Source organism: Saimiri boliviensis, chromosome 14 (assembly GCF_048565385.1).
Source record: "Saimiri boliviensis isolate mSaiBol1 chromosome 14, mSaiBol1.pri, whole genome shotgun sequence".
NCBI classification, from domain to species: Eukaryota; Metazoa; Chordata; class Mammalia; order Primates; family Cebidae; genus Saimiri; species Saimiri boliviensis.
In genome coordinates, this window is record NC_133462.1 from 94,028,042 (window position 1) to 94,167,701 (window position 139,660).

General features: G+C 57.5%; 2 protein-coding genes across 2 annotated transcripts; one reads left to right on the forward strand and one right to left on the reverse strand.

Annotated features, from left to right (window-relative positions):
- Positions 1–1,864: 1,864 nt before the first annotated feature.
- WNT3A (Wnt family member 3A) lies at positions 1,865–57,076 on the reverse strand. The gene is made up of 4 exons (XM_039464276.2): positions 56,854–57,076; positions 40,651–40,892; positions 12,052–12,317; positions 1,865–3,456 (listed from the first exon to the last, which is right to left on the reverse strand). Exons 1-4 carry the CDS (start codon positions 56,922–56,924, stop codon positions 2,977–2,979), a joined length of 1,059 nt encoding a protein of 352 aa, XP_039320210.1. The 5' UTR covers positions 56,925–57,076; the 3' UTR covers positions 1,865–2,976.
- Positions 57,077–83,667: 26,591 nt separating this feature from the next.
- WNT9A (Wnt family member 9A) lies at positions 83,668–111,028 on the forward strand. The gene is made up of 4 exons (XM_039464275.2): positions 83,668–83,856; positions 104,128–104,384; positions 105,078–105,340; positions 107,389–111,028. The coding sequence occupies exons 1-4, from the start codon at positions 83,762–83,764 to the stop codon at positions 107,869–107,871; spliced, it is 1,098 nt and encodes a 365-aa protein (XP_039320209.1). The 5' UTR covers positions 83,668–83,761; the 3' UTR covers positions 107,872–111,028.
- The last annotated feature ends 28,632 nt before the right edge of the window (positions 111,029–139,660 follow it).

The window sequence follows — 139,660 nt, forward strand, 5'->3', positions numbered from 1 at the left end:
CATTCACTGCCTTGAGGGTCTGGCTGGGCATCCAGGCAGGGCCCAGAGGTGGGCACAGGGACCAGGCAGGCATGGAAGGGCAGAGAGTGGAGCAGAGATCCTGGGTGGGGCTGGGACGGGGAAGGTATGGCCTTGAGACAGCCCTTGGGCCCTGCTGCCTGTTTCCAGAGGGGCACCTAGCACCCCTAGTGAGGCCATGTGAGGGCTCCCATGGGCAGGATGGCTCGCCTGTTCCAGGGGCTCTTTCTGCCTTCCTCAGCTGGGGAAAGGAGATGGGGTCCCACAGGCAGGGCCGCCCCTGAGCACAGGCCAGGAGGTGAGGATTCTGGAGGAACTCCTGATGGCCAGCCCCATTCCAAGGTCCTGTTGGGATCCAGCCGACCCCACACTTAGAGGCCACCGGCTACCAGGCCACTGTCCTCAAACCTGGAGAGTTGGGGGTACATCCGTAGCTGGTGCTGGAGTGTCAGCTGAGTGAGTGTGGGCTCTGCGGGAGGGGAGATGGTGGGTGACCCGCTGCACTACTGACTCTCCGGGGGCTTGGCCAAGCCCCTTCCCTTAGGGCTGCCTACCTGGGGCCTCAGGTGCCTGCTGCTCTCCCCATCAGAGGCTCTACCCTTTTCCAGGCCTTGGTGCCAACGGCCATTCCCTCATTTCCTCAGCTTGGCTAGCCTTACTCCTTCCCCCTGGACTTCCAGCTGTGGAGATCATGGCCCCGGGGCCTCCCCCTGCCCCAGACCCAGGCCCTGAGCCCCTGAGTGGGCATCTTCTCTACTTTCTCCACACCATGCTGACCCACCACCAAAAATCCAGCCTAGACCACAGCCTTGCTGGCTGCTTCCTCTTTTTTCACTTTTCCCATTCTTTGAAACTCTCAAGCTATGACTAAATTTCTTTCATAGAAAGAAAAGAAAAAAAAAAAAACCCAAAACACAACACATCTATTCATCTAACTCCAGTGGACAGTGGATATAGCAGCATCAGATACATTACAACCAAAAACGCAGAATCTGAGGCAGAGGATGGCGGCGTCCCCTCTTCCGGGCTCTTGGGGCGCCCGCCTGGTCGCGTCTCCTCCCGGCACCTTGAGGGTGGGAGCCGGTTCACAGTGGCAGAGGCTGAGGGGCGCTGGCCATAGGGAGGCCAGGGATACGGGCCGGTTGGGTTCAGAGGGCTCCCATTCATTCTGGATGCATCAGGAGGGACCAGGCCATTGGCTCCAGGAAGGCGGACCTTTGCTCCAGTCCTGCCACCGGGGCCGGGAAGGAGGCCAGCCCATCTCAGGGCTGTGGGACCTTCGCGAGCAGCACAGTGGGGGGTTAATACCCGCAAACCTCCCGAACAGCCCCCAAGCGAGACCGACAGCTCTGTTCCTATCTTTCCCTTATGAGGGTCTGTGGACAGACGGAGGAAAGGGAGGGATGGGACCGGAGGCTTCGATCTCTCCTGCAGCAGGATGGAGTGCAGGTGGGGAGACCCGAGGGCAGGAAGGAGGCGCTGGGCAGCTGTAAAGAAGGGGGCGCTGCTGAGCAACGCAGAGCCGGGCGTGACCTGGGGCGCAGCAGGCCGGCTCCCTGGGAGGAGGGCCCGCGGCGTGGGAGGCCGGGCAGGGCGGGCCTCTGTTAGAGGGCCTCGATCACTTGCCTCCGCGAAGCCCCTGTCCTCTCCCAGGACTGAGCTCGGTCTTGGGGTTGGGGGCTGGCGGGGGGACGCTGCAGGCTATCCCCAGTAGGGCTCCTGCAGCGGTGGGTGGTCGTGCGGGTGGTCGAAGGGGTGGCACAGGCCTCCGCGCGCCGAAGCACTCCAAAGCCAGGCGCTTGGAGAGGGGCCCTCGGATCTCAGAGGCACGGGCTGGAGACCCGACTCGCTTCACGGGACATTCCCGGCCCGACACAGGGGTGGATGGAACCTGACAGCGGGTTGGGGAGAAGGCGCCGGGTGCGCCGCATTCTCCGCTCCGGAGCCCGGATTCCTGCAGCAGCCACGCCCTAATCAAGAGGGCGGCTCCCAGGGAAGAGTCCCACCCGCGGAGGGAAGCTCCGCCCCAACCGGAGCCCCACCCACAGGGCGGAGCATACGCAGGCCACGCCCACGCAGAGTCACAGTCCGCCCGTGGAGAAGCTCCGCCCCATCCAGACAGGAGTCCCGCCCACCGTGGAGCGCTGTTCCCACGGAAGAGCTCCGCCCCCAGGGAGGAGCCATCCCAGGCCCCGCCTCATTCAGAAGCCCCACCCGCAGATAGAAGCCTACCTGGTGCCCCGCCCACCAAGAGCCACGCCCCAATGGGAGGTGCCCTGTCCCCGCCGGAGAAGCCGTGTTCCCCTCCAACCCGGAGAAGCCCCGACCCCCAGGGAGAAGCCTACGCAGATCCCCGCCCCATCCTGGAGCTCCACCTCCTTCAGGAGGAGCCCAGCCCTCAGGGAGGAGTGCCGCCCCCGGGGAGGAGCCCTGCCCCAGGGAGGAGTGTCGCCCCCAGGGAGGAGCCCTGCCCCAGGGAGGAGTGTCGCCCCCGGGGAGGAGCCCTGCCCCAGGGAGGAGTGTCGCCCCCAGGGAGGAGCCCTGCCCCAGGGAGGAGTGTCGCCCCCACGGAGGAGCCCTGCCCCAGGGAGGAGCCCTGCCCCAGGAGGAGCCCTGCCCCAGGGAGGAGCGTCGCCCCCACGGAGGAGCCCTGCCCCAGGGAGGAGCCCTGCCCCAGGAGGAGCCCTGCCCCAGGGAGGAGCGTCGCCCCCAGGGAGGAGCCCTGCCCCAGGGAGGAGCGTCGCCCCCAGGGAGGAGCCCTGCCCCAGGGAGGAGCCCTGCCCCAGGAGGAGCCCTGCCCCAGGGAGGAGTATCGCCCCCAGGGAGGAGCCCTGCCCCAGGGAGGAGCCCTGCCCCACTGAGGAGCGCTGCCCGGTCCCGTCTGGTGCGAGTCCCGCTCCGCCCCGGGGAGGGCCCACCCAGGCAGGGCCCGCGCGGTCCGGGGCGGCGCGGCCGCGCCTACTTGCAGGTGTGCACGTCGTACACGCGCGTGCACTCCTGGCAGCTGACGTAGCAGCACCAGTGGAACACGCAGCGGCACTTCTCCCGGCGCCGCTCGGCGCGCGCGTTGTGGCCGCGGCCGCAGCACAGCAGGTCGCAGCCGTCGATGCCGTGCGAGCTCACGTTGCAGGTGCGGTCGCGCGTGCCGAAGGAGCCGGTCTCGGGGTTGGGCTCGCAGAAGTTGGGCGAGGCCTCGTAGTAGACCAGGTCGCGCTCCGTGGGCACCTTGAAGTAGGTGTAGCGCGGCCGCAGGGTCTCCACCCAGCCGCGGGACTCGCGGTGCTTCTCCACCACCATCTCCGAGGCGCTGTCGTACTTGTCCTTGAGGAAGTCGCCGATGGCGCGGAAGTCGGGCTGCGACCACCAGCACGTCTTCACCTCGCAGCTGCCCGACAGCCCGTGGCACTTGCACTTGAGGTGCATGTGGCTGGAGATGGCCTGCGGGGCACGCGCGGGGGCCGGCGTCAGGGGCGCGTCTCCCGAGGAAACCGCGTCACACGTGGCCGGCGGCCCCCCTCCTCCATAAAGCCCCGGGCAGAGGGGCAGACTCCCAGACAGGGCCGCCCCTGCCTACGGCGCAGGTGCTGGTCCCTGCTCCCTTGCCAGACCCAAGCCCTCCCCGCCTAGGGCCTGGGGGGCTCCCCTCTGCGCGTCTCCTGGCTGAGCACTTCCACACCGTGTAGGGTGGAGTGAAGGAAGGACTGAGCGTCTCCTGGCTGAGCACTTCCACACCGTGTAGGGTGGAGTGAAGGAAGGACTGAGCGTCTCCTGGCTGAGCACTTGCACACCTTCTAGGGTGGAGTGAAGGAAGGACTGAGTGTCTCCTGGCTGAGCACTTCCACACCGTCTGGGGTGGAGTGAAGGAAGGACTGAGCGTCTCCTGGCTGAGCACTTCCACACCGTGTAGGGTGGAGTGAAGGAAGGACTGAGCGTCTCCTGGCTGAGCACTTGCACACCTTCTAGGGTGGAGTGAAGGAAGGACTGAGTGTCTCCTGGCTGAGCACTTCCACACCGTCTGGGGTGGAGTGAAGGAAGGACTGAGCGTCTCCTGGCTGAGCACTTCCACACCGTCTGGGGTGGAGTGAAGGAAGGACTGAGCGTCTCCTGGCTGAGCACTTCCACACCGTGTAGGGTGGAGTGAAGGAAGGACTGAGCGTCTCCTGGCTGAGCACTTCCACACCGTCTGGAGTGGAGTGAAGGAAGGACTGAGCGTCTCCTGGCTGAGCACCACACCATCTAGGACTGAGCATCTCCTGCCTGTGATCCCAGCTACTTGGGAGGCTGAGGCAGGAGAATCACTTAAGCCAGGAGGTAGAGGTTGCAGTGAGCAGAGATTGCACCACTGCACTCCAGCCTGGGCTACGGGGCAAGAGTCCATCTCAAACCAAACCAAACCAAAAATACTTGTTTTACCTGTTCACTCTTTAAATGTGGCTACTAGAAAATTTATAATGATCTATGTGTCTCTGTGGGACAAACTATAATAATCTACAAGCCACTTGTGGCGCCCATTCTACTTCTATTGGACAGTTCTAATCTAAGGCTTCAGCTGGGCTCTGGGTCCCAATCCTGCCTCCTCTTCGTCCCTTTCTTGAACTGCTCCCTCTGATACTGACCGTTTCCTGTGGGCATCTGTACAGTAGCATACCCACCCCCACCGTCCATCTAGTTGATCTAAGATCCATTTTATTTCCTCTTTTGTTTTAGTTTTACTTTGGATCAAAGTTATATGGGGTGCATACTTTAAGGAGCCCAATAGTTTCCAAGACCTGCTTAGACAAACAGCAATTCTGGTCCCACATGCAGCCTCTTGCAATGTCTACAACTCTAAGAACACGTTTGTCTTGACAGCTCTTGATTTTTCGGCATTAGGCATGATTTACTGGCCTCTCACCGTGGTGTGGTAGTTAGCTCTCTCTCCCTACTCCACCGCACGGATGCACACTCCAACCACCAACCCCTCCTGCCTAAAACCTAGTTTAATTTCACATCAGTATTCACTGCTGGTGGTATTGGGACTACGTTAGATGTCATACTTTGAGACAAGTGATACATTATGATTTTTCTTTTCCTAAATGACTTTTCGTAGTTGCTGTTATTAATGTACTGATTCAGCCTCAAATTCTCCCTTATTTACATAATATTCTCTTCAAGATGTCCAAACATATCAGCTATTCTATCAATTTCATCTTCTTGCAGACATGTTGTCTCCCGCCCCCAGAAAAGGCCTTGTAAATTTTATGAAATGTCATGTCTAAAAACAAATCTTTTCTACTCTCCCATTTAATCGATAGTTTTGCTGGGAAGTGAATTCTTGGCTTAAAATCATTTTTACATCTTAGAATTCTGAGCATTGCTCTATTTTCTTTTTTTCTTCTGAGATGGAGCCTCACCCTGGAGTGCAATGGTGTGATCCCAGCTCACTGCAACCTCCACTTCCCGGGTTCAAGCAATTCTCCTGCCCCAGCCTCCCACGTAGCTGGGATTACAGGTGCGTGCCATCACACCTGGCTGACTTTTTGCATCTTTAGTAGAGAGGGGTTTCACCATGTTGGTCAGGCTGGTCCAGAACTCCTGACCTCATGATCCACCCGCCTCGGCCTCCCAAAGTGCTGGGATTATGGGTGTCAGCCACCATGGCCTGGACTACTCTATTTCCCTCTAGCTTTCATGATTGCTCCTGAAAAGTCTGGTACTATTTTGATTCCTGATCCTAAAGCCCAAACATTCTCCTTGGCAGCTTGGAGGGCTTCTCTGTGTGGCAGGCTCTGAATTTGACAGCAGTGTGTCTTGAAGTAGGTCTTTGTCTTTCGTTGTTCTCGTCACTTAGTGGGCCTGTTTGGTCTGAAGCCTGTGCTCCTTGGTTCTGGGGAAACTTCCTGCCTTGTTTCTTTGCTGACTGCCTCCTCTTTTTGTTCATCATTATCTTTCTTGGACAGACCCTCCATATCTTCTGCTTTCTCTTATTTTTAATCTCTTTTGTCTTTTTTTCCTCGATCTTGTGGCAGGGTGTCTCAACTGTCTTTCAATTTGAGATTTTGGCTTCTGTTATCATATTTTTGATTTCTAAGACCTCCTTTGTAACCTGAATGTTTAAAATTACCATCCCGTTCCAATTTTATGGATATAGTGTTTTATCTCTTTGGGTATATTAATGGCCATTTGTTGAAGTTTCATCTCTTTCTTTTTTTTTCATTAGAGATGGGGTTTCACCTGGTTGGTCAGGTTGGTCTCAAACTCCTGACTTTGTGATCTGCCCATCTTGGCCTCCCAAAGTGCTGGGATTACAGGTGTGAGCCACTGTACCCAGCTCATCTCTCTTTACACTGTCTCTTTCCCATAAATTTGTTTGAGTTTGTTTTGGACTTCACCATTGTTGTTGTTAGAGGCCTTCCTCAGAGGTCTGGTGATCCTTGGCTGTCTGCTCAGAGTTAAAAATGGGACACTAAAATTCTCGTTGGAAGTTCCTGAACATGGCAGAGGCTTGTCAGCTTTGGTCCTCCGTAAAGAGTGATCTAGCTGCCTTGCTTTATTGGGACCCTCCACAAGTCACTATCTTAAAGGCTCCTCTTTGGAGTTGGTCCAAATCCCCAGAGCAGAATCTTCCGTCCCCTTGCCTGGCGGATAACTAGGGTTCACAGCTAGCTTTAGGAAATCAGGAGGAATGATAAAGGCACGAACTTCTATATTTAGGGAGAAACTTTTCACTTTGGAAGCATCACTCTCAGATGTGCTTGGCATCCCTCAGATCAGAGACCTCTGCCTTTGCAGAAAACGAACCTCCAGGCTTCAGCCACAGGGAAGGAAGAGGCTGCTGCCTGCCTACAAGGAGTTGGGTAGTGGAGGGAGTGGGCAGTGAGGTACTCTGAAAGTCATCTTTCAAACGGTCTTCCTGTTTTCAGCTCCACGTTTATCTCCACTTCTCATGATATCAGATACTAGGAATTCCTAGACTGGTTCTCAAATTTTTCCTCTACTGGCTTAAGACAGTTTTCTTGGGTCTGCTTGAGTATTCATCTATCTGCTTTTTAGCTTTCAAAGTTTGGTTACCATTGTTTCCTCTTTATTTTCTGTATTCTTATGAATATCCCTCTCTACTCATTCAGCTAGCTAATCTATCCATCCAGCCTATCTATACTAGCATCTATATCTATGTGTAATCTCTGTGTACTATTTATATCCATTTTATCTAACATCTATATCTATTACCTGTCTGTACTTATATCTATTTATATTTATCACTACATACGTATTTATTAAAAATTAATTTATTGTTATTTTAGTGGGTTCCTGGAGAGTGCAGAGGGAAGTGGTCAGCTTCTCATCTTTAACCGGAAGTCCTCATTTATTCTTCAGTTCTGCAGTTCCTGTGTGATTCTTTTCCAAATCTTTTATATCTTTTCTTTTTTCTGAGATGGAGTCTCACTCTTGCTGCCCAGGCTAGAGTGCAATGGTGCAATCTCAGCTCACCGCAACCTCTGCTCCCTGGGTTCAAGTGATTCTCCTGCCTCAGCCTCTCAAGTAGCTGGGATTACAGGCATGCAGCACCAGGCCCAGCTAATTTTGTATTTTTAGTAAAGACAGGGATTCTCCATGCTGGTCAGGCTGGTCTTGAACTGCTGACCTCAGGTGATCCACCCGCTTTGGCCTCCTGAAGTGCTGGGATTACAGGCATGAGCCAATGTGCCCAGCTTATTATATTCTTTGTATAGTAACATTATATAAAGGAACATTCCCTGCTGCAATGTTCATGCTTGTGTTTTAGCTTTGTGAACCTAAGTAAGCCTTTCTCCCCTCAAAGTCTGTGTCTAATAATTCTAGTATCTGAATTTCCTTGGGGTAGTTGTTTCTGTTTTTTTTTTTCATATTAAACTCGTTGTGTCATCAGATCATGTGATAGATTATCTTTGATTGTGTACTGGACATTGTGTTTTCTACAAAATTATTGCAGAGCCGGGCGCGGTGGCTCATGCCTGTAATCCCAGCACTTTGGGAGATCGAGGCAGGCGGATCACGAGGTCAGGAGTTTGAGAACAGCCTGACCAACGTGGTGAAACCTCATCTCTACTAAAAATACAAAAATTAGCCAGGAATGGTGGCAGTTACCCGTAGTCCCAGCTACCTGGGAGGCGGAGGCAGGAGAATCGCTTGAACCCAGGAGGCAGAGGTTGCAGCGAGCTGAGATTGTGCTGCTGCACTACAGCTTGGGCAACAGAGCGAGACTCTGTCTGAAAAAAAAATCATTTTATGGAAGTATAATAGACATAGAAGAAAGTGTATGTGTCATAAGTACAAAATATGCCAAATCATACAAATTACCTGCCCCAGAACATCAATGCCTCCGAGCCCCTCTCTCCCTTTCCAGGACATAGATTCCCTCGCATTTTCTTGATGGCTCATAACACTGAGCACCCTTAGTATAGACACTGACGTTTCTCTATTTTCTTTCAGAACATGTCTTTTAATTTTTGGACCACTTTTCCTGTTACACTGTTTATCTTTTCCTTAGTCTGCAGAGTTCTTTTTCTGCTGTGGCTTCTCTGCATTTGCTGCATGCGTGAGTGTGGACGTATGTGTGTGACTGTGTCCTTCTCTATCGGGTGCCTTTTGAGTCCCATAGTGGTGTTTTTTATGAATGAAAGTTCCTAATTTGAATATAGTTTATGTTATTCCACTTCTCTTTCAATGTGAGTACTTTTTTGGACTGTTTAAGACACCACTGCCTAGTCTAAGGTCACAAAAATATTTTATATTTTCTTTTTTTTTTTTTTTTTTTTTGAGACAGAGTTTCGCTCTTGTTACCCAGGCTGGAGTGCAATGGCGCGATCTCGGCTCACCACAACCTCCGCCTCCTGGGCTCAGGTAATTCTCCTGCCTCAGCCTCCTGAGTAGCTGGGATTACAGGCACGCGCCACCACGCCCAACTAGTTTTTTGTATTTTTAGTAGAGACGGGGTTTCACTATGTTGACCAGGATGGTCTCGATCTCTCGACCTCGTGATCCACCCGCCTCGGCCTCCCAAAGTGCTGGGATTACAGGCTTGAGCCACCGCGCCCGGCTTATATTTTCTTATATAAAATGATCTTAGAGTAGTAAAAGTTTTATTGTTTACCTTTCCCACTGGGATTTGATTTATACAGATGGTATAATTGATTTATACAGATGGTATGAGGTACAAGCCTGGTTTAATTTTTTTTTCATGTTGCTATCTGCCTTAGTCAATCCTGTATCGCTACCACAGAATACTTGAGACTGAGTAATTCATAAATGTATTCTTTCATGGTTTGGGGGGCTGGGAAATCTAAGATCAAGGTGCTGGCAGGTTAGGGCTTGGTTATCCGCTTCCAAGATGGCACCCTGAATGAATGCCATGCCCTTCAGAAGGGAGAAATATCATGACCTCATATGGCAGGAAGACAAGAGGGAGAGAGACAGAGAGAACGCCCTCTTCTGCAAGTCCTTTCACAGCTGCGTCGCTCCCTTCCTGAGGGCAAGACCCTCATGGCCTGAACTCCTCCCATTAGGTCCCACCTCTCCTGACTGTTGCCCTGGGGATCAAGTTACAACATATAAATTTTGGGAGACACACGCAGACCACAGCACCACCCAGCTGACTGAGCACCATTCACTGAAGAGCCCCTTTCTCCCGTGGCACCGCACTGCCTCGTGTATCGTGAACCGGGCAACTGTATATCTGTGGGGGCTCCACACTTTTCCCAGGGCGCTTTCTATGGCTCATCCTGCCTCTGAAGCTGTCTTCTGCAGGAAGATTAGTCTGAGTTATGTAATTCCTCACTGTTGAAAGGTGAATATCCCCTGCTCACTCTTCACCCCTCTGTGATCCCCTGATGCTATAGTCAAGGGCAGCTGCCATCTGCATGTTGCTATGTTGCTAAATCCAACATGGATGTCTCTTGGTCCTTCCACCCGTCACTGCCTGTCAGCCATCTTCCCCTCTCAGTCATCCACTGATCTTCTGACCAAGTCCTTTTTAGCAAGCTGCTGTGGTCTGAATGTTTGTGTTCCTCAAAAATTCATGGGTTAAAATCTTTACCTATGAAATTACAGGCTCACCTGTAATCCCAGCACTTTGGGAGGCAGAGGTGGGTGGATCATGAGGTCAGGAGTTCGAGACCAGCCTGGCCAACATGGTGAAACCCTATCTCTACTAAAAATACAAAATTAGCTGGGCATAGTGGTACACACATGTAATTCCAGCTACTCAGGTGACTGAGGCAGGAGAATCGCTAGAATCCGGGAGGCAGAGGTTGCAGTGAACCAAGGTTGTGCCATTGTACTCTAACCTGGGCAACAGAGAGAGGCTCCGCAGCAAAAAAAAAAAAAAAAATTAGCTGGGTATGGTGGCATGTACCTATAGTCCCAGCTACTCAGAAGGCTGAGGCAGGAAAATCACTTGAACACAGGAGGTGGAGGCTGCAGTGAGCTGAGGTAGGGCCTCTGTACTCCAGCGAGGCTCTGGTCCCACTCCCCACAAACAGAAATCTTTACACGCAAGGTGACAGCGTTAAGAGGTAGGGCCTTTAGAATCTGATCAAGTGCAGGTGGAGTGTCGTGAGTGGGATTAGTGCTGACACAGTCTGCGTCTGTGTCTCCTCCAAATTTCATGCTGAGGTGGAATCCCCAGTGCTGGGCCTGGGACCCGGGAGGAGGTGTTTGAGTCATGGGGACAGGTCCCTCATGAGTGGCTTGCTGCGTTCACACAAGGTCTGCGTGGCGACCTCTCCGGGACTCTCTCTCTCTTGCTCCTGCTCTGGCCTGTGTGACGTGCCTGCCACCACCCCGCCCTCTGCCATGCGTGTAATCTCCCTGAGATCTCCCAGGAAGCTGAGCAGATGCTGGTACCAGGCTGTGCAGCCGGCAGACCCGTGAGCCCGTTAAACCTCTCTTCTTTATAAATCACCCGGCCCCAGGCATTTCTTTATAGCCGTGCAAGAATGGCCTTAAACAATGCCCTCCTAAAAGTAACCCCAGGTGCGGGCAGGCGCAGTGGGGCACCCCTGTAATCCCAGCACATTGGGAGGCTGAATCAGGTGGATCACAAGGGCAGGAGTTTGAGACCAGCCTGACCAACATGGTGGGATGTTGTCTATACTAAAAATACAAAAATTAGCTGGGCATGGTGGTGCACACCTGTAATCCCAGCTACTTGGGAGGTTGAGGCAGGAGAATCACTTGAACCCGGGAGGTGGAGGTTGCAGTGAGCTGAGATCACACCACTGCACTCCAGCCTGAGTGACAGAAAGTCACTCCATCTCAAAAAAAAAAAAAAAAAAAAAAAAGGAACCCAAGAGAGAACTGCAGCTTCCTGCCGGGTAAGGACACAGAAAGCATCATCCACAAGGAGCAGGCCTTCACCGGGCAAGGAATGTGCTGGAGCCGTGACCCTGGACTTCCTGGTCTCCAGAACTGTGATATTAAACTTCCGTTGCTTGTAAATTATCCTGTCTAAGGCATTTTGTTGCAGCAGCACAGACAGACTAAGACACAGGCTCACGGAGCTTCACACAGCTTGGTCTGGGTTGGCCTCTCCACAGCAAGATGCTGTTTGTTCCACTACACGCCATACTGTGCCCAGACCAAGTCACTGGCTTTCTCTCACCTCCAGGCTGCCTGGGAGGCTCTCCCAGCCTCCCTCCTCCTAAATAACTGCCAGCTGTCCTTGGCATTGGGTCACCTGAGTGCCCGCACTTCCTCACTGCAGAGCTCCCCTCATCTCTGTGGCTGCCTGGCAGTCTCCCTCCTGGGCTGTGAGGGGCTCCTGTGGACCAGGCCTTTGCCCCATCCCTCCTGCTTGGCCACCCCAGTCCACAGGTGGGCTCACCATCCCAGGAGCGCACTGGACGCTCTGTGCAGCTGGCTGCTGCAAAGCGTTACACACCCAGGCAAGAGTCCAGCAGACCCTCGGCCTGGCCACCATCCTGCCTCACCAGGCCACATGCCCCAAGGAGCCAGGGCACACGCCCTGCTGAGGACGCGCCTCCTTGCCCACACCCCTGCGGGCCGAGAACCTACCTGGCGCCCAGCCTCATTGTTGTGGCGGTTCATGGCTGAGCGGGCATCTGGCCGGTTCTCCCGGGCATCAGCGAACTCCCGAGACACCATCCCACCAAACTCGACGTCCTCGCTGCAGCCACCCCACTTCCAGTCCTTGCCTGGTGAGCCCTGGTGGCGGCTGCTGCAGCCACAGATGGCGGCCGTGCCCTCTGCACATGAGCGTGTCACCGCGAAGGCCACGCCGGCTGAGGCAATGGCGTGCACGAAGGCTGACTCCCGGGTAGCTGCAGAGAGAGGAGAGACGCAGCGTTAGCAGGGCTTGGGGAGGCTGGGGTCCGAGCCCGTCTGCATTGCGGTAAAGGAGCTCCAGAGGCTGCGTGGTGGGCAAGGCAGAGCGGCTGACTCGCTTCAGGATCTGCAGGCTATACAGAAGCGTGGCTCCAGCAGCCGCCTCTGGCAAGGGCCTCAGCCTGTTTCTACTTGCGGCAGAAGGGGAAGGGGAGGTGAAGGGGAACCAGTGTGTGCAGGAGATTTCATGCGACAGAAGAGGCCAGAGACGGGGGAGGTTGGCAGCAGGCCCTTTTTAACAATCAACTTTGGCTAGGTACAGCGGCTCATGCCTGTAATCTCAGCACTTTGGGAGGACGCGGTAGGAGGACTGCTTGAGAGCACGACAGCCTTTTCAACATAGCAAGACCCCATCTCTTCAAAAACTAAAAACATGAACTGGGTGTGGCCCCAGCTACATGGGAGGCTGAGGCAGGAGGATCACCTGAGCCCAGGAAGTGGAGGCTGCAGTGAGCGATGATCACACCACTGCACTCCAGCCCTTTTAAAAAAACAAACAGCTGGGTGTGGTGGCTCACACCTGTGATCCCAGCCCTTCGAGAGGCTGAGGTGGGAGGATCACTAGAGCCCAGGAGCTTGAGGCTGCAGTGAACTATGATCACATTCCAGCCTCGGCAACAGAGCAAGATGCTGTCTTTAAGAAAAAAAAAAGGACTGAGCATGGTGGCTCACGCTTGTAATCCCAGCACTTTAAGAGGCTGAGGTGGGTGGATCACAAGGTCAGGAGTTTGAGACCAGCCTGACCAACACGGTGAAACCCGGTCTCTACTGAAAATACAAAAATTGGCGGGGCGCGGTGGCAGGCACCTGTAATCTCAGCTACTTGGGAGGCTGAGCCAGGAGAATCTCTAGAAACCGGGAGGCAGAGGTTGCAGTGAGCCCAGATCACGCCACTGCGCTCCAGCCTGGACAACAAGAGTGAAACTCCGTCTCAAAAAATATATATATATATATATATGGCACCAGGCCAGTGTGCACCTGGAAAGATGGTCGACATCACCCACCTTGGGGATGTGCAAATCGAAACCCAGTGAGGGGCTGCCCCACGTGTACTGGGATGGCCAAATCCAGGAGTTGCAGAGTAGCAAGTGCTGGCAAGGACATGGAGAAGGTGGACCCTGACCCTTGTTCGAGGCTGGAGGGAGGGGAAGGTGCGGGCCCCTTGGGAGGCTGGAGGGAGGGGAAGGTGCGGGCCCCTTGGGAGGCACTTTGGCGCTGTCTTCAAGGGCAAGCATTCACCAGCCATTGGTAGGTAGGTTTGCCCCATTGGAAACCCGTGTCTGCGCAGACTCATAAGCAAATGTTCACACAAGCCCCAAACTAGAAGTATCCCAATGTCCGTCAACAGGGATGTCTAAAAAACAGTGGCAGGTCCCTAACAGCATTCAACTTAGGAATGATAGAAAAATAGCACGAAGGATCTCAGAATAGTCACATGACTGAACAAAGGCAGGAAAAACCAGACAGCCACGTCCTGCTGCTACCAGACGGCCCGGGGTGCAGACCCCAGGTGTGGCTCTGCCCTACACACCATCCACCTCTGCCCGGCTTCTCGCCGTTTTCTTCCTTCACCCCAAGCACTGGCACTTGCATGGCCCAGAGGTAGGGCTGCCTGTTCTGGAATCTTCTGAAGACCAGTGGCCTCCAGCGCCACCTCCCCAGGGCCAGCCCCAGTGCCCCAAATGCCCCCACCCCCAGCGTGGAGGGCTGCAGCTGTCTGGAGCTGCCTGGGTCCTTGCACTCAGCTTCTTTCTTCCCCAAATGGGGAAACGGAGTCTAAGGGGGGGGGGTGGCGTTGCTTGTGCGGAAGGGTGTGAGGGAGGGCTGGAACTCAGGAGGAAGCTCAGGCGGCCAGGACCAGAGGGATGGACATGAGTGGTGGCCTGGGCTTTGCAGAGGCCAGGTCCCCAGCCAGGCTTCCCCAGCCGGGAGGAGAGAATGCGTGGTGGCCCGGGGGTGGGTGTATGCAGATACTTCTGCAAAGGCAGGAGGAGAGGCATTGGGCCTGGTCAGGCCCTGCTTTCATTGATAAAAGGCACTCAGGGCTGGGCGCCTGTGATCATAGCTACTCAGGAGGTTGCGGCAGGAAGAGCACTTGAGTTCAGGTGTTCGAGGCTGCAGTGAGCTATGGTTACATCACTGCTCTCCAGCCTGGCCAACAGAGTGAGAACCTGTCTGAAAAAATAAAAATAAGAAAAGACAGGCGTTCACTTTGGAGCCACCCTCTGACATGGTAAGGAATGGAGCGCCTGCTGTTTGCTAAGCACAGCAGGGAGTGTGCCAGGAAAGAGCCCGGCCTGCTGCTGAGTGGGGCTCTTACAGACCGAGGAGAAGACGCCTGTGCTTCGGGTCCCCCAGCCTCAGCTTGGCCTCCGGGGTCTGCGTGTGCCCTGGGAAGGACCCTCCATGTCTCTGCTTCTGAGCCCCACCTTTCCTTGGCTCTGACCTCTCTCCCCTCAAGGCCCTCAGCCAGCAGGAGGGAGAAGGGAGCTCCGGGGGCCCCTCGCCAGGGACAGCAGGAGGCCTGGGGTTCTCCTGCAGCCAAGCGTCCTCTCATGGGAGAAGGCGGGGTGGCCATGGCTGCGCCCCACTGTGTCCCCCACTCCTCCTTGGCAGAGGCCCCCAATGGTCCCCTCAGGGCCACAAGCAAGTCATGGTAGGGGTTGCGACCTCCTCTGCCACCTGGACATCCGGGAAGCTTTCATCCTCAAGCGGATGGGGCTGACGTGGTCTGGATATTTGTCCCCTCCCAGACCTCATGTTGAACTGAGATCCCCAGGGCTGGGGTGGGGCCTGGTGGAGGTGAAGGGGTCATGGGGGCGGGTCCCATGGCCTGGTGTTATCCTCCACATTACTTACAAGTGAGTTCTTGCAAGATCTGGTTGTTGAAAAGTGTGTGGCAGGCCGGGCGTGGTGGCTCACGCCTGTAATCCCAGCACTTTGGGAGGCCAAGGCAGGCAGGTAAATGAGGTCAGGAGATCAAGACCATCCTGGCCAACATGGTGAAACCCCGTCTCTATTAAAAATAAAAAAGTTAGCTAGGCACATTGGTGCGTGCCTGTAATCCCAGCTACTCGGGAGGCTGAGGCAGGAGGATTGCTTGTACTCAGGAGGCGGAGGTTGCGGTGAGCTGAGATCACGTCATTGCACTCCAGCCTGGTGACAGAGCAAGACTCCAACTCAAAAAAAAAAAAAACAAAACTTACCAGCCTCAGGTGTTTCTTTATGGCAATGCAAGAATGGCCTCATTCAGGGCACAGGCTGCCCAGGAGAGGACGGAGCAGCCCCTGGGGCTTGTGATACCCTCGGGCCCAGGCTGGCAGGGGCAGAAAGGCATGAGTGAGTGCATGAACACTCACAGACGCCCCCGCACGGCTGGCACGCAGCCACACGCAGCCAGCGCAGAGAGCACACGTCTTCCCCCGTACCGAGAACACACAAGGCGGACGGACGATATGTGAGGCTGTGGCATCCCATCGGTGTCCCTCTGGCTGCCAGCAAAGCTGCCTGGGCCCCTTCAGCCTGCTTTGGTTGACTCTTCTGTGGATTGGCCAACAGTCCCCTGATGGCAGGCCCAGCAGTCCGCCCCTCCCCAGGGCCCTGTCCACATCAGCCCTGGCCACCCAGCCTGCCCTGGCCTTCCCAGGTGGCCCTGGGGTGTCTCAGCCGATTTTCCCCTCCTGGTTCTCCTCTGTGGGTCCATCTCCCACCCTGCTATGAAGAGCCCCCTAGAAGGAATGGACACCCCCAGACTCCAGCTTCCTCCCTACACCACATGCATGCACAGCCACGGGCACACATGCATGCACACACAGACACATGCACACCACACACACATGCACACCCCACCTGATGCACATGTACACACATGCAAACACACACACAAAGGCATGCACACCACACACCACACACATGCATATACATGAACATCTATCACACAAGAGCACACATATATCCACCACATGCATGCACACACACATACACATGCATGCAAGCACAGCATACACATGCACACACACACGCACATCCCTCACACATGCATGCCAGGCAGGCATACCACAGATACCACACACATGCACACACATGCATGCACACCCCCCTCACATGTATGCACACAAACACATACACAACACACACACAACCACATACATGAATACTACACACAGACACACGCATGCATGCACACCCCACCGCACTGACATGTATGCACACACATACACAACACACAACACATACATGAATACCACACACATGCAAACACATGCATGCACACAGATGCACACACACACATGCACACTCACCCACCCCTCCACACATGCACACACACACACATGCACACACACACACCCCTCCACACATGCACACACACGCAGGCACACCTGTCCCTCACAGCACACTCTGCAGGCTCAGGTCGTTGCTCAGTGCCAGTCTGGCCATTCCAAGCCCGCTCTGGGTCTGCGTCCTCTCCTGGCCTCAGTGCAGCTCCCTGGCCTCAGGCCGCACTCAGCCTTTGTCTTTACCTTGGGCTCTTTCCAGTGCCTTCCTGGGCTCAGTCTGGACCTGCTGTGCCCCTGCCCGCTCTAAGGGGAGTGGCCAGGGCTGCGTGTCCTCTACATCTGGCTGCCCCTCCCCAGCCAGGAAGATTTGTCCACTGACTCCCTCCCCAGCCCTGGCTCCCTAGGGGCAGGGACTGTGTTTGGCTCACCTTCTATTTCCAATCTGGAGCACAAGGCCCAACCCATAGATATTTCTTGGGGCCAGAGTGAAGGGCAGGAGCCCTGGGCCGGGTCAGGGAACTAGGCAGGCCCACCCTCGCCCCTCCAAGGCACCCAGGCCCAAAATGCAGCCTCTGCTGTTCCCTTTCCCAGGGAGCAGCTAGGCAGCTCTAGAAACTTGAAGCCCCCACCCCTGACCTTCCTTAACACAACTGATTAACTCACAGACAGGCCTGGAGGGGCCTTTGCTGAATCCACTGCCCCTGAGTGAATTCACGTGGGTGGATGCTGAGCCACGTGAATTCACTCTATGAATCCTCTCTATGCCTATAAGCCTAAGCACCTGCTCCGCTCTTTGAAGGACTCAGGTGGTCCCCTCCCTGGTCAGCACCCCTTCCCTGCGGTCTGCCCCACTTCCCTTCCGGGGCGGCTTGAAAGGCAGGGCTGAGGAATGTCCTGGGTGCTCCTGGAGCTTATGGATGGCAAAGAGCTCCATCTGCCCTCCCGGCTGGACCCTCTCTCTCCCACATGGCCTGGGCAGCCCACGCCCTGAATACCCTACCCCAGCTGAGCCTGCCTTCCCACCTCACCAGCGGGCTTCTACAGGAGTCTGTCTCCAAGGCCAGCCCCTCCCTCCTGCCCTTCCCTGGCTTCTGAACTTCTGATAAAGGGAGAACCAGAGCCTGAGGCCAGGGCTCACCCCGCCTCACCCATGCCCTTCCCAGAACAAGGGCCTGGAGATCCTGCTTATCAGAACTCAGGCAAACAGCCCCGACGGCCAGACACACTCAGGGGCAAGGCGGCGGTGCTCAGGGCTTCCACTCGGAGAGAAAAGAGCTCATTCTTGCTCGGTTCGGTCACCAGCAGGCTGAGCCTGGATTTCCCCTCTTGTCACAACTGGAGGTGAGCTCCCGGCCAGGCTGAGACAGCCATGGAGTAGGCCTTTGATTCAGTCGTGAGACGAGAAGTCTCTGCAGAGAGGCTCGGATCCCAGGCCAGACACCCCGCTCCCAGGCCGAAGTAGAAGCTGCTGGCTGCAAGACCATAGGCCAGAAAAGCAGGAGCCCCTGTGTTCTGGCCAGGACAGACTGGGTCAAAGCTGAAGCCAGGAGGTGTCTGAGCAGTCCCGCAGCAGCTCGGGGTGTTGTTCAAGCATGACGGGAAAAGCCTCAACGGTGCACGGGAGCGGCCTGGCAGATGGCATCTGCACTGGGGACGGGGCTCGCCTTGCCTGGAATGGGACACAGGACCGTGTGCTTCCTGGGAGGACGCATGAGGGCCAGCCACATGCAGCCTTCGAGGTATCCGCGCTAAAATGCGCAGCCCGCAGATCCTGTGGCTGGGAGACGTCAGACCCACCCCGGTTGAGGGCTGTTGTGCAAAATGCCTAACTGTGCTCCTCGGAGGTCTCAGGGGCAAGGCAAACAGGGAAGAGCAGAGGAGCCGGAGGCATGGCGTCACCAGAAGTAGCAAGGGACCCCGCATGGGATTCTGGGACAGAAAAGGGATCTTGATGGAAAAACGAAGGAAAGCTGAGTGGCGTCTGGAGCGTGGTGAACAGAACACACCTTCGTGCTGAGTGATTGGCATGGCTATGCAGCAGGGGTCGGGCGAGGGGACTCAGGCCCTCAGTGCCACTCCTGTGATGTTTCTGTAAGTCTAAAGTTATTTCAAAATAAAAAGTTAAGCCTGGGCAGCAAAGCAAGACCCCTTTTCTAAAAAAAAAAAAAAAACCCACATAAATGAGTTAGGCGAGGTGGTATGCATGTGGAGTCCTAGCTACGCGGGACGCTGAGGCAGGAGGGTTGCTTGAGCCCAGGATTTCAAGGCTGCAGTGAGCCATGTTGGCACCATTGTACTCCAGCCTGGGAGAGAATGAGACCTCATCTCTAAAAATAAGAAGATAAAATAAATAAGTAAATAAAAGTTTAATAATGTCCTGAAACCATGCAAGGAAGACTCCCAGAATGCCCGGGTGGCAGCCACAGCAGCAAGGGGTCTGAGTTCCTCTAGGACGCGTCCGCCCAGGGTTCTCTGGAGAGGCTGCAGCGGCTCACTACCTTCCCCAAATCGGGAGCGCAGGCATCATCCCGGAGAGAGAATCCGTCACTCTGATCAGATTTCCACAGGCTCTGAAGCACACAGGTTACGAACCACTGCCCAGAGTCATCTGTTTACAGAGGAGCCAACTCCGGGCTCCCCTGAGGCCAGGACTCACACCCAGGCTCTGCAGTCCTGGCCGCCAGCCCACAGAAGCCAGGTTCTCTGCCACAAACACCTTTGTCAGGGGTTTCTGCTTTTGTTGACACAACAGAGGCATCCTGCCCATGGGAAGCACCAGCCGTCCCAGAAGGCCAGGGAATCATCCCAGTCAGCAGGAAAGTGCGTTTATCAGAGTGGGCTGTCGGAGGCCCCACTGCAACGGGACGCAGGCTACTGGCAGGCAGGGTGCTTGGACACAAATGCTGCCAATTTGCCAAGTCACCTGGGGAGGAGCCTGGGTGAACTTTCTCAGCCACCTAAGGCCTGCGCTATTCAGGCCAAGACTTTTATTCTAGCAGTCGGCTGTCAGAGAAAGGAAAAAGAAAGGAAATTCCATAACAAAATTGTGCTGTAAGGGAATCTCTTCCACCTGGGAAAACTATCTTTCCCAGAAACTTGCTGTGGTCTCATTTAGCAGTTATTTACTGAATTCATCCACCCATCATCCACATCCATCCATCTATCCATCCATTACCTATCATCCGTCATCTACCACCATCTACCATCTGTCCATTCATCAATTCATCTATTCATTCACCATCCATCCACCCATCATCCACCATCATCCACCATCCACCACCACCCATCTATCCATCCACGCATCATCTACCCTGCATCTGTCATCCACACCTAACCATCCATCATCCACCATCCATCCATCCACCCATCATCCACCATCCATCCATTTATCATCCATATCCATACATTATCCATACATCTATCATCTGTCATCTACCATCCATGCGTCCACAATCCATCTATTGCCCATCCATTACCCATCACCCACCATCCACCACCACCCATCCATCCATTCACCCATCACCTATTCATCCTTATTTTTTTTTGAGACAGAGTCACCTAGGCTGGAGTGCAGTGGTGCAATCTTGGCTCACTGCAACCTCCGTCCCCTGGGTTCAAGCCATTCTCCTACCTCAGCCTCCCAAGTAGCTGGGATTACAGGTGCCTGTCACTGCACCTGGCTATTTTTTTTTTTTTTTTTTGTATTTTTAGTAGAGACAAGGTTTCACCATATTGGCCAGGCTAGTCTTGAACTCCTGACCTTGTGATCCACCTGCCTCAACCTCCAGCACCTCCCACAGTGCTGGTATTACAGGCGTGAGCCACCATAACTGGCCCTATCTATTCATCACCTATCCATCAATCTATCATCCATCGATCCCTCATTTGACCATCATCCATCCATCTATCATCCCTTCATCGTCTATCCATTACCCATCATCCACTATCCACCACCATTCATCCATCATCCCTCCACCATCCATCCATCCACCCATCCACCATCCATCAATCCACCCACCCATCCATCCAGGATCTGAGAGTTCCTAATCAGCCAGGCACTAGGCTGAACTAGGAATATGAGATGAATAAGAAACAAAGTGCCCACTCTCAAAAACCACAGTGAGAAATCCTCCAGAAAGTGGACTTCTGCTCAATATGATAAAATTTCTAACAACCTAGGCCTCTGAAAGTTGAAGGAGTTCCTGTCCTGGTGATAATAAAACAGGCTCCATGACCCACTTTCAAGAGAAGAGAGTCCTTGCCTTGGTAAGGAGAATGAACCAGGGAAAGCCTTCCCTATCTCTAGTGGGAGGCTCTGCTGGGGTGTGTTAAGTTTTTTGCCTGGGACTGTGCTAAACCACGTGCCTTTGGGAGCTTACGGTTCACAAGGGAGACAGTGGAGGGCACATATAGCAAGGCTTGGCAACATGAGCTCTGAGGCAGGCTGGGATGGAGGGGTGATGGGCAATGGGTGCACAGATGGATGGCTGGGTGGATGGATAGATAAATGATGGATTGAGGGATGGTTGATGGATGGATGAATGGATGAATGATAGATTGAAGGAAGATGAATGGTGGATGGATGGTAGACGGATGGGTGATGGACAGTGGATGGATAGATGGATGGTGGATTGAAGGATGGCAGATGGATGAATGGATGGATGGACTGATGGATGTTGATGGTGGATGGATAGATGGATGGAAGGATGAATTGATGGATGGTGAATCATGCATAATGGATAAATGGATGGTGATGGTGGATGGATGGATGGATGGATGGATAAATAAAGTCTGAGAAGGTGAGAGAGTTCTAGGTAGTAAGAGGTGGACATTTAGGAAAGGCAAAAGAGCTGCCAGACAAGGCTCTGTCACAGCTGAGGGCAGTGCGGTCGTCAGATGCAGGGAATCCGTGAGCTTTGATGGTGACTTTGTCTCCCGTATCTCAGAACTTCTGGACTAGAGGGATCTTAATAAATCCTTTGTTTCTACGTTTGGATTTAATGGGCTTTTCGAGTATCAGAGAGCATTTGGGGACTAACAGAGGACTACCAAGTATTTTCATTTTGTTGAGAGAGACAAAGACATCTATACATATATAAAATCCAGCAGATCTATCATCATAACTTCAGAAAAAGACCTTTGAACATCAAACAGGAGGGTATGTTTCCAAGTTCTTTTTTCTTTTTTTAGATGGGAGTCCCACTCTGTTGCCCAGCCTGGAGTGCAGCGGCACGATCTCAACTCATTGCAACCTCCTCCTCTCAGGTTCAAGCAATTCTCCCACCTCAGCCTCCCTGGCTGGGATTACAGGCGTGCGCCACCACACATGGCTAATTTTTGTATTTTTAGTAGAAATGGGGTTTCATCATGTTGGCCAGGTTGGTCTCGAACTCCTGACCTCAAGTGATCCTCCCTCCTCAGCCTCCCAAAGTGCTGGGATTACAGGCATGAGCCACTGTGCCCAGCCCCAATTCTTTTTTTTTTTTTTTTTTTTGAGATGGAGTTGAACTCTTGTTGCCCAGGCTGGAGTGCAATGGTGTGATCTCGGCTCACTGCAACCTCCGCCTCCTGGGTCCAAGCCATTCTCTTTCCTCAGCCTTCCGAGTAGCTGGTATTACAGGCATGCGCCACCACGCCCAGCTAATTTTGTATTTTTAGTAGAGACAGGGTTTCTCCATGTTGGTCAGGCTGGTCTCAAACTCCCGACCTCAAGTGATCCACCTGACTCAGCCTCCCAAAGTGCTGGGATGAATTGATGGATTCACACCCGGCCCCAAATTCTTAAATGTGGAAGAACATTGTCCAAATCCTTCCCAAATCCTTGTCTTTCACATTTCACTGAAGCTGCTCAGTTTGCCACTATTTATTCAGCAGCGACTGTCTTCTAAGTGGCAAAGAAGGCTGCAGCCTTTGTCGCCTTGGAGCTGACCTTCCCTTGGGGAGGTCACCCAGGAAGCATTTCAGCACGGAAAGCCGTGTGCTCAGAAGGCAGGTGTTGAGGGAGCACAACACGGAGGCTGCCCTGCCCTGGGGTGACAGTGGGAAAAGCAGGTCCAAGCCTCTTCTTGTATTGACTAATGAGAGAAGTGCCCCAACAGGGAGATGGCTCAGAGAGGCTCAGCCACGGGCCCCAGGCTGCACAGCAGTGAGTGCAGAGCCCAGACAGAGGGGTCCCAAGAGAGGTCCCTCAACCCATCATCACAGGTTCCTGCAGCTTCAGTGGGTGTTCCTACGGCTGGTGCTCCATGGCCAGAGCCTCGACGTGGCAGGGAGCCCATCTGCCTGGCTGCGCCCCCACCCCAGGGCCAAGGGGTCATGCCTATCTGTGGAATGGCTGTAGGGCTGATACGGGGCCAGAGAAGAGGGACAGCCCGGGACTGCTGGGCTCCTGGGATGGACCTATTGGTCCAGAGGGGACTCCTGAGTGGCCTGGCTGAGGGACAAACATAACTTGAAGGAGAGAAGTTCTGGGGCAGGGGGTGAGGATTGTTGTTAAATGCAACCACCGGACAATGAAATCCAGCTTTTCGGAAAGGCAGCGTGCTCGGTCTGAAGGGGCTTCACCTAGGCTGGCCCCTCTGGGAAGCCCAGCAGCGAACTAGGACTGGAGGCTTCCAACAGTGGTCATGGCTGGGGGCCAATGAATCACTGCAGGGCAGCCCTGGTGACCCAGGTTCCACTGGGGTGGGGGCACACGTTTATCTTAAAGGGTCTCCAGTGATTCTGATGTATCAACTGGGGCGAGATTCCTCAAGCTCAGATTGCACTCTGTGCTGACCCCTCCTCTGGGCTATGACCAGAAGGGAGGCTGTGCAACGCTGTCCATGGCTTGGCCATGACTTTACAGGGGCTGTATGAGACCCTGGACAGGAGACTGCCAGGAGGAGAAGGGGGTTGGTGCAGGGGCGTGTCTCCGACATGCTGATGGCCATCCTCCCGTCAGTGGGCCGTGGTCACTGGGTCTCTGGCCTGGCCTCTTCCTGAAGGTGGGCACCTTGGTCACAGGCTCTGGGATTCAGGGCTGCTGGTAACTGGTGGCTGGGCTGCTCAGCCAGGAGCTGCCTCTCTGGCCCCATCCTGGGGCAGCTGACCTCCTTTCCTAGGAGCTCGGGATGCCGCCTGTGCCCAGCCTGCTTCTTGATGTTGACAAATGCTCACCTGGCCATGCTTCCTGGGACCCTCCATTGCTGTCCCCAGCCCCTGGAACCCCGTGGCTTCGTCTCTTCCCCTGGCAATGCTGACTGGCTGGCTGGACATGCGCAGTTCCCGCAGGGATGCACAGGCGGAGGCGGGACCTCACGGTGGCCTGGCCAGCCCAGCCGGGCGCTGCAGGCTCAGACACCCAGTGGGGGTGCAGACTGCCAACACTGCCCACTGCCCAGCAGAGAAGCTCTGCTGAATCCCCACCAGGGAGTTCTCACTTCCGCTGTGACAAAAGTGCCGTCTGCCCCACAGGTGCACCCACTGCTGCCAGCTTCTCTCCCCAGGTCTGCAGGGCAAAGGCCCCACCCCACAGGCCTCCGCCTGCCAGATCTTCAAGCCCTTTCCTCGCGCCAGTGAGGAGCAGTCTCCTGTGCTCCAGGGACTGGCCCTCGGGCGTCGGGAGGGTCACAGCGAACACAGGCCCCGCGTGCACGCTGCGCCCCGTTTGACTACCGCATGCCCACCACATACCTGGGACCACAGCTGGGGGGCCGTGACCCCCCCAAATGCATCGGGTCCTCCCTCCCGGTGCTCCCCGGGGCTCCCCCCAGCTCACGCCACACCTGCCGGGGAGGGGCCGAGTGAGGGATGCCTTGGATCTCAGCTGCAGCCGCCCGCGCAGCCCGGCCACTGAAACCCCAAACGTCATCTGGGGACCGTCGCCCCCGACAAAGGACAAGCAAAATCCTGCCCGGGCCACGGCAGGCTTCCGAGCGGCCGACGGGCGGCCCCGTTCCCCCACCGCAGCCCCCGCACCGGGCCGGGCCGGAGAGGACCCTCCGCCCGGGCCGCGCCCCGTCCCCTCGGGGCTGCCCACCTTCCCTCATTCCGGCGGCCCCAGGAGGAGCCGGGCGGCCGGGAGGGGGTGTCGCGGCGGCACAAAGGCCCGGAGCCACCTGAGAGCGGAATGCCGCCCGCGCCCGGCGCGGCCGCGGCCCCTGACACCGCCGGGCGGCCCTCGCGGCCGGGCGCCGCGCTGACCCGCTGGGGCGCCTGAATCCGGCTTTGTGCGCCACTGTCACGCCGCGTTAGGCCCACAATGGCCGGCGATATTTTATATGAATTTCCCCCTGGTCGGCGATTAGGCGGGCGCGGGCCAGTCATAGCAACCTGGAAGTATGCGCCGCGCGCCAGGCCGTCGGGCGCGCGGGGAAATCCCCATTCAGACGCTTTCAAGCCGCGGCGCGGAGGGCGTGTGAACCGCCCGCGCTTCTGCTCTCTCCCCTTGTGCTTAATCTTGTCGCCGTCGCCGGGACATTGTGCTCCCAGCCGGACGCGGCGGGAAGTCGGCCGGGGTCCCCCTCCCACTGCGGAGAGTTAATGATATACCAGAGAGGCCGCCGGAGCAGGGGAGCCCCCACCCCGCCGCATCTGAAACGGCAACACTTTCCGATGGGGGGGTCAGGGGTCGCAACCTGGATTTGGGGACGCGGGTTCCCTAAAGAGCTGCCCTCCGCGTCCCCTGTGCCAGCAGGCAGGCCCCGTCTCTGTGCCGCTCTTGCAGGCGGGGGACACACAGGGAGGCGGCGGACCACCCCCGAGGGGCTCCTGGGGGTTCTGCAGGAAGGAGAGGAGGCTGCGCCGTCTCCTGCCTGGGGAAGGCGCTGGGGAGATGATGGGGGCACTTCTGGGGGCACCCGGCAAGGCTTACTGACACGTGGTTTCCTTACCCTCCCCACCGTTTGGGGCTGGAGGGGTCCTGGGCTCTAACCAGGAACCTGAGAGTGCGTTGAGTGGGGTTGGCCTGAGGTTCACAGCCCAGGGCAGGGGGTGGGAACTGGAAATGCTGAGGGAGGGGTGGTGTGTGAAGTCTGAGTGGGGCAGCCGGTGGTTGCAGGCCCCGCCCACACGGGGAGGAAGCAAACCCCAGGCCTCTGGGAGGTGTCCACAGGACTTGTGGGAAGCACACCTAGTTCACAAGCACAGGAGATTGCACACCTCCGCACCCACCCCCCACCCAGCCCCCAACCCCTCCAGTAGGTGCCAGGGACTGGGAGGAACTCCTGGGCCCAGCCCACGCTGGAGGGCACAGAGGGTGTGGGCACAGGTGGCGTCCCTAGGCTCCCGGGCCCAATCTCTCCTGGCCTCTGTCCCCTTCTCTAAGGATCACACTCCCCAGAGCAGGCTAGGCTCTCCACAGGGCCATGAGCCGCCTGACACCCAGCAGCCGTCCCTGCCCTGCCTCTGTCCCTGTGTCTTCTTGGCCAGCTTCACCTTGCCAGGGGTCAAGAGAGGGTGTCTCCAGCTCTGCAGGGAAGCGAGCCCTCTGGTGCCAGGGGCCTGCTGCAGGGGACAGAGAAGCTATGTGGTGTGCCCAGTCTCCATGCACTCCAAATTCCTCAAATGCTTTCTGTCCCAGGCAGGTTGAATGTCCTGTTCCTTTTGGACCCCAGAAGAGAGGGCTCTTCAGAGACCAGGCTCGGCTTCTGCAGCGGAGCCCCATGTTCCAAGGGCCGATGGTTTCTCCCAGCTGCAGTCTGGTGGCCCCAGCCCCCAGTCCCAGGCCAGGTGGAGGGCAGATGGGCTGAAAGCAGGAGGTGTGAGGATATGAAGGTCCTTCCCTTGTATGTTCACACTCACGCACACACACACACGTGCACACACAGGCACGTACACACTATAGGCACACATGTGCACCCCTCACGATGCACACATGAGGGTGCACACTCACACGTGTACACACACACAGGAGGCTGGGCCCCTCTCCTCAGCTGGCCGGGGGTTTTTAACTCTGTTCAACAAGGCCGTCTTGGCAGGGGTGGCCAGGCACCCTGTGGCCCCTGCCACAAAGCCTGGGTGACCTTTGACATGATTAGGGTTGCCCTGACCCTAATCCAATCAGATGATTACGGAGAGCGTGGCCGGGGGGCAGGCCAGGGCCTCCACAATGGCCTCCTGGGCAGGCCTCTCTCTGAGGCCCCCGGCGGGCTCCTTCCTCCCAGGCCACCAGGACACCAGGCATTTTGGAGTCTCCTCGGCAGGCAGCAGGGAGGAGCTGGGACTTCCCCCTTCCTATTCAAACCTATTTAAACCATGAGGAGGTAGGAGGGGTCCCAGACTCTGTTCCTCAATCAGAAAGGGGAGGAGAAGGGGGTAGTAGGATCAGAGAAGGGGAGAAGCAGAGGGCGGAGGGGACGTGGGTGGGGTGGGAGGGAGGCTGGAAGTGCAGCAGGAGCTCAGCTTTTTGCAGAGAGGCCAGCACAGCAGCAGGAAAGCAACCCGAAATGCGGCTTCCTGCCCCCACCGCCCCCACCCGACGCCCGGCACTTCAGGGCAGGACCTGGGCATCTGTGGGGCCCACCTGCCCCTGGAGAGCCTTTGGCATTAATCCAAGAGCCCCCTGGAAGATCCATCCCTGCCCTGCCCGGAGGGATGCATGCACGGGACACAGGGACGGGGCATCCTCTGGAACTTCCTCCCAGGCTGCACTTGCCCTCCCTGTGGGCCCTGGGCTCCGCCAGTGATTCCTAAACTGTACATTCCAGCTAGGCCTTGTCGCTGCTGGGCCTGCCTGGGGGCTCTGTTCACCTCCACATCAGCCCCAACCTCCATATGGGCTGTCCCCCCTGCCTGGGGACGCTGGAGCCAGGCTGACAAGGCTGAATGAAGTCTCTGTTTCATCACAGTGCTTCAGTTTCCTCATTTGTAAAGAAAGCAAGGCCACCACAGTGCTGGTCCCATCAGATGGGCAATAGGATTCAACTGGCCACAGTGTGTCAAACACTTAAACAGTGCCTAGAAAGCACTGGATATGTGTGTTTTAAAGAAAGAAAATCCTTCAAGATTCAGCTCAGGGGCCACCTCCCCTGGGAAGCCCTCCTGGGATTCCCCAAGACATGCACCATTGTCCTTAGGTCACTTGCTTAATTTATCCTTTCTAAGCATGAGTTTCTCCCAGAAACCAAGAGTGGGAGCCATTGACAATGACTGGGACTTGTGAAAATCAGGCACCTTCAATTCTGTTTTCCACAAACTTTAAGGAGCAGCTAACTGAGTCACAGGCTGAAAGGCTTTTTCAACATTTTGATGCTAGGCCATCACGTGAGTTTGGGCATACATAACTCTGGAAAAAGTCAAAGAATTGAGAGGTACGTGACAACTAAGTGCTCCCATTTTATCTATTTATTTATGTGAACAAAGTTTTTCTCACATCTAGATCTATAAAGTTTAAAAGCAAGATGGGCCTACCTGCAGCTAATATCCTGTTCAGTGCTGAAAGACTGAAAGCTGTTTGTTTTGATGAAAAAGTGCATCCATATCGGAAGGAAGAAATAAAACAATCTTATATGTAGAAAGCCCTAAGGAATCTGCAAATAAAAAATCTATTAGAACTGATAAACAACTCCAGCAAGGTTACAGAGTGTAAGATTCATATGAAAAATCATTTGTGTGTGTGTGTGTGTGTGTGTGTGTGTGTGTGTGTGCGTGTGTGTGTGTTTCAGACAGAGTCTTGCTTTGTTGCCCAGGCTGGAGTACAGTGGTGCGATCTCAGCTCACTGCAATCTCCACCTCTTGAGCTTAAGTGATTCTCGTTCCTCAGCCTCCTGAGTAGCTGGGACTACAGGTGTGCACCACCATGCCTGGCTAGTCTTTGTAGTTTTAGTAGAGACAAGGTTTTACCATGGTGTCCAGGCTGGTCTTGAACCCCTGACCTCAAGTGATCTCCCTGTCTCAGCCCCCCAAAGTGCTGGGATTACAGGCATGAGCCATCACACCTGGCCTCATTTGCATTTCTATACACTAGTGACAAACAATCCAAAAGTGAGTTTAATAAAACAATTTCATTCACAACAGCATCAAAAAGAATAAAATACTTAGGAATACATTTAACAAAAGAAATGCAAGATTTGTATGCTGAAAACTACAAAATGTCATGAAAGAAATTAAAGACCTAAATAAATGGGAAGGTATCCTATGTTCATGGACCAGAAGGCATAATATTAGTAGAACAACATTTTCTAAATTGATCTACGCATTCAACACAATTTCTAAAAATCTAAGCTTTTTTTTTTTTTTTTTTTTTGCAGAAATTGAGCTAATCTTAAAATTCATATGGAACTGTAAGGGCCTCCAAATAGCCAAAATAACCTTGAAAAGAAAGACAAGCTGGAGGACTTACATATTTTAATTTCAAAACACTACAAAACTACAATAATCAAAACAGTGTGGCATTGGTATAAAAACAGACATATGGAACAATGGAATAGAATAAAGAGCCTGGCCAGGCTCGGTGGCTCATGCCTGTAATCTCAGCACTTTGAGAGGCCACGGCGGGCAGATCATGAGGTCAGGAGATTGAGACCATCCTGGCCAACATGGTGAAACCCCATTTCTACTAAAGTACAAAATAATTAGCTGGGTGTGGTGGTGCGTGCCTGTAGCCCCAGCTACTTGGGAGGCTGAGGCAGGAAAATCACTTGAACCAGGGGGCGGAGGTTGCCGTGAGCTGAGACGGCGCCACTGCACTCCAGGATGGCGACAGAGCGAGGCTCTGTCTCAAAAAAAAAAAGAGGGCTGGGCGCGGTGGCTCAAGCCTGTAATCCCAGCACTTTGGGAGGCCAAGGCGGGTAGATCACGAGGTCAAGAAGTCGAGACCATCCTGGTCAACATGGTGAAACCCCGTCTCTACTAAAAATACAAAACGTTAGCTGGGCATGGTGGCGCATGCCTGTAATCCCAGCTACTCAGGAGGCTGAGGCAGGAGAATTGCCTGAACCCAGGAGGCGGAGGTTGCGGTGAGCCGAGATCGCGCCATTGCACTCCAGCCTGGGTAACAAGAGCAAAACTCCGTCTCAAAAAAAAAAAGAGCCCAGAAATAAATTCATACATCTAGGGCCAAATGATTTGCAGTAGGTGTGCCAAGACTATTCAAAGGGGAAGGAACAGCCTGGAACAGACGGTGCTGGAATAACTGGACTTCCACATGTAAAGGAAGGTGACGAGATCCCTGCCTCACATCGTCTATGAAAATTAAAATAAAGACCGAGATGTAAGAGCTAAAACTGTAAAATTCTTTGTGTGTGTGTGTCTGTGTGTGTGTGTGTGTTGGAGTTTCACTTTTGTTGCCCAGGCTGGAGTGCAATGGCCAGATCTTGGCTCATCACAACCTCCGCCTCCTGGGTTCAAGCAATTCTCCTGTCTCAGTCTCCTGAGTAGCTGGGATTATAGGCCCATGCCACCACACGTGGCTAATTTTGTATTTTTAGTAGAGAGAGGGTTTCTCCATGTTGGTCAGGCTGGTCTCGAACTCCAGACCTCAAGTGATCCACCCACCTCGGCCTCCCAGAGTGCTGGGATTATAAATGTGAGACACCACGCCTGGCCTAAAACTGTAAAATTCTTATTTAAAGACACCTAATTAAGAGTAGATCTTGATGATCTTGGGTGAGACAATGGTCTCTTAGATATGGCATCAAAAGCCAAGAAACCAAAGAAAAAGTTGACAAATTGGAATTCACCAAAATTAAAGTCTTGCATGCATCAAAGGACACCATCAAGTAAGTGAAAAGATGACCCACAGAATGGGCGAAGATATTTGCAAATCATGTACTGGATAAGGGACTTGTATGCAGGCTATATAAAGCACTCTTACAATTAAACGACAAAAAGACAAATCACCTAATGTAGGCAGAAGAATGGAGTAGACACTACTCCAAGGAGGAGAGGCAAGTGGCCAATGAGGACACGGAAAGATGGAAAGATACTCAGCGTCCTTAGATGTCAGGGAAATGCAAATGAAAACTCAGGGAGACACTGTTCACACCCACCAAGACGCCAGAACAAAACCACCAAGCGGAAAGTAACAAGTGCTGGTGGGGATGTAGGAACTCAGACCCTCAGACCCCGCTGACGGGGATGCGCAATGCTGCAGACAGTTCCTCAGAGAGTTAAGCACAGAGTCCTCTATGACCCAGTTCTGCTCCTAGGTATATGCCAGAGAGAACTGGAAATACACATTCACACAAAAAGCGTTATTTATAATAGTCAGGAAATGGAAACAACCCAAATGCCTATCAATGAGTTAATGGATAAACAAAATATGGTCTAGCCATACAATGGAATATTACTCAGCCATAAAAAGAAGGACATTCTGGTATATGACCAGGCTCCTAGGCCATAGATTTGGGGGCTCCAGGGCAGGACTCGTTCAAAGGCCTCTCCTCGAAGCAGCTGGAGGTGCCATCAGGTTTAGGACCCAGTGGTATTCACCAGCTTCCGGGCTTTGCATTCACCTGGCTGGCCCCAGCGCTCATCTGCTGGCTGGGATTCCCGTCTGTGCAGATCTGTGCCTTTCCATGGGCGTAGTTCAATCCAGACAGCGACGGCACAGGTTCCCCAGGGCTCAGCTTGGAGGGCAGACCCACGGACTCCTGAATGGCGTGACTCATGAGGCCAGCTTCCTCCTGGTCCCCTGCTGGGTTCAGCTGCCCAGGGTGGGAGTCAGCGAGCTGATACGGGTGTCCTCCCCGCTTCCACAAGCGAGGGACACTCTGACATTCTGGAGGGCAATGGAATACCCTAAAGACTCCTGAGGGTAGCAGGGCTCTTGGGAATGGCGGGTTCCCCTCCGACCTCATGCCGCACAGCCTTCCTCCATCACCTGGACTGTCTCCAAGCACAACAGGGTCCCGCTTTCTTCCTAAAAATCCCTGCTTCCTTCTCAGCACCTCATCCTGAATCTGGAGCCAGCAGTCACATGGCACAGGGCCAGTCGGCTGCCTCTTGGCCTTCTGCAGTGTATGCCCATGCCTCCTTCCATGCCACCACTGGCTACAGCACAGCCCGAGAATCCTAGCGGGCAGCAACCACATCACGTGCACACGTAGGCATGTACACGCACAGGCACACACACACATGCACAGCCAAGTGCACACGTGCACGCCACAGCGACATGCATGCACGCATGCACACCACAGCCACGTGTACACATGCACACCACAGCCACACACACACGTGCAAGCCACAGCCACACACATGCATGCACATCCACACGCACACACCCCACAGTACACATGTGCATGTTGTGCACACAGGACACTACATCACACCACATTCCCACACACGTGCACACTCACGTACACACAATGCACCACATGCCACACACACCCTCCAACACACTGCATAAGCCGCACAGCCCTGGGACCTGACCCCTATGCACCCTGGCAGCTGTGCCCAGGCGAGCTGTGCTGGGTACTACCCCAACCAGCAGCTCTGTGAAGTCTGACAAGCTTAAGTCTTCCATTTTATAAATGAGACGCTGACGCTCCGGGAAGTGCGCTGCCCCTCACTCAAGGTCACAGGAAGGCCACCACCCAACCTCCCTTCGCTCCAGTTTCTTTTCCCACAAAGACCCGAACGTGTTCATCAGAGACGTCCTCATCCCAGGCCCTCAGTGACCAGTGCCTGGGCTCTAAGCCTGACCCCCTTGCCCCCACTCTCTGCCCCACAGCGCCTTCTCCACGCCTGAAGAACAGGGGCCTGTGATGGGGGCTGGGGCGTGGCCAGGACTGCCGGACGCTGGAGGGCTTCTGCCCCTGGATGGCCTCGGCCAGGCCCCGCCACCCTGCAGGCTGTGTCAGCTGCACACTCGGGGGTCTCCCAGTCTGCCAGGCATGGCACGGTCCCCAGAGCCCGGCCCTCCCCTCCAGAGGACTGTGGTCTTCCTTCGCATTTGGCTGCAGGGGCCGAGCAAGACCGTGCTCCCCTTCCGCGGCATCAGCTCATGGGGCTGAGCGGAGGCTGCGAGGTGGGGTGAGGGCGTAGGAGTGAGCGTGGGGACGCTCCTGAGGGAGCCTGTGGTGCGATCTCAGCTCACTATACCGCTGCCTCTCAGCTTAAAGTGAGTCTCATGCCTCAGCTTCCCAACCAGCTGGGGTTACAGGCACCCGTCACCACCCTTGGCTATTTTTTTTTTTGTATTTTAGTAGAGATGGCGTTTCACTATATTAGCCAGGCGTGTCTCGAACTCCTGCCCACCTCAGCCTCCCAAAGTACTGGGATCTCAGGTGTGAGTCACCGTATCTAGCCTACCTATTTTTATTTTATATTTTTTAGAGACAGGGTCTCATTCTGTTGCCCAGGCCGGAGGGCAGTGGTACCATCATGGCTCACTGTAGCCTCCACCTCTTGGGCTCCAGTGACCGTTCCTGAGTAGCTAGGACTAGGGGTATGCACCACCATGGTTGGCTAACATATTTTATATTTGCAGAGATGGGGTCTTGATGTGTTTCCCAGGCTGGTCTTGAACTCCTGGCCTCAAGCAATCCTCCCACCTCAGCCTCAGTGGCACTGATCCCACTCATAAGGCTTCACCCTCACGACCTGACCACCTCCCAGAGGCACCTCCTAACCCCACCACCTGTGGGTGAGGATTTCAGTGTAGGTATTGAGGGGGGTGGGGTGCAGACACTCAAGCCGTTGCAGGAAGGACAGAGAGGACGGAAAGGTGGCAGCCAGGGGCCCAGGGTTTTTCACCTGAGCAACAGAGAACTAGAGTTGGCTGCTATAAAACGAGGGAGCCAGCAGAGAAGCAGGTTTGTGGAGAAGTGAGATGAACCGAGGCCTCGGGCATCCTGCCAGCAGCACCCCCGGATGGCGAGGTCCGTGGGAGGACGCTCCCAGAGTGACCGTCTCGCCTGTGTCCGAGCACCCTTCCTGCAGCACCACGGCTTCCCAGGTCTCCTGGGCCTGTTGACCACATGCTCAGCACAGCTGTGGTCCCCTGTGGTCCCAGGACTGCACCGGCCCACCGCGGGGGAGATGATGCTGTGCAATTCCGCCCTACGTGCTGGCCTCCCAAAGCAACCTTGACGCTCCATCAGGTGGGATCAGTGTCCTTTCCCCAGAACTCAGCCTGGAACCCAGGAGGAAGCTCCGGGGCCCTCCCAAAAACTAGACACGAATGGATAGTACCAACATTGCTAGATCTCCGGAGCGCCGTCGAAGGGCCACCGTAACCCAGCAAACATCAAATTGAGGAAGCAGTGACCTTGCCCTGCTGGGAGAGCCTGGCGGCGTTTTCGCGTGGTGGTGCCCACAAGCCTCCGGGACAGTGAAGTCCTGAAGACAGACGGGGCTGGCGCGCCCATAGTGGAGGGGAACCCCCTCCTGGTAGCTCTGGAGGGAGCAGAGCCGACCTTTTCCCCAAGGAATTGTTTGTCTGTTTTAACCTGTCTGGGTCAAAATATTTCATTTTGCCTAACTCAGAACTCTCAGGATGGAGCAGTGGCTAATCGAAGGGTGGGCTTTGAAAACTTTGAAAGGTAAATAAAAGCCACCTGGGGCAACTGGATAAAGGGCATTTGTGAAAACCCTGCAGCCAACACTGCGGAAAACAATCACAGACGACACAGACAGACAGAAACACGTCCCAGGCTCCTGGACAGTAGGAATCAACGCTGAAAATGGTAACGCTGCCCAAAGCCATCTACAGCTTCGATGCAATTCCCGTCAAAATGCCAACATCGTTTTTCACAGAATTAGGAAAAACAATCCTAAAATTTATATAGAATCAGCCGGGCGTGGTGGCTCATGCCTGTAATCCCAGCAATTTGGGAGGCTAAGGTGGGTGACTCACTTGAGGTCAGGAGTCCAAGCCCAGCCTGGCCACCATGGCGAAACCCCGTCTCTATTAAAAATACAATAAAAATAAAAATAAAAATAAATTAGCCGGGTATTGTGGCACATGCCTGTAATCCCAGCTGGTTGGGAGGCTGAGGCAGGAGAATCTGGGAGGTGGCTTAAACCCAGGAGGCAGAGGTTGCAGTGAGCCCAGATTGCTCCACTACACTCCAGCCTAAGCAACAGAGTGAGAATCTGTCTCAAAAAAAAAAAAAAAAAAAAAATTAAAATTAAAAAAGAGTCCAAATAGCCAAAGCAATTCTAAGCAAAAACAAATGTGGAGGTATCACATTACCCAACTTGAAAATACACTCCCAGGTTATAGTGACTGAAACAGCACGATACTGGTATAAAAATACGCACATAGACCAATGGAACAGAGCAGAGAACCCAGAAATAAAGCCAAATACCTACACAGCCAATTGATAATTGACAAAGTAAACAAAAACATAAACTGGAAAAAGGACATCCTACTTAATAAACGGTGCTGGAGAAACTGGCAAACCACACGTAGGGGCACGAAGCTCGACGCCCATCTCTCACCTTACACAAAACCAACTCCAGATGGATCAAAGACTTAAGTCCAAGTCTTGAAGTCTGTTGGCCAGGCTGGTCTTGAACTCCTGACTCAGGTGATCTGCCCACCTCAGCCTCCCAAAGTGCTGGGATTACAGGCATGAGCCACTACGCCTGGCCTTATATACCACATTTTCTTTGTCCACTCACGAGCTGATGGGCACTTAGGCTGGTTCCGCGTCTCTGCAGTTGGGAATCGTGCTGCTGCGAACGTAAGTGTGCAAATGTCTTTTTCATATAATGACTTTGTTTCCTTTGGGTAGATAACCCAACAGTGGGATCAGGAAACTATAAAAACCAGAAAATCATAGGTGTTGGCGTGGATGTGGTGGACGCTTATACACCACTGGTAGGAATGCCAGCCAGTTCAGCCACTTTGGAAAACAGTATGCAGACTCCTTAAAGAGCTGAGAGTAGTTCTACCATTCAATCTAGCAATCTCGTTACTGGGTATCTACCCAGCCTAAGTGCCCATCAACTCATGAGTGGACAAAGAAAATGTGGCACGTAAGGCCAGCCGTGGTGGCTCACACCTATAATCCCAGCACTTTGGGAGGCCGAGGTGGACAGATCACTTGAGGTCGGGAGTTCAAGACCAGTCTGGCCAATATGGTGAAACCACGTCTCTATTAAAAAAACAAAAATTAGTGCGGCTTGGTGGCGGGTGCCTGTAGTCCCAGCTGTTTGGGAGAGTGAGGCAGGAGAATCACTTGAACCCGGGAGGTGCAGGTTGCAGTGAGCTGAGATTGTGCCACTGTACTCCAGCCTGGACGACAGAGTGAGACCCTGGACAACAGAGTGAGACCCTGTCTCAAAAAACTAAACTAAAATAAAGAAAATGTGGTATAGATACACCATGGAATGCTACTCAGCCGTTAAAGGGAATGAAATAATGTCTTTTGCAGCGATTTGGATGGAGCTGGAGGCCATTATTCTAAGTGAAATAACTCAGGTGTGAAAAAACCAAATATCCTATGTTCTCACTTGTAAGTGGGAGCTGAGCTATGAGCACACAAAGGCATGCAGAGTGATATCACGGACTTTGGAAGCTCAGAATGGGGAGGCTGGGAGGGAAGCCAGGGATAAAATCCCACATATTGGGTACAATGTATACTATCTAGGTGAAGGGTACACTAAAATCTCGCAGACCACTAACTATTCATCCAAGTAACAAAAAAACCTTGTACCCCAAAAGTTATTGAAATAAAAATTAAATATAAATAAATAAATAAAAGGATGAAAAACCTGCAGCCAATACCATATATGCAGGCAGCTGAAAGTTTTCGCCCTAAGATTAGGAGCAAGGGAGTCCACTCTGACCATTTCTGTCCAACGTAGGACTAGAAGTCCTAGGCAGAGCAATGAGGAAAGAAAAAATATAAAAGGCAACCAAACCCGAAAGGCAGAAACGCAGCGCTTTCCAGCCACAGAGGACATCAACCTACGTGTGGAAAATCCTACGATTCAACAAAACCTTCTCAAAGCTAACAAACGAATTAACCAGGGTTACAGTTGAGGATCAAAACTAAAAAAAATGTATTTTTTGATTCAAAAGTTGTATTTCTATATATTAGCAAAGAAAAATCTGAAAAAAATATTAAGAAAACAATTCCAGGCTTGTCACAGTGGTTCATGCCTGTAATCCCAGCACTTTGGAAAGTGGGAGGATCACTTGAGCCCAGGAGTTCAAGACCAGCCTGGGCGACATAGAGAGACCTTGTCGCTAGAAAACAAAACAAAACAAAACAAAAAATACAGAAATGTAGCCAAGTGTGGTGGCACTACTCAGAGGCAGAGGCGGAGGCAGGAGAACCGCTTGATCCTGGGAGGTGGCAGTGCAGTGAGCCTGGATGGTACCACTGCACTCCAGCCTGGGCAACAGAGCCAGATACTGTCTCAAACGAAAAGAAAAAAAAAAAAAAGATTCCATTGATAATAGCATAAAAAAGAAAGCAGGTACTTAGGAATACATTAACCATTGAGGTACACAACTCATACCCTGTAAACTACAAAACACGGCTGAAAGAAATTACAGAAGCCGGGCTCAGCGGCTCATGTTCTGTCCTCTCAATACTTTGGGAGGCCAGGGCAGGTGGATCGCTTGAGCCCAGAGGTTAGAGAACAGGCTGGGCAACATGGCAAAACCCCATCTTCACAAAACATACAACAATCAGTGGGGCATGGTGCGCACGCCTGTAGTCCCAGCTACTTGGGAGGCTGGGGCAGGAGGATTGCTCGAACCTGAGGGTGGAGGCTGCAATGAGTGCTGATTGTGCCACTGCACTCCAGCCCGAGCAATGAGTGAGACCCTGTCTCAAAAAGAAAAAAATTAAGGAAGAAGACCTAAACAAATGAATAAATGGCAAGATCCTGAGCTCCTGGATGAAAGGACTTAATATTGTTAAGGAGGCAATACTCCCCAAGGCAACCCACAGAATTAATGCAATCCCCATGAAAATCCCAACAGCATTTTTTTTTTTTTTTTTTTTGCACAAATGGAAAAACGGCTTCTAAATTGAAAGGGACCCCAAATAGCCAAAACAGTCTTTTTTTCTGCCTCCCACAAACAATCTGGAATCTTTTTTTTTTTTTTTTTTTTTGAGACGGAGTTTCGCTCTTGTGACCCAGGCTGGAGTGCAATGGCGCGATCTCGGCTCACCACAACCTCCGCCTCCTGGGCCTGGGTTCAGGCAATTCTCCTGCCTCAGCCTCCTGAGTAGCTGGGACTACAGGCACGCGCCACCATGCCCAGATGATTTTTTGTATTTTTAATAGAGATGGGGTTTCACCATGTTGACCAGGATGGTCTCGATCTCTCGACCTCGCAATCCACCCGCCTCGGCCTCCCAAAGTGCTGGGATTACAGGCTTGAGCCACCGCGCCCGGCCCAATCTGAAATCTTAAACAAAGTTGGAAAACTTACTCTTCCCAATTTCAAAACATACCACAAAGCTACAACAATCAGAATAGTGTGTTATTGATGACAGGACATACAGACCAATGGACTGGAATTGAGAGTCCAGAAATAAACCAACATATCTACGGCCAATTGATTTTCAACAAGGGTGCTAAGACCATTTGACGGGAAAACTAACAGTTTTTTCAATAGAAGGTACTGGAAAAACTGAATTTCCCTATGCAAAAGAATGTGGTTGGATTCTTACCTCTTACCTTACACAAATATTAGGTCAGACACTTCAAAGTACAAATGAACTATTAGGTTCTTAGAAGAAAACATAGATGTGAATCTTTGTGACCTTAGGTAAGTGATTTCTTGCTTCACTATGACATCTAAATAAGTTGGATTTCACTAAAATTAAAAAATGTTGTGTATCAAAGGACATCTCGGCAAAATGAAAAAACCCACACAATGAGAGGGAACTATGCACCTCTGATGTGTGCCCCGTATCCGGAACATATAAAAGACACTCACAACTCAGCAACAAAAACACAAAGAATCCAATTTAAAAATGGGCAAAGGTCTTGACTAAACATTTCAAAGAAGGTCTAAAAATGGCCCCAAAGCCCATGAAACAGTGCTCGGTGCCATCGGTCATCTGGGAAGCACAAACTGAAAGCAGGAGGTTCAACATCACACTCGAGGATGGCTAGAAGTGAAAAATACAACCCCAGAAAACAGTGTGTCAGTGAGGATGTGGAGAGGCCGGAACCCTCAGACAAAGCTGGCAGGAACGTACAATGGCGCAGCCGCTGCGGAAAAGAGCGTGATGGTTGCAGCCCATGGCAGCATTCACCCCCCAGGTCCAACGTGAAGCGGAATTACCCTGTGACCCAGCAATTCCACTCCTAGATACAGACACCAAAAGGTGTGGAAACAGGCGTTCAGGCACACGTATGTCCAAGAAGCCTGCAGCAGCGTTAGCCACTGCAGCAGAAGGTGGGGACCCCACTCATGTGCATCTGCTGAAGAATGAATAAACCAGAGTGGACCGTCCATGAATGGAATATTATGCAGCCAGGAACAGGCATAAGTGCTGAAACTGCAGTGCAGGCAAATCAACTGTCCACAGCTCAGTGAAAAAAGCCAGACGCAAAGGACAGGTATTTAGCGACACCGTTTCTTAAACCCGAGAGTGGTTAAGTCCCAGGGGAGAAGGCAGGCGGGTGGGTGCCAGGGGCTATGGAGGGGAGAGGAACCATTTTCCTTTTTGAGTGATGAGGATATTTTGGAACTGGGCAGAGGTGAAGGCTGCCAGTTCTGTGAGTATACCAAATGCTACTGAGTTGAATACTTTAAAATCGTGGACTTTGTTATGTGAATTTCACTTCAACTTTTTTAAAAAACATGCCAATTTTGTAATCCTGTGCCTGTTCTGTCTCTCTCTGTCTCTCTGTGTCTCTCTGTCTCTCAGTTTCTCTCTATATGTCTCTCTCTGTCACTCTGTCTATTTCTGTGTCTCTCTGTCTCTCTGTCTCTGTCTCTCAGTTTCTATGTGTCTCTCTCTGTCCCTCTCTGTCTCTGTCTCTCTGTGTGTCTCTCTGTGTCTCAGTTTCTCCCTGTGTCTCTCTCTGTCACTCTTTGTCTATTTCTGTGTCTCTCTGTCTCTCTGTGTCTCTCTGTCTCTCAGTTTCTATGTGTCTCTCTCTGTCCCTCTCTGTCTCTCTCTATTTCCGTGTCTCTGTCTCTCTGTGTGTCTCTCTGTGTCTCAGTTTCTCCCTGTGTCTCTCTCTGTCACTCTTTGTCTCTCTATTTCTGTGTCTCTCTGTCTCTCTCTGCATCTCTGTGTCTCTGTCTCTCAGTTTCTATGTGTCTCTGTCACTCTTTGTCTATTTCTGTGTCTCTCTGTCTCTCTGTGTCTCTCTGTCTCTCAGTTTCTATGTGTCTCTCTTTGTCCCTCTCTGTCTCTCTCTATTTCCGTGTCTCTGTCTCTCTGTGTGTCTCTCTGTGTCTCTCTCTGTCACTCTTTGTCTATTACTGTGTCTATCTGTCTCTCTGTGTGTCTCTCTGTGTCTCTGTCACTCTTTGTCTCTCTATTTCTGTGTCTCTCTGTCTCTCTCTGCATCTCTGTGTCTCTGTCTCTCTATTCCTCTGTGTCTTTCTCCTTCAGTCTCTCTGTCCCTCTCTGTCTCTCTCCCTGTGTGTTTGTCTGTCTTTGTGTGTGTGTGTGTCTCTCTCTGCATGGCCCTGTCTCTATCTTTCTCCATCTCTCTGTTCCTCTCTCTCTGTCTCTCTCTGTCTCTGTGTGTCTCTCTGTCTTTCTGTCACTCTTTCTTCCCCAGGGTGTCCCCAAACCTCTTCCTTCTTGTGGGTCTTTAAGTTTGTGTATTTCCTCTGCAAGCCTGGCTGTGCCCTGGCTCCTGGGAGCAGCCCCGCCGCTGGGGGTGGTGGAGTCACCATACGAATGCCTGCTTTCCTCTCCAGGGAGCAGAAGGAGGAGGGGTGCCTCAATGACCCCCAGGCTCAGTCCTGCTCCAGCCTCGGACCATCCTCCCCGAGGTAAGCAGGAAAGACCCCAGCGCCTGTGTGAGGCGCCGTTCCCTCTGTGCGCACGGACGAGAATGCCAGGGAGCACCAGGCAGGAGACTCCGTCCCACTGCAGACTCTCCTGCCCTCCCCAAGACCACTCCGTACCTTTGTCCAGCACGGGCCCAAAGATGGCCAGGCTGTCGTGGACGGTGGTGCAGTTCCAGCGGCGACCTCGAAACTGGTGCTGGCACTCCTGGATGCCGATCTTGATGCCCTCGGCTACACTGGGCATGATCTCCACGTAGTTCCTGCAGAAGCGCAGCTGCTTGGGGACCAGGCCCGGGATGCTGGCACACAGGATGGGCTGCGAGCCCAGGGAGGAGTACTGTGGCCCGACGGCCAGCGACCTGTGAGGGCGAGAGCCGGCGGTGAGTGTGGCGCCGGACGGCAGCACAGGCGAGCAGGTCCCAGGCCCGCTCCGGGGCTGCAGCGCATTTGGGGGGTGAGACGCAGCTTTCGTCATGAAGGAAATCTGATTGTTTTATCTTGCAAGCAAGAGAATTTTTACTTAAAATCCTGATTAGAGGCTGGGTGCTGTAATCCCAGCTACGCAGGAGGCTGAGGCGGGAGAATCGCTTGAACCTGGGAGACGGAGGTTGCAGCGAGCTGAGATCGCACCACTGCACTCCAGCCTGGGCAACAAGAGCAAAACTCTGACTCAAAAAAAAATCCCTATTAAAGATTCTCTACGACCACTAAAATAATGTTTATAAACTATGCCTTCTAAATATTTTTTGAGACAGGATCTCACTCTGTTGCCCAGGCTGGAGTGCAGTGGTGCGATCACGGCTCACTGCAGCCTCCAGATTTGCTGGGACTACAGGGACGCACCGGCACGGCCAGCTCACTTTCATTTTCACATTTTGCAGAGGCAAGGCCCTGCTATGTTGCCCAGGCTAGCCCCAAACTTCCGGCCTCAAGCGACTCTCCCGCCCGAGCCTCCCAAAGTGCTGGGATTACAGGCAGGAGCCCCCTTGCCCAGCCCTTAAGCCTGTATGTTATGACACAATGCTGTGTGCTGAACAAACACTCAATGCTGGCTATTTCATTTTTTTCTAGATGTTTGATATCATCCATGTGTTTTTCTACACGTCTTATCTGGAAGTCTGATTTTACGAGGAGGCCAGGACCCTGCCCTGCCCTGTCCCCAACACTCAGCTCAGAATCCAAGTTGTCCAGATCTGCTACAGGGAGCGACGCAGCCCGAGGTTCCTGCCTGGCACAGCTGCGCGCGCCGTGTTCACACCAGGCTGACCTGGAGCCACCGGCAGACTCAAGGCTAGAGCCTAAGAACTCAGGCCGGGGACGGGGTCAGGTGGGGGCTGCCCAGAGGAGGGGTGCCCTTGGCTCTGGGATTGGAGGAGGAGGCCTGGCTTCTGGGGCGTAGGCGTGACCCAGTGCAGAAATTGCTGTGAAGCTCAGGACCATCCGGCCAGCCCACAGGCCTGCACTTGGCTACGTACCCCGAGATGTAAACACGTGTCCCCAATGAGACGTGTTCAGGAATCTTCCCAGGCCTTTGAGCCTGAGAGCAGGAACTTGGAAGCCACCCAAGCATCCATCAATAGGGGCGCGAATAAACAAATGAAGGCCGCCTCTAGGGTGCCATGCTGCTCGGGAACCAAGGGCCTGGGCTCGGGTGCGCGCGTAGGGAGGAGGGGCGCTCAACCGTGAGATGCTCCTGGGGCCCTCCGCACCCCCCAGTCTGAGCCCAAGAGCAGGCAACACCCCTCTGAGGGCGAGGTCAGCACCGTGGCCACCTCACTCCGCGGCTCCAGGTCGCCGCAGCCCCCAGGCTGTGCTCTGCTTTGGCAAAAGCCATTACACACCTGTGCCTCTTAAATTGATGTAATTAAGTTTAAAATTAATTAAAATATAAGAAACGTAAAGTTCAGTCTTTCACTGGCACCAGCCATGCTTCACGTGTGGCCCCATGGCCCCCCTGAATGGGACAGTTAGACAGGGAATGTGCCTGTGGTCAGGGAAGCCGTGCCCAGGCAGCCTGGCCGCAGCACTCTGCGTTTCACTGGGATGCTGGTTACCTGAGTGCTTCACGTCAGAATGAACTGAGCCATGACATAGGGGCTTCCATTTTGCTGCACAAAACACACCTCAATTGGAAGGAATCGCCAGGTCCTTTTGGGTACCGGTGGAGGTAGGTGGAGGGAGCGGGTCCCTCACAGTTATAACCACCTGTCAATGTGGCCACTGGATCCAACCGGTCTGGCCTCCGGACGGGACTCCCAGCGTTCAGCGTCCCCAGCACGTCCACACCCTGGAGACCTGGCCTCCCTCTTCCTGGCCACCCTCCGTCCTGACTGGACACCATCTGAGTGCATGACCTCGCACCAGACCCCATGGGCATCCCCAGCCCCCACCCAAGCCTGCGCCCCTGCAGTCGGTGCTTGCAGAGTGAGCTCCTCGTTCCCTCCCTCATTCATTCACTACACGCTCGTTCCCTCCCTCATTCATTCACTATACACAGGTGCCCCGTCCCAGGTGTCCCTGGTGCACCCTCTCCACCGTCCTGCAGATCCCAGTACTCCCAGGAAGGCCATCCCTGGCGTAGGCTGGGTTGATGTCCCTGATCTGGGCAGCTGGGCGGTCTTTGTCTCTGTTCCCCTCCCCTATCCACTGTCTTTCGTTGAATCCTGACCACTGGATGGCCGTCTGGGGTCCCTAGGATATGGTCTGCACTGCCACATGGGGGTGGCAGGAAAGCTCCCTGCCCAGTGGTGTGGTGGCCAAGGTCAGCTGTCTCTGACCTGGACTGTGGGAGAGAGACCTCTGGACAGGAGAAGATAGGTTGAACCAGGCCAGGGAGGTGCCCAAAGGGTTTTCAACCCATGCACCTGAGAACGCCCAGGAGCCCCAGCAAAGGGGCCTTGGGTGCCCATGTAGGGTGAGGCTGGGAGACCAACTGTCCGCTTCGCCCAGGATTCTTGCAGGGGCTTCCAGGCTGGAGTGCAATGGTGCGATCTCGGCTCACTGCAACCTTCCTCTCCTGGCTCAAGTGATTCTCCTGCTTCAGCCACCTGAGTAGCTGGGGTTACAGGTGTGTACCACCACGCCCAGCTACTTGTATTTTTAGTAGAGACAGGATTTTGCCACGTTGGCCAGGCTGGTCTTAAACTCCTGACGTCAGGTGATCCACCCACCTCGGCCTCCCAAAGTGCTGGGATTACAGGCGTGAGCCACTGCACCCAGACAAGGGGCTTTTCATTTTTCAGCTGGGGTGAGGTGGTTGCTCCAGGTGAGATGCCTCCATTCCGTGAACCCAGATGCTCCCCCTTCACCCATTCTATGGCGTGACTCCACGTGGGATGTTACTTGCAAAACATCAGCACTCGCTGGGCATGATGGCTCACGCCTGTAATCCCAGCACTTTGGGAGGCCTAGGTGGGCGGATCATGAGGTCAGGAGGTCGAGACCAGCCTGGCCAACGTGGCAACATCCTGTCTCTACTAAAAATACAAAAAATTAGCCAGGCATGGTAGCAGGCGCCTGTGATCCCAGCTACTTGGGAGGCTGAGGCAGGAGAATGGCTTGAACCCAGGAGGCAGAGGTTGCAGTGAGCTGAGAGCGTTCCACCGCACTCCAGCCTGGGTGACAGAGCAAGACTCCATCTCAAGAAAAACCCAAAAACAACAACAAAAACCCCATCCAGCACTGGTTCAGAACGTGCCCGCTGCAGTGCTCGGGACAGAGCAGACTGACGTCAGCATAAAAAGATAAGACGGGTAGATGGAGACCGGAGCGCGGCGGCCGTGAGATAAAGCAGGCGGACCCCGGGGTAAGAGGAGGCTTTGATGTCCAACGGCTGCCTCTTTTCCAGATGTTTGAAAATCTTCCTAATGGAATGCTGTAGGGGACAAGCATTTGAGTGTCATGGCTGAGCCGGGGAGTGTGTCTGAGCAGGGCTGGGTACCTGGGCTCTGGGGTCAGCCTGACTCACAGCTGGGGAAGTGAGCCAAAGGTGTCAGAAAGAAGGAAAAGCCTGAGTCGTTGAACGTCTTGTTTACTTGGAGACAGGATGAGGAGAGACAAAGGAATCCAGCTGCAGGTCGCTGCTTTCAAAACAGGGACTGCCTGGGAGATGCGGGATGCGGCCATTTCCAAGCACATCCCTTCTCCACGGCTAGACGCTGGATTCATTCTGGGGACTGCCACTCTGCCCACCCCCAGAACGGCATGACCAGCACGGCGCCAGGGCCACCTCGGCTCACAGGCTTGGGGCTCAGAGAGGCGGCCTTGTCCCCGGTGTCTAGGGAAAGCAGAGAGGGAGACTCCCAAGTCTGAAGCCTCCGTCCGTCCTCAGGGCGCTGAGTCCGCCGGCCAGCTCTGGCCCCCTCTCACCCTTCTCCTGGGCGGGCCCTCACCTACCACCTTCTTGAGTGTGGCCAGGGTGCAGGTGGCCAGCTGCCAGCCCACAGGTGGCTCCAGTATCCCTGGCTTCTGCCAGCCCTGATGGGATCCCTCCCTTGACCGGCCCTTGTGGACTTGGGGTCGGGGTGGGATCTCCTGCCTCCTGTGGACCAGACGGCCTCTCCAGTTCCTTGAGTTGCTTCCTGAGAGATCTCTCCTGACAGCACCAGGCCGCCAGAAGGGCTGGGCCACACAGAGCCTGCCTGAGGAGGGTGGCAAGCTGGCAGGTGCGGGGCCAGGGAGCAGCGCAGGGAGGCCCAGGAGGCGCTGGCCGCCAGATTTTGTCTGAGCCTTGAAGGATCAGCTGGGTCATTAAAAAGAAAATCAAAGGTATGGCCGGGCACGCGGCTCCTGCCTGTGATCTCAGCACTTTGCAAGGCTGAGGCAGGTGGATTGCTTGAGGCCAGGAGTTCACGACCGACCTGGGTGACATAGCAAGACTCCATCTCTGCAAAAGACACAAAAGTTAGCTGGGTGGGGTGGCGCCCGCCGGCAGTCCCAGCTGCTCCGGAGGCTGAGGCGGAGGATCACTTGAGCCCAGGAAGTCAAGGCTACAGTGAGCTGATTATGCCAGACTGGGTGACAGAGCGAGACTCTGTCTCTAAAAAAAAAAAACAAAAAAAAAAAAACAAAAAGCTAAACCTGACAGGCACTATCCCCACCTCAACCCCAAAAAGTTCCTAGGATCCGAATTTCTCATCCAAGGAGAATGCAGATAACTGGAATCCATCAATGCTTGGGAAACCCCTGACCTGTAACTTCCTCCTCCCACACCCTGTGAGCCAGGCTCGCCTGGGGCAAGGGACAGCCAGGCCTGTCTCAGGTCTGGCCAGGGACTAGTGACGGCGGCGAGCTGGGGAGGAGCCCAGTCCTCCTCCTCGGGTCCTGTGTTCCCAGGGTCCCGTCCTCAGCCCAGGTTCTCCGGATGCACCGAATGCGACGAAACCTGGGCTCCCGGATCCGACTTTGGATCGGGAAAAGGACATGGCGCCCACACTGGGGAGGTGGGTCTGCTCAGCCGGTGGCGCTGCAGTGCTGCTCTCTGGCTTTATATTTTTTGTAGAGCTGGGGCAACCAGCAGACCCTGCCCCTCCCTTCCCTGCTCACACTGGCATTTCCTGACCACCTCCGAGTTCCAACACCTAGCTTCGCAGACCCAGAGAAGGGGAGGCTCTAAGGGCCCGACCACCACCTTGGGCATCTTGCCGTGTAAGCGCCAGGAACCCGGCCACCGCTGTCTCCACCAGCCCATCACCGTGGCCTTTATTATTTGTAAAATTTTATTAAAATTATAAGATTTTAATTTGTAAAAGAATTTAATTTATAAAAATGTTTTAATTTATAAAAATTATAAAATTTTAATAAAATTTTTTATACTTTATTTTTTGAGACAGAGTCTTGCTCTGTTGCCCAGGCTGGAGTGAAGTGGCGTGATCTCTGCTCACTGCAACCTCCATCTCCTGGGTTCAAGGATTCTCCAGCCTCAGCCTCCGGAGTAGCTGGGATTACAGGTGTCGGCCACCACGCCCAGCTAATTGTTTATGTTTTTGGTAGAAATGGGGTTTCACCATGTTGGCCATGCTGGTCTTGAACTCCTGACCTCATGATCTGCCAGTCTTGGCCTCCCAAAGTGCTGGGTTTACAGGCGTAAGCCACCATGCCCGTCCTTAATTTAGATTTTTAGACATGAGGTCCTGCTCTGTGGACCAGGCTGAGGGCTCATTGCAGCCTGACTTCCTGGACTTTCTTAGCCTCAGCCTCCCCAGCAACTGGAACCACAGGCGAGTACCATGATGCCAGACTAATTTTTGTATTTTTTGTAGAGATGGGGTCTTGCTATGCTGCCCAGGCTGGTCTTGAACTCCTGTGCTCAAGCCATCCTCCCACCTCAGCTTCCAAAATGCTGAGACTGCAGGTGTGAGCCTCCACTCCTGGCCACCGTGGTCTTTAGTGAGCTCGTCCCTCCTCTTCCCTCCTGGGGCCTCCCCACCTTTCCAGCGCTCGTGTCTCTGAAAGGCAGCCCTGCTGAAGCCCGTTTCTTCTCCTTCTACCCTCCAGCACGGCTCCTCTCACGGCCACCACCCAGCCCCTTGCCTGCCTCCACCTCCTGGGCGGAGCTCACTGGTGCCCTGCCCATAGGCTCTGTTATGTGGCTCCCCGAAACCCACATGACCTGGAGAGGTGGCACCGGGACTTTCCAGAGCAGGAAGCCGAGGCTCAGGGGATGGAGCTTTGCCATGGCCACTGGCTAACAGCAGAACGGGGCTGGCATGTCGGCCTCCCTAAGATCCTTCAGCGGCCTTCGAGCGTGTTCATGTAGTTTGGTTGTGTCTCCTCCAACTTTCATGTTGAAATGCGAACCCCAGTGTTGGAGGTGGGGCCTCCCTCTGTGAATGGTGTGGGCCCTCCCTGTGGTAATGAGGGACTTCTCCCTCTGGGTTCGTGCAAGAGGTGGTTGTTAGAAGGAGCCTGGCACCCTCCGCCACTCCCTCTGCCTCGTGTGACACACGTACTCCCCATGCCTTCCACCATGAGGCCTCGGCAGGAGCAGATGTGGGTGCCATGTGTGCACAGCTTGCAGAACCGTGAGCCAATGAAACCTCTCTTCTTTATAGATTATCCAGCCTCAGGCATTCCTTTATAGCAACGTAGAAAGTACATGTATGAAGCCCCAGGCCTGCAAAGTAACATTTATAAACGAGCCAGAGATAAACGGTACCAGTCACACAGAGCCTGGGCAGCCTCCTTACAGCTGAGGACATCACAGGCCTCCGGTCCCCAATCACACAGAGCCTGGGCAGCCTCCTTAAAGCTGAGGACATCACAGGGCCGCCTGTCCCCAATGCAGCCCCTTTTCCACCCCAGGAGGCCACCCAGGGGGATGTGGGAGTAACCCTAACTGTTGCACCTGCAGCTTTGGGACTCTCGGAGCCTCAGTTTCCCCAGCTGTACTGGGCAGTTGTAGATTAGACCAGGGTCCTCCCAGGGTGGCGCCCTGGAGCATGAGTGCCACGGGGAATGTGTGCTGTGTTCACTGCTGGCGTCGGGGGGCTTCCACGCATGGTGGAAGGCAGGGGTGGATAAGTGTGTCACGTGTGGCAGAGGGAGCAGGGGAGGGTGCCAGGCTTCTCCTAACAACGAGCTCTTGAACGAACTCAGCACGTGCTGCCTCTGGCTTGGACATTCTAAGGCTGACGCGGAGACTTCTATGGCTTCTTTGAGTCTAAAGTGGTGCCACAGCCTCTGTCTGTCTTCACGGGGACTCTGAGCATCCTAGGGGGCTCCCTTGGACCCAGTCTCTGGGGAATCAGCCTTGCTGATAATCACCCTGAGGTCAGGGACCTACCTCCACCCTCTAGTCAGAAGCGCCCTCAAAAGAGCAAGGTCGTAGCAGACGCTTGAAGTACGTGTGGGCGACAGAAAGGCACAACATCCAGTGCCCAGAAAGGGACGGGCGAGGCCAGGCTCTGAGCCCTGGCTGTCAGTCCGTGGCTCCTGTCTGCTCATGGGTGGCCTCTGCCCTGACGGGTGCCTTGAGACAAGCATGGCCCCAGCCGGCAGTCAGGGCCAAGGGCTCCTCGTGAATTCCCTCATCCCCACTTTGACCTCTCCCACGCTTTGTAAGCAGGAAAACGAGAGTTCGGTCAGGGACGAAGGTCCTCACTGAGGGTCACTCACACAGGAACCCCAGGTGAGCACTGGGGCGGGGTGATCTCATCGTCCGTCACTCCCTGCTCACTTCCTGTCATCAATCTGGGTTGCAGTGAGGTCCAGGCCTTGCCTCTGGGTGGTGGGAACAGCAGGGGCAGGAAGGCTGGGCTCAGTCCCCGGGGAGAGGCTGAGCCCGGCCCGCCCTCCCCGCCCCCATGCCTTGCACCCTGAGCCTGTGATTCACCGGATGAGGGATTCATTCCCTCTCCCCCTCACTGCCAACACCACAGTGTCCCAGGAGGAGTCCATGTTTCCCACGTCCAGCTGCCACCCAGCTGAGTGGCTGGAATTCTAACTACCCAACTGTATGGGACAGCAGATATCCCTCCGGCCATACAAAATCAGTGTCCCCAGGGGACTCGCCCTGCTCCTCGATATCTTCCGCCTCTCCCACTCTGTCCCCTCTCCCTGGAATCCCAGCTCTGGATGGAAGGGCAGCACTGAGCTAGCAGACCACACGCTCCGGCACCCCGGGGGCCTGCGGGACCCACACGTGGTGATCATCCAGAAGGCCCCAGAAGAGGAGGTGATGCTTAGCGAGTTTTCAAACACAGAACGCAAACTGCTGCTGTCCTTAGAAAAACATAAAAGGTTGATAAGATCACAGACTTGTCTTTCCTTCCAGGTTTTCACTAACACTGTTTGCTTGTTCTTCCTAACAATAGTTCGTTTTGAAGGGAGGCCGTCATCTTCCACTCGGAACACACACAAACGTAGTTTTGCGAACGGCCTGTCTCTAGACCCGGCGCTCACGCCTCCAGCCCGCAAGCACTAATGGTTTTCCTTCCCCACTCCCTCGCTTCTGTTGAAAGGCCGGGCTGCTCGCCAGGGATGCGGCGGAGACGCTGGCCGTGACATGCAGGGAGGAAGGAGGCTGGCCCGGGACCACAAGGCGGGCGGCAGGCCAGTCCCGGGCCACGCCGGCCTCCCCGGCTGGCTTCGGTCCCACGGGCAATTCCCCGTCTTGTGTGGCGGCACTGGAGGCGCTGCCTAATCCCCGTGGATGGAGGCTCGGGGCAAAGCGTGGGGCTGTGGCCACAGCCCCTTCTCACAGCCACCCAGCCGTGGGGGTGCTGAGCGCCCATCAGATCCGGCCGCCACTGTTCCCGTGCAAGTCCTGAGGCTGGCAGGCTCTCAGGCTCCTCAAGTCCAGGCCTGGTGTCTTTCAGCAGTAAAATTTAGCAAACTCAGAGCACCCATGCCCCAAGGGCACGCCTCTGTGCCTGCGCGTTTGCTGGGGGCGTGGGGACCTCACAGGGACGCTCCACGCAGGGGTGTGGAGAGGAGGCCTGGGAGGCGGATGTGGGCTCCAGCTCGGGCCCTGTGACTCGCTCGTCTGTTTGCTCTTTCTCTCTCCTCCGACCCGGGCCTCAGTTTTTCCATCTGTCAAATGGAACAAGGGGCCTCTCTCCTACCTGAAGCTCTGATACAGGAGGGGAGCAGTGCGTGGAGTGGGGGTGCCGCTCCCAGGCCCTGCTGCTCTGCTGGATGTCACCTCAGCCTCCTCCTGACCTGAGAGTGGCCCAGCGCACCCAACTCACCGGCCTGCCAGGGCTGCCCCTCCAGGATGCGACCTCTGGCTCCAGCACAGCTGGCTGCCTCCTGGGACCCCTCTGGCTCCCGCACAGCTGCCATGCAGGAGGGTGCGGAGGACCAGGGCAGGGGTGTCTTTGCCACGGAGGGTCCTGCTTGGGCAGGCGGGCTCCCCTCTGTGGGGGCCTCTGGAGCAAACGTCCTGTTCCCAAGCTTTTTCTAAGATCAGACTGGCTCCATGGGTGGGGCTAAGGCTTCCACCCTCAGACCTGAGGCTCAGGGCGTTTGCCTGTCGGTGGACGACCTCCCAGCTGGCCAGGGCTGAGACTGCCCGAGGGTGCCCACCTGCCCAGGAGATGCCCAGGCCTCTGGTTTCTCCTCACACCCAGTGGTGGAACTGCAGCTGCCAGGAAGACCACTTGGCAGCTTCAGCACCTTGTGAGCCGGGGCGGGGTTCCCAGGACCTCAGGCTCCAAGGTCCCTCCTGGGTGTCTGTCCCCCTTCCCAGTCCAGGCTGCCCGGCCCTGCCTGGAGCCCTCCCAGCCGGCACCTCCTCCTGCCCGCCGGCCCAGCTGGGATTACTGACACATACTTTGAGCGAGTCCCAGCAGGCGCAGCGGCTCCTGTGCCCGCGGCCACACACTGCCAGTTTCCCTGGGCGGCAGCGGCACGTTTTGCTGGGGAAGGAATGTGGAAGCAGCAACGTGAGAGACACCTCCAGGGTGTCACCCGGGGAAGCCAGGAGGGAGGCCGAGGCAGAGACCATGTGCCCCGCAGTGGCCCCAGGGCCGTAACCCGGCGAGGGGTGGGTTGCGCGACTGCTCAGCATTCAGGTGCACAGCCTGGACCACGGAGCAAGACCCCATCTCAACAAAACATAAAAACATCAGCCAGGCATGGTGGCGTGAGCCTGTGACCTCAGCTACTCACAATGCCAAGTCAGGAGGTGGAGACCAGCCGGGGCCAGACAGTGAAACCCGCACCTACAAAAACACAAAGTCAGCTGGGCGTGGTGGTGCGCACCCGTGGTCCCAGCTACTCGGGAGGCTGAGGTGGGAGGATCGCTTGAGCCGTGAGGGTGGAGGCTGTGGTGAGCCAAGACCACGTCACTGCACTCCAGCCTGGGTGGCAGCGAGAGCCTGTCTGTCTGTGGGCCTTCCCTTCAGTCACAGTGGCTATAGCTCAGCACCTCCCAGGCACCGCTCCGGGCACTGGTGCTCAACCCTAGGGAGGCTTTTCCAGTCCAGAGCCAGAACCAGCCTCCTTGGCACCTGCAGCCTCTGCCCCAGCCCCTGTCCCTTGAGCCACAGAGTCTAATCCTCCTCCTTCCCCAACCAACAGCCTTCAGAGACATGACCAGGTCTTCTGCACAGAAACAGCAGCCAGACAGCCCTTCAACTGCCCTTAAAGGGAATAAGTGAGAAGTCTCATGTTTGGTTAAAAGATCCTGCGAGGGCAGCAGGGAGTGGTCCACAGGGAGAGACCCCCGGCCCCCATCACTCCAGGTGTGGCTTCAGGATGGCTTTCTCAGACTAGAGTCTCAACAGAGGGAGGTCGCTGGTTTGTTTTTAAATTTCCATTATTATAAAAATCCACAGAAATGACTGGAGCACTGTCAAACCGCTACAATGTCAGAAAATCCTTTTTAAATTCCCATTTCTGTTCTGATTTCTTCACCGACAGGTGGCTGAGCGTTCACGGTAAGCCCCACATTGGGAAGCCCCAGTGGGGTCCCTGGATGGAACTGGCTGTCCTGGGAGGGCTGCTGGACACTCCCTCCCCGAGGGCCGGCGACAGGCAGGCACAAGGGACCCGGGAGAAGAAGCGGCCCCCAGCAGTCACCACCCCTAAGACTGGGCTTTATGACTCTATGTGCTCGTCCCCCACAGAGGATTCCAGGAGACCTGTGCCGAGCAAACGCCCTTAGAACAAGCCCCGGGGGGTTGGAGGGGCAGCCAGTGCCTGCGGTGTGAGCCCCAGGCAGGAGGAGCTTTGCGCTCGCTCCGGGAAGGTGCTGTGGGTCCCTGCAGTGGCCACAGACCCGGCGGTCACGCAGAGCCGACGTCTGGTTGCAGACAGTTGACGTCTGGCCACTCCTGGTCATTACCCTCAGGAGGGGTTTCTGTAGGCAGCTCTGAGGGGCAATGCCACCCCCAGGTACCTGAGCCCACAGCTCTAGAAGGGCTGGCCTGGTGGCTCCACTCAGCTCATCTCATGAGTTTTATTTGCTAATAACTGCTGTCCTCAGGGCCACAGGCACAGAGACAGAGAGGCAGAGATGAAAAGAGATAGAGTGACAGAGACAGGCAGGGAGAGATGGACAAAGAGTGACAGAGGCAGAGACAGAAACAGAATGCTAGGGATACAGACGGGCAGACAGAGACAAGGAAGAGAGAGAGATGGACAGGGAGAGACTGAGAGACAAAGGTGTGGAGATATGGAGAGACAGAGACAGGCCAGAGAGAAGCAGAGACAGAGACACAGACAGACGACTGGGAAGGAGGAGGAAGAAGGGGCGAGGCGAGGCCTGGGAAGGAGCGCACATCTCAGGCTAAGGTGGAGCAGAGTGGCTCAGAGAGTGGCACCCATCCCTCCTGTCACAGGGCCCTTCCCGTCTGAGCCCAGGGTACCCTGCACCGTGTCCCTGCCCTGCCCACCTGGCCCCTCTCAGTCCCCGAAACATCCGTGCTGCAGCCCCCGGCCCGCCCGCTGCACACCTCTGTCTGCCCCTCACTCCAGCCGGCTTCCTTCCCTCTCTGCACCCCCTCCTGGCTCCCACCCCCTGAGCTCTCTTCGCCTGCGTTCCAGTCAGGCTGTCTCCCACTGCAGTGAGGCGACCCCGACTGAGGACACCGGCCCGGCACCTGGGGGGGTGCGGACGCCTCTGAGCAGGGCCTCCAGGGGTGCCAGCCCTTCAGCCCGTGGCGGGGTGGGAGCAGGGGCTGCCCTGTGCCCAGGTTCTGGCACCCAGGAGTGTGCAGGGGAGTGGGGGCCCGAAAGGGCGTACGTGCTCTGCCAAGGGCTGCGTGACGGACCCAATAAAAATGGGGGTCACGATGTGTTTTACAAGCTTGAGGCCCAGAGGGACGTGAGGGGACCCTGGCGGGAGCACGAGCCAGGCTGTGGAGTGGGCCAGGGGTGGGGAAAAGGCTGGGCACAGCTCACACCGTGCTTCCCTGGGGCGGCTGGGTGGCCATCTGCGGGCGGCCAGACCTCCGAGCTCAGGAGCCCACCGTGCAGCAGGAGCTGGTGAGGCCTGGCAGAGGGAAGGGCCTGGGAGGGAGAGCGGGCGTGGGTGAGGAACAGAGCTTGCTGTGCTCGGCCAGGAGGTGGCGGCGGCCATGACCAGGCCTGGCAGCAACTCCAGGTGGCTGGGAGGGTGTGGGTCCAGGGGAGGGAGTGTGGCCACCACTGAGAACGGAATCGGGAGGCGGCCGTGGCGGGACTGCCACAGCCCAGTGTGGTGACGGCGCAGGGGGACTTGAAAGATGAACAGCATCCAGTCCCCAGCCCAGAAGCGGGCTTGGACCCTGGGGAGGCGGTGGTGGGAGGCACAGGCGGACCTCCAGGGTCCTGGTAGAGTCTCTGGGGAGACAACAAGATGACATGGGAAGAAGGAGGGAGAGGTGCTGGGAGCACAATGCAGGGCAGTGACGAGGATCATCCGCAGATGGGTTGTGGCTGCTCAGCTGCCCTGACTTCTGTCCACGTGGGCTCTTCTGTGAATTGTGGTTCCCGAGAACTCAGCTTGGAAGGGGCGTGCAGGGAGGTGGGGGCCACTGCATCCCTGCCGTCTGTGGCCTAATGGGACGCAGGTGGTCAGGTGCCCAGGCCTGTCTGGTCCCCTGCCTGGCTCTTCTCTGTCGCTGGACACGCTCAGAAGGAACTCTCCTGGGCGTCTGCACGGCTCTGGGCCATTCACTCAGGCCAGGCCCACCTCTCTGCATTTCAGACCTGCTGGGCCTTGGGACTACTGGCATCTGCTGCGCGGTGTAAGACACCTCTGGGCCACTGGCCCTGGGGGGACAGGTGGCCCTCCACACTCTCGCAGGGCTGCCGGCCTCAGCGACACCTTTGCCTCTCCCTCTGCCGACTTTAAAAGCCTAATTACCCTGATTTGGGCTGTTTCCTGGTTTGTTTCTCCAGGTGAGGAGATTCCCCTTCACTTTCACTTTTGTGTGCCGGGGCGGGTGGAGCCAGGAGAATCGAAGGGGCCAGCCCTGCGTGTTAGGGAGGGGCTGGGGGAGTCGGCAGAGGTGAGGAGTTAGAGGCCCCCAGCCCAGCCGGCTCTGCTGCACTGGGGCTCACCAGCAGTCCACCTGGCAGGGGCGAAGGTCCCCCTCCTCCCCGGTGATGCTTAATCTGGGGTGTGTGAGGAGGCAGGAGGAAGGAGGTGCTGTGCTGGGTACAAGATGCAGAGGAAGACACAGAATCTTCCCGCTATTAAACTGCAGGCCAGCAGCAGCAGGGGTCCAGCGGCAGAGGGGTTCTGCAGGCTGTGCCCTGTGAGTCTTCCCCCCTGGGTTGCCTGGGTGCTACTCACGCGCCCCCCCCTCCCGGGAAGGCATGTCCTTGCTCCCGCCCCAGGGCCTGCCTGGGGGCAGAGAGGGGATCAAGAAGGGGGCAGTCTCGTCCCCAGGGAGCCAGCCTCCCTGAAGAAGATGCTGCCTCTCAGGAAGTAGAGAATCCCCAAGTGTGAGAACCCTACTGAGAACAAAGTGGGGGTGGGGACGGGGGAGGGGTCCTCACCACCCACCCCCACCCCCGTCAGTGTCAGGTGGGGTTCCAGGCCCCTCTTCCCTGTGTGGCCAAAGGGCTGTCCTGGTCTCCTGATGGGAGGGCGGAGAGAGTCCAGGGACTTCACTTCTCTGCTCCTCCTGGCTCCCCTGAAGAATGTCTGACTGTCCCGAGGGTGTCTCAGGGTGCATTCGGGGCGGAACACAGGGGGCCCGGGTGAAAGCGAGGTGTACATAGGTATGAGGTGGGTGGGGACGGAGGCTAGAAACCCTCAGGGCTGACAAGACAAGGATCCTAGGGCGCAGGGTTGACAGGAGGCTGCTGACATTGATGGGAAGGGCGCGGGGGCGAAGGCGCTTCCTTTTGCGCTCAGGAACGCGGCGGCGGGTTCTAATTAGAAGCCTGGTGCGTGAGCAGGCGGCCCTCGGGGCTCTCTCGGGCGGACGCGCTGCCCTGTCCCCTGCGGCCGTCTGGACGCTTGTCAGTATCCCCACGCCCCAAGGCGCGCCCGGAGCCTGGCGCTCAGGTGGGCCGCCGGGCGCCGCAGGTGTTGCACGGGAAACGGGCACGCGGAAGTCGGGGCGCGCGCGCCCTGGAAGGTGGAGGCGGGGGTCCCTGAAGCGCGTTCCCGCGGCCTCTTCCAGGCCCTTCGGCCGCCTAGGGCTGCCCCTTTCCCGCCCGGCTGCTCCTGGCCCGGCGCCCCTACCGCGGGAGCCCCCGCTCCTGAACCATCTCGAAGAGAAAAATTATTATCGGATTAGATGTACCTCAGCTCGCTGGGTCTCCCGCCTTCCCCTCGGCGTAATTATTATAATTCCAGGCTGCCGTCGGAGAAGGATGGGGGGAGTGTGCATGCTTGTGGGGAGGCTTCTCTCCAACTGCGGGTCCTGCAGCGCTGCGCCCCGCGGGCCCCCACTCCTCCCACTTGTGTTCCTCAATCTTGGGCATCTCAGAGCGCCCTTAATTCGGAACTGGGGTGACCCTTGCTTGGTGAGGGCTCTGAGGGATCACAAGCACTTAGGAAAGTGTGGCCCCCGTTCCCCTTTCCACTTGTGTGCGGTGGAGGCTGGAGATCTGGGAGAGAGCTTTGGGGACCCTTCCTTTGATTTATCTGCACTTCCATCGCCTGGCTGGGGAGGGTCTCACGGAACGCGCCTTTCCGGCGTGGAGGGCGCAGCACGGCGCTTTCTGATTGAGGGTCCTGGAGCCCCTCACACCCGGTGCTGCGCGTCCCCTTGCCTCTCTCTACAGCAGTCCCTCCTTGCCAGGCGGACCCAGGCGGAGGGGCCGGCAGAGAGGGGCCTTGGAAACCCCCGCGCCCGGACTGCGGCGGGGAGGCGCGCGGGGCCCAGAGCCGGCCCCCAGTGCGCCCCGCCGCCGGCTCTGCGCCACTCCCCGCCGGGTCCCAGCTTTCTTTACGTAACCACGCGGCTCCGAGCTGTTCAGTCTTGTCTCACCGACTTTGTTTTAAAACGTGTGTGTGTTTGTGTGTAAGATACGGTTTTTGAGGAACGTCTCCAGCGAATTCCCTCTGTCTGGCCCTCTTTCCTCGCCTGTCCCCTGGCCTCGGCGACCGCGCGTGCCGACCTTCTTTCCGCCTCTCCCCAGCCCACTGCTCGCCCCGTCCGACGCCAGGGGCAGCTGGGACCTTCTCCGCAAGCTCCCCCACCCCCGCCCGGGAATCACTGTCTCCGGAAGCCCCGCCACCCACGCGTCCCAGCCTGGCCTGAACAGGTCCAACGTGGCCGTCCAGGAAAACCAACCGCGGGCGGCCGGCACGCGGGGCGGGAGCAGGAGGGCGCGGGCTCGGGCCACCGCGGGGTCCCTGCCCGAGGGGCGGTCTGCTGCGGGCGCGGCGCACGGGGGCAGGGGCCAGGGGCGAACGCGAGGAGCCTCACTCACCACCAGATCGGGTAGCTGCCCAGAACCTGCTTCAGGCTGCAGAGGAGTAAGAAGTATCCGAGCGGGGCCATCGCCGCGCGGGAGGGCGCGGAGGGCCTGGAGTCCGCCCCGAGAGCGTGAGCGCCGGGGCGGGCCGGGCCCTGGGAGCTGGCGCGGCGGCGTCGCTGGGCCCTCCTGCGGCCGCGGGTGCGCGGGTGTGCGCGGGCTCCGAGGGCGGCGCTGCGCCAGGTGGGCCGGCGGCCGGGCTGCGGGCCGAGGCCCGGGGCGGCGCGGGGCGGCGGGGGCGGGGCAGCGCCGCGGGGGGCGCCCGCCAGGGCCCGAGCCCGGGCCCGGGCGGGGCGGGCAGGGGCGGGCGGGGCCCTGGGAGCCCGAGCGGCGGCGGCGGCGGCGGCGGCTTGGGCCCCCTCCCGCGGCTGTGGGTGCGGGTGTGCGCGGGGCGCTGGGGTGCGCCAGATGGCCAGGCGGCCGGCCCGGGGCTGCGCGGTCCGCAGGCGCCCTCCTGGAGTTGCCGAGCCGTGTCCTCGGTTTCCAGCCCCGCGCGCCCCGCGCTCACCGTGGGACACGCAGTCCCCCTCCCGCCCCTGGTCTATGGCGAGCTGCGTCTGTTGGCCTGGAGGTGGCTGGGCTAGGGCTCCCCTTCATCCATCACCCTGCCCGGGCGCAGCGTTTGTCGGGTGCACGTCCTTTGGCCCCGTCCGCCTGCGGCCGGACTCCTTCCCGAGACCAGGCTGCCCGCGCGTGCGGCGGACGGAGAGGGGCCGGGAGGGGTGCAGCCTGCCGTGGGGACAGCCGCCGGGCGGACCTCCGAGGTGCAGCCACGCGCCTCTGAGTCACAGTTGGGGGCGAGTGGGACTGTGTGGCACACGGATTGACCCCTCCATGTTCCTCCCCATCTCTCCACCAGGGAAGCCCCGGGCGCGCTGGGTCCGTGGGGAAGCGCAGCGCTGCCCCGGGTTCTGGGACCACCGACCTCCAGGTGTGCCCGGGTTACGCAGCCTGTTCAGCCAGAGGGATTTCTGATTATTGAGGTCAGCTGGAGGAGTCTGCTGATAGGGAGGGGAAGACCAGAGCGGGAAAGCGACTTGCCCAAGGTCACCAGTGACCAGCCGGCTCTCCAGCTCCCAGTCATTTGCATCTCCCTGTGCAGCCCCGGGAGCCGCCAAGGGAGGTTGTAATTTGCGGAGGGGAAGTGTCCCCAGCCTCCCCCCAGGGCACCTGATAACAGGGGTGGGTACGAGGCGCTCTCCCACCGCGGCTGGTCCTCCCGCAGTCACCCTGTGACCTAATCTCAGCAGGTATCTTGGTTACGGCATAGCAATTGAGGCACGAGGCTCCATCCAGGAGCTTCTGAGAGCTAGGAGCAGCCCCGCACTCGTCAGTGCTGCGTTCTCTGGGGACCTGCCCTGCCCAGCCCGTGGGCCGGGCCTCGAGTGCGGCTGCAGAGTGTGTTGCGGGAGGGAGGTGCGTGGCGAGGCAGGGAGGGCATGGGGCTGCTTCCGTGCAGCTTCTCAGGGCCGGGGTGGCTGAGATGTCTGTCCCCAGCTGTGTCACTGGCTGGGGGAGCGAGGCAGGCCCTTTCCACGGTGTGCCCCACTCACAGCTGGTTCTGCATCTGCAGAGGGAGCCTGTGATCCCGGGGACACCGGCCTGGGGGTCACCTGGTGACTATGTCAGGGGTCCCGTCCTGAATTCAGAATGACAGCCGCTCTCTCTGAAGAAAAGTTCCTTTTGCTCCTCACTGCCTGGGGAATCCAGTTCCCTCTACGCATGCCCAGCCGCCCACCCCCTTCTCCGAGGTTCTGCAGGCCCCTACCCTCCGAGGGAAGGAGGGGAGAGCTCTGGAATGAAGCCGCGGTGGGGGCAGGGAGGGGGAGGGGAGGGAGCGTGTTTGTGCTCCTCTGGACTTTGCCTCGCAGCAAAAATCCCACCCAATTATGGCATTACTGGGGGGAAACCTGGGCGGCGGGTGGGGTGGGTGCCCGAGCCCAGCCTGAGGCACGCAGACTCTTGCCACCCCCACCTCCCCAGCAACGAGGCTCTGGGATTAGAGCCTTGGTGATGGGGAGCCCCCCAGAGGATGCCAGCTCTGCACACACAAAGGAGGGCAGCCGTGCCCACCGGCAGGACGGGCCTCCGTGACCCGGCGACTGAGCACAGCCTGCTCCGTCCTGCCCTCCTGCCCCTTGGCTTGCCAAGCCCCTCCTCCTGGCTGCTTTCTTCTCCCCCGTCAGGCCCCGTCCTCTGCCCGTGCCACCTGGTAGTGGGCACACTGAGAGCCGGCCGCTTCCAGGCTGCAGAAGATGAAGGCAGGAGCTCCAGCCCCCGGCTCTCAGGTGAGGGCTCCTGTTTCTGAAGACTCGGCCTCAGCAGCGTGCCTCGGGGTACTGGGAGCCGGGGCAGGCTGCGTGGAGGAGCGGGTGGGGGCTTCTGGGGCCAGCTCGCTGCACCTGCCTGCACCGGGCGGGGCTCCTTCCCCTGGGAGCCTCCCGGGAGCCTCGGCTCCTGAGCAGCCGAGTCAGTGGGTCTGGGCTGGGTGGGGTGGACAGCAGAGCGGTGAGCAAGGCTGGGACCGCAGCTGGTGGCAGGGGCCTGGGGGGCTGCCCTGAATGTCTTCGAGGCTCGGCTGGTGCTGGGACCGCACCTCTGGTCCCTTGCTTGGGTGCAGCGGAAGGTGAGGGGCCTCCTGGAAGCGCCCTCTGCTGGTCCCTGACCAGCCCGCGAGGTCCGAGTCCCAGCTGAGCACTGCCCTGGGACTGGGAGGGCGGTGGTGCCGGCGTCAGACCATCGGGCAAGCTCCTGGGGGCATGCCGGGTGGGTGCTGAAAGGTGACCGAGACTCGGCCCTGTCTCCACAGACCTCCCTGTTGGCCGGGACACAGACCCGCGTTCCGACAGGCGGGACGGGGAGGTGGGTGAGACCTTACAAGCCGGCATCAGAAAGGGCCGTGGTCCCGAGAGGGGGGCGGTGTGAGAAGGCCTGGCAGCTGGGCAGGTCTGGAGCTGAGCCCCGAGCCGCCAGCCACGTGTTTGATGAAGCAGAACTCCCCATGTGTGGATGGTGCTGGCGGGAACGTTTCTGGCCCACTGTAGGGCCCAGGGAGGTGCTCCTTCCAGAACAGGCCTCCTGGGGAGAGAGGTGCTGCCCACCTCAGGAGCTCTGGAAGACCCCTGCTTGGGTGGGGTGAGCCAGGTGGGAAGGCGTCTGTGCTGGGCAGGTTGCTGTGTGAGGTAGTGAGTTCCCTGTCTACAGCGGCTGTGAACCCCTGTTATGGGCGGAGCAAGGCAGGATTTCAGACACTAACTGGTTCTCTTTTGCTTCCTTCATTTTCCTCCTTTGAGCAAAAAGAAGTTGGGGTAAAGCAGGGAAGGGGTGTGGGCAGAAAGAGAGTTCAGGGTTCTGGGGGCTTTCTGGCTGAGGGACCCCAGAAGGAACTGCAGCCGGACGGGGTAGCGGTCTAGGGTCGGAAGGTGGAGTGCCCTCCACTCACCCTCGGCTCCACTGGAAGTTGGTCCCTTCTAGAAGCTTCCCTGACCCTTCTTGTGGGGGTCACTCTTTAAATACCTCTTCCACAAGGAGTGGGTTCTTCAGGTCAAAACTCTCACTTGGCCAGGTGTGGTGGTGCACACCTGTAGCCCCAGCACTTTGGGAGGCTGAGATGGGGGAGTTGAAGGCTGCTATGATTGCGTCACTCACTCTAGCCTGGGTGACAGAGTGACACCCTGGCTAAATAAAACAAAACAAACCAAGACAACAACTTAGAGTCATTTTCCCCCAGCTCCTCAGGCTAAAAGAAATACCTAAGGGCTTTGTTTATTAAGTAATTAGGTCCAACAACTGAATGATTAGTAGCTATTTGAACATTTTAACAGTAGTTAAAATAAATGAATTATATTTTTATTTCATCTTCACGTAACTGCAGTTACTCGCTTCGTATTCCAGGTGATGTGATGCAGGCAGCTGACCTGTGAACAGCACAGGTGTGCGCGGTGTGGGTCACTCACACGGGGACTTCTCCTGCCTCCGCCACCTGCCACCACGAGACCGAGCCCGCCTTGTCTTCCTCCACAGCCCCTCCACAGAGCACCTCCGTGAGGACCCACTGGCGCCTCATGAACTGTGAATCTGGTTTCTTTTCTGGGTTTTTTGAGCAGGAGTTTCCTTTCTCCAGCTGAGTGTGTGGAAGGAACACCGTGGACAGCACACGTGGCATGAACACCGTGGACAGCACACATGGCATGAACACCGTGGACAGCACACGTGGCATGAACACCGTGGACAGCACACGTGGCATGAACACCGCGGACAGCACACGTGGCATGAACACCGCGGACAGCACACGTGGCATGAACACCGTGGACAGCACATGTGGCATGCATCCTATGTCCTGACGGTGCATGGACTCGGCAAGGCTTCTGGTCACCAGGAAGCTGTTAGTAGTTTCATTTTCGGGGAGACAAAAGTTATACTCAAGTTTTGGATTTTGCAGGGGATTGGTACCCTAACCCCCATGTTGTTCAAGACTCAACTGTACTTTCTTTAAAAATTTATATTGTTTTTGGTAGGGACGAGGGTCTCACGATGGTGCCCAGGCTGGTGGTCTTGAACCCCTGGGCTCCAGTCACCCTCCACCTTGGCCTCCCCAAGAGCTAGGATTACAGGCATGATATTCTCCAACACCCTGGGAATTTGCTGTGGTATCCCAGGGTACCTTAGCACACAGTTTGGGAAGTGCAGCTGGAAAGACAGCAGCCAGGGCTGGGCCTGAGACTCGCAGGCCAGCAGAACAGAGACAAGGGAATGGCCTGGCCACCCGCTTCCCAGCGCTGCTGTGGCGAGGCGGGCTCTCTGGGACCCGTCTGCCTCCCGCCTCCTGTCTATGGTCGTCCTGTCTTTCTGTTGGTCTCTGTGTGTCTCTGTCCCAGCCGCTGAGCCCCGCTGTGCAGCTGTGAGCTGCTCTTCCTGTCGGCAGCCCTTCCCTACGCTCCCCATTTCTGTCCCTCCGCCCCGTCTCTGCCTTTGTTGGCGGTGCTCAGCTGAGGCACCGTGGGAATTGCCTTCTCCACGTTAACTTCGCCACAAGAGCCCTCATGGACATTCCTGATGCGGGTATGTCCTGGCGGGGCTTGGCAGGTGCGGCTGTGAGCTCAGGGCTGTCCGTCTTCCTGCGGGTCACCTGTCCCCTGTGGGAGGCTGTGTGTGGGGTCTGTGTATCTGCGGCTCTGGGTTCCTGCTGTGCGTTTATCTGGACGGGGCTCCCCATGGCCCCTGCCCAGGGCAGGTCCAGCCTGCAGGGGTTGTTGCTCTGCCCCCAGGCTGTGCACACTAGTTTCGGGGGGGCTTCCCGGTCTGCCCCTCACAGCGGCACACCCCTGCACTGCTCGTCTCCTTGAGCACCTCCCAGCAGCCCAATCTAATTACCTGTCTGCTTCTTACCATTGGCCACATCTATCTTTCTGAGCCTGCCATTATATTTATACTTTACAAGCCTCTTCTCTCCAGCCCAGATCTCTTATCAAATTTCCACTTTCCCTCAGCTCTCTGGAAGGTTCTTTTTTGTTTATTTCTTTGAGACAGGGTCTCACTCTATCACCTAGGCTGGAGTGCAGTGGTGCAATCATAGCTCACTGCGGTTTCTAACCCCTGGGCTCAAGCGATCCTCCCGCCTTGGCCTCCCAAAGTATGGGGTTACAGGGGTGAGCCCCTGCTTCCAGCCTCCGAAAGGTCCTTATGGTAAACGTGGGTTGTTGGATGAGAGGATTTCTTAAAGGACCCTGGAGCCGAGCAGCGACAGTGACTACCATGCCCACTGTACCCAGTGCTGCACCAAGCATCGTCTGGTCAGAAGGAAGTGAGTTTCACCATGTTCCGGGAGTGGAAAGGCTCAAGGAGGCCGAGTGAGGAGGAACAGCTTCCCCGGGCCTCCCGGAGGCAGCACAGCAGGGCCGGGCTCTCGCTGAGGCTTAGGGAGGCCGAGTGGGGAGGAACAGCTTCCCCGGGCCTCCCGGAGGCAGCACAGCAGGGCTGGGCTCTCGCTGAGGCTCACCGTGGGTAGAGCGTGTGTGTCTCTCCAAGACTGGAAGACCGACTGCAAGACTCCAGCTCAGAAGGCCATCCCTTCCTTGCTCCCGGGCGGAAGATCGTGCCAGGATGGGGGACGTGCTTGGTAGTCCTTGTGGGCGATGAAGGGTGGATGGATGCGAGCCGGTCCTCAAGGGCTTGTCTCTGAGCTGTCCTGCGGGAGGAGGCCCAGCAGCCAGGCTCCCTGAAGTGCATATGTAGGGGCTTGGGGCATCTCTTTGAGAAAAAATTCTGTCTGTTTCAAGACGTCACTCTCTTCCCAGGTGTCACCCCTTCAACTACCCCCCTGAGAGTTCCATTCTGACCCTTCACCAGATCCCACCTGCTGAAAGCCACTGCAGCCTTAAGTCAGCCCCTCCTTGGACAGAAAGATCGGTCTCAAGTGGAAGGGGCGATGGGCCCTCAGGCCAGACCCTGGTCTCCAGGGTCCCAGCCTCCCTGGACCCTTCTGCAGGCTCACACCGCTTTTCTTCTAGGAATGTCTGTCGACTCAGAGCCCTTCACACGCTGCGCCATGGATGCCACCTTTGAGAAGGGTGACCCACAATGGTTGCGTGAACATCCCTTACCAAACCATGCCATGCGTGTTCTCACAGGCAGCTCCTGGAATCCATGGAAGTCAGCTCTGGGATCCAGCAAGCATGTCTTTCTCAGTTGACACCCCGAGCCATCCCCCTCCCTTAGGGCATGATGTAGGAGACACGTAGCAATCTCATTCCCCTTGCAGGTGGCGTGGGGATGTGTGGGGAATCGTGGACCTCCTCATGGGGAAGAGACGAGGGAATCTGAATCGTGGAAGTAGGGCCGTCAGCCTCTCCCTTTAGCCATGGGGTAAATCCTGGCTGATCCCATGAAATGGCTGTGAAATGCTGGAATTGCCCAAACACACAATCACAGGACAGAGAAACTGAGTCAGTAGAACTCAAAAAATCATAAGAACTTGGAACCTTATGATTCTCCAAACACAGACCCATAGATGGAGAGTCTTAGAACCATAAGAAAATCAAATTTGGTGATTAAAGAAAAGTCACAGTGGGCCAGATAGGTAGCTCACACCTGTAATTCTAGTGCTTTGGGAGGCAGAGGCCAACGGATCTCCTGAACCCAGGAGTTTGAGACCAGCCTGGGCAACATAGTGAGACACCATCTCTGTAAAAAATTAGCTGAGTACGGTGGCATGCACCTGCAGTCCCAGCATCTCAGGAGGCTGAGGTGGGAGGATAGGTTGAGATCACAAGTTTGAGGCTGCGGTGAGCCATGACTGTGCCACCGAACTCCAGCCTGGGTGACTGATTGAGACCATGTCTAAAAAAAAAAAAAAAAAAAAAAAATCACAGTATCATGGAGTTCTGGAACCCTACAGATTAATTGCCCAGAATGCTGGCTCCCAGGCCGACCTCGCGTTCCTGTGGAATGAGGGCATTAGACTCCCCAGACCTTCCTGTGGGAAGAGTTGACCGTTGTGGCCACGGCGGCTCTTCCAGGCAGTCGGTGGCTGCCTGCTGGAGGCCGGCTTCTGGGCCAATACTGCCACCAAGTGGAGATGCGGAGGAGGACAGCCCTGGAGGGGTGCCCGGGTGCCATCTTCCCCTGGAGGCAGGGCCCCTTCTGGGCAAGGTCGTGGGTGGCAGGAGCGGCGCCTCCTCCCCAGCCCCTGGCTGCCCTGCAGGCCGAGTGGGATTTTACATCACGGGTATGACCTATTTCTTGGGGACGGTGGTGACCACAACCCCTGCTTGCTACGCATGTACCGAAGCCTGCATGACCCAGCGGATCCGAGACCACAAGAGATGCGATGGCACCAGCTTTGAAGCATAAGCAGAGCCGAGGCTCCAAGGCCAAGAGCAAGAATCGCAGGGCAGCTGTTCACACGCGGGCCTGGGCCTGGCGGCTTGACGGTCACGCGCCTCCTGTCCGCCCCATCACCCAGGCTCACGGGCCCTGGATCCCTCATCACTGGAAACACGCTCCTCCACTCTGCTTCACCCCCAGCTTCACCTTTAGTGCCTCACCTCGGCCTTGAAGATCCTGAGCTCCAGGGATGTGGCGGGAGTTTTAGAACCTGATACACGGGCTCTGTGCAGGTGGTTTATGTGGGGACAGGGTTGTAGGGCACAGGAGAGTGGGGGAACAGGTGAAGAGAGAAAGCCCACCATCTTCCCTAGGTCGAAGAGGCTGGGCCATCGTGACTGTAAATCCTGTAAGTTTCATCTCTGGGCCTGCTGTTCCCCGGCCAGGCAAGGTGAGGTGAAGTGAGGTGTGCTCCTGTGAGTGCACAAAGCAGGGCCAGGGTGCCAGGTGGGCCAAGATGCCAGGGTTTCCTCTGTCCACTGCCTTCCACTGTCACCATTCTTTGGGTCCAAGGAGACATGATGGTTTTTTTCCTCTGAGGCCATCAAACCCTTTGTGGGCTTCCTCCCTAGCAGCTGCCTCCTGCTCACCCTTTCTCCCTGTCAGCGGCACCCTACTCTCCCATTCCATAAGGGGAATCGAGGCCAGCAGCTTCTGTTCACAACCTGTAGTCTCTGCAGAAAGTCTCTGTCTCTCCCTCCACAGAGGCGAAATTTCCCAGCTGGTTGTCCTCCAGCCCGGCAGGTCCGGAAGCTTAGGCAGACCATTCGCTCCTGTTCTCTCCAGGCTCTGACAGCGGCTCAGCAGCCACCTCCAGCCTCTCCTAACTCTTCCTCCTGCCGTCTCCACCTGCAGCTTCCTCTTAGTCCGGAAGCTGTTCGGCTGTTTCAGGTGGTATTACTTCTTTCCATGTTCGTTTCCATGTTTTGTTGCTAGTGCTGACTTTTAGTACATTGATGTTTCCTGCAACTGTCCTAAGCTCACCGATTAGTTCCCGTGATTCTTTTTTGTAGATTTGTTAGCGTTTTCCATATAAACAATTGTGTTACCTGTGAATACAGACAGATTACCTCTTCCTTTAAATTCTAGATGACTTTCATTTCTTTTTCTTGCCTTATTGCACTGGCTAGAAACTCCAGGACACTGTCAAATAAAAGTGGTGACAGTGGATGTGCTTGTTTTGTTCTTGGTGTTTAAAGAAACCTGCAGTGTTTTATTTATTTAAGTGTGATGTGAGCTGAGATTTTTCATAGATACCATTTATCAGGTTTAGGAAGTTCCCAGCTAGTTCTAATCTGCTGAGAGTTTTTATATAAACATTGGAATTTATTGAATGATTTTTCTGTGTCTATTGAGGCAAATATATGTTTTTATTTAGCCAACTAATATAGCAAATTACATTAATTGATATTCAAATATTAAACCAACCTTGCATTTCTGGGATAAATCCCACTCGGTCATGGTGTATCCTCTTCTTTATATGTTGTTGGACTGGATATGCTAAAACTTTGTTAAGAATTTTTGCATCTATGTTCCTAAGAAGTACTGATCTAGAATTCTTTTTTCTTATAGCATCTTTATCTGATTTGGGCATTAGGGTAATTCTGGCCTCATGGAATACTCATGATTATTTCCAACTCTTTTTTTTCTTTCTTTTCTTTTTTATGATCACATGAAAATAGAAGAGTATTTCCAACTCTTTAATTTTCTGAAAGAGTTTGTGGAAATTGTTATTATTTATTGCTTAAATGTTTGGTAGAATTCACCAATGGAGACATCTGGCCTTTAAGTTTTCTTTGTAGGAAGGCTTGTAGCTACAAATTCAGTTCTTTAAATAGCTATAGGACTATTTTGGTTATTAATTTCTTGTGTGAGCTCTGGTAGTATCAACTACCAATTTGAATTTATTGGCATATAGATGTTAATATTCTTTTTTTTTTAGATAGACTCTATAGAGGTGTCATCTTTCTAATTATTGATATAAGTCATTGTCCTTTCTCTTTTTCTTGGGTTGTCTGGATAGAGACAGAAAACTCACGGTTTGCGCCTACCCGTGGTCTTCTCTTCCTGAAGTCCTGGCCTATGAATTTTGGAGGTGCTCAGCCTCCACAAATGCATAAGGCACTTCCTTGTGATAACTCTGTCTTGCCTTCAGGGGCTCCAGTTACATTTATGTTGGGCTGCTTGAAGTTTTCTCACAGCTCACTGATTCTCTTTTCATGTTTGCAGTCTTTTTTTTTTTCTATGCTATGTCTTCAAGTTCGCTCATTTTTTTTCTTCTGCAGTGTTAAACTGCCCTCAATGCCAGCCAGTGCATGTGTCCACTCAGATATCGCAGTTTCCACTTTTAGAAGTTCGATTTGGTGCTCTTAAATATCGATTCCTTCTCCACACACAGCAAGCTCCGTCTTTAGCTTCCTGGACACGTGGAAGCACTAGAGGCACTCTTCTGATGCGCTTGTCCTAATTTTATCATCTGTGTCATCGTGTTTGTTTTTATTGGTTGATTGATTTTCCTCCTCATTTGTGAGGCATATTTTTCTGCTTACTCACATGCCTACCAAGTTTTGATTAGATGCCAGACATTGTGAATTTTACCTTTCTTTGTGCAGAAAACTTTTGTATTCTTATAAGTATTCTTCAGCTTTATTCTGGAATGCAGTAAAATTACTTGAAAACAGTTTAATTCTTCTGAGGCTTGCTTTTAAGCTTTGTTTTCCAGAACCAAAGCAGCATTTACTCTCGGGCTAATTTTTCCCCAGTACTGAGGAAATACCCTTCTGACTATTCCACCTGATGTCCTATGAGTCACTAGATTTTTCCACTCTGGCTATTGGGAACACAAACTGTTGCTGGCCCTGTGTGAGCTCGGAGGGTTGCTTCTCAAATTCCTTGAGGGAGTAGTTTCATCACATACGTGCACTGTTCAGCACTCGGATGGATGCACTGAGGAGCCCGTCTGCAAGTCTTGGGAGTTCTCTCCATGCAGTGTCTCCTCTTTGGTGCTCGGCCTTGTGAACCCTGCCAACTTGAACTCCCTGGACTCAGTCCTCCTCCTGCTGCACTGTGAACTCTCTCTAGAGAGTGTGGCTAATGCAACTGAGGAACCCAGTGTTGAATTTTAAGTTTAATGAATTTCAACTTAAATGTAGGTAGCTGCTGGTAGAGAGCCTGGGATGAGGGGTCCCTGCTCTTCCTTTGGGAAGTGAGCTCTGCTCTCCCTGCAGTCAGGACATGTGTGAGCTCAGCTGGCTCTGGTCAGCCTGGAAAACCACAGTGGAGAGCTCACCTGTTCATCACTTGTCCAAGGGGGGCCTTGCATTGGCCTAGTTCAAGCTGGGTGCTATGACTTGAATGTTTGTCTCCTCCAAAACTCATATTGAAATGTGATCCCTAATGTGGCAGTGTTAAGAGGTGGAGCCTTTGAGAGGTGATTGAGTCAGAGGGTCCTGCCCTCGTGAATGGATTAATCCATCCATGGATCAATGGATTAATGGGTTGTCATGGAAGTGAGACTGACAGCTTTATAAGAAGAGGAAGGGAGACCTGAGCTAGCACGCTTAGTGCCCCCCATGGGATGCCTGGTACTTCCTCAGGACTCTGCAGAGTCCCTATCAGCAAGAAGGCCCTCACCAGATACACCCCCTTGTCTTGGACTTCCTGTCTTCCAAAACTATAAGAAATATATTTTTAAATATGAATTACCCAGTTTCAGGCATGCTCTTTTAAAGCAACAGAATATGGACCAAGATACCAGGTTTTGCAGCAGAGAGCAGTTTACCCTTCACTGCATATGGCAGGTGCTTAGCTGGGCTCTGGCTTCTGAAGAGCCCCCTCTTCTAGCCCAGTTCTGTCAGAGCTTGACTCAGAAAATAGCTCAGTTTTCAGACCGTCATAAACTCAAGAGAAGCCATTGTGACATTGGGAAAATAGACACTAATGCCACACTTCCAGCCTCCAGGGTCTTACTCTGTCCTAGGCAGTGTTATGGAATAGAAAATCCCAGAATGCCAGCCCAAACACCCAGCCTCACATCTCACAGGTGGGCAAACTAGTCCAGAGAGACTGTGGATTTGCATCCAGACATAGCACATGGGGACGCGGCCTGGCCTGGAGCCCGTGTGCCTCCAGACCCTGCATCCTGGCCAGCTGGCCCATCCCTCTCTCTCTGCACATTCTCTAACTTGTTCTTGTCTCTGCTCACTCCCTTTCTCATGGGGCTTTCCCTCTTCTCTAGGTACCCATTCTGGCCCTTTCCAGAGAAGACAAAGAAACACAAGGAGAATTCCATCTTGGGTTCATGTGCAAGGGCATGTGCTGGAGGTTTCTCTCTTATGTGGCCCATCTCCCCATCTGTCTCCTCCCCTCCGGGGTGACTCTGCTTTCGAAAGCCTGGAGACAGAGAGGGTGGAGGGGGCCTCCGGGGGAGAGACACTGCAGGCGGGTGAGAATCTCGTTCCTCAGGGAGGCTTGTCCATTGGGTCCTGGGCTGCCTACAGGCAGCTGCATTCCTCGTCATGCTCAGTCACTGACATTTTGTCCATAGCTCGTGTTCAGCTTGTGCATTTTTTTTTAATTTTATATTTTTATTTTTTGAGACAGGGTCTCACTCTGTCACCCAGGCTGGAGCGTAGTGGCATGATCATGGTTCACTGCAGCCTCTATCTCTTGGGCTCAAGTGGTCCTCCCACCTCAGCCTCCTGAGTAGCTGGGACTACAGGTGTGCACCGCTACGCCAGACTAACTTCTCTTTTTTTTTTTGTAGAGACTAGGCGTCACTATGTTGCCCAGACTGGTTTTGAACTCCTGGGCCCAAGCGATCCTTCCACCTTGGCCTCCCAAAGTGCTGAGATGACGGGGTGAACCACTGCACCTGACCTCAGCTTGTGTTTTGACGGAGATTTCCTTGAATATGAGGAACTAAAGACAAACAAGCAGAGAAACAACAGCATAAACCAAATCCCACTCCCAGACTTCGCAGATTTCGCTGTGCCAAGACACTCCTTCAACACCCACCCAAGCCTGAGCTCCACTTAGGGACCAGCCCGAAGTGGAAGCTGAGGATCTCCTCAGGTGTTTTCTGAGCACGCACCTTGCCCTGGGCATGCATGTGGCCTTCCAAATCCCCTTGTACACATGAGAGCCTTTGAATTTCCTGATTTCCCAAAGAAACCCTCGCCAGCTTTTACTACTGGGTCTTAAGCGTTCTATTGTAGGTCTCAACTGTAATCTTCTGCCCTAGGCATCTGCAGGATGATGTGAGTTCACCTTGCAATATATATATATATAGGCAGATATTATACACACACACACACACACACACACACACACACACACACACACACGTTTATACATAAATGCTATCTGCCATGTTTCCATCTGCATTCTGAGTTGGGCAAAACAAAGACTAAACTCCTTGTGTGAGTCCTTCAGGCCACCTCTCTCCAGCGCCCGGGCAGCTCAGGACACACATGCACAGTAACTTGTAAATCAAGCCTGCTGAGCTCCTGCTGCATGAGACCAGGGTCCCACACTGGGGATACTGACTTCCCTCTCCAGGACTGCTGTGGCCCCAGGGAGAGTGGCCAGGGCACGTAAAAGGGCCACGGAGACTCGCTACCATTGTAAAGTCACCTGTTTCTTGATTCAGCATTTGTTTGGTTGCTGTGACCCTTTTACTGTTTCCCAGAAGTCTTGACAAAACAGACTGTGACCGTTTCTTCTTGTTTCTGGACAGTTCTGTGGGGGTGGGGAAAGCGCTTGGCACTGCCTGCCTTGCTATTTTGCTCATGGCACATGCAATCAAGGGGGTCCTTTCTGTGGTCCTTCTGCTGGTGACTTGTTGAGCTTCTTGGATGTGTGGGTTGGTGGTTCTACAATTTGGAAAAATTGTAGTCATTTTTACTTAAATCTTTTCTGTCCCGTCCCCCTGGGGAGCACATTACACAGGTGTTAAACTGCTCGACACGGGTTCGGAGCTCACTGGAGTTCTCTTCTTCCATGTTCTGCTGTCCCTGTGTCTCCACGTTTTCACTTTGGACAGTTTCTGTTGCCAGTTCACCGACCTTTTCTGCTGTGGTGTCTGCTGTGCACACTACATATTCGTCCCATCCAGTGTCTTTTTTATTTGAAAATTTTAATCTCCATAATCTCCATTTAGGTATTTAAAATATTTTCCACATCTCCTTTATATATTCTTTTCTTATTTATTTATTTATTTATTTATTTTTATTTTTTTTTTTGAGACAGAGTTTCGCTCTTGTTGCCCAGTCTGGAGTGCAATGGCGCGATCTTGGCTCACCGCAACCTCCGCCTCCTGGGTTCAGGCGATTCTCCTGCCTCAGCCTCCTGAGTAGCTGGGATTACAGGCACGCGCCACCATGCCCAACTAATTTTTAGTATTTTTAGTAGAGACGGGGTTTCACCATGTTGACCAGGATGGTCTCGATCTCTTGCCCTTGTGATCCACCCGCCTCGGCCTCCCAAAGTGCTGGGATTACAGGCTTGAGCCACCGCGCCCGGCTCTTTTCTTCTTTAATTCCTTTTTTCTGTGTTTTGGGGTTTTGTTTTGTTTTGAGACACAGCCCCACTCTGTCGCCCAGGCTGGAGTGCAGTGGGGTGACCTTGACTCACGGCAGCCTCCACCCCTCAGGTTTCAGTTATTCTCCTCAGCCTCCTGAGTAGCTGAGACTACACATGTGCGTTGCCACCACACCCGGCTAATTTTTGTATTTTTAGTAGAGATGGGGTTTCACCATGTTGGCCAGGCTGGTCTCAACCTCCTGACCTTAAGCCGCCCTCCCACCTGGGCCTCCCAAATGCTGGGATTGGAGGTGCGAGTCACTGCGCCCTCCTCCATCTGCTCTTGCCTTCCTCTGTCTTCTTGGACATGTGGGGTGTATTTAGAATAGTTGCTTAAATGATCATATCTACTAATTACATTGTCTCTTTCATTTCTAGATTTGTTTTCATTGATAAATTGTTTTCCCATTATGGGTCACATTTTCCCACTTATTTGCATGCCCAGTTATATTTGATCAGGTGTCCGGCGTTGTGAACTTCACCTTGTTGAATCCCGTTTCTTTACGTGTTTCTGAGCTTTGTTTTCAGTTGCAATCTGATCCTTTCAAAGGCTGCTTTTAAGTGTTTTTCAGCAAGCACAGAGTGACTCACGGTCGAGGCGTCCTTGGTCATCTCCGCGTCCCCCTTGTTCTCGGCGTCCTGCGAATTGCAAGGTTTTCTGACCTGGATCTTCGCGACCGATTCCAGTTCTGTGTGAGCTCCCGCGAGTTTTCCTCCTGCGTTTCCAGTGGTCCTTGCCTCATCTTAGGTAGTTTTCTTGCTCTTGTGCAAGAAAACTCCCCAGTCCCACTGAGGACACTCTGCAGCCCCCCTCCTGCTCTCCGGCCTTCTGCCCTGTGAACTCCAGCCAGCCTGGCTTCTGTATTAGTTTGCTTCAGGCTGTCACAACAAAATATCTCAGGCTGGTGGGCTGAAACTACAGACGTTATGTTGTCGAGTTCGGAGGCCGGAATTCTGAGCCAAGGTGTGGGCGGGGCTGGTTCCTCCTGGGGCCACCCCTCGTGGCTTGCAGATGCCACTTCCCTGCTGTGTCCTCACATGGCCTTTCCTGTGCACACGCAGCCTGGTGTCTGTGCTTACAGACTTCCTCATCTTGAAGGGACACCAGTCGGATTGGATGAGGGACCCCCTGGTGGCCTCAGTTTAGCTCCATCACCGCTTTAAAGACCCCGTTTTCAAATCTGGTCACATTCTAAGGTACTGGGGGTGAGGACTTCGACATCTGGATTTTGGGGGTGGGAAAGGGTCAGGGTTCAGCCCAGAACAGCCCCTGGGACTCTGGCTCTGTCTCCTCAGGGGACTGCTGGCCCCTGCCGGGACCCACCTCACTCAGTCCCGTCCCAGGGCCCGCTGTCCTGTGCTGCCTGTTGGCTAGTGTTGGAAATTGTGGTTCCATCTATTTTGTCTAGATTTTTTTAGTTGTTTCAGGAGGAAGGGTAAATTGGAAGCTTTTTACTTAATCTTGGCTGGGAGTAGAAGTCTCATAATAGGCCAGGTACAGTGGCTCATGCCTGTCATCCCAGCGTTTGGGAGGCCAAGGCGGGCGGATCATGAGGTCAGGAGGTCGAGACCATACTGGCCAACATGGTGAAACCCTGTCTCTACTAAAAATACAAAAATTAGCCAGACATTGGGGCAGGCACCTGTAATCCCAGCTAACTGGGAGGCTGAGGCAGAATTGCTTGAATCTGGAAGGTGGAGGTTGCCGTGAGCCAAGACCGCGTCACTGCACTCCAGCCTGGCCACAGAGCAAGACTCTGTTTCAAAAAAAAAAAAGTCTCACAGTAGACATGCTTGGCCTGCCCTCCTGTTTTCTGCTCCATCCTCATCCTCATCCCAGCCCTGGTCGCCCTCGGCCGAGTCCCAGGTTGCTGTCCAGAGACCCTGCCGTCCGTCCGCTCACAGCTCCCTCCGCCCTCCTGATCAGTTACCTCTCCTTCCTCTGGTTTTTTTTCTTTCTTTCTTTCAAAGATTTGTTGTAATCTCTTGAGTGAGCTTCTCCCGATCAACTTGTCCCCATGGGTCTCCTATGTTTTTATTCATTCATGATTATTTTAGCGAGATCTTGAAAGGAAGAAGAAACCAGTGTGTGTTAAACAGGTGAAGCTGCGTCTCCACCAGAGGTTTCCTCCTGTCTTTAAACAGTTAAACTTTCTTGGAAACATTATTTTAAAGCAGATGTTCTCCTGGGGGACATTTATAATGCTTGTAACTTTTTACTGTTATAAATAACGCTTTGATCACTGCCCTTTGCAGAACGCCTGGTGCATCTGTTACTTTTCTAGCATAAATGCTCAGTGACTGGCTCAAGCCTTTGACAAAATTAAAACCTCTGGGGTATATTGCCAGATGGCCACCAAAAATTTTGTATCATTCTACCCAGATACTACCAATGCTTCCTCCCATGGTTACAAAGCGCTGCCTCACTCTGAAATCGATACAAAAGTTTCGTACATTTCGATTGTTTTAAAGTCTCTTTAATCCACCCGAAAATTGTTTAAGGCATAACTGGGGTGTGACTTTGTCATTTGTGAAGCAGCTGATCTGCTCTCTTCAAAATGGTTTTCCATGGGCACATCTCTGCGGGAATCTTCTCCCTCCTTTCCTCCTCAAATCGAGCTGGGGTCGCACCTGGGCGCCTGCAAGGGGGCCACACAGTAACACTGGCTTCGGGGCCTGCGGTCCGTGTCTGGCTGGGGACGGGCGTCCCCAGGACCAAGTGTTCTCTCAGAGCCCTGGAATCTACCCAGTTTTATCCTGACAGCCCTGCTCTAATGATGTGGACACAGATACCAGAACCACCCTGTACCAATCGACTCCAGACCGCAGCACCTTTGCCCACTGCAAAGCTGGCTCACACATGAAGATGTCTTTTTTTTTTTTTTTTTTAGACAGGGTCTCACTTGTGTCCAGGCTGGAGTGCAGTGGTGTGATCATAGCTCACTGCAGCCTCGACCTCCTGGATTCAAGCAGTCCTCCTGCCTGAGCCTCCCAAAGTGCTGGGAGTACGGGTTTAGCCACTGCCCGAGACAAGATGTCTTTATCATCATACCTCTTGAGATGTCTTCTTGGTAACGACAGAGATTTGACCTCACACCACTTTGGGAGCTGGCTATACCATCTCTCTTTTTTTTTAAATGGAGTTTTGCTGGTGTTGCCCAGGCTGGAGTGCAGTGGTATGGTGCTGGCTCACTGCAACCTCCAGCTCCTCAGTTCAGGCAATTCTCCAGTCTCAGCCTCCCAAGTAGCTGGGATTACAAGCACCCACCACCACTCCCAGCTAATTCTTTGTATTTTTAGTAGAGACGGATTTCAGCAGGTTGGCCAGGCTGGTCTCAAACTTCTGATCTCAGGTGATCTGCCTGACTCAGCCTCCCAAAGTATTGCGATTACAAGCGTGAGCCAGCGTGCCCGGCCTATACTGTCTCTTGAAAGCTGTTGACTTGGACGTTCATGGCATGGGAAGATGGAGTGGAAGATGGCCATGGGTGGACACGAGGCTCCCGTGAGGCAGAGTCACAGCCCAGGAAGGTGCAGCAGGACCCGGGGCTCTCCTGCTGCCTCCCAGCCTCTACTTCAGTGATGGGTCCATGCAGGAGACGATGTTGCCCTTTGTCCTGCATTAAGCACCCGCTGGCTGGCCAGGGTTTCGGGGGCCAAGGCAAAAGACCCAGCAGGAAAGCCGAGTGCAGAGGCTTATGCCTAGAATCCTAGCACGTTGGGAGGCCAAGGTAGGAGGATCAGTTGAGGCTCCAGTGAGCCCTGATCACACCACTGCACTCCAGCCCGGGTGACACGGTGAGATCGCACCTCAATAAATAAAAGAGGATGCAGCAGGAGTAGGGAGCCATGGACCTGGCCACTGTCCCATGCTGACTGCCAGGTGGGGCACACCTGCGTGTACCTGCGTCCAGGCTTGAAGACACAGAGTGCTCCTTTACCCAATTCCTGGGGCTCACACTCCCTGGAGTGTGTTTCTAGCTCAGGGAGTCAATTCAATCTGGCAGAGAGGCTCAGAGGGGTCAAAGGGCCACTCACAGGCCTCTCTGGCCTCAAAGGCTGAGCCTGTCAAATGTTGGGAAGAGCTCCTAGTTCAGAGCCAACCCTGGGGGCTGCTGGCCCCATCTGCAGGGACATGCCCATGAGCAGAGTGAACAGCTCAGCTTCTTCCGGCTTGTCCACGCTCTCCTCCCAGGAGAATCAGAGAGCACCCTCGGACCTAGTCAGAGGCTCCCGACTAGATTCGGGCGGTTTTGGGGTTTGGAGGGACAAGTACTTGGGGCCAGGAAGGGCCTGGATGCAGGAATTCATGCCCCTTGAGGCCCACTAGGGAGCTGTCGCCATGGGCAGGGTCCCAGTCACGGGGAGGTGAAAGGCCAGGCAGAACCTGGAGCTGCTTTTAGTTGGATTACTGCTCAAAGCTCCTGCCGAAATGGAGGAGGAAACCGCAGATGCGAATCTTGGGTCTGGAGAACATCTGGGGAGAGAAGGGCTGCCAACCCAGCGGGAGCCCCAAAAGCTGGCCCTGCCCCTCACCTGCCTCCCCACGGGGCTGGCCAGCTTCACGCTTGCGTCCTTGTCTTTCCATGTGGTCGGAGACCGCATCCTGCGTGACTTCGCTTCTTTTAAGCCCACGGAGGTGTAGAGTGTGTTCTACCCCAGCAAAAGTTCCACGGGCGTTTGGAAAGAATGTATATTCGGCTGTCGTTGGGTGGAGTGTTCTGTAGATGTCAAGCAGACCCTCCAGGTCGATGGTATTACTGAGTTCTTCTATCTCCCTACTGAATTTTCTGGGAGTCGTTCCATCAACCGCCAACAGAGAGATTGCGAGTCCTCCACTCTAATCCTGGGTTTGTCTGCACCTGCTTTAGCGCTATCAGTTTTTGCTTCATGGATTTTGAGGCTCTGTCACTTGGTGTGTACACATTTGGAAACAAAAATGAGAATACAACGTATCAAAATATATGGGATTCAGCTAAAGCAGTGCGGAGAGGGACATTTGTAGCCTACGTGCCTCAGCAGAGAAAAGGCGACCCTTGTAACAAACGGTGCTGGGGCAACTGCACAGCCACAGGCAAAAATCTAAATCTGAACCGAAATCTCACACGTCACACAAAAAAGAGTGCAAAATGGATCCCAGGCTGAAATGTAACTGTAAAACTATAAAATGGGTCAAATAAATGAAAGAAATTTTTCAGAATCTATGGGTAGGCAGAGTTCTGACTTGACACAAAAAGCATGATCCACAAAAAGAAATATTGATAACTGGGACTTTGTCAACTTTAAAAGCTTTGCTCTGCAAAAGTCCATGCGAAGAGGATGAAAAGATAAGCTGCAGACTGTAAAGTACAACTCCTTTGCAAATACAGTTTACAAATATGCAAACTATATTTGCAAAGGAGTTACATCTAAAATATATAAAGAACTCTCAAAACTCGACATTAAAAATCCAATTAGAGAGTCGGCAGGAGCACATACTCTCAGGACCTCCATTGGCAAAAAGAATAAATTATTTATATTTAAAAGATTTGTTAAATTAAAATAAAAAAGAAAATGGGCAAAAGATGTATATCCTCCTTCATCAAGGAGGATATACACATGGCAAATAAACATCATCAATGTTCAACGTCATTAGCCATGAAGAAAATGCAAATTAAATCCACAATGGCACATCACTGGACATCTATCAGAATGGCTAAAATAAAAGACAGTGACGTCTGCGTGCGGTGGCTCACACCTGTAATCCCAGCACTTTGGGAGGCCGAGGCGGGCGCATCACGAGGTCAGGAGTTCGAGACCAGCCTGGTCAACATGGTGAAACCTTGTCTCTACTACCAATACAAAAATTAGCCAGGTGTGGTGGCATGCGCCCATAATCCCAGCTAGTCAGGAGACTGAGGCAGAAGAATCGCTTAAACCTGGGAAGATGTAGGTTGCAGTGAGCTGAGATTGCGCCACTGCACTCCAGCCTGGGCAACAGAGTAAAATTCCGTCTTAAACAAAACAAAACAAAAACAAACAAACAAACGATGCCAACTACAAATGCCGGTGAGGGTGTGGAGAAGCTGCATCAGTCCCCACTGCTGGTGAGGGTGTAAAATGTGCCTGCTGGCACAGCCCCTCTGGAAGACGGTTTGTAGATTTTTACAAAATCAACATGCAGCTGCCCTATGACGCAGTCTGCGCTTTCTTGGGCATATTTCCTAGAGATATGAAACTTATGTTCACAAAAACCATGGACATGAATGCTTACAGCAGTTTCATCTGTAACAGCCAGGAACTGGAGCCAGCCCAGACTCCACGGTCAACAGTGAAATGCACTGTAGTGTATCTGTGGAGTGGGTTACTCTGCGGAAGTGAAAGTCACGAACCACTGATCCGTGGAACTACTGGTCCATTTGGGTGACTCTCCAGGGAATTCTGCTGGGTAACAAAGTGAATCCCACAGTTACCTGCTGTAAGATTCCAGGTAAATGGCATCCTCGAAAAGACAGAATGAGAGCTGGAGAGCAGACAGTGGGTGACTGGGGTGGGCTGCGTCTATGCAGCAGCCGTGAGGGGCCCCGTGCTGACGGAAATGTCCAGTATCCTGATTGTGGCGGTGGACACATGAAGCTCGCATAGAACTAAACACCCCCCCACACACACACAGGAGTGCCTGAAACAGGGTCAGTGGAGAGTATCAAGGGCAACTTCCCGGCTGTGATATCGTCCCAGAGTTTTACAAGCGGTTACCATGGGGGAGAACCAGGGGAAGGAGACCAGGAGTCTCTCTGCACAATTTCTTCTTCTTTTTTTTTTTCAGGACGGGGTTTCACCATGTTGGTCAGGCTAGTCTTGAACTCCTGATCTCAGGTGATCTGCCTGCCTTGGCCTCCAAAGTGCTTGGATTACAGGCGTGAGCCACCACGCCCGGCCTCTCTGCACAATTTCTATGCAAATGCCCAACACGCATCTGACAGGGGACATGGTGTCGTCCATGGGAATAAGCAGGCCAGGTCCTGTGCTGGGTGCCTCCGTGTGTGTGTGTGTGTGTGTGTGTGTGTGTGTGTGTGTGTGTGTGTGTGTCGGCAGGGATGCAGGCACCTCCTCTAGCTGGCCTGCAGGGGGCAGCCCCACCTTGCGGGGACTGGGGCTCCCCAGAGGCCCCTGGGCTGGGCTCAGCCTCCCAGGCCTGGCATCGTGAGTCCAGGGGCTCTTGTGTCACACACACACACACACACACACACACACACACACGCACACACACACGCACACATCTCCCAGGCCTGGCCTCGTGAGCCCAGGGGCTCTTGTGTCTCACACACACACACACACACACGCACACACACACGCACACATCTCCCAGGCCTGGCCTCCTGAGCTCAGGGGCTCTTGTGTCTCACACACACACACACACACACACACACACACAGCCCAGGAGCTCATTCTGCCCATGGCTGGCAGTCGTGCTGGGTTGCTTCTGCGTGAGCTCTCTGTCCGGCTCCATTTCAAGGGACTCATGAGCGGTCTTGGCCCTCTCCCCTAGGGACACCCCCTGCCTGGCCTCATAAACCTTCCCAAGGAGGCAACGTTTCCTGATAAGCAGCCTCTCGCCCCACTTCTCCAAGACCACCCAAGAGACTGGGCCCCTTTCCCAGGCAGTGCCAACAGCCTCCCCGCCACGGGCCTCCCCGCCACGGGCCTCCCCACGGCCTCTTGGCATAAGCAGTGGCTCGGGCTCCCCGGAATTCTCACGCACCTGTTGGCTGGGCCAGGTCCAGCTGGGAAGGACGGCTCCCCCTGCTCCCTGAGGCCTTGGTGGGTGGGCGTGGGGCGGCTCGGGCAGCCGGTCTGCACACGCCTCTGGGGCTTGCGACTTCGGGGATTCCTGCCCTGTCCTCCCTGCCCCGCAGGCAACGCTCCCTTTCTCTCTCGGTCCAGCTGTCTCTCTCTCACATTCTCTCACTCCGTTTCTCATTTTCTACCTCTTTCATTCACCGTCTGGCCCTCTCACCTCTGCCTCTTTTGGTCTCATTCTCTGTCTCTGTCTCCGTCTTTCGTTCCTCCCCTGGGTGTCTCTCCATCTGTCTCATTCTCTTTCTTCATCTCTGTCTCCCTCTCTCTGTGACTCTGGCCCCGGGAGCAGGGGCCTGAGGAGGTTGGATCACTGGACGGGGAGGTGGAGCAGGCTGAGGTGGGGGTAGGAGGCCCAGGCCGGGGACAGTGGGGCAGGAGGAGCCGTGGGGGAGGCGTCGCTCCGTTTCCCAAGGGTCCTGCCTCCTGGGCTTCCTGTCGTGGCTTCTGTTTGGTGGGGGCCCCCTGGCTATCCAGAGGGGCCCACCGTTTGGGGTGGGTGTGAGCCCACACCACTTCCCTGAGGAATCCAGACCGGCCTGGAAGGGAGGCAGGATGAGCCTGGCCTCAGCGGGTGGCTGCCTTTGCCAAGCAGAGCATCCCAGCAGCACCCAGACCCCGTGGCAGCCCAGGCAGCCCCTGCACATGCCGTCCTGCGCGCAGAGTCAGGGGCTGCGCCTGTGGGGGACTCGGCACTTCTCAGGGCAGGATGTCTGCAGGAGCGCCTGGACGTCAGGAGCCTTCACAGCCGGCCTGCTTTCGCGTTTTCTCTATGGTGAGGCTCCTTCCCCAGTGGACAGGACCTGTCTGTGCTGTGCCTCCCCCGTCCCTTGGGAAGCATGCTGAACCCTAGGGCGGGCGGGGCAGGGAAAACCCAGCCTGGCCTTAAACACTTCCTGTCGTCCCTTGGGGCTTCGGCCGGCTGCCCAGCGTGTCCACTCCAGTTACACATCTGCAGCCGGGGATGACGCCGCAGGAGGGGCCCCGGGCGCCGTGGGAACTGCTGCGAGCTGAGCGAGCTACGATTCCACGGGTTCCGGGACCTTCGCAAGCCCCGGCTCTGCCGGGGCCCACCGTGCCCTGCTGGGTCTCCTGGAGTCGAGGTCTGCTGGGAGCTGTGTCCAGCTATCCCTGAAAGGTCTGACCATCTCCTTCCCCACGGCACAGTCACCTGGCAGAGGGCCGTGGGGGTCTCTCGGGAAGGCTGGGAGAGCGCTAAGAACAGCGAGATTTTGGTAGCACAGTGGTCCCCACTCAGGGGGCCTGGCCTCCCTCCCATCCAGGAGGTTCTGGGTCTGCAAACTGGTTCAAATTTGGGACTTGACTGAGGAGCTTGGACTTCGGAATTTTTAATACAATTTTTTTTCCAGACCGGGTCTCGCTCTGTCGCCCAGGCTGAAGTGCAGTGGTGTAATCACAGCTCAGGGCAGCCCTGAACTCCTGGGCTCAAGCAATCCTACTTCCCCAGGCTCCTGCGTAGCGGAGACTACAGGCACACACCATGATGGCCATCTAACTTGTTTCATTTTTATTTATTTGTATTTTTAGTAGAGACAGGGTTTCGCCACATTGGTCAGGCTGGTCTTGAACTCCTGGCCTCAAGTGATTCGCCTGCTTCGGCCTCCCTAAGTGCTGGGATTACAGGCATGAGCCACTGTGCCCAGCCTGCTAATTTTTCTTTCTTTCTTTCTTTTTATAGACATAAGGTCTTGCTCAGGTTAGTCTTGAACTCTAGGCCTCAGACGTCCATACTTGGCTTCCCAAAGTGCTGGTAGTAGAGGGGTAAGCCCCCACACCTGGCCTGGTTTGGACTGAAGTTAGACTTCCGCTCACCTGACGGTGGGCCAGAGATGGCTTGTCCTGCCTCCTCCCCTCCCCTTACCTGGAGAGCTTCTCAGGGCTGGGAGGCGGTGGGGAGTTGTGGGTACGATGCACCTTCCAGCCAGAGAACCTGCAGCCTCGGCTTCTCCAATGGAAACACAGGGGCCGCTTTGCCAGACTGCAGTCTACTGGATGACAGTGAAAAAGCCCACCCTTCCTGGGACAGGTCTCCCCCTCACACTGTGCCCAAGGTTGTCTGGATGTGGCTTAGGTGGGAGAAGCAGGGGGCAGGAGCAGGCGCTTGCCTCCCTAGCGACATGTGCCGTTGGGTGGGTGAACACTGCCCTCTGGGAGGGGCCCCCAGCGGCTGCAGGCAGACCATGGCGGGGGAGGGCAGCCAGACATGAAAGGGAGTTTGAGCCTGGGAGATTTGTGGGAGGGGGTGTGGGAGATTTGTGGGGGGGGGCGTGGTTCCCCTGGCGTCTGAGTAGGCTGAGGGGACCATCTCTATCTGCCACCGTCATCCTAGGTGCAGGGAGGTGAGAGCTGGGCCAGTCTGCCAGACCTCAGGTCTATATCTGGCATTATCCTGCATGGGGCACTGGGCCCTACCACCCACGTGCCCTGGGTCCTGATAGGTTCCTGGCTGGGCGGGGGCTTCAAGTGGGGGTTTGGGGGGGCCACTCAGGGCTGGCCTGTCTGTCCCACCACCACCGAAAGCTGCCAGGAGCTGACGGCTTCCCTCCTCTGGGGAAACAGGGCCCTTCCCAAGTCCATGGATGTTGGATGTTCCTTCTCAGCACCCTAGTGCACCAAATGTGGTCCCAGAGTCCAGGGCTGGGACTGAAGACCCCTCGCCCTCAGCCGGCCAGGCAGCTGCCTCCTTCCTTGGGGACCACTACGCTGCTTGGGACAGCGAACCAGGAGAGCTGCTTGGGAGAGAGAGCTCTGTGTGGCCAGAGGCTTGTGACGCACGTTTACAATCTCACGCCTCTTCTTAGGGGCAACCTCCGTGCCTTTAAGCATGTGATCGCTGGGGGTCTCCGTCCGCCTGCTCTCCTCTGCTGCCTCTCACCTCCAGGTGCTGGAGCCGGACCCTGGGGGCTCACTGGTGCCCATGGCCGTGCAGCAGGTGGGCCTCCCTGGGGTTGCTGCAGCCTGGGTGGCTGGGCAAGCTGGCCATGATGGGCTCAGGAAGGGCATGGTCACCGGGGTGGCCCACGTGGCCAGGCTTTCCCAGGGAAGCAGCGCCGAGAACCCAAGGGGTGGTGAGAGTGGCTCAGAACCCTCATGGGGGCCATTTTCTGCGGCTCTTATCTTTTCCTCTGTTTTCTTCTGAGGATCCCTCATAGCCACCTGTCACTGCCACAGTCAGGTCGCTGATGGGCAGGGTTTCCCAGCCTTCCGGGGCATTTGCTCTTCCCCCCGGGTCCTGCGGTCACTGTGCCAGAATCAGCCTCTGCAGGCGCAGAGGTCACTGCCTAGAGAGGCGTTCCTTCCCGGGGGCAGTGCTGGCCCCGCAGCCCAGGTCTCTGAGGCCTCTGCAGCACGTGGCCGGGCAGGCCTGCTGGCCCTCGCTGTTCTTGATCTTGGCAGCCTGGCTTGTGTGGGGGTCACCACCCTGCACTGACCAGGGTCTGCAGGTGGCAGATGGATGACATGCCACCACCAGGCTGGATCCGGAACCGGTTCTTGTGTCTCTTGCTCTGTGGCACAGAGGCCCCATCCAAAGAACGTCGAAGCCTTCTCCTGGACGCCACCCCCAGGTCTGTCTGGAACGTGTGCACCTGTACTGGGTCCTCTGACACCATCCTGCTTCAGAAGCAGCTCTGAATCCGCATCAGCAGCGGGGACGAGTCTCTGGGCGGCGACTGTGCCCTTCTAGCTGCCTGGGCGCGCACCTTCCATCCCAGGAGTCCTCCTTCTCCCCAGTCCGGCCAGGAAACAGGAGAAGGGCGTCGCCCGATGGCTGGTGTGGCAGTGTCTTGGCCGCTAGCTCCCCTCCCACAATTTAAGAAAGGGGAGACCACCAGGACCCCAAAAGGTAGAGCACTCACCTCTCGGCCCCAACAGGCCACGTCGCTTCATCCCCAGGCCCAAAGCGGCCACCGTGCCCGCCAGAGGAGCGCCTCCTCGGCCCCGCTCCCCGAGTGGCTCAGCAGGCGCACGGGGCGCAGGCACCACCGGCGGGCCCGCCTCCTCCTCCTCGCCGGCTTCCCCAGGAGCCGCCGCGCAGCGCCCGGCCCGGGTCCTCTGCATCCCCGACCGTCCCGGCCCGGAGCCCCGCCGGCCGCCTACGCCTCCCCTCCCCTCCCCCTCAGTCCCGCCCCCGGGGCCACCCCAAGCTCCGCCGGCAGCGCCCCCGACGCTCCACCCGCGTCCCGGAGCCCGCCCCGGCCCCCAGTGCCGTCCCGCGGCGGTCGCCCCGAGTCCTCGCCGGCCCCGCCCTCGGTCCCCACCGCCCTCCGCCCTCCCTCCTCGGTCCCCGCGGGCGGGGCGCGCCCGAGACCCGCGCCGGGAGAGGCGGCCGGGGCCCCGCGTGGCCGGGAGGGGAAGGCGGGCGGGCGGGCGCGCGCGGCTCGGGTTTCGGCCCGCCCCCGGCGCCGGCGTGATCCCCTCCCGGGCGCGGGGCGGGGCCGGGCCCAGCTGGCCGCGCTCCGGGCGCTATAAGACGGCGGCGGCCGCGGCGCGCCCTGCGCGGAGCTGGGAGCGCGATGGTCGGCCGCCGCGGCGCGGCAAGATGCTGGATGGGCCCCCGCTGGCGCGCTGGCTGGCCGCGGCCTTCGGGCTGACGCTGCTGCTCGCCGCGCTGCGCCCTTCGGCCGCCTACTTCGGGTAGGTGCCTCCGCGGCCGGCGCGCTCGGGGGGGCGGGGGCGGCTCGGGCCGGGGCGCGGCGGGGCCGCCGGGTTGCCCGGCGCTGTTTGTGTGCCGCGCGCGTCGCTCCGTCCGCGGCGGGGCACGGGAGAGGCGGGCGGACCCGTCGGGCTTGCGCGGGGCCGCGGTCCTCGTTGACCGCGGAATCGTCGTGGTCGCCGCCGCGGTGAGCGGAACTGCCTCCGGTTCGGGGACTGGGATCAGGTCCCGGCTTCTTGCGGCCGCCCAGTCCTTGCCAAACGGCTGGAGCCCATCGCCCACCTAGCAGCTTCCCCCCCTTTCTCTCCTCGAGAAGTTAATTTAACAATAACAAAAATACGTACAAAATCCAGATGTTCCTTGCGCTGAGCCCCAAAGGGAGAAAGAAAAAAAAAAAAAAAAAAAAAAAACCTCCAAGCCGGAGGAATTTGTTTTTCTTGCGCTTTGCGTCTGACGCTGCGGCGCGGACCGCTGCCCGCGGGAGCGCGTCTGTAGGACCCGGCCTGGAGCGCAGGGCCCGGCCGGGGCGTCCCGCGGTGTCACTGGCCGTGCTCGCGTGTCTGCCGCGGCGCTGTGCCCCGCTGTCGGCGCGTTTCTCCGCCTTTCCTTCCCCCTCCCAGGCCGGGGATGCCCAGCCCAGCGACCTTTATGGGGACCCTCGCTGCGCTTCGGGCACGCCGAGGTGCAGGGTGGCACCGTGCGAGGCAGCGCCCCCGGCCTCCCCGCCACCCTCCCGCCTCTGCCCCGGGCGCCGCCCCTGGGAGCCCCGGCTGGCCTTCGGATCCCAGCCCCCGACCTGGGCGCCCTGGGCCGCCGCCCTCCGCCGGTCACCTGTTCCCGGCCCCCTGGCCTGAGCGCCGGCGCGCGGCGGCCTGGCCGGCAGAGGGCCCCGTTGGTCCAGGAATCTGGCACCCGCCAGGGCGGGGAGAGGCCGCCTGGGCCGAGGAGCCCTGCAGGTGTATCCTGTTCTCAAAGAAAATAAAATATTTTCATGGGAAACTTTCCCTTTGTGTTTTTCTTTCTCCCCCTTTTTTCTCTCCGTTCCTTTCTTCTGGGTCGTCTTCCAGGGTCAGCTCGGTGTCTCGGGGCCCCCACCCGCAACCCTCCCCTGGCTCCGACTGTGGGTACGGCCCTGGGCCCGGGCTGGCACGCCACGGCACGCCATCTGTGCAGCCTCACCCGGGAGGGCAGGAGGGAGGGCCGCAGGTCCGCGGTGAGTCACGGGGGCCTTGCCAGCCAGCTGTGCTTCCCTGCTCTCCGGCCCAGCGGAGGCTCTGCTCCTCGGGCTCGGGACACACCCTGGGCTTGTCTGGGCTGCAGCGGCTTTGTCCCTGCTGTGATCCGATTCCTGGCGTCGGGGTGGGGCTGGGTCCTGGCCTCTCCTTCTGCGATCTGTCTCTGGGCTTTGCGCCCTGGAGGAGGTCAAGGGGCACTGCTGCTTTAGGTGTGTGCGTGTGTTTCAGCTCTCTTGCAGAGACAGTGAGTCCAGGCTCCTGCCTGGCACGCAGCAAAGGCTTTCATGCTGTGGTGGCTTCTCTGGCCAGATCCCTGGGCCCCGCTTCTTGGCTCCAAAGGACCCATCAAGGGAGGATTCCTGAGTCCTGTCCTGAGCGCAGTTCTCCATGGAGCCGCCATGTGGGAAGTCCAGAGGGCAAAGCCTTCAGGGACAGCTGGCATTGCAGAGGACAGCTAGGACTCTGTTTGACGGAGAATGAGCGCCTTCCTGAGCCAGGGGCCGGGGAGGCATCCTGGGTCAGGGCAGGCCAGGCTCCCCCTTCTAGTCAGCTCCTGAGGTTGGGCTGGGGAGGGGAGGAGGGCACAAGGGGCTGCAGGCTGGCTTGTGTGTGGAGAAAGGCCGCTCCTGCGGTTCGGGGTCTGGGGCTGTGGCTCCTGGCCCAGCGAAGGCAGGGGCGGCCCAGGGCATTAGAAGCCGGGCAGGGCTGGGGCAGGGCCGGGGTGCCCCCCCCAGCTCCAGTCCAGGGAGCAGGGAGAAGGGGCTGGGATCTAGGCCCTTTTTTTCCCTTCCCCCTCTGGAAAGCTCTGCCTGGCACGGAGGCTCCCGGGCAAGAACGCAGCTCCAGTTACAGCCCAGGAACCCGGAGAGGAGAGGCTGGCCTGGGGGAGGGTCATGTGGGCCCACAGGAGCCCTCCCTGCCCCCTCCGTGAGCTGCAACCCAACCCTGGCCAGTGCCCGCTGCCCTCCTGGAGGCCTCTGGCCACCAGGCTAGACCCCCTGTGGGGAAGAGGCTCCCTTGGCCTGGCCCTGCACCTCCGCCTAGCTAGCAGGTGGAGTTTCCATCTGAGGGCTGTGTCCCCATGCCTCCTTGCTGGCCTGGCCCCAAGCCCTTCTAGACAGAGGGGTAAGCAAGGAGGCCAGCCCGAGGCCATGGGGAGGGCTTGGGGTGCAGACTCAGACCTCCCGAGGCTGCAGCGAGAGGGTGGGCCTGGGGGTGGCCTGAGGACATGGCTTGTCCTCCGTGGGAGGCCCCTCTGGCCTCACCCTTGCTGGGTCGTGGTCTCAGGTGAGATGGTGGATCCGGATTAGGTGCTAGGAGTGCTCCTGGGCTGGGCCCACACGCTCTGGATGTGGTGTTGGGGCTGGGGCTGGGGGCTGTTGGTGCCCAGCGGGGCTTGGACCTCCGCCCCTGGCTGCTGGGCTGCCTGGCTCCCTGGCACGGTGGCCTTTTCCTTAGGGGTCCCGGCTGGCTTGGGACAAGGGCTGTGGCTTCCCACGGAGGCTCTTCTCCAAAGGCCCTGAGGCTGTTTTGTGGTGGTGGCCTCGAAGATGACATCACTCAGGAAACATTTGCAGGCCACTCTGGGGGCCGAGATGGTGGGAGGCTGGGCCCTGCCAGCTTGCCCCCTTCTCTGGGCCTCAGTAGCCTGGAGGCCTGCCTGGAAGAGGCATGAGCAAGGCTGGCACTGAGGGATTGTTGAGGTGCCCCGGCTGTGGCTCCAGAGCCAGCCATCGGGACTGGAAGGTGCTTGCAACTGGTCCAGAGGCCAGGCTGGAGGGAGTGACCACCGCGAATCGGGGCCCTGGAGGAGGCTGTTTGTTATTGGATGTAACTCACGTCCCATGAAATCCGCCCTTTTAAAGTACACATCCCCGTGGTTTTGAGTACCTCGCTCGCCAGGCCTTGCAGCTCTTACCACTATTTAATTCCAGAACATTTTCCTCACCCCAGAAACCTCATACGCATTAGGCGGTCGCTGCCGACCCTCCCCCAGTCCCTGGCAAGCACTCGCGTGCGTTCTGTCTGCACGGGTCCGCCTGTCCCGGGCGTTTCCTAGAAGTGGAATCCTATGCGGTGTGGCCTCTGCGCCTGGCCCCTCTCACTCGGCATCGCCGCTGTCGCACGCGTCATATCGCCTGCCTTCCTATCACTGAGTGAGACCCGACTGGATGAACCTCTGAGACTTTTTGGCCGGTTCATCAGTTGACGGACATCTGGATCATTTCCGCCGTTTGGCTCTGATGGATACTGTTGCTGGGAGCGTTGGTGTGTGAAGTTTTGTGTGTGTGTGTTTTCAGTTCTTGGGGTACATACCTAGAAGCAGAGCTGCTGAGTCACATGGAACTCTGCCCGTCATGTCTGTGTTTTTGTTTTGTTTTATTGAGACAGGGTCTTGATCTGTCACCTGGGCTGGAGGCTTATTGCAGCCTCCACCTCCCAGGCTCAGCCTCGTCCCACCTCAGCCTCCTAAGTAGCTGGCACCAGAGGCACAAGCCACCATGCCCAGCTCATTTTTTAAGTTTCATTTTTTGTAGAGACAGGGTTTTGCCTTGTTGTCCAGGCTGATTTTGAACTCGTGGGCTCAAGTGATCCTCCCGCCTCGGCCTCACAAAGTGCTGGGGTGACAGGCTTGAGCCCCCCGCGCCACCTGCATTGAGACAGGGTCTTGATCTGTCACCTGGGCTGGAGGCTTATTGCAGCCTCCACCTCCCAGGCTCAGCCTCGTCCCACCTCAGCCTCCTAAGCGTTTGACGTTTCCGCCAGCAGGGCACAAGGCTCGTTTCTCCACTTCGTCACAGACGCTGGTTTTCTGTGTTATTTTCTCCTGAGGCCGTCCCAGTGGGTGTGGAGTGGCACCTTGTGTGGCTCTGACTGTGTTAGGGGGCCAGTGGCGCTGAGCACACTTTCCTGGCCTCATGGGCCGTGGGTCTTCTCTGGAGAATGTCCTTGCAGCTTCTTTGCCTGTGTTTAGTGAGTGGGGGGCTGCTTGTCTTTCTCCTGTTATGAGAGCTCTTTCCGTATTCTGGATCTCTCCTTGGACTGAGGAGAGCCTCACCTCTCGGCCTGTGAACCTGTGGGCACTCTTACCCCTGCACGGGGAGCCAGCGACACCCTGACAGCTGCACCAGGTGTGTGGGGCAGCCAGGACGTCCCTCATTTCCTAGAGCCTGCCGTGTGGCAGTTGTGGGTGCTCAGGGGCTGGCAGAGGAGGCTTCGGAGAGGCTGCTGTCGAGGGTGTGGGGAGGGGCCGTGTTTCCCACATTAGTGCCAACATCAGACCCCACAGGGTCCAAGAGGGAGGCCGCCGGCTGTGGGTGAGACAAGCCTGGCTGGTCCCATGGCTCTGCCTCTCCGAGCACCGGGCCTGGGGCACAGCTGGCTGCCTGGATGAGGGGCACCTGCGGGTCTCTGGTGGTGGCAGAGAAGGAGGGGTGGGCCTGAGCTGTGGAATCAGAGGGCTGTGTGGTGGGCAAGAGAACCCTGGGAAGGGGCTGGCAGGAAGGGGGCATCTGGGGAAGCCCCTGGCTGGGGCCTGGGTTGGGTGCTCTGAACACCGCAGGCCACGGGCTTTGGAGTAGCTGAGAGCACAGGCTTCAGTTTGGGCAGCTGCTGTCCTGGAGACCCCCCCCCCAGCCACTTAGGACACCCCAGGAAGCATGTGGGGCCTGGCCTCAGGAGGAAAGGCCACACAGAGTGCTCTGGAAGGCCAGGAGGGCGGGGAGGAAACGGGTCAGGTGGCTGCCTTGTTTCGAGAGACCATGGAAGTGGCTCGGTGGGGCAGACCTCAGCAGAGGGCTGTGGGGGTGGGCTGGGGAACAGGGGGGACTTCTCAACCTGCAGAGGAGAGGACGGGGCGGTGGATAATGGGGGCCTTTCTCCAGGACTCCTGGCCTGGGACCTCCATGGTCTGCACAGGGACCCAGGTGGCAAGCTTCCCAGCCAGTGGGGCCACAGGTGGGAGGGCCTGGAGTGGCAGCCTGATGGCCCCTGCGGGCTCTGAGGCCCTTCCTCCCTCCCACTCTGTGCCCAGGGGCCTTGGAACCCCCAGCCCCTCCCTGCCCCACCCGCCTGGGGTCCTGCTCCCTGGAGGGTGTGGAGGGTGTGTGGGCAGGACGGAGCAGCAGCGCCTGGCCGCGCACAGCTGAGGGAGCAGGTGTCCTGCACACAGCCGGCGGCCGTCTGGACGGGGAGACAGCTGGCCTCATCTCACTCCCGCCTGCTGCTGGCTGCAGACGCCCCAGTGCCCACCCTGGCACCGGACCCCCTGACGGCTGCTGGGGTGCCCCAAGGCTGCGGGTGCCCCACTCCGAGGTTTGGCCATCGAAGAAGCGTGTGGGCGATTCTCCCCCTGGGAAGGAGTGCACAGGCACAGATTCCTGCCCGTGCTCTGGGCCCCGGCGGGAGGGGAGGAGGTGATGCCTGCGGGAGGGTGGGGCTGCGGGAAACAGCACCTGTCGACAGGCCTCCGTGGGTCTCCCGCCTGGATCCCCGGGCTCCCTTTGTGCATTGTGCTGGGCGCGGGGTCGGGACGGCACAGTTGTCTGGGAGTGGGGCGGCCCCTGCAGGAGCGTCCATGGGACTGGGGACTGAGCCAGGCCCCCTGAACCCAGAACATGAGGCGCGGGTGGGGGGTCCCCAGACCCCAGCCTTCTGGCTGGAAGTTGATCTCTGATGGGGCTGACCCCGAGGGACAGGTGAGGCCCTGGGGGGACAGCAGTGCTGTTATACCCTGTGCCCCAGGGCTCACCTGACCCTCGGCCGCTTCTTCCATGTAGCCCAGTGACTGCCAGATGCCCCTTCACCACCTGTGCGCCTAACGCCGGGGTCGGCCAGGAGGGTCCCGGGGGGTCTCCTCAGACGCCTCCTTCCCTCCCTGGTCACTCAGCTCTGGGGTCAGCCAGGAGGGTCCCGGGGGGTCTCCTCAGACGCCTCCTTCCCTCCCTGGTCACTCAGCTCTGGGGTCAGCCAGGAGGGTCCCGGGGGGTCTCCTCAGACGCCTCCTTCCCTCCCTGGTCACTCAGCTCTCGGGTCGGCCAGGAGGGTCCCGTGGGGTCTCCTCCAAGCTGCATTCTGTGCACCCTTCAGCCCAAGACTCCCTCAAACCTGAGCCCCCCCTGCCAGGAGGATCTGTATCACTCATTCACCTGACAGCCCAGCCCCAGTTCCTAGGGGACCCTGACTCTGGCAGGGCTGTGTCTACAGCTGCAGTCAGACGTGGCTCAGTGCCAACCTGGCCTCCAGGCTGCTGCAGCTTCCCGTGTGTGGACGGTGGGCCATGTGTTGATGACCGCCAAGAGCACCCGTGCGGAGCGCAGCCTCAGCAGGGATGGGACCTGGTTTTCCTTCAGGGGTCATTTTCAAGCACATCTATAGGCCAGGCCAGGCAGGGTGGCAGGTGGATGGGGACGGTCTTACTGTGCCCGCTGACCTGGGTGGCACTGGGCCACCCCTGGCTCCGTGACTTGCAGCCTGGGCCCTCCCTGGGGCCGGTCCCCCTCCCAGCATGGTCATGGCTGGCTGGGCGCCGCTGCCCGCCGGAGGAAGCCCAGCTGTCCAGCTGGCAGGCGCAGCTCCTCAGGACCGGTGGCCGGACGGGACGATGGAAACAGGCAAGCCGCAGGCTGTGTTTGTTTTTCTTAGCGATACCTGAGGTTGGTGCAGCCAGGGGAAGTGGGCTGGAGCTCTGGCCCGGGAAGAGCTGCTTCTGGAGCCTCCCAGAGCTGGAGAACGTCAGGGCCGGCATCCCTTCAGGCCAGGTGGGGACAGAGGCTGCAGCCCTGGGGTCACTGTGGGGTGGGGAGGAGAGCCAGGTGGACTTTGGGATGCCCCCTCTGTGACACCCACGGGAGTGAGCTCCAGAGGGGATGATGGTGTGGGAGGTGGCACTGGTGGCTGCTGGAAGGTCCCATGGTTCTCCCTGTCCTTCCGACCAGTTGAGCAGCTGTGTGGGTCTGCTGCTGTCTGGGAAGGCCATGGCGGCTGTGGTCACTGAGCGCAGAGGCCGCCTGAAGCTTCTGCTCTTCACCTTCCTCCCAGGGGTCCTGTGTGCAGCCTGGGTTGCCTGTCTTGGGGCCCCCTCTGGGGTCCAGGGCCTTGTCCCAGAAAAGGACAGTCAGCTCAAGTGGCCCTCAGGGACTGGGGGAGCTGGGCTGGCCTCCATGGTCTGGTTTGGGGGTCCCCATGGGTGCTGCAGACACAAGCAGGGCAAAGCTTGCTCCAGGGGCTGCTGTGGGACTTGGGGCTTTCAGCAGGGTAGGGGCGTTTCTGTCAGGCCCGAGGATGCCTGGCCTGCTGGGCACCTGGTGTCCGGGCAGTGGCGGTTGCCGGGTGCCGTGGGTGTTCCGTCCCCAGGAGCCCAGCCTCCCTCAGGGACTGCGTTGGGTGAGCCGAGCTGCAGCCGGCCGGAGCCCCCTCACCTGCGCCGGCACCCCTGTGGCATGTGCCCCGCCTGCTCCTGCAGATGGCTGGGCCCCGGGGGCGTCGCAGCCCCGAGGGGGAGTTGGGCTGGAAGCTGGGCCGGGGCTGGGTTGACTTGCAGCCCACGGGGAGGGTGGAAGGTTGATCTCGGCCCCGGTTTCTCAGTGCTAGAATTTGTTTTGATTTTGTTTCACACAGAAATTAAACGCCGTGTGGCAGGACTGAGGTTTTGCTGGTGGGGCGCTGCGGCTTCTGGAACTGCAGCCTCTCCCTCCGCCCCAGCCCGGGGAAGAGAGCTGGGTCCCGGTCAGGGTGGCCGTCGGGGTGGCCAGGCCTGCTGGCGGGAGGCAGGGAGGTCGGAGGCCAGCTTGGGGATGTGAGCTCCCTCCACAGGACTTCCTGTCCGTCGTGCTGAGAGCAGGAAGGAGCCTGTGGCTCTGTGGACCCGGCAGTGTGGCGTGGCCGTGCCTGTGTGTCTCCGGCTGCCTTTGGGACAAGGCCCACTTGGCTACCCTCAGGCTCAGGGCAGTGTCTGAGTGTCTGGGTCCTCCAAGGGTGGCCCGATCCCCCAGCAGCCAGGACATGGCAGTGTCGGGCCCAGCGCAAGGAGCAGGGGCCGTCCCCGCTCAGACTCAGCACTGCGTGTGCTAAGCTCAGCTCGCTGTGGGGCTGGGGAGTGGTCTCTGCGGAGCTTCTGCAGGGATCAATGCTGACCACCCCGGCCAGCTCCCAGGGCTCAAGGAGGTGGCCAGGTCACCGCTCCTGTCTGCAGCATGGAACCGTCCTGTGGCAAGGCAGCCGCAGCCACAGCAGCCACAGCCACGTGCGGGTGTTGTGCCGTCTTCCTTCTCTCCAGCTGGCCTGTGTCCTCCTGTGTGGCTGTACCTGGAACCATAGCCAGAGGTGGGAGGCGGCCGGGGCTCAAGGGTGCGGGTGTCTCGTGCGGCCGTCATCCAGGCTCTTCACCGGGACAGCAGCCGTGAACTGGTGCTGCCGTGGGGCTGGCAGGGGTGCGGCCGGGTCACAGGCCGCTCTCGGGTCCCAGCCCTGCCCCCGCACTTATGGGCTGCACAGCTGGCCACACTGTTTAAGAACCTCGGTCTCCCGCTGGTGCAGCGGAATCAAACACACACTCCCCAGGTCGTTTCGGACATGAAGACGGCACAGGCGCGTGTAGACGCCCGTCTGCAGCCACAGGCCCAGGAGACTCGGAGGGTTTTCTGCTCGAAACACCTACACCTGGATTTTTACATGGATCTTACATGTGTACATGCAGGCATATGTGTGTGTATATACAGGTATATGTTTGTGTGCATGTATGGTGTTTGGGTTTGGAGGGGCGTGTGCATGTGTGTGTGTATGCGTGTGTGTATGGGTGTATCTGTGTGTGTGGGGGGTTTGTGTAGGTGTGTTTGTTCCTGTGCATGTGTGTATGTGTGTGTATGGGTGTATGGGTTTGGATGGGCGTGTCTGTGTGTATGCATGTGTCTGTGTGGGGGTTTGTGTGGGTGTGTTCATTGCTGTATGTATGTGTCTGTGTGTGTCTGTGTGTATGGGTTTGTATGGATGTGTCTGTGTTTATGGGTGTATCTGTGTGTGTACATGTGTGTATGGGTATACCTGTGTGTATGTGTTGGGTGTGCCTCCATGTGTGTATGAGTGTTGTCTGTATGTATGGGTTTATGGGTTTGTATGGGTGTGTATGGGTGTATCTCTGTTTCTGTGTATATACACGTGTGTCTGAGTATGGGTGTATCTGTCTGTGTGTCCCTGTGTGTATGAGTTTATGCGTATGTGTACGTATGTGTGTCTGTATGTATGGGTGTGTGTGTGTGTGTGTGTGTGTGTGTGTTTAACTTTATAACTGTCAAGGAGCTGATGAAATGGATGGACGACGGGGATCCTGAGAAATAGCAAATAGCAGGAACAGATGCTGTTCTAGAAACCGTGAGGTCTGTTTGGTCTCATGGGATGAGGTTGCGTGGTAAAGGCCAGGGCCCACTCAGGAGAGAATACTCAGAGGAGACCCTCCCACGGCCCCAGGTGGCCCCCAGGGCAGGACACAGTCACCACGTGCATGCCGAGGCCTGAGTCACCAACGTGGTCCAGCCCTGGCCTCATGCTGGGTTTTGGGTGGCCTGGCTCTGGGACTGCAGGCCTTAGGAGCTGGGCTAGTGTGCACACAAGACCCTTTCCAAATCTGCCCCGGCGTCCTGGGTCTGCTGTCAGACACCACAGATCAGCTGGCCCCAAACAACAGGACTCCTGCCTCTGGTCTGGAGGCCGGAAGTCTGAAATCACGGTGTCCGCAGGGCCGAGCCCCTCTGGAGGCTTGAGGGGAGGGTCCTTCCTGCCTCTCCCAGCTGCACCTTATGCCCTCCTCCATCCTCATTCGCCCCGCCCCCATCATACACCCGCCTCCATCCTCATTCGCCCCGCCCCCATCATACACCCGCCTCCATCCTCATACACTCGCCTCCATCATACGCCCCGCCTCCATCATACGCCCCGCCTCCATCATATGCCCCGCCCCATCCTCGTACGCCCCACCCCATCCACCCTGCCTCCATCTTCATACACCCAGCTCCCATCATACGCCCCGCCTCCATCCTCATATGCCCCGCCTCCATCCTACGCCCCGCCTCCATCCTCATACGCCCCGCCTCTCACCCTTACGTGGCGCTCTCATCCTAAGTGGCCCTCGCATCCGCCTGTGTGTCTTCTCCGTTTTTTTTTTTTTTTTTTTTTTTTTTTTTTTTTTTTTGATACGGTGGTTTCTCCATGTTGGTTAGGCTGGTCTCGAACTCCGAATCCCAGGTGATCCACCCGCCTCGGCCCCCCAAAGTGCTGGCATTACAGGAATGAGTCTTCGCACCCGGTCTCTCCTTGTAAGGACAGGCTCCACTGGCTTTAGGGCCCACCGTGTCTGGGATGGTCTTGCCTTGAGGTTCTTATCTTGGTGATCTCTGCAAAGCCTCTCATTCTTCCTAAGGCCTGTCTGAGGTTCTTAGACACAGTTGGTGGGGACGCCGTTTGCATTTGGGGTTAAGGGTACTGCAGCACCTTTATCCTCTGCTTCAAATTGTTCCTGCCAACTGTTCCCAAGCACAGTGAGTAGCCGGGGTCAGAGCTAACCAGGCCTGCACAGAAACAGCGGGGGGCCTCGCAAAGACAACCTCAGCCAGCAGCTCTCCTCGCTGCGCCTCAGGACGGAAGACACTCGGGATGGCTGCGAGGCTCGGGAAACCACAAAGACTGACCCAGCAAGTCTGGAGAAACCAAATAGAGCTAGAGGGGGAAAAAGTAAGGAACGGCCTGATTTTACAGTAGATTAGAAACAGCTGAAGGGAATTAGGGCACAGGAAGATAGGTCAGAATAAATTACCCGGAGTGTGGCCGACAGGCGGCAAGGTGGCAGAGGGCAGCGTACCTCGATGGCACGGGGAGGCTATGCCAGAGGCTGAGAGGGCGCGGGAGCGGGGCAGGGCTGGTGTGGATGAGGGGAGAGGATGAGCGTTTTCCAAAACTGAATAAAGCTGTAAAGAAGATTCTAGAAGCCCAGCCTCTTTCCAGGCAGAAAGTAAAAATCCCGCTGGAACATGACACATTGGAAGAGCACAGCAGGCAGGGCACAGCGCCTCATGCCCGTGATCCCAGCACTTTGGGAGACTGAGGAAGGAGGATCACTTGAGTCCTGGAGGTTGAGGCTGCTGTGAGCCGAGAGTGCCACTGCCCTCCAGGCTGAGCAGAGCAAGACCACATCTCAAAAAAATTCTGGGCGCAGGGGCGCATACCTGTAATCCCAGCACTTTGTGCGGCTGTGGGGGGTGGACCACCTGAGGTCAGGAGTTTAAGACCAACCTGGACTACATGGTGAAACCCCGTCTCTGCTAAAAACACAAAAACATTAGATGAGTGGCCAGGTGTGGTGACTCATGCCTGTAATCCCAGCACTTTGGAAGGCCAAGGTGGGTGGATCACCTGAGGTCAGAAATTCGAGACCATCTTGGCCAACATGGCGAAACCCCATCTCTACTAAAAATACAAAAAAATTTGCCAGGTGTGGTGGCAGGTGCCTGTAATTCCAGCTGCTGGGGAGGCTGAGGCAGGAGAATCGCTTGAACCTGGGAAGTGGAAGTTGCAGTGAGCTGAGATCACACCACTGCGCTCCAGCTTGAGCAACAGAGCGAGACTCTATCTCAAAAAAAAAAAGAGAAAAGAAATTGAAAAAATGGGGAAAAAAAGTCACAACACTGAAGACAAGCCATATGAGAAAGCAGAATACAGATGAGGCGTGAGGGCACCACCGAGCTGGCACCAACCTCAGGAAGCGGAGGCCCTGCCACCTCCCAAGATGCAGGAAGGAGTGAGGGCAGAGCGTGGGCTCTGAAGGTGCCATGGAGGGAGTGCTGACCGATAAAACAGGGTCTCGTTGGGCCCCCAGATGGAGCTAAACACGCGATAGCACATAACTCAGGGTGGGAGTGTCGAAGGGAATGTGTTCCCTGGCCCCGCGCTGCCTGGGTAGAGAAGGCACTGACCAGCATGAGGTTTGGGTAGGTCACAGACACGTGGTATAGCGTTGAAGGTGACCGTGGAAATTACGAAACAGACTAGGCAACGTCAGAAGAGCAGAGGGAAAATGTGGAACAACAACAAACCCCAAAAGAAAAGAGGATGGAAAATCACACGTGTGGTCGGCAGAAAGGGGGAGACGGGGTAAACTGAGGCCCTAGACCCTAGGAGATGAATGGCTCCAGGTGCATGGCTGCCTTAATTGAGGTGTGGTTAGGGGCTAATTAAGATTCCCTGTGAGAGACACTCGGGATATAGAATGTTACAGGAGGGGAGAGAACTCACCAACTCAGAGGGCTTAGGGCACAGAGGGAATCTCCAGAGGAGGAGGAGGAAAGAGCCAGAGGGTGACCCAGGCTCTGCAGTGACCGAGCCTGTGACTTGGGCTCTGCTGGCCTGAGGCTGTGCGTGGGGTCACTACGATTCAGGTTAGCGAGGAAGGCATGTGCAGGGTCAAGGCCGGCTGAACTGCGCCTCAGTTAGCCAATCAGTGAAAGAGTGCGAAGCCGCGAAGGAAATGGAAGCACCGCTCCAGTAGACACACACCTGGTCCCGCGGGGCAGGCTGACCGCTGTGCGTGGTGTGGGCAGAGGAAGCAGCCCCGGCGCTGCCCTGAGCCAAGGCCGACCTCGGAGCAAGGCCCCAACCCTCTTCATGAAGCTGAAGGCTGACCCAGGCCAGGAAGCCGCAGAAGGCGTGGTGGAGGCGAGCCGAGGTTGGCCCGTGCGGTTTAAGGGAAGAGGCCATCTCTGTGACACAGAAGTACAAGGGCTGATGGGGACGCTGCGGCTAAAACGGCTGCCCAGGGGCCACCTCACAACAGGTCTTCAGTGCAGGTGCATCAGCCTTCCACCGGAAGGCGTCATCGGGACGGTCAGAGCCAGGGAGAAGTCAGTGCCTGGCTTCAAAGCTTCAAGGGCCGGGGTGACTCTCTTGATAGGGGCTCATGCAGTTAGTGGAAGTTAAATGCTCATTAACCGTTGCAACAAGTCTAGGACGGTCGGTGATCATGCCAGATCTACTCTGGCTGTGCTCTCGGAACGCAGTAACAACGCCTGATGACGGCGCGTTTGTTCCCACCGTGCTTTCCTAAGTGTTTTAAGCCCACTGTGGAGACTCGGCTTGGAAAAAAAGATTCTTGCAGAATATTATTGCTCACTGGCTGTGTCCCGGTCACCCCGGAGCTCGGCTGGAGATGTGCCAGGAGATGAACGCTGTTTCCGTGCCTGCTGGCACAACACGCATCTCCAGTCCATAGATCAAGGAGTCATTTTGATGTTCAGGTCTCACTATTTAAGACATTTCATAAGGCTGCAGCTGCCGCAGACAGTGATTCCTCTGACGGAGCTGGGAAAAGTCTGTTGAAAACCTACTGGAAAGGAGTCACCGTTCCAGATGCCTTCAGAACATTCGTGATTCACGGGAGGGGGTCAAACAGCAGCGGGAACAGGAGTTCGGAAGCTGTTGATTCCAGCCCTCACGGGTGACTCTGAGGGGTTCCAGACTTCAGGGAGGAAGTGGCTGCAGATGTGGGGAAGCAGGAAGAGAACTAGAGTCAGAAGTGGAGCCTGGAGGTGGGACCGACCTGCTGCAGCCTCGTGGACGGCGACTGACTTCTTATGGGTCAACAGAGAAAGGGGTTTCTGAGGCCTGGCACGGTAGCTCATGCCTATAATCCCAGCACTTTGGGAGGCCGAGGCAGGCAGATCACCTGAGGTCAGGAGTTCGAGACCCACCTGACTAACATGGTGAAACCCCGTCTCTTCTAAAAATATAAAACTTATCTGGGCGTAGTGGCTCGCGCCTGTAATCCCAGCTACTCAGGAGGCTGAGGCAGGAGAATCGCTTGAATACGGGAGGCGGAGGTTGCAGTGAGCTGAGATCACACCGCTGCACTCCAGCCTGCGGACGGAGCGAGACTCTTTCTCAAAAAAAAAAAAAAAAAGAATAGAGAAAGTGGTTTCCTGGGATGGAAGCTGCTCCTGGTGGAGATGCTCTGCAGGTTGTTGAGATGACAAGAAAGGATTTAGAACTGACAGGGACTGAGCGGTAAAGCGGAGGCAGGGTTTGAGAAGAGTGACTCTTACTGTGAAGATGGTTCCACTGCGGGTAAAATGCTGTCAAACAGCATCACCTGCTACAGAGACGCCTGTCATGAAGGGGAGAGTCGGTCCATGTGGGTGCAGCCTTCATGGCTGTGTTGCTTTAAGAAATGTCCATAGCCAGCCCAGCCTTCAGCAGCCACCAGCAAGGAGGTGAGACCCTCCCCCAGCAGAAAGATGACACCTCAGTGAAGCTCAGGTGGTGGTTAGCCTTTTAGTGATCCAGTGTTTTTAAAGTGTTCTTAGTATTCTGTAGACATAATGCTGTTGCCCACTTAGTAGACTGTGGTATACACATACCTTGGAGAAGCACTGGGAAACCGAGTAACTCATGTGACTTGCTTTATTATGACCTTCTCTCTCTCTCTCTCTCTCTCTCTCTCTCTCTCTCTCTCTCTCTCTCTCTGAGATGGAGTCTCCCTCTGTTGCCCAGGCTGGAGTGCGGTGGTGTGATCTCGGCTCACTTGCAACCTCCGCCTCCAAGGTTCAAGCAATTCTCCTGCCTCAGCCCCCTGAGTAGCTGGGACTACAGGCGTGCGCCACCATGCCTGGCTAATATTTTGTAATTTTAGTAGAGATGGGGTTTTGCCATGTTGGTCAGGCTGGTCTAGAACTCCTGACCCCATGACCCACCTGCCTCGGCCTTCCAATGTGCTGGGATTACAGGCGTGAGCCGCTGTGCCGGCTGTGACCTTCTCTTTATTGTGGTGGTCTGGAACCAAAGCTGTAACATCTCCGAGCGGTGCCTGTGTCTCAGTAGAGCTGTTCAGGAAGAAAAGAAAGTAGATCACAGAGGAAATCTTTTCCAAGAATAGCTCAGTCCTTAGATGGCTTCATGGCTAGTTCTTCAGAACAAACAGTTAAGATACGATTCTCACCTGATACAACCTTCTCCAGGAAAGTTAAACAGAGGACCCCTCACCCAGGCACTGAAACTCGGAAGAAAATCACACACACCGATGTGAAAATCCTAGGAAGACACTGTCAGAAGTCATCCAGCTTGTCCTGGTCAGGTTCAGCCTGGGAAGACAAGCTTCCACAGAACGTCGGCTAGTTTCTGCCAGTTTCTGTAGCTTCTCACCTTAGTAGATGAGAGAGGAGTCGTACCTCGAAAGATGTAGGGACGACATTCAATAACATTCAGTATCCACTTAGGATTTTTCTTTTTTTGAGATGGAGCCTCTCTCTTGTTGCCCAGGCTGGAGTGCAGTGGCGCTATCTCGGCTCACTGCAACCTCCGCCTCCCAGGTTCAAGTGATTCTCCTGCCTCCACCCCCCGAGTAGCTGGGATTACAGGGCTGCGCCACCACGCCTGGCTAAATTTTGTGTTATTATTTTTTAAATAGAGACACGGTTTCACCATGTTGGCCAGGCTGGTCTCTAACTCCTGACCACAAGTGATCTGCCCGCCTTGGCCTCCCAAAGTGCTGGGGTCACAGGTGTGAGCCACTGTGCCCAGACCCATTTATGATTTTAAAGGTTCTTAGCAAGCAAAGAACCAAAGATGCCTCTGGGGCCTGAAATGGCGTCTGAGAGTCAGGCTTCGTGCTGAAACGTTGAAGGCATTCCTCTGAAGGCGAAGAACAAGACCAGGGTGGCTGCTGTCACCTTCGCAGAAACCGGGGTGATGCAAGCTGGTTTTTCTGTTTCCAGACGGTCTCACTCCATCACCCAGGCTGGCATGCAGTGGTGTGACTGTGGCTCACTGCAGCCCCCAACTCCCGGGCCGGGCCTGGACCGTTTGCTGAGCGTGGCACGAGCTGCGTGGATTCTGGATAGGCCGTCCATGCACCGGCACAACTCACAGCTGTGTAGGGAGGAACGCGCTTCCTCCATCTTGGGTCTTTGCTTGGTCCAGTGAGGCCGCAAACACATGCACGCACATGCAGCGCTCGCTGAGCTTAGCCGCACACTGCTGGGCTCCGCTTGTCCTCTGGGCACACCCGGGGTGACCTGGCGTGGATGCACACAGGCGCTGCCTCTCACGGACCACGTGACACGCCACGGAGCGTGTGGATCCCATGTTCGCCGTTGCTCTCCTGCTGTCTCCAGCACGTTCCTGTCGCAAGGCTATGCGGAATGGCGTGCCAGGAAGGTGCAGTGCGCGTGCAGCCTGTGCTTCCAGAAAGAGAATTGGCAGGCGTCTTAGTCTATGCAGCTGCTGCGGCAAAGCACCACAGCCTGCGAGCCGTCAGAGCACAGGAGTGTGCCGCTCAGCTCTGGAGGCTGGAAGTCCAAGGTCAAGGTGTAGCAGATTCTGTGTCTGGCGGGGGCACTTCCTGGTTCACGGACAGGGCCTCCTCACCGTGTCCTCACGCAACGGTCTCTCTAGGGCCCCTTTTATTTTATTTTTTTAGTATTTTAACTACAGCTCACTGCAGGCTTGACCTCCCAGGCTCAAGTGGTCCTCCCATCTCAGCCTCCTGAGTAGCTGGGACCACAGGCACGCACCACCGTGCCCGGCTAATTTTTAAATATTTTGTAAAGACCAGGTCTCAATATGCTGCCCAGGCTCGTCTTGAACTCCTGACCTCAGGTGATCCTCCCGCCTTGGCCTCCCCGAGTGCTGGGATTACATGCGTGAGCCGCTGTGCCTGGCCTGGGGTCTGTAGGGACATAATCCTGTTCACCACCTAATCACCTTCCAGAGGCTCCACCTCTAATGCCACCACTTCGATGGTGTTAGGTTTGAGCATATGAATTTGAGGAAGGGGCAAACATTCAGAGCCGTGCGGGGGGTTATGTGTCGGTCTGGAATTCCAGCCACGAAAGTGTCTCCCCGTGTCTTTATTCTCATCACATTTGATAACGTGCTTATTAATTAATGAAGCATAATGTATTTATATAATATATATATTTTCCTGAGATGGGGTGTTGCTCTGTTGCCTGGGCTGCTCTCCAGTTCTGGGGCTTAAACGAACCTCCCCCGCCCCGTCACAGTCTCTGGAGCGGCTGGGACGGCGGGCATAGCGCGTCTTGGAGCGGGGCTGAGTGTCGGCTCATAGGGTTGAAGAGCCAGTTGGTTTCCTTCCCTTGACCTGTGGGTTTATACTCGCTGTCTGTGTTCAGTCGGTTCGTCTGTTATTGGTTTTTAGGAAGAGATTTGTGTCCAGACACACGTCCAGACACACGTGTGCACAGCGCGGGCCTTGGTCTGGATGAGAGTTGCAGGGTTTGCCCCGGACGTCGTCTGTCAGCTGGTTTCTGGACTTTGCGCCATCTCTTTTTTGGTTTTGCCACTCTTTTCTTTCTTTTTTTTTTTTTTAAAGACGGGGTCTCACCATGTTGGTCAGGCTGGTCTTGAACTCCCGACTTGGGTGATCGCCTACCTTGGCCTCCAAAGTGCTTGCATTACAGGCGTGAGCCACCACACCCGGCCTGATTTTTATACTTCTAAGTAGTCAAATGTATTTGCTGTTCAGTGTCTTCTGGGTTCTGAGTGTCATGGAAGAAAGCTTCCCAGTTCTGAGGTTGTGTTGGGAACAATACCTCCCTTCTTCAGCTCTTGTGGCAGGTTCCTGTCCTGAGAGCCGCACCTGTCAGGAGGGTCTGGGCCTCCTTCCTGGGCCTCCTCTGCTGGGCTCAGGCCCCAAGATTGCCCGCCATGCTCCCCAGTGTGCCCGGTGGCGCCGTCTGCCTGTTTATCCTCAGACCTGCAGCCCCTGAGGCTCTGGGTCCCCCTGGTTGGCCAATGCTGGGCCCACCCTGACAGTAAAGGGGCATGGCCAGGGCAGCGCGGCACGCAGTGACTGCTCCAGGGAACTGTGTGGCCCTCAGGCCTCAGGCCGTCCCCTGTGGCTCCTGGGCTGGGGGTCACTCTCCCTCCACAGCCTTTTGCCAGTGCTGACAGCCTACCCCGCCTGGCCTTGGATCAGGGTCAGTCCCCTGCGGCTGTGTTTATAGAGCTGCCTCTGATGGAAGGGTGTCCTGGGGCCGCAGGGGAGGGCAGCGGCCCAGCAAGTCTCCAGGTGCAGCCACACTTGCTGCCCTGCTGTCCACCTGCTCCAGGGACACCCTAGGAAAGGCTGGAGGACTCGGCTTGTCACTGTCAAACCAGTTCTCAGTGCCCCAGCATGCTCGGGCCTCACCCTGACCAGTGTGGGCAAGGCAGTGGGTCACAGGGAGGGGGCAGGGCAGGCTGATATTCTCAGTCCCCATTGACAGGGAGGGAGGGCTGGCTCTGGTAGATGGGCCCCCTCCTCTCCCCTCCCCCTCCTCTCCTCCCCCTCCCCCTCCCCTCCTCCCCCTCCCTGTCTCCCCCTCCCCCTCCCCCTCCCCCCTCCTTCCCCTCCCCCTCCCCCTCCCCCCCCTCCTCCCTCTTCTTTCTAGCGCCCTCTGGCTCCCGCCTCCGTGTCCCCCGTCCACACTTGTGGAGGGCCCATGCCAGCCTGGCTGTAGGGGTTTTCTGGGACAGTGGCTTGGGCTTGTGGGTCCTGGTGGGTCCAGGCCTGGGGAGAGGCACAGGTGGGAGGCTGTCATTGTCCTGAGAGCTATTCTGGGCACAGCTGTGGCATTCCATCTGGGGATGGGGGTCCCCGTCTGCAAGCTGCCTTCATGTGTGGAGTTCGGCTCTCCTGGCCCTGCTCCCCATCCTGCCCCCCACCCCCGCCCAGCTCTGTGTGCCCAGCTGTCCTGGGATATCCCATCGCTGGACCTGGGACTTGGAATCGTCTGTGCATGGATGCCCACAGCACCACCAGTGCTTCTGTCCTGACCCCGAGGGTGTCTGAGGGGCCCTGTGTGTATTGCCTCCTTCCCTCACCCCAGGCCTCTCCCAGTGTCAGCCCATGGCAGTGTCTAGGCTCCGAGACTGGCCGGTCCCTCTTGCCCTCCCCGTGGCGCCGTGCCTGGGGTCCCTGACGTTCAGTGTGGGGTAACTGGGCTGGCATGTCTGACACAGAGCTGCAGAGCCTGGGCAGTCAGTCCCAGGATAGACAGGTGACATGGGGCGGGCTCAGGGCTTGGGCGGCCTTGGCTCAGTGTGGACTGGGCTGGGCCAGGGTGGGGTTCAAGGGAAGCCTGTGCAGTGAGCCCAACAGCGGCGGCCTGGGGACAGCGGGCACCCAGTAGGGTGGAGCCGGGTGCCTGGGGCAGTGGAGGTTGGGGGTGTGTCCTCAGTGCTGGGGCGATTTGAGCCTCGTGTAAAGATGGAGGGTGGTGTGCCTTAGCTCAGAGGCCCCCAGGGGTGGCTTACGGGATGGGTTAGGTGGGGTCTGTCCTGCAAAGGAGGATGTCCAGGCTTGGTGAGGTGAGGGGAGTAGAGGGAGCCAAAAGCCAGGTCTCAGTGCCGCACACCGAGCCACCGAGGCGGGGACGCCCCAGCCGGACCCTGGGAATATCTGCGCAGACTGTAGGAGTGCTAGGAGGCTCCAGGGGCCACAGGACCGGGGCACATCCCAGCGGGTCATGGCAGAGGGTGGGGGATGACCTCACGCTGGGTCCTGTGGGTCAGCTGGGGCTGACGAGGGTGGAGGGTGTGGCAGATGGCCATCAGGCACAGCTTGGGGTTCAGGCTCCAGCGGCTGCTGCAGGCCGGGGTGGCACATAGCGGAGTGTTCCCTGTAAGAGGGTGGAGGCTGTGCAGTCCCTGCCCACAGTTCTGGCCCGGGCTGTCCTCTTGCGTATGTGTGCGTGGTGGGGGTCTCGGCCGTCCAGTGTGGCCAGAGTCAGCTAGACTCCCTGAAACCGTGGGGGTGGAGTCAGCGGCAGGGACAGCCGTGCGGTTGCTGAGACCGTGCTCGCTGGCCTGGAGGCCGTGGGTGTCCCTCCCCCTCCCCCGCCTGGCTCATCCCGGGTTCTGTGTGCCCCTCTCGCCCGCGGACGGACGTGCCTGTCCCCTGTCCGCTGGCCACCGAGCCACGTGGCCCGGCTCCGGCAGGGCTTCCCGGGGCCGGGCTCACGCCGACCTCTCCGTGCCCAGGCTGACGGGCAGCGAGCCCCTGACCGTCCTCCCGCTGACCCTGGAGCCCGAGGCGGCCGCCCAGGCGCACTACAAGGCCTGCGACCGGCTGAAGCTGGAGCGGAAGCAGCGGCGGATGTGCCGCCGGGACCCGGGCGTGGCGGAGACGCTGCTGGAGGCCGTGAGCATGAGCGCGCTGGAGTGCCAGTTCCAGTTCCGCTTCGAGCGCTGGAACTGCTCGCTGGAGGGCCGCTACCGGGCCAGCCTGCTCCGGCGAGGTGAGGCCGCGTCCTTGGGCCGCGCTCCTGGGACCCTCCTGCCGCAGGAAAGCGTAGCCCCTGAGCTCCCTGGGCACCAGCCGCCCCGCCCTGCCATCGGCACAGCCATTGCTGATGGCCGGGCCTGCTGGCTCGGCCTTTGACGGGGACCCAGGCTGCCCGCGGCTGCCCTGCTGGCCCTTGGCTTCTGCCAGACGGCCCAGTGCCCAGTGGCCGTGCCTGTGCGGACCCTCCTCCCACCCCTCCCGCCCTCCTGGGGGCTCGCCACCACCTCCCACCTGGGGCTCCTCCCACCCGCTCCCAGGGGCTCTCCACCGCCTGTTTCAACGACCCTCTCACTTCAGCCTCGGGGGCAGCTGGGGCTGCAGCTGTGTGCCACTGCACTGCAGTACCTTGTTTAAAAACTGGGGACCCGGGGCCCAGGGCAAGGCGGAGCTTGCCAGGGGCCCCATGATGAGGCTGGGAGGTTCGAGACCCCGACGAGGACTGTGACCACGGGCCCGGAGCCGTGGCCAAGGCGGCGCTGGTTTCCCCCGCCCCGGCCAGCCCCGCGCCCGGGTCGCGCCCGCACCCCGTCCCGAGTGCAGCCCCAGGAAAGATGCTTGGAGCCCCCACGTGGGACTCATGCCCTTGGGGTGGCTTGGCTCGGCGCAGGGAAGGGGGAGCTCACCGACCCGCCCCTGCCGACCGCAGGCTTCAAGGAGACCGCCTTCCTCTACGCCATCTCGTCGGCCGGCCTGACGCACGCCCTGGCCAAGGCGTGCAGCGCGGGCCGCATGGAGCGCTGCACCTGCGACGAGGCGCCCGACCTGGAGAACCGCGAGGCCTGGCAGTGGGGGGGCTGCGGGGACAACCTCAGGTACAGCAGCAAGTTCGTCAAGGAGTTCCTGGGCCGGCGGGCCGGCAAGGACCTGCGAGCGCGCGTGGACTTCCACAACAACCTCGTGGGTGTGAAGGCAAGTGGGGCGGGGCGCGGGCTGGCGGGTGGGAGAGGAGGGCGACAAAGAGCCTCGTGGGGGTGGGGGTGGGGTGGGGTGCGGCTGCTGCAGGCCGGGGTGGCACATAGCAGAGTGTTCCCTGTAAGAGGGTGGAGGCTGTGCAGTGCCAGCCGGGGCCCTGGAACCTCTCATGCCCATATGGCTCCCTACCCACCAAATGGGGCGCTAGCCGTGGAGGGGTGCCCCATGTCTGCCTGGACCCTGTGGGGCCCCAGGAGGGTCTTCCTGGTTAGGCGGTCTAACCGGGATCATGGGACTGTGGGTCTCATGTGCCAGCCGGCCAGCAGGCTTGTCACCAAGACTGGTGGGAGGAAGACGTGCACCCGCAGACCAAGGTGGCAGGCATGGTGGGCAGGGGGTCCCGGGGAAGGGCAGGGTATGGTATCCACTCACCCAAATCAGGGGAATCCAGTTCTGCCCCAGCAGCCCTCTCCGTGGCCAGGCCTCTGTTCTGAGGGACAGTATCCCGCCCTAAAGACTTGGAGGTAAAAGTCTCTCCTGAGTCCTTCAGCGGGCAGGGGGCACTGGCTGCGGCCATGGCTGGCCCGGGGTGACCATGGCTCTCTGCTCATCCTTTGTGCTGTCTGCAGCCCTTCAGTGCCCAGGTCCACAGGTCTGGAGGAGTCTGGACTGGACCTGTAACCCCACTCTGCACAGAGCCCCCAGCATCTCCGCAGTCACTGAGCAGGGATGGGCAGCATGGGCATCTCTGTTGGAAGCTGAGGGGCGTTTCTCCCTCCTGCCCTCATCTTCGTATTCGCCAGGCAGGCCGGGAATGTGGAGCCCCAGCCTGGGGAGGGTGCGGTAATGAGAGCCGGCCCTGCTCTGAGCCTCACTTGTGGAGAAGCCCGAGTACCCAGTTGCCCCCTTTCTAAAGGATCAGCCTCCCCTTTGGGGCCTCTTGTGCCTCCTTCCGCCTTGGGATGGCTGGTGCGCAGGGGCGAGGCTGCAGAGTGGATTCAAGCCCCAGGCAAGGCTCCTTCTTTTCCTTTGTGCCTGACCCCTTCCCCTCTTTACGCTTTGTAAGAGATTAATGAGAAGTCAGAACGTGAAGGGTGCGCCCTTAGCTCCGCAGAGCCTGGGTCAGCAGCATTTTAAATAGGTTGGTCCCGGCTTCTCTGCAAAGCATCGTTACATGTGACTCTTCGGGTGCCGGCCAGAGGTGGCTGCCATGTCTTTATCCTCCTTGAGCCAGCCCTCCTGGGGGCTGCTGGCCTGGGAGCTGAGCCGCCTGGCTCGGGTCCCACCTGGGAAGGGGCCTCCCCACCAGGCCCATCTTTGCAGGTGGGGCCCTAAGTCCCAGGAGGGGACAGACCCAGCCAGGCTTCTGTAGCAGCCCCCAGTATGGATTGTGGGTACCTGGCCCTCCGTGCTGTAGGGAGGGGTGCACCCCTCTCTGGGGCCAGCCTGGACCCTCTGTCGAGGTGTAAGGGGCTCTCTCTCCTGCAGCGTGGGTCTCCCTGATCCTGCCGTGCCCGCACTGGCCCCCCAGCAGCCTGACCCTCAGCGCTGGTAGGCTGGGGGCCGCTTCTGCACGCACGATAGCACCTGGTTCCCGATTCTAGGGGTAGGGAGGTCGCGATCAGCTCATACATACACCGCTGGGTGAGGCCACGCTTGTCCTCACCTGTCTAGCGAGCCTTGTGCTGAGAGCAGACGTGAAGTCCTGGTGGGACTGGGATTATGAGCGTGGGGATGGAAGGTCCAGCCCGTGCCGAGGGCAGCCCCCAATGCAGGGTGGGCATCAGGCAGGAGCCCCTTGTGCAGGTGCAGGGGTGGCCACGCTGGGGGCTGAGGTGCCTGGAGCCTGTGTCCAGGGCAGTCAGCAGCCTGGAGGAGGCAGAGTGGCCCTGCATGCCAGGAGCCTGAGCTGGATGTGGGAGGCGCAGTGGTGGCCTGGGCGGAGGTGCGGGGTCCGCCGGGGGGTCAAGGGCGGGGGCCGCTCATTGGGCGCCCTCCCCCCCCACAGCCCTCACGCTGTCCTCCCTCCTGCTCGCTCCTGCCAGGTGATCAAGGCCGGGGTGGAGACCACCTGCAAGTGCCACGGCGTGTCGGGCTCCTGCACGGTGCGGACCTGCTGGCGGCAGCTGGCGCCCTTCCACGAGGTGGGCAAGCACCTGAAGCACAAGTACGAGACGGCGCTCAAGGTGGGCAGCACCAGCAACGAGGCCGCGGGCGAGGCAGGCGCCATCTCCCCTCCCCGGGGCCGCGTCTCGGGGGCGGGCGGTGGTGACCCGCTGCCCCGCACTCCGGAGCTGGTGCACTTGGACGACTCACCCAGCTTCTGCCTGGCCGGCCGCTTCTCCCCAGGCACCGCCGGCCGCAGGTGCCACCGCGAGAAGAACTGCGAGAGCATCTGCTGCGGCCGTGGCCACAACACGCAGAGCCGGGTGGTGACGAGGCCCTGCCAGTGCCAGGTGCGCTGGTGCTGCTACGTGGAGTGCCGGCAGTGCACGCAGCGCGAGGAGGTCTACACCTGCAAGGGCTGAGTGTCTGGGCCCAGCCCAGCTGTGTGGGGTGCCAGCATTGCACACGGCATGGAGGGTCTCCACCTGCAAGGGCTGAGTCCCCAGCCCGCCAGCCCAGCTGCCCGGGGTGCAGGCATTGCACACAGCATGGAGGGTCTCCACCTGCAAAGCTGAGTGTTTGGGCTGGGCTGCCCAGGGTGCCAGCATTGCACACGGCATGGAGGGTCTCCACCTGCAAGGCTGAGTGTCTGGGCCCAGCCAGCCCTGCTGCTCCGAGTGCCGGTATTGCACACGGTGTGAGAAGGTCTCTACCTGCAGGGGACGAGTGCCCGGGCCTGGCCTCATCCCTGCTGTGCAGGATGAGGGCCATGCACGCAGTGTGAGGGGTCTACACCTGCAAGGACTGAGGGTCTTTCCTGGCACCCTGGGGCATACAGCTGAAGCAGGGGGCCGGGGGCCATCTGAGTTGGCTGTCTAAGCCCTGTCTCCCCGTCTCCAGGACCCAGAGGTGGGAGCTGGCTCTGGTCTGGTGTGTGCAACCTCTCTGCTTACGCCCTGGGCCTCGACCTCCTCCGTCTGACCCGAGAGCATTGCTCCAGTGCTTTCTGAGCTGTCTCCCATCCCCAGCACACCAGTCCCTGGGGAGCAGCGCCCACACCAGCCCACTGGCTTTGCTCCCCACCGCCTCTGAGGCACCTTGGTGACCACGTGGCCTCTGTGTGGGCCACCCGTGGGGGACTGGCCTGGCCCAGGCTGCCCCGACACCAGCACTGTCTTCAGAGAGTGAAACCACTAGAAGAGGGCGCAGCCTGTTCTGCCCCCGCGGGGCCCGGTCGTGGAGGTGCCCAGGCTCGGGGGACTCTGCCGACCTCTGACGTTGAGCACTTCTCTTTGGAGTAAATATCAGTGACTTAAATTATGATTATTTAATTAATATAATAATTATTTTCTCCATCCCTGCCACCTCCCCGGCTGCAGCTCCCCGCTCTCGGCTAAGCCCCAGTCTGGGAGGCCCGGCGTCTGTCCCTGACCGGTTCCCTCCCAACCCCGCCTCTGATCTGCTTAGTTGTTTGAAACCACTAAATCGAGATAGATGTGTGTAGTTAAGGAAATACGGTGAGCTGTGTCTGGCCACAGCCCTTGGGGCATCTGGAAGCCAGCTCCCCTCGCCCCGTGCCAGCTGGCCACTGCCATGTGGTGGGCCAGCGAGGGCCCTTGCCCTGCACCCTGTGGGCAGAGGGCCCGGCCTGGCAGCTCAGCACAGATTCTCGGGCTGGGGATGGCGGTGGGGTGTGGGCACTGAGGGGCAGGACGGCCCTTTGGTTCGTGTCATATCATGAGGAAGCCGCTTGCTCTGTGTTACCGGGGGACAGATTGGGACAGAGGCCAGTGGAGGGAGTCTCGGGCTCACATCTGGCCACAGAACGCCGTGCTTTATGGCCCTGCTGTTTGCTGGGGACAGTGTGACCTACACTAACCTGGCTTGGTTTGAGGGTGTGGTGCATGTGTGTTGTGAGAGTGTGTGCGCTGGCGTGGTCAGTGTGTGTGTTGTGTGTGTACTGGTGTGGTCAGTGCGTTGTGTGTGCTAGCATGATCAGTGTGTGTGTTGTGTATACTGGCATGGTGTGTTGTGTGTACTGGTCAGTGTGTTGTGCGTGTGTACTGGTGTGGTCAGTGTGTGTGCTGGCGTGGTCACTGTGTGTACTGGCGTGGTGTGTGTGCATTGTGCGAGTGTGTGTGTGTACTGGTGTGATCGGCATGTTTGTGTGCTGGCATGGTTGGTGTGTGTGTGTGCTAGCGGTGTGTGTGCTGGTGTGGTCGGTGTGTTTGTGTGCTGGCATGGTCAGTGTGTGTGTGTATGTGTACTGGTGTGGTCAGTGTGTGTGTGCTGGTGTGATGTGTGTGCGTGTACTGGTGTCTGTGTATGTGTGTATGTGTGTACTGCTGTGGTCAGTATGTGTTTGCTGGCTTGGTGTGTATGTGTGTGTGTGTGCGCATGCTGGCGTGGTCAGTGTGTGTGTGTGTGTGTACTGTGTGTATGTGTGTACTGGTGTAATCTGTGTGTGTGCTGGCACGGGGTGTATGTGTGCGTGTGCGCGTGCTGGCGTGGTGTGTGTGTGTGTGTGTGTGTGTGTGTGTACTGGCATGGTCTGCGTGTGTGTATGTGTACTCGCGTGGTCAACTTCGCCGTGCTGTGCTGTCGGTGGCATGGTGCTGCCTTAGGTTCCCAGAGCCTCGCCCCGGACTCCATCTGGTGGGTGTTCCGGGGGCTTTGGGCTGGGTGGGCTGACAGTGTGGACACAGGAACTACTGAATGAATGGGTGTCTCCCAGCCCCGAAGGTCTCCAGAAAGCCCAGGGGGGTCTGAGTTTTCAAAAGAAAACCTGTTTATGTTGCTGTGGGTCTCGCCATCCCTGTGTTGCAGTACGTAAGAACGTTTATTCTCCTGTGGTTCAGAGCGCACCGGACACGTGGCTGTGGCTGCGTCCCCAGACCACAGTGTGGGTGCGGGACGCTGGGTTTGTCCCTGGTCTGGTGCGGGCCTGGCTGGGGGGGGGGGTGGCCCTGCCCTCTGCTGTGTCCACACCCAGCAGACCTCGAGCGGTGCAGCTGGCCACACACCCTCATGACATGACAAGACTCACTCAGTCACTGTGGGGTCTATGAAGGGCGTCAAGTCAGAGGAAGGTTTTTATTTTTAATCAAATACCACATTTAGCTCTATGTCATAAGTATTCAGAAAAGTATTTTTTTTAAACAAGGCAGACCGAAAATGTCTGCCAGCGAGTTGGTGTCTATACAAACATATATTCGAATGTCTTGCTGGGTGAAGAGGCCGCTTGGCCGGAGCCTCCTGTTTCACGTGCTTCTCTTCCGTGAGGCAGTAGAGGACAAAGGGCTGCTGGGAGGGGCTCGGCCCGCTCCTTGGCCGGGGCATCCAGCCACCTTCTCTGCACCGGGCCCCGCCATGGGGGACCTGGCCCCCGGGTGGCTTCTGGCCAGGTGCGGGCGGGCGGGAGGGGCCCTACGTGTGCTCCGAGTCCCGTGTGCAATGATTTCTCTACCTCATCTGTGTGGCCCGTCCCGGAGGGACTGTGGAGAATGTATTTATTTAACAGCTTTGTGTCACAGAACCGGAAACAAATGGAAACACGAAATAAATGTATTTTAAATTATAGCCTCACCTCAGTCTGCTGCCTTCACAGGGGCTTCTGTGGGCCTGAAGAGGAGGCCCGGAAAGGAGGCTTGGAGGGGAGGTGGGCTTGGGGAGGAGGAGGAGTGGGGAGGAGGGATCAGGGAGGAGGAGGAAGGGGGGGAGGGATCAGGGAGGAGGAGGAAGGGGGGAGGGATCAGGGAGGAGGAGGAAGGGGGAGGTTTTCGGGAGAAGGGATATCTAGGGAGGAGGACCTGGGGGGAGGAGGACCCTGGGGGGAGGAGGACCTGGGGAGGAGGAGGAGGACATGGGGAGGAGGAGGACATGGGGAGGAGGAGGACCTGGGGAGGAGGAGGACCTGGGGAGGAGGAGGAGGACCTGGGGAGGAGGAGGAGGACATGGGGAGGAGGAGGAGGACATGGGGAGGAGGAGGAGGACATGGGGAGGAGGAGGACCTGGGGAGGAGGAGGACCTGGGGAGGAGGAGGAGGACCCTGGGGAGGAGGAGGAGGACATGGGGAGGAGGAGGAGGAGGACCTGGGGAGGAGGAGGAGGACCCTGGGGAGGAGGAGGAGGACATGGGGAGGAGGAGGACCTGGGGAGGAGGAGGAGGACATGGGGAGGAGGAGGACCTGGGGAGGAGGAGGACCTGGGGAGGAGGAGGACCTGGGGAGGAGGAGGAGGACATGGGGAGGAGGAGGACCTGGGGAGGAGGAGGAGGACATGGGGAGGAGGAGGAGGACCTGGGGAGGAGGAGGACCTGGGGAGGAGGAGGAGGACCTGGGGAGGAGGAGGAGGACCCTGGGGAGGAGGAGGAGGACATGGGGAGGAGGAGGACCTGGGGAGGAGGAGGAGGACCTGGGGAGGAGGAGGAGGACATGGGGAGGAGGAGGACCTGGGGAGGAGGAGGAGGACATGGGGAGGAGGAGGAGGACCTGGGGAGGAGGAGGACCTGGGGAGGAGGAGGAGGACATGGGGAGGAGGAGGACCTGGGGAGGAGGAGGACCTGGGGAGGAGGAGGAGGACCTGGGGAGGAGGAGGAGGACCCTGGGGAGGAGGAGGAGGACATGGGGAGGAGGAGGACCTGGGGAGGAGGAGGAGGACATGGGGAGGAGGAGGACCTGGGGAGGAGGAGGACCTGGGGAGGAGGAGGAGGACCTGGGGAGGAGGAGGAGGACCCTGGGGAGGAGGAGGAGGACATGGGGAGGAGGAGGACCTGGGGAGGAGGAGGAGGACATGGGGAGGAGGAGGACCTGGGGAGGAGGAGGAGGACCTGGGGAGGAGGAGGACCCTGGGGAGGAGGAGGAGGACCTGGGGAGGAGGAGGAGGACATGGGGAGGAGGAGGACCCTGGGGAGGAGGAGGACCTGGGGAGGAGGAGGACCCTGGGGAGGAGGAGGAGGACCTGGGGAGGAGGAGGACCTGGGGAGGAGGAGGAGGACCTGGGGGGAGGAGGACCTGGGGAGGAGGAGGACCTGGGGAGGAGGAGGAGGACCTGGGGAGGAGGAGGAGGACCTGGGGAGGAGGAGGACCCTGGGGAGGAGGAGGACCTGGGGAGGAGGAGGACCTGGGGAGGAGGAGGAGGACATGGGGAGGAGGAGGACCCTGGGGAGGAGGAGGACCTGGGGAGGAGGAGGACCTGGGGAGGAAGAGGAGGACCTGGGGAGGAGGAGGACCCTGGGGAGGAGGAGGACCTGGGGAGGAGGAGGAGGACCTGGGGAGGAGGAGGACCCTGGGGAGGAGGAGGACCTGGGGAGGAGGAGGACCCTGGGGAGGAGGAGGAGGACCTGGGGAGGAGGAGGACCTGGGGAGGAGGAGGACCTGGGGAGGAGGAGGAGGACCTGGGGAGGAGGAGGACCTGGGGAGGAGGAGGACCTGGGGAGGAGGAGGAGGACCTGGGGAGGAGGAGGACCCTGGGGAGGAGGAGGACCTGGGGAGGAGGAGGAGGACCTGGGGAGGAGGAGGACCTGGGGAGGAGGAGGAGGACCTGGGGAGGAGGAGGACCCTGGGGAGGAGGAGGACCTGGGGAGGAGGAGGAGGACCTGGGGAGGAGGAGGACCTGGGGAGGAGGAGGAGGACCTGGGGAGGAGGAGGACCCTGGGGAGGAGGAGGACCTGGGGAGGAGGAGGACCTGGGGAGGAGGAGGAGGACCTGGGGAGGAGGAGGACCCTGGGGAGGAGGAGGACCCTGGGGAGGAGGAGGAGGACCTGGGGAGGAGGAGGACCTGGGGAGGAGGAGGACCTGGGGAGGAGGAGGAGGACCTGGGGAGGAGGAGGACCTGGGGAGGAGGAGGACCTGGGGAGGAGGAGGACCTGGGGAGGAGGAGGAGGACCTGGGGAGGAGGAGGACCTGGGGAGGAGGAGGACCTGGGGAGGAGGAGGACATGGGGAGGAGGAGGACCTGGGGAGGAGGAGGACATGGGGAGGAGGAGGAGGACCTGGGGAGGAGGAGGACCCTGGGGAGGAGGAGGACATGGGGAGGAGGAGGACCTGGGGAGGAGGAGGAGGACCTGGGGAGGAGGAGGAGGACCTGGGGAGGAGGAGGAGGACCTGGGGAGGAGGAGGACCTGGGGAGGAGGAGGAGGACCTGGGGAGGAGGAGGAGGACCTGGGGAGGAGGAGGAGGACATGGGGAGGAGGAGGACCTGGGGAGGAGGAGGACCTGGGGAGGAGGAGGAGGACCTGGGGAGGAGGAGGAGGACCTGGGGAGGAGGAGGACCTGGGGAGGAGGAGGAGGACCTGGGGAGGAGGAGGACCCTGGGGAGGAGGAGGGCCCTGGGGAGGAGGAGGACATGGGGAGGAGGAGGAGGACCTGGGGAGGAGGAGGACCTGGGGAGGAGGAGGACCTGGGGAGGAGGAGGACCTGGGGAGGAGGAGGACATGGGGAGGAGGAGGAGGACCTGGGGAGGAGGAGGACATGGGGAGGAGGAGGAGGACCTGGGGAGGAGGAGGAGGACCCTGCGGAGGAGAACCTGCGGAGGAGGAGAATCGTGTTCGGCGGAGGACCTAAGAAGGAGCCCCTGGGGAGCAGCCGCATCTCCCAATCACACTGGGCACCTTTGTTGGGCATCTCCAGGCGGCTGTATGGCCCAAGCCCACCCTGGTCTCTGTGCCGCCCGTGTCCAGGCTGGAGGGCCCGGGATACCACAGGAAGCCCTGTTCAGCCCCATCTTCTCAGGTGTCTGGCTCCACCCCACCCCTGCACACAGCCTCTTCCTTAAGGAGGTCCCCAGAAAGGCCTCATCATGCCCCTGTCCTGCATCTGGGGTCCTCTGGGCACATCCCCCTGATGCGGAACCAGCCCCGGACCCATAGTCCTCACCTTGCCCTCGCCTCCATCGCCCTCTGAGCCCACATCGTGCACCTGCTGGAGACGCCTCGCTGGCCCTTCCAGACCCTGCCTGCCCCTCTCCTGCCACCTTGCATCTGGTCTGTGCCCTCCGGGACCCCCATGTCCACACCTACCGCAGCACGGGGGAGGGGGCTGCCCGCTGAGGAATGTGGGATTATGTCCCTGACGGGAACAGTCCAGGCCTCCTTTCCAGACCCAGGGGCATAGCTCCTACCAAGAGGCTGCTGGGGGCTTCCTGGGCCAGTCCCTGGCCCTCAGCCTCGGTTCTGCCGGGTGAAGCCACTGGATAGCTCTGCCTGGGGGAAGAGGGCTCTGGAGGGCAGGGCGGCACGGGGCTTGGGCCTCTGTGCCCAGGCAGGAGGGGGCTGTGAGCTGTCCAGCAAGGGAGCAGGTGGCCTGAATGAGACCATTCTTCTGAGTGACAGCAGTGAAACCGTAGCTGAATCCAATCTGGGTGCGGGCGGTTGGCAGGCGGCGGCCAGGCTGCCGAGGAGACAAGTCGCTGGTGGGTGGACTGGCCGAACAGCCCGCGGCGCACAGCCGACCCTCCCATTTGTCCTGGATTCCTGCTGTGCAGGGTGGGGTCCCCCGTGTGTGGTGGATGCTCTGTGTCTGCTCAGTCTTTTGGGGTCTGCATCTGCGTGTGTGTGTGTGTGTGTGTGTGTGTGAGGTTGGATTCATGTGGGTCTGCATGTCATTGTGTATGTGTGTATGTTGTATGTCTGTGTCCCCATCTGTGTGCATTCATATGTGAGCATGCATGTGTGTGTGGCTGGGTTTGTGTCTGGGTCCACATGTGAGCATGCGTGCGTGTGTGGCTGGGTGTGTGTGTCTGTGTCTACACATGAGCATGCGTGCATGTGTGGCTGGGTTTGTGTGTGTGTCTACACGTGAGCATGTGTGCGTGTGGCTGGGTTTGTGTCTGGGTCCACATGTGAGCATGCGTGTGTGTGTGGCTGGGTTTGTGTGTCTGTGTCTATATGTGAGCATGCGTGCATGTGGCTGGGTTTGTGTCTGGGTCCACATGTGAGCATGCGTGCATGTGTGGCTGGGTTTGTGTCTGGGTCCACATGTGAGCATGTGTGCGTGTGTGGCTGAGTTTGTGTGTCTGTGTCTACATGTGAGCATGTGTGCATATGTGGCTGAGTTTGTGTGTCTGGGTCCACATGTGAGCATGTGTGCCTGTATGGCTGAGTTTGTGTGTCTGTGTCTACATGTGAGCATGTGTGCATATGTGGCTGAGTTTGTGTGTCTGGGTCCACATGTGAGCATGTGTGCCTGTATGGCTGAGTTTGTGTGTCTGTGTCTGCATGTGAGCATGTGTGCATGTGTGGCTGAGTTTGTGTGTCTGGGTCCACATGTGAGCATGTGTGCATATGTGGCTGGGTTTGTGCATCTGGGTCCACATGTGAGCATGCGTGTGTGTGGCTGGGTTTGTGCGTCTGGGTCCACATGTGAGCATGCGTGCGTGTGGCTGGGTTTGTGTGTCTGGGTCCACATGTGAGCACATGTGTGTGTTGTGCACATGTCTCTGTATGCATACATATGGCTGGGTCTGTTCATTTGTGTCCATTTGTGCCTGCATATGTGTGGCTGGGTCCATGCATTGGCGTTTGTGCATGCATGTGTATGTGTATCTGTTGTGAGTATGCATCCATGCATGCAGCTAGGTCTATGCATCTGTGTCTGTGTGTGTCTCTTCATGTATGTATGTATGTCTGGGTCCATGTATCTGTCTACATGTGTGAGTGTGTGTGCACACGTGTGACTGGATTCGTGCGGCTACATTGATGTGTGTGCATTAATGTGTCTGTGAGTGTGTGTCATCTTTCTCTGCTTGCAGGTGCATGCACATGCATGTGCACATGTATGCTTGTGTCTGTGTCCATGTGGGCCCATGCATGTGCACGGACATGTCCATGTGTCTGTGCCATGCGTGTGTCTGCATGCACCCACGTGCTGGAGTGCTGTGGGTGTGTGCTGAGCCATAGCTCATCTTTCCACCTACCTCACCTTTCCTGAGATCGGCCCCTACCCTCACTCTGGCCTCCTCTGGCTGACAAGCTCCCACTGGCCCTGGGCCCGCCCTATCCAACGACATCCACCAAGGGGGTGGAGACACCTTGGAATCCGCCAGGAGCTTCCCCACCTGCTCGAACACCGGTCAGAGGCTCCCAGGCAGTTTCTGGACAACAGAGCATCCGCGTCTTGGCTTGCTGGGGCAAGGAAAGCAGGGCCCACACCGCGTGGAGCCACTCCAGCCCTGCGGTCTCAGGTGCCATTCACAGGTGGGAGACAGGCCCAGGACACACAGGTGGCCAGAGGCAGGCTCAGGCTTGAGGCCGAGGCGGGCTGGGTGGGCTGGGGTGGCTCCAGGGCCCGGCTGAGGCATCTGGCTCCCCTCCAGGCGGCGGCAGGGGATGGCTAAGGGATTAGGTAAGAAGGCGCGGTTAGGTAATGTCTCAGAAGGGCCTGGGGTGTGCAGCGGAAAGGTTTGGGTGGGATCCTTCCAGGCTGACTTCAGAGAGGGAGGAAGAAGGTGGAGAGGGGGTTGGGAGGGGCGGGAGAAGAGGGAGGCAAAGGAGAGGAGGAAAGGGGAGGGACGTGACGGGGTGGGGGGCAAAGAGTGAGGCTGGCAGCCCGGAGCCCAGGCAGGCCGTGGTTGGGCCCTGTGTCGCCCGTCCTGTGCCGTGGACCTTGGGAACGGTTAGGGACCCCAGGATGATGTCCTCACTGCCTCCACGGAGTCTGGCCCAGGCTGCACACTGCAGGTGCTGTGGGGCCGGCCCCCGAGGCAGCTGCTGTCAGGGTAGAGGGAGGTGGCCCCGGAGGGCCCGGGGTGCAGGAGTCTGGAGGTGTGGGAGGCTCAGCCTCACTCCCAGCCCCACCCGGCTACACAGGCTGCAGCCCCCGCATTGGGGCCTGGGGTCCCGGGGTCCCAGGGGTTTACCTTCTCTGCATGCGCAGTCTGTTCCTGGGGCCTCTCCACGTGGGTGGGCCTCACTCTGGGCCGGGAGGCTGTCCACCAGGAGGTGGCCTCCACCTGTCCTGCGTCTCGTCCCCTGACTGCGCTGCCTGTCTTCTTAGTGCCCCTGACGTGCACCAGAGCCCCTGTTCCTCCGAGCCCCACCGGGCCCTCTCTGCAGCCTCTGAACTACCCTGGAAGCCGTCCCGGCCCACTGTCCAAAGCGCACAGCAGCCAGCTGGTCCAGGAGGAGCACCCGCTGGGCAGAGCTGTCACCTCCCTGGAAGTGGCCTTGCTTGGGTCAGCCAGGCACAGGGGCCTGATCGGGAAACAGCAGGCCACTTCTGGCGGCTGCGGAGGGTCTAGGCTGGGGACCGGAGCCCTGGCCCTGCCTGGTCTCCAGGGCTTTGGTTTCTCCATCCACCCCTTGGGAGGCGGTCCCTGCCTCACAGCCCGGGATTCTGGGCGGGGGTCTGCTGTGGGGCTGGCGTGGGTGCCGGGGGCGGCAGGGCCTGGCTGGGCGGCTTTGCCAGAACGCCCCTGTAGCTGGTGGATGGAGTGGAACAGGGGTCCCGCAGGTTGCCTGGGAAACAAGACCAAATAAACACTCCCCTGCAGCCCTGCGGAGGGGGCTCCCGTGGCAATGACCTCATCTGGCCACCCAACCCTGCGCAGGGCCAGGATGGAGGTGGGGGGTCTGGGGCTGGCAGGGGAGCCCAGCATCCTGTGTTTGTGTTGGGCCCACGTCCATGGCAACAGCCGGGGGCTCCTGCTGTGGTTACCAGCCAGAGGCCGAGGCCTCTTCAGCAGGGAGGGAGGGGGAAGGAGGAGAGGAGAGGATGGGAGAGCAGGGGAGGGGCAGGGAAGGGAGGAGAGAGACAGCGGAAGGGGCTGGGGTGGGGAGGGCGGCCTTGGATCTGCTGCCAGTCCCCACTGGCCTCTGTAGCAAGTCCTAAGCTGTGGACGGTGGCAGTGGCTCTCGCAGGCGCCCTGGGTCTGTCCTGGAGGGCTGGGTCGCAGGTGAGTGCTCCCGTGGGTTTTCACCCACACAGGCTTATCAGCGCCCATTTCCAAGGGCTGGGGCCTCGGACCTGGGGTCTCTTGAGGATGTGGTGTCGCCAGGGCCAGGGTCTCATCTGAGGCTCGCCTGGGGCAGGTTCTGCATCCAGGCTCCGTGCCCCATCAGAGGGAGGGCGTGGGTCCTCAGGGGCCGTCCCTGCCCTGAGGACCTCTCTGAGCAGTGGCTTCCTTGGAGTCCCGAGGTGATGGAGAGGGTCCGCCGGAAGGAGGGGCCTCGAAGTCTGTGGACCTGCCAACAGGGGTGGGGGGGGGCTGCTCTGCTCTGCTGGGCAGGAAGCAAGTCAGGGCAGCCGCTGGGGTGCGGGGCTCACAGGAGGCCCGAGGGGCTGTCTGCCACGGTGCCCCACATCCTGCACCGGGACTCACCAGCTGCCACATTGACAGCTGGCCCTTGAACAACACGATTTGCCCTGCGGGGGTCCCTCACACGCAGACTTTCTCCCGCCTTTGCCACCCCAAGATGGTGAGGCCAAGCCCCCTTCCCTGCTCCTCTGCAGCCTCTCAGGGTGAAGACCAGGAGGACGAAGGCCTTTAGGAGGGTCCGTTCCACGCAGGGAAGGGGAACGACGTTTTCTCTGGGATTTTCTCACTAAGGTGTCTAGACTCCAGCCTGCTGCATTGTGTGAACACAGTACCTGACACGGATCGTGAGCATGTGGGCTCCTCACCTGGTCATGCCACACAGCACCTGACACGCAGAACGCGGGCTGCTCGCCTGGTCCTGTTCTCCTCAAGGTTGCTGGCCAGCAGGAGGCTGTTAGCAGTGCAATTCCAAGAGGCCAGAACTTATGTGGGGATTTCCTTTTTCTTTTCTTTCCTTTTTTTTGGGGGGAGTCTCGCTTTGTCACCCAGGCTGGAGTGCAATTGTGTGATCTCAGCTCACTGCAGCCTCCACCTCCTGGGTTCAAGGGATTCTCCTGCCTCCGCTTCCCACGTAGCTGGGATTCCAGGAAACACGCCACCACACCTGGCTAATTTTTGTATCTTCAGTAGAGACGGGGTTTCACCTTGTTAGCCAGGACAGTCTTGATCTCCTGACCTGGTGATCCGCCCGCCTTTACCTCCCAAAGTGCTGGGATTGCAGGCGTGAGCCGCCGCATCCAGCCATGTTGGGGTTTTCAGCTGCCTGAGGGCCGGCGCCGTGAACCCGAGGCTGTTCCCGGATGAGCTGTAGTCGTTGGATTTCTCTTTTCTTCTGTGTCTAAAAACAAGATGATGTCTTTTTGCTTTTCAGCTTCTTAGAGAAGTTGGAGGTACCTATACCATAGCAGAATCCGCATTCTCCTCCCCATGTGAGGGACGGGCTGGTCTGCACTGCCCGCCCCATCCTGCCTCCCGGGTGCTCCTTCCAGCTGCTCTGGTTTTCCCCTGTCCAGGCTCCAGTCAAGGCCGGCTTGTCCTCCGGGACTGTCTGCTTCCATCGGTGACGGTGACGCATTGCCCTTGAACAGTGATGCTCCCGGCCCCACGGGCGCTCCTGCCTCTGTCCCGGCCCCACGGGCGCTCCTGCCTCTGTCCCGGCCCCAGCCCCAGCACTTCCCGCTTTCTGATTCTGTATCCCCGGCTGCGCTGATGAAATGCCAGCATTCAGGAAAGAAAACTCTCCCTCCCTTTGTTGCTGTTTTTTAGTATCGCTAAAGATGCCCGAGTCCTTCTTTCAAATTCAGTTTCAATGCAATGCTTTGGGTCTCTGAGCACTTTCCTGCTTTCTGGATGTCAGGGGTTTGAGGCAGAAGTAAGATGTGGTCTGACTTACGTGTGCGCAGAATCGCTGTGGGTGCTCCAGGGAGACAGACCGGAAAATGACAGTGGAAGAAACAGAAATAATCCAGGGCACAGATGAGAGTTTTAAATAAACTCTAATAAGTATCGTTAGGAAGACCTGGAGAAAAAACACCATCTCGGGCAGTGGCTCGCACCTGTAATCACAGCACTTTGGGAGATGGACACCAGAGGATCGCTTAAGTCCAGGAGTTCAAGACCAGCCTGGGCAACATAGCAAGACCCTGTCTCTGCAAAAAAAATTTAAAAATTACAGGTGGCGGGCACTGCTAGTCCTGGCCACTGGAGAGGCTGAGGTGGAAGAATCGCTTAAACCCAAGAGGTTGAGGTTGTAGTGAGATCATGCCACTACTCTGTCTCAAAAAGGGAAGAAGGAAGGAAGGAAGGAGAGAGAAAGAAGAAAGAAGAGAAAGAGAGAGAAAGAAAGAAAGAAAAAGAAAGAAGGAAAGAAAGGAAGGCCAGGTGTGACGGCTCACGCCTGTCATCCCAGCCCTTTTGGCCAAGGCCAGCGCATCATGAAATCAGGAGTTCGAGACCAGCCTGGCCAACGTAACAAAACCCCGTCTCTACTAAAAATACAACAACAAAAAATTACTTGGGCATGGTGGCGCATGCCTGTAATCCCAGTTACTGGGGAAACTGAGGCAGGAGAATCGCTTGAACCCAGGAGGCGGAGGCTGCAGAGAGCCAAGATCATGACAATGCACTCCAGCCTGGGTGACAGAGCAAGATGTCAAAAGGAAAGAAGGAAGGAAGGAAGGGGAAAAGAAAGAAAATCATCTATGAAAAAGGAAAATAGCCGGGCGCGGCGGCTCACGCCTGTAATCCCAGCACTTTGGGAGGCCGAGGCGGGTGGATCACGAGGTCAAGAGATCGAGACCATCCTGGTCAACATGGTGAAACCCCGTCTCTACTAAAAATACAAAAAATTAGTTGGGCGTGGTGGCGCGTGCCTGTAATCCCAGCTACTCAGGAGGCTGAGGCAGGAGAATTGCCTAAACCCGGGAGGCGGAGGTTGCGGTGAGCCGAGATCGCGCCATTGCACTCCAGCCTGGGTAACAAGAGCGAAACTCCGTCTCAAAAAAAAAAAAAAAAAAGGAAACTAGAACAAAAAAGTAAACAAAAATGTGACCAGCAAAGTAATCTTTTTTTTTTTTTTTAAATAAAAATTGGAAAGATAAAGCCTGAGAAATCTAGTGAGAAAAAAATAGGTCAGGTTTTCCTCGGCCGTAGGAAAATCTACAGCGGGCATTTGACACCCGTTTGGCCAATGAGACATCATGATAAATTCCTGCAGCGAGAGGCTCTCCTCTCCGCCAAGCAGGCAACGCTTCGCTGAAAGCACGCCCCTTTTGCTCAGGACATCTTTTCCGTCGCACCCATTTCCTGCCTAGGATGCAGGATGTGACGGTGGAGTCACTGCGGCCGTCTTGAGATCATGAGTAAGGAAGCGACCCATTAAGGATGGCAGAGCAAAACCAGAAAATGCTCCAGTGACCTCACGGCACCCTCACACGAACCCTGGTGGTTTGTTTGTTTTGAGATGGAGTCTCACTCTGTCGCCAGGCTGGAGTGCTGTGACGTGATCTCGGCTCACTGCAACCTCCGACTCCCTAGTTCCAGCGGCCCTCCTGCCTCAGCCTCTCGAGTGGCAGGATTACAGGCACGCGCCGTCATGCCCAGCTGATTTTTATACTTTTAGTAGAGACGGGGTTTCACCATATTGGCCAGGACGGTCTCAATCTCCTGACCTCGTGATCCACCTGCCTTGACCTTCCGAAGTGCTGGGATTACCGGCGTGAGCCACCGCGCCTGGCCCGAACCCTAAAGACGCTGGAAGAAACAGAAATAATCTAGGGCACAGATGAGAGTCTTAAATAAACTCTAATATTAAAGTATCATTAGGAAGACCTGGAGAAAAAAATCTCGGGCAGTGGCCCGCACCTGGAATCACGGCACCGTGATTTGCCGCCGAGATGTCCACGCCTGGCCAGGCTTGCTTTTCAAAAACTAGAATAAAGACATTTTCAGGCAGGCAGATCCCAGAAAGTTCACCACCCTCACATCTTTTCCCGTCAACTCTTTGAGGGCGTGCTTCACAAAACAAGGGTGCAAACCGAGGAGAGGAATTCCGGAGACCGAGGCTAGAAGATCGCTTGAGTCCAGGAGTTCAAGACCAGCCTGGGCAACATAGCAAGACCCTTTCTCTGCAAAAAAAATAAAAAATAAAAAAATAAAAATAAAAATTACAGGCGGTGGGCTCACTGCCCCTTCTGAGCAGGAGGTTTTGCTTTGTTTTGGTTTGGTTTTTGAGACAAGGCCTGGCTCTGTTGCCCAGGACAGACTGCAGTGGTGCAAGCTCGACTCACTGCAACCTTCAACCTCCCAAGATCAAGCTACTCTCCCACTCCAGCCTCCCAAGTAGCTGGGACCACAGGTGCCAGCTTTATATGAGTTTCATAAAGACACTTGTTGGTAGAGACTGGGTCACACCATGTTACACAGGCTGATCTCAAACACCTGGGCTCCAGTGAGCCTCCCACCATGCCAACACGCCACCACGCCACCACCACACCCCCACGCCACCACGCCGCCACGCCCAGCCAAACCCGTTTTTGGTATGTGTGTGTATGTGATTTAAAACAAATGAAAGTGTGTTTGTTTAAGCTAGAGTTGGCTCTTTTCTGTCATCTGCCACCCAAGCCGTTCCTAACGGCTGTGCAGGTCAAGCCCTGAGCATCAGGTCTGCAGCCCCAGCAGCAGGGATGCTGGGCTGAAATGCAGCAGTCCCCTACACGCCACTTACAACCGAGATGTCCACGCCTGGCCAGCCTTGCTTTTCAAAAACTAGAATAAAGACATTTTCAGGCAGGCAGATTCCAGAAAGTTCACCACCCTCACATCTTTTCCAGTTAACTCTTCGAGGGCGTGCTTCACCAATGAAGGAGAGGAATTCCGGAGGTCCCACGGAGCAGCTCCCCTGTGGGTGAGGAGGGAAGCAGCCAGGCCCGGGGGGCAGAGAGGCAGGGAGAGCTGTGGCCTGACAGCCAGACTGTGTGGGTCCCTGTGCAAAACAAAAAACAGAATACAGCAGGTCCTGTGTTAAGATAAAAATAAAGACTTGGACATGGAGACATCTGGAGAGGAGCCTGGGCTGACAGTGGGTGGGTCAGAGCCCACGTATCCTCCACCAAGGCCTGAACCCTGGAGGAGCGGGGCGGAGACCGCCCAATAGCACCTGGGGCCGGGGCTGCCTGCAGCAGGAGCCTCCGGTGCGGCTGAAAGCAGACTAACTCCAAGTCTTTGCAGCTCCCATCCTGCCCGTTTCTTTTCATGGAAGGATTGTTTTTTGGTTCGTTTTTTCATTTTTTCTGAGACCAGAGTCTTGCTCTGTCACCCAGGCTGGAGTGCAGTGGCACAATCTCAGCTCACTGCAACCTCCATCTCCTGGGTTGAAGCAATTCTCTTGCCTCAGCCTCCAGAGCAGCTGGGATTACAGGTGCCTGCCACCACACCCAGCTAATTTTTGTACGTTTAGTGGAGACAGGGTTTCACCATGTTGGCCAAGTGGATCTTGAACTCCTGACCTCGTGATCCGCCTGCCTTGGCCTCCCAAAGTGTTGGGATTACAGGTGTGAACCAGCACGCCCGGCAGGAAGGATTGTTTAACATGCATCTCATGTGTTAAAGAAAGATCTCAGGGTCCCTCAGCAATCCTTCCAAACAGGCTCACTCTCCTGCCTTCCCTCCCTCCGCCTCCCCCTCCCCCTCCCCCTCCCTCCCTCCCTCCCTCCCTCCCTCCTTCCTCTTCCTCCTCCCCTCCCCTCTTCTCCCCCTCCCCCTCCTCTTCCCCTCCCCTCCCCTCTCCCTTCCTTCTTCTTTCTTTTTTTAAAATTTTTATTTATTTTTTTTCAAGAGAAAAAGAATAATAGGAAAAAGAATAAAGAAGAGGAAGAAAGAGAAAGAGGAAGAGGGAGAGAGGACGGGGGTATTGCTTTGTTGCCCGGGCTAGAATGCAGTCTAAATATGGGCATGCCTATAATTGTCCTTAATGATGGAGACATGAAAGAAAATGAGGGAAGAGAATAACAAACAAGGAGCCAACCAAGATTTCATTTAAACTTCTAAGTTGATATGATGTGGTACTGATAAGAGTGTATATTTTGTGTAAAGTGGAGAGTTCTATAAATGTTAATTACGTTTACTTGTTCCAGATCTGAGTTCAAGTCCTGGATATCGTTGTTAATTTTCTGTCGCATTGATCTGTCTAATATTAATGTTGAAGTCTCCCACTATTATTGTGTGGGAGTCTAAGTCTCTTTATAAGTCTCGTATGTCTGGGTATTCCTGTATTGGGTGCGTATATATTCAGGACCTTTAACTCTTCTTGTTGTTGCATTGATTCTTTTATCATTATATGATGTCCTTCTTTGCTTCTTTTGATCTTTGTTGCTTTAAATACTATTTTATCAGAGGCAAAAGTTGTAACTTCTGCTTTTTATTTATTTATTTTTTCTCTCTGGTTGGTTGGTAAGTCTCTCTCCATCCCTTGTTTTGAGTCTTTGTGTATCCTTGAATGTGAGATGGCTCTGGATGCAGCATACAGTTTTAGTTTTTTGTCCATATTGCCTGTCTGTCTTTGAATTGGGGAATTTAGTCAATTTAAATTTAAAATTAATAATGATATATTACTTTTTGGTATTTTTTAGAAAGGCTGATACTGTTTGTTCCTGTCTATGTGTATGGTTCTTTCAGAAGCTCTTGTAAAGCAGGCCTGGTGGTGATGAAATCTCTGAGTGCTTGCTTGTTCGCAAAAAACTTTATTTTTCCTTCACTTATGAAGCTTAGTTTGGCTGGATGTGAAATTCTTGGTTGAAAGTTCTTTTCTTTAAGGATGTTGAATATTGGCCCCCAATCTCTTCTGGCTTGTAGGGTTTCCGCTGAGAGATCTGCTGTGAGTCTAATAGGCTTCCCTTTGTGGGTAACCTGACCTTTCTCTCTGGCTGCCCTTAGTATTTTCTCCTTCATTTCAACTCTGGTGAATCTGACGATTATGTGCCTTGGAGTTGCTCTTCTTGAGGAATATCTCTGTGGTGTTCACTGTATTACCTGGAGTTGAATATTATCCTGCCTTACTAAGTTGGGAAAATTTTCCTGAATAATATCCTGAAGCGTATTTTCCAGCTTGGATTCATTCTCTTCGTCACATTCAGGTACACCTATCAAGCGTAGATTAGGTCTTTTCACATAGTCCCATATTTCTTGGAGACTTTGCTCGTTCCTTTTTATCCTTTTTTCTCTAATCTTGTCTTCTTGTTTTATTTCATTGAGTTGGTCTTCGACCTCTGATATCCTTTCTTCTGCTTGATCAATTCGGCTGTTAAAACTTGTGCATACTTCACGTAGTTCTCGTATTGTGTTTTTCAGCTCCATCAATTCACTTATTTTCCTCTCTAAATTTTGTATTCTTGTTGACATTTCATCAAACCTTTTTTCAAAGTTCTTAGTTTCTTTAGATTGTGTAAGAACAAGTTCTTTTAATTCACAGGAGTTTCTCATTATCCACATTTTGAAGCCTGCTTCTGTAATTGGAACACACTCGTTCTCCATCAAGCCTTGTTCCGTTGCTGATGAGGAACTGTGATCCCCTGCTGAGGGAGAGGCGTTCTGATCTTGGGTAGTCTCAGCCTTTTTTGACTGTTTTCTTCCCTTCGTTGTAGATGTATCCATCTGCGGTCTTTATAATCACCGTCTTTGCAATTGGGCTTCTGAGTGGACGTCCAACTTATTGATTCTCAGCGCCAAAATCTGAGCAACCCACTGCTCCGACTCAATCAGCGGAGTTAAGATTGATGGTGCTTTTCTGACTCTGCACCAAGAACCGACGCTCCGAGGCGCCGGCAAAACCGCCTCGCCGGTCACAAGAGTCGCGCTGGCGACCCGTGGGGCTCCTCCGCTGGGAATCTCCTGGTGCGTGAGCAGCAAGAATTCACGTGAAGGTGTGGCGTCCTCTCGTTCTTTGCGCTTTCACTGGGAGCTACAATCCCGAGCTGCTAGTGATCAGCCATCTTGGATCTCCCCTTCTTCTTTCTTGATCTCTTTTTCCTTCCCTCTCTTCTTTCTTTTTCGTTTTTTCTCTTTCATATTTTCTTCATTCCTTCCCCTGTCTTGTTTCTTTTCTTCCTTTCTCTTCTTTCTCCCCTCCCTCTTCTTCCTTTCTTTCTTCTTTTTTCCTCTTTCTCTCTTTCTCTTTCCTTCATTCCCAAAATTTAAAGAACATATTTACAGCCAACAGTACGCATTTCAGGTGGCCCTATACTTAAATAAACGGTCAATCTCTTGGCCTGTGTGGTAACCCCAGGATCCTACAGAATGGCCGGTGGGGAGGCCTGGATTAAATTTCACAGGCTTAGCACAGTTTCCTTCTCAGGGAAGGAATCTGGGGTCGTGTTTTACTCTCACAGAGCATTTATATTCTGCTTGATTTTTACAGGTACATGACACTAGTGAATACCGTTTAGGTTTGATTTTCCGAAAGTCATTCTAATGGCGGGAGAGCGTGTGGACACGGGGACTGACGGTCAGGCGACGAGGTAGGAACTCAGCAGCTGGACTTGGCCTGGGAGGTCGCTGAGCAGCCTGCGTGTGGCCAGAGCAGCTTCTGGGGGGCAGCACAGACCATGAGGAGGAGCTGGCGGGGAGCAGAATAGAGGGGTGTGCGGTCCAGGGGTCACGCACGCATATGCCACAGGTCACGAGGCCTGGGGGACCCGTGAGGGCGGCCCTCACAGGTGTGCAGGGAACACACACACACGTGACCGGTGACAGGCGCTCACCTGGGGTGAGGCTGCACACGTGACTGTATCCGGTCGGGTCTTTCCAGGACACAGAGGGGCGCGAGCGCAGCCCGTGTGACCCGCCAGGACCAGCCCGCGGCCGCGGTCTCTCATCAGGAGGGAGCTCCTGAAGTCAGTGTCCCCAGCGGAGCAGAGGGAGGGACAGGCCGCCTCTGCGAGCGGCAGCGGCGATGGTCCAAACGCTGCTTAGCTGGAGGCCGGGCTTGTTTAGCTGCTGGAGAAAAGGGAAACCCTGTGGCAGTTAGAGCCCCGCTTGTTAAGTGCAGGGCCCGTGGCATGGTCGTAGGTCCTCTTATTTTATTTATTTAATTTTTTTAGAGACAGGGCCTCATTCTGTCGCCCAGGCTGGAGTCCCGTGATGCAGTCACAGCTCCCTGCAGCCTCAAACTCCTGGGCTCAAGCGATCCTCCTGCCTCAGCCTCCCAAGATGCTGGGATTGCAGGCATGAGCCTCTGTGCCCAGCGCTGGGGGATTTCCTAAGCACTCGGCCACACATTAAATCCCTGTCTACTCAGAGTGGCAGGGACCCCCACACACCAGCGCAGCCCTGATGTCCCTGTAACTCTGAGCCAGTGGCCCCAAGGTGGCAGAACAGCTGCCACATCTGGAAGGAGGCCGAGGGGCCTGCAGGGGCCGCCCTGGGCGAGGCAGCTGTGGGCATCCAGTCTCCCCTTGAGGGGCTGGGAGGGGCAGGCTTCCCTGGAGTCCAGGTGCCAGGGTCACTAGGATGGGGCTGGCATGTGGGCATGGGGCTGGCATGGGACAAGCCGCAAGGTGTGCAGAGCACCCTTCACAGAGCCGCTCCCTCTTAGGAAATGACTCCCTCCTGCCCTGGAGGGGCCTCCGGCCAGCAGGGACCAGACGCTCACCTAATCCACAGAGACCGCCCCCACAATGCCAGGTGAGGACATGGCCAGGGACACTCTTTGCCATCGTCCTTGCCAAGGACTCTGTGGCCATAGAAACAGCAGGGCTTCCCCCGCTGGAGGGGGCCGGGTGACAGGCCCCATCCTGCTGTCACTCAGGGTCAGATTCAGCCCCCACTGCCGAGGCTCCGCTCACACCAAGGTCTCTTCCTTGCGAGACGCTGACGTCCGCTGGGGTCATACTCCTCGTCCAAGTAGCTCTCCTTGGGCCAGGTCACTGACCCCTCTTCCTGTCCATGTTCTCTTGCTGTTAGACGTCACTTGCTTGTGGCATGTTTAATCTGTACCGTTATGTGTGACTTCATGCTCTGATGCGTGGTGACGGTAACCCCTGCCAGTGCGGTGGCTGGAGTCTGGGTGTCAGCCCTGACTACCCAGCAAACGGGAGGGGCTGAGGAGCGCTGCTTCCCTGGGAGCTCCTTGCAGCTCGCCGCTTTTGTGATTGCAATAGTATCAGTACGACCTCCACTGTGAAAAGAGAAACGCATGGGCCCGGTGATACACTTGGAGGAGGAGGAGGGAGGAGGAGGGTGGGCATGGTGGGCAGAGGCCAGGAAGGCAGGAAGGTGCTGTGTGGAGCCAGTGTGAGGGACCTGAGTTGCCAGGAGGAACTTGGGGCTGAAGAATGGTGACAGGGCCAGCCTCAGGGACAGGAAACCCAGTGAGCTGCTGAGCTGACCCTCCTAAGAGAACAACTGCCCACACCCCGACGGGGCCTGGAGCTCCAGCACTGCTTCCGTCTACCCGGCCTCGGTTCATGCGGGAGCTGGAGGTGTGGACTCTTCAGCAGCTGGCAATAGAGACCGGGCCCCTCCAGCTTCCGTCCCCTGGGAGCCTCCGGGGCCGTGCTGGGTGGGGCTCTGCGCCTCCATCCGTGGCATGGTGGGCTTCCCCGGGTGGGGGTCCCTGTGCAGCTCAGCCAGGGCAGGTAGGCAGTGCCCACCACACTGACCACAGGGCCCTTCCCCAGGGAAGTGGACGTGGAGCTGCAAGATGTCACTGTGGCTCCTTTGTGGGCAGCCGGAGACCCCCTGGCATTTGGCTCCTGTACTTCTGACGCTCGGGTCCTCACCTTCCATGTGGCTTTGGGTCCCTCCAGGGCATTCAGCTTGGGCCTGGCCAGCTGGGAGCAGAGCTTTTCCCACAGGGCCCATCTGAAGGCCCAGAGAGACCTAGAGCTCCTGGAATCACACAGCAGGTGGGAAGGAGCAACGAGCTGTCCCCCGACCCGGCCCACAGCACACCCGGGAGGGGCGGCCGGCTCTGAGTGGTGGAAATAAGCACCGAAGGTCTGCGGCCAGTGCCTCTTGAAGCCTCCGTGCACTGGGGACGCCTGGGGACGCCTGGGAACAGGAGTGAGACACTGGCCAGGGGCCCGATGTGTCCCTGTGGGCTGTCTCGAAGCCTGGCAGGTATAGAGGGTGTGGGAGGGTTGGCCCATGGGCCACTGCTCTGCAGGAAGAGGAGAGGGTATTCTAACCAAGGCGCCCACCCTGTGGAGGCCTCCCGGCCGCCTCTGCCCTCAGCCTGCCCCTGTTCGTCTCTCTTGGGCCCAGGCTTTAGCCATGAGTCCCTGGAACCACAGGCCCCTGAGGACCACCCTCCTTTGGGCGGTATCCTCCGGCAGGGAACAGGCTTCTCACTTTGTGAACTCTTAGTCACACTGCAAAGCCCATCTCAGAGGTGCCCTCACTGGGGACCTGGACGCTGACAGCTCCCCGGACCCTCTGTCCTGGGCTTGACCCATGGCTGCCTGCCCCAGTTCCCTCCCCACCGTGGGCCCTTCCCGGGGAGGGCGGGGGCTCAAGCCCCTGCAGCCTAACAGAGGCCACGAGTGACCACTGTGGAAAAACTGACCGAGCGGCTGGATGGCAGCGGGGAAGCCGAGGCCCAGAGAGCGGAGGCAGCACCTGCAGCTGCTTGGGAAGACAGCGCTTAGGGGTCAGAGGGGGTCGGAGTCTGGCTCCAGCCTCCCGGCAGGCCCTTCCTCCTCACCTGGGGCTGAAGACAAACAGCCCTTTGTGCTTTCCCAGGGCCACCTGGCAGCCTAGGCCCTGCTCCCGGGGTCCTGCAGGGGAGGCAGCTAGATGCTGGGCGCCTCCGCCCAGTGAGACTCCCAGCGGGGCCTGGTGCCGCCCGGCCGCCCCGGGCACGCTCAGCGAGAGGAATGCTGCCCTATCAGATCTGGCCCTCTGCTGGAATGCAGAAAACCAGGCCAGGCCTCCCAAGCCGAGAGTGCCCAGGGTCCTGAAGCCCCTGTCCTGGGTGGCTCTCCCAACAGGCTGAGGGACCTGCAGGGCCAGCCCTTGCCCAGAGCCCCTCCTGGGAAAGGCACCTGAGACTAGAGCGAGCAGAGGCGCAGGAGTCCAGGTCTGGGGTGCCGGGCCCCGGGTGCTGCCCCGCTCATGGCCCCAGCGAGAACGTGGACTCGGAGCAGCAGGTGCACGGGGAGAGGCAGGGGTCCCCCCGCCTGCTGCCAACTCGCTGCCCCGGGCCTGACTTTTGCACGTCTGTAGTTAAGTCTGATGGGCAAATTTTTATTCTCATTTTTGTAAGGATGGGGTCTCACTATGTTGCCCAGGCTGGTCTCAACCTCCTGGCCTCGAGATCCTCTTGCCTCAGCCTCCCAAAGTGCTGGGATTACAGGCGTGAGCCACCGCGCCCGGCCTGCATGGTCCAATTTCATAAAGAACTCACCTTGGATATCTGCTCACCCTGGATGACATCCGACTGGGGGCGTCATCCTCCACCGTCCCCAGGTGACATCTGATCACCCCGCCTGTCGGCAGCAAGGACCCCGTGAGGTGGGTTTAGCCAGACACCCCCTTCAGCCCTGATGTCTCCTCTCAGTCATTCCCACCCACGGACCCCACACTGCTCCTTGGCTTCTCTGCCCCTGCCCTGCTGTGTCGGGGTTGAGCCCCATCTCCCCAAGGCCCCGAGGCAGGGCCCACACCATGTACTGCGCTCTGGGGCAGTCTTCACACGCAGAATTTTTCCTCACAGAGGGCGTGGCAGCAAGTGCAGTGGATGGCCCTGTATCCCCATGCTGCTGATGGGCGAGGGGAATGATGGGCGCCTCCGGCTGCCATGCTGACCCTAAGTCGCCAGCCAGCCCGCCCAGGGTCTAGGGGCTCCATCCTGCATGAGCCTCGCCTCAGCCCCAGCCCCTGTGCCCCATCCCCCACCAGAAGCCCCCAAGGCCTCTCACCCTCTAAGCCTGGGGGTGGGCGTGAGCTCTCCATCTGTCTGCCACGTGTCTGTGAGCAGGAGCATGTGCTCCCACCTGGCCTGTGGCAGAGAAAAGGGATCTATGCATGTGCTCACAGCTGTGGACTCTGAGACAGTGGCAGAGGGCCTGTGCATGGTGTGGTGAGCACCAGTGTCCTGGGCACACACCTGCAGGCGTCATGCATCTGGGCTCGTGTATGGACGTCTGGCTTCACAGGTGTGTGCATGAACACATGTGTCGTGGGCACCCTGCGTCTGAGTCTAAGTGAAGAGCATGGGCGCGTTCAACACCACAGGTTCCAGGCGTGTGCCTGCAAGCCCCAGGTGTCCGGGCTGGTGTGTGGACACCCTGCATGGTTGCTTGCACGTGGCATGGCACGGGTGTGGATGCATGTGTCACAGACACCCTGCGTCCGAGTCCGTGGGAAGGGCGTGGGTGCGTTCGTGGCCACTGTGGATCCTGGGCGAGTACCTGCAGGCACCACATGTCCTGGGATCGTGTTCCCACACCTGTCCTGGCTGTGCACTTGTGGCTCGAGAGCCATGGATGCCCTGTGCCTGGGCTGTGCACAGAGCTGAGCATGGACATCTGTGCCCCAGGGCTCTCGGGCACCCACCTGTCCCATGCCAGCACCCAAAGGCTGTGGCCACTCCACCTCCCTGGCTCCCCTCTCCTTCGGAAACACTGGATGCAGTCGGAGAGAGCGGCCCCCGGGCTGTGCTTCCACAGTTCAGGAGAATGTCCGAGATGCCACAACAGGTGAGTCCGTCCCCTTCGCCGTGGGTTTGCGCTTCTGTTCTTGCTGCCTCCAACTCAGACCGTGAACGTGTGAGAACGCGGTCATGGGTGGGGTGAGCTGCTGGTTGACGAGGGGCGGCCGGGACAGAACAGCCAGTCTCCATGCTGGAAGAGGGTCTGCAGGGCAGACATCCGGGGGCACCCTACCTGCCCCTGCCCCTGAGTGCTGCCTTGAAGACCTTGGGAAACCCGTCGCACCCCAAATTCTCTGGGAGAAAGCCGAATGGAAGAGGGAATGGTTGGAGGGCTTCCTGCAGGAGGCTGTGCTGGTCAAGCAGAGGACCACACTGAGTTTGTGGATGTCACACTCAGAAAGGGTCACCTACCAGTCGGGGACTCGGGGCTCAGCCCCCCCCAACCCCTGCATTCTCCTTCTCCTCCTCCGCAAGCACTCCCCTTCCTCAGCCACTTGGGCTGGAGACCCAGCAGAGCCACTGCCAGAACCTGTCACTGGCTTGTGGGTGACGGGCAGCTCTGGCTGCAGCCAGCCCCGATGTAGGGGTGAGGGCAGGTCAGTGCTGGTCTCTTCTGTCCTCCCAGCGTGGTGAGCACAGCAGGCATGCCAGGCCCTGGCACGACCCACCGTCCGCGCTGGGGAGTCTCTGGCCTGACCGCGGCCTTCCTGTGGTGTCAAACCGCAGCCTGGAGGGTGACTGGGGGTTCCCAGGCCCTGCTAGCCTGTGGTCTTCCTCCTCCCAGCCACTCCCTGTCCTGGACGCCACTCCCTCACTCTCCTGGGCCCTAAGACAGAAGAGCTTGAGTCTCGGTGGGCCAGGCACAGAGGCCCAAGACCTCTGATGGCTGTCAGGACACCCGGCCGTCTGGCCCCTCTGCCCTCCCCACACCGCGAAAGTGCTCATGGGACACCACCGGGAGGCCAGCCTCGGGTGGCTGCAGGGACGAGGTGGCTGGAGGGGGAGTGGAGGGGCCTGGGCTGGAGGTGGTCAGCAGGGGTGACGGGGACACAGGCTTTGAGAACCAGAAGCGATATTCAGTCCCTGGCCTGAGGGCAGGGGATCCTTGGGGCTAGAAGTTGTTTTTTCTGATCCTAAATGTACTGTGTGCTACTGCAGACTTCAGAGACGCGGGAAGAACAGAACAGTCCGGCACTTCAGCCCCACCCGAGCCCGCCCACCCCTCCCTGCAAATTCCCGGAATTCCTTCCCTTCTCCTTTCTGGGCTGGGTGGGATCCAGGGCTCTGTGCTCCCAGCGCCTCCTACGGCTGCTCACTCTCCAGCACAGCGCCGTCTCAGCCCCGCTCCACACCGGCCACACGGCCACCAGCCCGGCTGGGCTGGCCTCTTGGGTGGGAGGGGAGCCGTTGTCTGACTGCACAGTCAGAACTGGCAGTCTAGGGGTTCCTGTGGGGCCACCCGATGCCCAGGGGCTTCTTGACTACCCCGAACTGGCTCCAAGAGCAGGTGGCGGAGCGGGGGATGGGGCAGAGGAAGAGATGAGACAGAGACAGAGAGAAAGAGAGAGAGAGAGAGAGAGAGAGAGAGAGAGGGAGGAGGGAGAGACCCAGAGAGAGCTAGAGGGACAGAGACAGAGAGAAATAAAGAGGCAGAGACAGAAAGATAGAGTACATGGCTGGGAGCCATCCCCCTTCTGTCCAGACCTGGAGCCCCCTCCTCCTGCCCACCATCTCCCTGCCTGCATCACAAAGGCTTGCCCAGCCCTGGAGGCCGCTCCTCCCTGGAGGGAGGTGGCAGGCTGGAGCCGATGGGGGTGTTGCTGTGGCCACTTCTGCAAGCCCAGCGTCCTCATGGTCCAAACGCAGCCTCTGCCAGCGCCCCAGGCTGCACCCTCAGGCCTTGCTGGCCGCACCTTTAGAGGGGCTCCTGGTCCTTCCTACTTGAAGTCAGGAGGAGCTGGGGGGAGGGGGAGGGGGCGGGCTGCTGCATTCTCACTGTAGCTCACTTGGGGGCAGCCCAAGGTCATCACCAGTTCAAGGGCTGTGCTCCCCTGGGGTGACGCCCCCATCGGCAACGGGCCCTAGAGCAGGTGCAGGCTCTGGAAGGCTCTGCTGCAGCCCGTCTGTGGGACCCTGCGTTCCTGTTCCCTGCAGCAGAAAGCAGGTGCACCGTCAGCAGGAAGGGATGCCGCAGCCCTTGCTGGGCGGCCCTCCCACAGGACCCCCCAGGCCGACCCACCATGCTGTGTGTCCTGAGTCCCCTGGGGCCCCATCCTCACCCCATCCTGGCATCCGCCTTCTCTTCTGACCCTGCACACGCCAACACAGGCTACCCCCAGGGCTGAGGCCAGACGCAGCCTCGCCGACTCCCTGCCTGCCCTGGGCCGCTGCGGCTGCAGCCGCCAAAATGTGTGTTATTTCACCTGCTGGATCCCGGCATTCCAGGCCGGGCTGAGGAAGGTCATAAAAACGTTGCGGTCACCTATATATTATTTTTATGCTGGTGCTTAACACGGCGTCTTTGACACATGTGCGGGAGCCCCGTCGTAAATCAGGTGTGGAGTCCCCCTTGCGTCCATGCACATGTGCTCGGCCCCCATGGCCGCCCTCCAGGGAGCCAAGCCCCCGGGCTGGTCTGGGTGCAGCTGCAGCTGGCCTTGCCCGGCCTCCCACGGAGCCTTCCTTGGGGCAAGGGAGGAGGCCTGGCTGGGGAGTCCCAGGCCAATCTCATGCCAACATGGCAGGCACACGTGTGTGAGAGAGTGTGTGTGTGTGTGCGTGCGCGCGCTCACTCATGTGCTCGGGTGTGTGTGTGCTCACTCATGTGCACGTATGTGGATGCACTCGCTTGTGCACAGGTGTGTGTGTGTGCTCATGTGCATGAGTGTGTGTGCTCACTCATGTGCACGGGTGTGTGTGCTCACTCATGTGCCTGTGTGCTCGCTCCTGCACAGGTGTGTGCGTGTGCACACTCATGTGCATATGTGTGTGTGTGTGCTCACTCATGTGCACGGGTGTGTGTGTGCTCATGTGCTTGTGTGCTCACGCGTGCACGGGTGTGTGTGTGCGTGCTCTCACTCATCTGCATGCGTGTGCACACGCATGCATATTGCTTGAGCACAAGCTGGCTCTTCCGTCTCCTGCTCAGCTTATGCAGCTTTATCCGCTGCCTGGAAGTGCCAGGATGACTTTTGCCCACCTGCCCCACCTGGGCCTGGTTCCTCCACCCCATGGATAGGCAGAGATATAGAGTCAGCGCTTTCACCAGCTCTCTGAGCCTCAGTTTCCCCATCTACACAGGAGGTGGTCCCTGGGCTTGGGTGGCCACAGACAAGGGGGCTGAGGGGAGCGTCGTCCCCTCCTTGGGTACCCTTATCTCTGTTCAGGGGTAGACAGGTGGCCGGCTGGCCCTGCGGCCTCCCACAGAGGGCCCATCAGGACAGCCATGACCTCCAGCCTTCCTAACCTGCCCCCACCTGCAGGAGGACTTCGCAGGCGGCCCCTGCACCCCATTTCTTTGTCCCGAGGTTCCACCCTCTTCTCTCTGCCCGGGAGCCGTGGAGCGCCCCCTGGCTGTGGTGCGAGCAGAGGAGCAGTCCCTCCGGTGCCCAGTGGGCACATGGAAGCCCCACCCTGGCCCTGGGTGCCACGGCCGCACTCTCGGGCCACGTTCCCCCTCAGCCATCCGTGTCTGGGTGTGCGTGTACCTCAGCGGGTCCCGGAGCAGCTTCCCAGCAGCAGAGCAAGTCACACCTATGGGTGCCCAGGAAATCACATGCCAACAGACTTTAAGGGTGTGTATTCTGAGTGCAGAACCACGTGCCCCGAACCTGAGTGCACTGGTTCCTGTCCGATCACTGTTTGCTGCCTCTGTAGTCGCAGTGGGTCAGGATTGGGGGCTCAGTGGGTGGGGCCTCTGAGAGGCGAATGGGCTCCAGCCCCCTGGAGTTGGGGATGGCTGTGGGCGGGGGCCTCGGTTTCTCCACGTGGGGGATCTCTCTACAGTGCTGCTTGAGTGTCCTCACAACATGGCCTGTCCTGGGACTATGTCTGAAGCTGCGACACCCCTGTGATGCAGCTTCAGAGGCCACCCACGCCCCTTCTGCCTTGCTCTGTGGGTCCTTCGGGCCACCCCTGACCCAAGGCAAGTTAGAGTCTTCTAGAAAAAGCTTTGTTTCTGCCAAGTCTTGCCCATGATGGCTGGGGGCTTTCCTGGCTGACGACCTTCAGAGCCAGCATTCCAGATACAGGAACAGACACTGGGAGACCAGGGGCCCAGGGCGGGGTTCCGGAATCGTCCTGCCTGTAAGAGAGTCCCCAGGGTACCTTGAAAGGTGGGATTGACCCTTCCCTCTCCAGGGCACTCCCTCCAGAGGGCCGTAAAATCTCGGGATGGTTCCTGCTGACCAATCTCCAGCTTCCCAGGTGCTGCCCCGAGTGAAGACTGCTGGAGCCTTTGGTGTGGCTGGAGACCCTTCCTCCCACAGCCCATCACTGAGGCCGGGGCTGTAGCTGCCAGCATCCTCTCAGCCTTCGTTCTGGCTCCACACCTCCCTCCAGAAGGGCCAGGTTGGGTCAGAAGTCCTCCTCCGCACAGGACAAGGGGTTGCCTAGGCAGCAGGGACACTTTCTGGGGGTGGTTTTTCTACATCTGAGGGGAGTGGCTGGAGTGTGGGGGGCAGACCAGGAGGGATGGAGGGAGGCAGGGTCCTGGAGGGCCCTGAATAAGTATCTGCAGTCCACACCCTCCCAGACTCCTGGGTGCATGGGAAGGGAGGGGATGGGGTGGGGAGAGGCGCAGGGCTGGTGGCTGAGTGAGAAGAGGCGGTCCTGTCCGCGCTGTTGAAGGACGGGGCTCCTCCAGGAGATACCGGCCAGCGGTTGGCGGCAGCACCTGATAATGCTGGCCTGGCTAGGTATGGGGGTGAAGAGCCCTCCCAGGATGCTCCGCCAGCTGCAGCCCCGCTCTCTGGGCTGTGGGCACCAGGATGTTGGCACTTGGGCCATGGATACCTGGCTTGTGAACACCTGAGCCGTAGATACCAGGGCTGTGGGTACCTGGGGCTTGGATTCCTGGGCTGTGGACACTTGGGCGGTGGGCACCTGAGCCCTGGACACCTGACCTCTGGCCACCTGAAGCCTGGGATGGCCGAGAGGGTGTCTGGACTCCATGGGGGTGGCAGGTTTCTGAGGCTCTGCAGGGGAGGCCGGACTGGGCCTACCTACAGGGGTTGTTGAAGTTGCCTGTGTGGTGGGCAGGTGGGCGCCGCGATCAGTTCTTCAGGAAAAACAAACACCAGGGAACACCGGGGCTGTCACTTAGAGCAAGTGTCTGGGTGCTGGGAGTGCCTGTCCCAACCACCCACATTCCCACAGTGCTGTGTGCCCCTCTGGAAGGGAGGCCTGGGTGCCCACACTACTCAGCACTGTGAGCCGAGCCGTTGGGGACACCCGCCCACGGAGGCCAGACCCTCTCCTACCCAGCTGGAGGGGTATTCAACCTTGAGCTGCTGTGGGTTCAGGCCCCTCCCCATCTTTGCCTGAGCATGGTCCAGGGGCAGGGGTTACAGCGGAGAGCTGGCGGCCGTGGCCCTAGGTCCCAGGATGGTGGACCCTGCCCTGCTCCTTCGGGGCTGTGGAGGGAGGCCTGGGGGTGACCGCCCATCCCCTCCCAGCCTGGCTCCCACCACCTTGGGGACCCGGGGCTTCCCCGTGTATGTGCAAAGTGTCAGGGGGTCTCCAAGGCCCAGCATGAGCTCATCGGGCTTGACATCCCCTCCCCATGAGCAGGGAGGCTGGTGCCCGGCGAGGGGAGTTCGCGGAGGGTCCCCGCCGCAGCGCGCGCACGTTTTACAAGGACATCGGTGGCGTCTGCCCTCCCCTCTGATGCATTTTATTAAAAAGGAAGAGGAGGGTAAAAGAAGGAAAAATAAATGAGTGGCTCCCACAAGGACCACACACAGTGGCGCGGGGCAGCCCCGGGGACAGGACCCTGCCTGGAAACCCTGACCCCGGGGTCACTGCTGTCGGGGTGAGCGCGGAGGGTGCGGCGGCCCCTGCCCGGGGCTCGACCTCGGGTCCCGCCCACCCTCACTGCGTCTGGGTGCGCAAGGCCCTCTCCACGCCACGGCTGCCCTCCCCCTCCTGGACGCCCCCAGAGGGACCCCTGGAGGCCCCAGGCTCAGGGCAGGAGGGACCGGACGAGGCCACGTGGGTGAGGGCCGAAGGGGCCCCCAGCCCGGTCCCCACCGCGTACGATGAGGCTGGGTGGGGGTCCTCCCGCCTCCCGGGTGACCCACGCCGCTCCCCTCCCGCCACCCCCGCCAGGCCGCAGCAGCCGGAAGCCAGGGAGCCCCTCTGCGGGGTGGGGGGATCTGCAATCTGGGAGCGGGAGGAGGGAGGGGCCGAACGGAGGAGGAGGGGTGCGGTGCGGGTGCGCCCCCGCCCTGCCTCCCCTCGGGCTGGCCTCAGGTTCCTTCTCCCACGCGGGGGTGGGTCCCACGCTGCAGGGCCGGCCCCGGGGCGTCCCCAGGCCGCTTCTGAGGGACACAATCAATCGCTGCGGGCCGCGTCGGAAAAAATGTTCTCATTGTGAACATAAACAGGCGGCCGGGCTCGCCAGATGTTCCTGGAGAATGTTTAGGATCCAGGCGGCTGTGAAATTCCCATCACGCTTTTATTAATCAGCAGGCGTTGGTTGTCAGCCCCGCCTGATCCCCCTGGACGTCCTGGCGGGGCCAGCGCACCCCCGACCTCTGCAGCCAGCGGAGACGGGTCGTGGGGTGGGGGGGCAGGGGCTGGCAGGGCGGCAGCGCGGGTCCTGGACGGGGGGCTGCAGCTCCCAGGGCGACCCCCAGGCTGCTCCTGCTCTGAGCCGCCTCTCTCTGCCCACCCTGCCGCCGGCCCAGCTGTTTCCAGGGGTTCTGGACAGCTCCGCGGTGATCTCTTTTATGGGGTGGGAGCCTCGTAAAGAAGCAAGAGCCCCACTTAGGAGCTGAGAAGCTTGGGCTGGCTCTGCAGCTCAGGAGGGGCGCGCAGGAGGCCTGGGGGAGCAGTCCTAGGGAGGGAGCTCCCGGGAACAGGCCGGTGGAGAGGCATCTGCGGGGGAGGCTGGGCAGGGGAGAGGAGGCCTGGGCATCCCAGGAGATCCAGGCAGCCCCTACCTCTGTGACTCAGCTGGTGACTGAGCTGAGGACCATGGGGGTCTCGCTGCAGATTGCCTCTGGTCGGGCCTGAGCTCTTCCTGCAGCGACGGAGCCCCCCATAGGCCCCTCGACCTCAGGCCTGCTGCAGGGGGTCCCAGCCAGGCTGCTGGACAAGCCACAGGGAGGGGCCCCAGCTGTCCGGAGCTGGCCGGCTTACAGATCATGCCGTGTTTCCGCCACCAGCTCTGGACGGGCTGGGGCCAGGGGAGAGCCTGAAAAAAGGGACCCTCTTTCCCCAGCACAGTACTCGGCCCACCTCCCCAGTAGCTGGGCACACGGGCACCACCCTGGTCTGCTCTTCCTATAAGCAGACAGGAGTGACTGCCCACACCCCGGGGTCCAGTCCTGCCCTGACTATCCTAGTCTGTGACGGTCCGGGTTGGGTGGCCGCTGGCCGCCCCCAACAGGTACATTCCCGCCTTGCCACCTAGGCTGGGCTGCCTCCTCAGCTGGCCTCAGGCCACCAGGGCTGAGTCACGGCCTCTGGGTGAATGAACAGCGAACAGGAACCGGGTGGGATCTGCTGCTGGGTTGGGTCCTGGCCTGTT

Bases quoted from the DNA above. Each gene is read 5' to 3' on its own strand.
- WNT3A (XM_039464276.2), bottom strand. From the start codon at position 56,924: ATGGCCCCGCTCGGATACTTCTTACTCCTCTGCAGCCTGAAGCAGGTT. The intron at 40,893-56,853 runs GTGAGTGAGGCT...TCGCCCTCACAG, and splicing joins GGCAGCTACCCGATCTGGTG to GTCGCTGGCCGTCGGGCCAC. The intron at 3,457-12,051 runs GTAGGTTCTCGG...CGTGCCCCGCAG, and splicing joins ACAATGAGGCTGGGCGCCAG to GCCATCTCCAGCCACATGCA.
- WNT9A (XM_039464275.2), top strand. From the start codon at position 83,762: ATGCTGGATGGGCCCCCGCTGGCGCGCTGGCTGGCCGCGGCCTTCGGG. The intron at 104,385-105,077 runs GTGAGGCCGCGT...TGCCGACCGCAG, and splicing joins GGCCAGCCTGCTCCGGCGAG to GCTTCAAGGAGACCGCCTTC. The intron at 105,341-107,388 runs GCAAGTGGGGCG...CGCTCCTGCCAG, and splicing joins ACAACCTCGTGGGTGTGAAG to GTGATCAAGGCCGGGGTGGA.